Here is a 144,179-nt window from a genome sequence, read left to right as displayed (position 1 = left end):
CCAGCCACAAGTGACAGTAGGATAGGTCCTTCAGGGCTGCTCTGGGATTCCCTGGGCAGGGAGAAAGCACATACCTGGTAGCCCATGGCTCTTCGCTTTTGCACAACCATATAGGCTGGTTCTGGGAGACTTTACTAAGGGAACCAAGGGAATTAGGGGAAAATACAGAAAAACGATTCTGGACAAAACCTTATAGATCATCTTCTCCTCTAACTCCAACTGCCAGGGAAAGTTTGTCCCTCATCCCATCCTTGGAATCTACCCTAGTGGCTTTGCAGACACAGTCTCACTGTGGGCCTGATACTCTGGGAAACTGAGGCAAGAATAGTATAAAGAGCCTTGGATTGGATTTCTGGTCCTAACATCTGTGTGGCCTTGGACAATTAAGTTTCTGTCTCTGGACCTCAGTTTCCCCCTCTGTAAGATTAAGGGGGCAGAGAGGTGACCTCTAAGATCCTGGCCATTGCACTTAAGGCAAGATATCCTTCCCTGCTTCCCATTTTTCCCAGAACCTTCACTTTGTTTTAGTTTTTAAAATTTCTAGTTGTGGCTCTTTTGTAGCCCCTTCATGACTTACTAACTGGTTGAATGAGTTACTATGGCCCCAAACATTTATCACTTGATATGTGCCCCTTTAGTGATGAGCCTCTTTGAATATCAGCAGAGTGGTCAGCAGATGACAGACAGCCTGTCTCTGGTTACACATTCAAGTTTTTCCTGCTTGGTAGGGCCTGGCAGAATTTGAGATCTGTTGGCATTGTTTTCAAGATCCCAAGGTTATCATCAAACAATGTTGAGGCATTGGTGTAAGACTTTAATATGTATAATATATTCTCTATATTACAATAACATTTTATATCTCTATAGCAATTTATGAAGTGTTTTTGCAGACATTAGGTGGCATGGTACTTTAGTGGAAAGCACTCCAGGCTCAAAATTAGAGAACCTGGGTCCTAGTCTAAGCTCTGACATTAAATTGTTCTGTGGCCTTGGGCAAGTCAACTAGCTTTTCTTGGCTTCTTTTTCTTTATCTGTAAAACAAGGAGTTAGAGGAGATGATCTATAAGGTTTTGTCCAGAACTGTTTTTCTGTATTTTCCCCTAATTCCTTGGTTCAATAGCAACCTTCCTTTTCAGATTCACATGGCACTTTGTTTTGTTCTTTTCTAATGCACTGGTCATATAATATTGTTCACTATGGTATCTGTATTTGTCTTATATTGAGAAATCATGTGATGTCATGGAAGCAGCTCCAGATTTGGCATTAGGAGAGATCCGAGTTTGAGTCTTGGCTCTAACATTTACTGGCTATGAAAATGTCACCTCTCTCAAACTCAACTTCTTTATCTGTAAGATAGGATAGGAGTAAGGGCTGAATCTTTGATTCCATGGATAGAGGGACCTTCTTCTACCAGTGTAGAAGTGTATACCTTCTCTGCCACTTAGAGATAAAGAGAGCTGCCTAGAGAGGTGAGGGGTTATCATATAATATATGTCAGCATCATATAATATATGTCAGAGGTAGGACTTGAACCCAGCTCTTCTTGGTTTTAAGGGCAACTCTCTATCAGTGGATATTGTATTGGCTATCTGTAAGATATACGTGTATATAAATACACACACACATGCATATATTCATACACATGTACATATCACACATATTTATGTTTTACATATATACAGATATGTATACAAGCATATATACATGCTTATATGCATACACAGTACATAGATCATATACACATACATGTATGTACATGCAGGTATATATTACCAATGTATTGTATGTTTATATGTATGTGTATATAAATATAAATAAATACATACACACATGCATATATTTGTGGGTATGAAAACCACTGCAGTACCTTTGCCAAGAAAACCCCAAATGCCATCCTGAAGAGTTGGACAGAACTGCGATGACTCAGTAACAACAAAATACATACACACAGGAGGCGGAGCCAAGATGGCGGAGTGAAAGCAGTGACTTGCTTGAGCTCTCCTCCAAACCCCTGCAAATACTCATAAAAAATGGCTCTAAACAAATTCTGAAGCAGCAGAACCCACAAAAAGACAGAGTGAAACAAATTTCCAGCCCAAGACAACCTGGATGATTGATCACAAAGGTGTATCTCACAGGGCTGGGAGTGGAGCGCAGTGTGGTATGGGTGCGCAGGCCCTTCACGAACCTGGAGCAGGCCTCAGAGGACTGAATCACGGGCAGCTGTGGAGGTTTCCAGACTCCTCAATCCACCAAAGCCAAAGACAACTTAGAAGGTCAGTGGGAAAAGTCTGTTTGTGTTGGTGTTGAGAAAGGAAGGTGGGGTTTCAGCTCCATTCCCCAAGAGCGTGGTGCTGGGGGGGCAGCTGCTTCCCCACCTTCCGGCCCACAGACTGAGGGGGAATCCAGTGGCTGATCAGAGAGGGATTGCAGGGATCTCTTGCTTTGCGCGTGTTTGAATCTGGGCCACAGTTCTGGGAGCCGGTGCTGGGGTGAGGAGGAGCACTGGCTGGCCTGGTGGAGCTTGTAGTGGCTGTGGAGAGGAACCCCTCCTCACAGTTACAGGACAGAAAGGAGTACTTGTGTCACAGGCCAGGAAAGGAGTAAACACCTTGCCCCTTATACACCACCTTGGAAGAACTGAAAATTTACAGGTCCCTACAAGTATCTCTGAAAACAGCTATACAAACCCCTGAAGCTTGGACAGTAATCTCCCAATTGGAAGCAGATCTTACCTTAACAGAGTTTAAACTCAAGTAATTGGCTGGGATCATGAGCAAGCAGCGCAAAAAGAGTCAGACTATATTATCTTACTTTGGTGAAAAAGATCAAAATATACAACCAGAAGAAGACAAAAAGTCAAAGCTCCTACATCCAAAGCCTCCAAGAAAATATGAATCAGTCCAGGCCTTGGAAGAGCTCAAAAGGGATTTTGAGAAGCAAGTAAGGGAAGTAGAGGAAAAACTGGAAGAGAAATGAGAGTGATGCAAGAAAATCATGAAAAAAAGTCAACAGCTTGCTAAAGGAGACCCAAAAAATACTGAAGAAAATAACACCTTAAAAAATAGCCTAACCCAAATGGCAAAAGAGGTCCAAAAAGCCAATGAGGAGAAGAATGCCCTAAAAAGAAAAATTGGCCAAATGGAAAAGGAAGTCCAAAAGCTTACTGAAGAAAATACTTCCTTAAAAATTAGAATAGAGCAATTGGAAGATAGTGACTTTATGAGAAATCAAGACACAGTAAAACAAATCCAAAAGAATGAAAAATTAGAAAACAATGTGAAATATCTCATTGGAAAAAAACTGACCTGGAAAATAGATCCAGGAGAGAGAATTTAAAAATTATTGGACTATCTGAAAGCCATGATCAAAAAAAGAGCCTAGACATCATCTTTCAAGAAATTATCAAGGAAAACTGCCCTGATATAGTAGAACCAGAGGGCAAAATAGAAATTGAAAGAATCCACAGATCTCCTCCTGAAAGAGATCCCCAAAGGAAAACTCCTAGGAATATTGTAGCCAAATTCCAGAGTTCCCAGGTCAAGGAGAAAATATTACAAGCTGCCAGAAGGAAACAGTTCAAGTACTGTGGAAACACAATCAGGATAACACAAGATTTAGCAGCTTCTACATTAAAGGACCAGAAGGCATGGAATATAATATTCTGGAGGGCAAAGGAGATAGGATTACAACCAAGAATCACCTACCCAGCAAAACTGAGTATAATCCTTCAGGGGAAAAATGGTCATTCAGTGAAATAGAGGACTTTCAAGCATTCTGATGAAAAGACAGAGTGAATAGAAAATTTGACTTTCAAATACAGGACTCAGTGGAACATGAAGAGGTAAACAGGAAAGAGAAATCATAAGAGACTTATTAAGATTGAACTGTTTACATTCCTGCATGGAAAGATGATATTTATAACTCATGAGACCTTTGTCAGTATTAGGGTAGTTGGAAGAAAAAATTATATGTATGTATATGTAGATAGATAGAGGGCACAGGGTGAGCTGAAGATTAAGGGGTCATATCTGGAGAATAAAATTAAGGGATAAGAGAGGATTATACTCAGAGAAGAAGAAAAGAAAAGTCTCTAACAATGGAAGGGAAAATGGGGGAAGGTGAGAGGGAATGAATGAATCTTATTCTCATAGGATTTGGCTTAAGGAGGGAATAACATACACATTCAATTGGGTATGGAAATCTGTCTTACCCTACAGGAAAATAGGGGGAAGGGGACAAGAGAGCAGGGATGATAGAGAGGAGGGAGATTGGGAAAGGGGGTAATCGGAAGTAAATACTTCTGAGGAGGGACAGGGTCAAAAGAAAGAATAGAATAAATGGGAGGGCAGGATAGGATTAAGGGAAATAGAGTTAGTTTTTCACAACATGTCTACTATGGAGGTGTTTTGCATACCTGCACATGTACAACCTATATTGAGTTGCTTGCCTTTTCAATGAGGGTGGGTAGGGAGGGAGGAAGGGAGAAAATTTGAAACCTAAAGTTTTAAAAACACATGTTTTTAAAAAAAATGTTTTCACATGCTACTGGAAAATAAGAAATATAGGAAATGGGGTACAGAAGTCTGTCCTGCCCTACAGGAAAATAGAAGGGGAAGGGGATAAGAGAAGGGGAGAGAGATAGAAGAGAGGATAGAGTAGGGGAAGGGATATTCAGAATGCAGGACATCTTGGGGTGTGGGGAGGGGGAGATGGGGTGAAAATTTGGAACTCAAAAACTTGTGGAAGTGAATGTTGAAAACTAAAAATAAACAAATTTATATTAAAAAAAAGACAAACATACAAGATGCAAAAAAAATACATACACACACCTGTATACATACACATGCACACACATGTATATAATCAATAGTTAAACATTTAAATGCCTACTATGCTCTAGGCATAGTGCTAGCTCTTTGCATATATGTATATGATACTTTCCTGCTTCACAATGGTGTTGTGAAGAAGACATTTTGTGCTGCCCTATGAACGTGAGTTGTAATTATTATCTCCCTACACCAAAGTAAATTTCACGAGGGCAGAGATTTCTAAATTTTGCCTCCTTTCCAGAGCCTAGCACAGTACTTTAGGCAGAATAGACACTTAACAGATGCTTAATAAGTGAATGTAAGTCAGCTGAAAGCTGCACATGAATTAATGGCAACCAAATACATTTTAAGTGCTGTGATATAGTTTGTAACTTTGACTTTCTGGATGTGTTTATATTATTACTCTCTTTAAGCATCATTTTACAGAATGTCATAAAATTGTTTCAAAAATTTAATCTGTCCAACAGCCCCTGTAGGAAAGACCATCGATCCTAGAGCATGGAGTTATGAGTTGGTAGGGACCTCGCAAACCATTTGAGAAAAACAAGTTTAAAAATATCTTTTGGAAATTTTTGTAAATTCTCCACTGGTAATTTTTATTGCTTCTTAAATAGTGGATCATGACCTCATATGAGGCCATGAAAAATTTGGCAAAAGAGAAAGGTTTCTGAATGCACAGTGACCAAAAGTTAACTCAGAATCAAATGCATAATAAATCTGAGGTGTTTCTGGCAGTGCTTGCCCATAATACATCACACAACTTCACTATAGCCTTGGTTCTGAATTCTAAAGTTCTTCCTCATGTCTGACAGAAATCTCTCTTGCTGCAACTTAAACCCATCACCTCACTCTTACCCTGCATTCTCAGGGAAAGGAACTCTGGTGCTAGAGATCAAGATCGAGGGACTCAGAGGAGGTACAAGAAAAAGGATTCTAAAATCCTTGCCTGGCTCATTTCTTAGACTATTGAGCTTTAAATAATAGGGACCCTAGAGCAGACAGATGAAAACAGGAAGTGTGATAGAATCCGAATAACACAGAATAACAGAAATGCACCTTAACTAGAAGGTGATTTTCTTCCCTCATCTCCTTCCTCTTCCCATTCTCCTCCCCCGGAAATTTAGAGCTGTAGAGTTTATAGGAGTACTTAAGTTCATTTAATGGTGTTATTTTTAGACAAGTTAAATCTTGCTGGAAAATTTCTAGTTCCAGAAAAATAACTTTGTTAAGTTTGGTACTATTAATCACATTATAAACTTCTGGCTTAGTATCATGTTAGTGGTGGACATTTGGGAAAAACTCTGCTACCATGATCCTTATTTTAAAATGAAAAGTATAATTAAAAAAAATTTTAACAAACAAAAGAATTTTATTTTATTTTTGTCATTTTAAGAATGAGAGATGAATGTCCTAGCTATGGCTGCTGACATACTTACTTTCCATTATATAAGCTTGTAAAATATTCCTAGAAAATGTTTCGAACATATTTGATCTTTGGAGAGTTGGAAGATTAATGAGTCTCATAAAAATGTTAAATTAGGCACTTTGAAAGTTCATTTGCAAAATAAACTATCAAAGAATTAGAGTAAAGAAAGATTAGGGCTTTATAAGCCCTCTAATTACCAGGACCACAAGTATGATTTCTATTGTACCAAACCTTCTGTCCCAAGGAGACTTTGTGGAGTTATATAGTAAATTCTATAGATGAGCAGGGTTTCCTTCCTGGATGTGATTGGGCATTCAGTAGTAATCAACTGGTTTATTCCACAGAATATAGAAAAATCAGTCTAGAGAATTTTGCTGTAATGGAAAGGATTTCAATTTGCCCTCAATTTTTGTAGAAAGGAAGTTTTGTATTTACTTGAGTTAATGTTAAAAATAACAGTGAGAAAAATGATCATTTTTCTATTATTAATAAACAAATTAGGATTGAAATTTTTTCCTTTCTATTTCCTCATTCAGGGACCAGTCTTTGTAGGTCAGCCAATCTCTGAAGGACAAGGTTGATGATGAGATTGGCCTAATCCTCCAGGAATATTCTCCTCAATCTTTCCTGGCATCCCACCCAACTAGGAGAATTTACTTCTGATTAAAGTGTAAATAGAATCTAAGCTATGTGAATTCCAGCCCTAAAAGCATTAAGTTTCTGCCCTTGCAACCCCTCCATTGTTCAACTTGGGTGGTCTGGGTTGAGATGGATTCCTATGTCCAGATAGCTGGAGGCATCTGGGTCTCATGATCAAGTTGCATTCTCAGCAAGAGGAGCAGAAGATTTTTAGCCACCTCCTCATTAGAAAAAGTCTGCCCATTCATTAATTGTTAACCTGTCAAGGTTGATTTTCACCTGCCTTTTCCAAAAATATTTAAGCATTCCTGAATCTCCATTGTTTTTTCTTTAGTCACCCAGAGAGAGCACTGACCATCAATTTATTATTTGCTAGCTTAATTAATATATTGATTATTAGTTGTCCAGAAATTTTGTCTCTTGGGCTTTTCATTCATTTCAACAGAGTGGTAGCCTCCATTTTTGCTTGAAAGTTGCATTGTTGTTTCCCATTTTACTAGTGTACCGAGTTTCTGCATTTTGCAACCCTGTCTCAGACACATGCAATAATTATTGCTATTTTGTTCTGTGAAACGAGCCTAGAGAGCTCAACTTAGGTTCATGAGCCAGTTGCTTGCAGGAGCTTAGCAGCTTCTTTGTAGATAAAGCTGGGCTCTTCTAGAGTGATCCCTGTTGCTTCTAAGATAAATTCCTTAGTTTTGCATTATAAGCCTTCCACAATCTGGCTCCAACCTACCTTCAGCCTTACCCTATATTTCTTGCCTTTATCTACTACTTTATAGTCTATTGGCCTACTTCCTATTCCCTATACTTGGGGTGTGTGTGTGTGTGTGTGTGTGTGTGTGTGTGTGTGTGTGTGTGTGTATACATATTCCTTCCTGCCTTTTAGAATCTCTACTTCCTTCAAGGCTGACCTCATGGGACACATCTTATAGGAAGTCTTTCCTGATCCTTCTAGTTCTGAGTTTCTTAATCTGAGATCGATATAAGGGTCCATAGATGGATTTCAGGGGTTCCTGAAAGAGGAAGATGGGAAGAAAATTCTATCTTTATTTTCACTAAACTCTGCCTGAAACTTAGCATTTCCTTCAAATATTAAAAATATGGTTCTGAGGAGTCCACAGGCTTTCCCAGACTGCCAAGAGGCCTTTGACTTTAATGATCCTTTCTTTAGCTGCTAGTGCTCACTCTTCCTCCTCAAACAATGGTGTATAAACTTGTTTGTCAGTCAGCAAGCATCTTTAAGTACTTATTATGTACACTGTGCTTAGTACTAAATTGTTTCCATGTTGCATCCTTGTAGGGTGTAAGCTTGAAGGGGGCAGGGACCATTTTTTTGTTTGTCTTTGTCTGTCCAGAGGCTATCATAATGTCTTATAAAGATTAAGTGCTTAAACATGCTTTTCGGATTTGATTGGAGCCATAGGGTCTTTTGATGTGGTATTAATAATTGCATAACATTTTAAAAGACATGATACTCCAATAACTTTTACAACGGCCTTTGACTGGGCCTCTGTTTTTGTACTTCAAAGGGAATCTAATGATAAAGTGAGAGGAAAAAAAAAGCCTGTAACATCCAGTTTTCTCGTGGCAATTGTAGTCAGCCCAAATCAACTCATATACTATTTTTCTTTTTGTTAATTCTACAAACCCTCGATGCCACTATATTAATTATCTAGTGAGGGAGTGCAGTATCTCAATTGCCCACGAGGTAGAGCTCTATTTTAACCATTAGCCCAGTTTCTCTGTTTCAAAGTCTTTCTGGGTCATGGGTGGAATTGCTATCCTAAAAGGGTATGGTATCCTCATTCCTCCTCACTTTGTTAATTATTTCCTCATCATCCTGAGCTTGCTTTGCATATATTTGCATCATGTCTATCCCATTCAATTCTAAGCTCCCTGAGGGCAGAGACTATCTTTTGCCTCTTTTTGCATCCCCAGACTTAGCTCAGTGCCTGACACTTAATAAATGTTGATTGATTGACACTTAGATTATTGCATTCCTGATTCTCTGGACTTCTCTATTGTGTCACAGCAGCCAGCTCACCCTGGAAGGTCATTCTGTTCCTGGACTTCTGGCATTGAAAACACACTACACCTCTGCAGTCTCTTTGTCTTCTCCAACTGGCTATTTCTTTCTAGAACTTCCATTTTAAGGGAAGTGCCTGGGGCAGCCTTCTTTCCTTTCTGGACTCTACTCTTGACTCTGAAGACTTTCTCCACCATCTTCCTTCCTGGCTTCCTTCTCTTTCCTACCTTGTTCTCCACCGAGGATGGCCTTTCTTTCTGCCTGTATTTATGTTCTCAAAATTTACAGTGCCTGGCACATAGTAAGTGCTTAATAAATACTTATTGACTTGCTTTCTGACGCTACACTCTTTCCCATGGAAGTCCATATCTTTAGAGTAGTGAAAAGAAAAAAAGAAGACAGCTAATCTTGGTTGCCATGGACAGACAGTGTACCTTCTACTTTTCATTCATTCCTTGAGACTTTTGGTGAGGAGGGAGGAGTTTCTTCCGCCAATGACCTACTTTTGGTGATCTGTATGTGTGCGAATGATGTTGTCAGAAGGAATCTAAAAGGTATGTCAATGATTATAAAGTCTTCAGCAAGAAGCTGTGGAACATAGGATGTATTTTCCTCACTTTCTCATTAAAGGCAAGGGATATAAAAGAGAAAAAAAATGATTTAGAAAGTAAAAATCTGGCTAAGAAGATGGTGTCTGATAGTGAGATTTGGACTGCTAGACCATTGTTTAAAATATAGAGGTGACAGATTCTTGGCTAGAGGTGGAATGAACCTAACAAAGACCAGTAAGAATTGCTTGTATCTTGTAAATGTTATCAAAAGGATTTTAAACTAAAAAGAATGGGAGAAGGGAGGAAGATAATGACTATTTATATCTCCCATACTAGATACCATAGAAAACTCTTAAGATAAAGGAGGAATAATAGCTATTGAGACATCTAGAAGTTCACATAAGAAAAATTTTTTTTAAAAAAGAGCCAATGATATATATATATATGTGTATACATACATATATATGTATACATATACACATATACATGCATACATACACACACATATGTATACACACATATACACAACCCCCTCCAGCCCCCCGCACACACACATATGTCTCCATCCTGAAATGTCAATATACAAATGTCCAAAGTTTAGGCAATACACGTGAGGAACTAGAGGTCCTAATACAAGGATGCAATTTTGGCTTCATAGGTAACACTAAGACTTGAAACTCATGACTGGAATATGGTTTTGCATGGGTATATTTTATTCAACAACAACAAATACTTGCTTCTGAAAGAGGGTTAAGGGTCTCAAGATGAAGAAAAAGCTATACATTTTTGGACATGGACAACGTGTGGATTTATCTGTGTTATAAATAATGACCAGTATAGGTAGATGGGGTAGCCCAGTTAAGAGGCAGGGATAGGGAAAGTAGAGTAGTATTTGTATATTAAAAAGGCATATAAAAAAAAGACAACAAAAAAGCAGACATATTCATGTAAAGAAATCTAGGAATTAATGGAGGAGTGCATGGTAGAGAACATGTAGGTGATGGTCAATGGAGGGAGAAACATGATATTTTCTTACTGGATTATACTACTTTTTAATTTTTTATCTCATTTTTTAAACATCTTGCTTAATTTCATCGAGGTTTTCATGTAGTCCATGTGGAAAATAATTTTTCCCCCCCTTTCAAGTCTTTGCTTGCAGGGAATTACTCATTCCTGCTTAATGGGGATTGCTCGATTTGCAACACTTTTTTTTCTACCCTGGTTGGTCTTTTCTTTAATGTACTCATCTCTTCAGCTTGGGGCTTTCTGCCAGGGCCGGGCTCTGTCTTCTGCTAGGCTTTTAGAGTAGTTGGCTCTGCTTTGCCTCATTCTGGGTTCCTGAACTGATTTCCACCTTCCACCTTAAGGTCCCCTGTATCATCAAGGTTCAGAGCATTGAAACCTCAGGTCCCTCTCTGGCATTTCAGGACAAAGTGTGGGGGACCTCAGAGCCCATAGGTCTGGGCCATCCAAGTGTGAACTTGGAACTTGGTGCTAATTGAGCCTGCTTACTGGCTGTTGCCCACTGCCATTCTCCAGGGCTTCCAAGGGCCCCCCTCTAGGGTTTGAGGCTCTCAGGCAAGTCCTTCACTCTTGCTGTCTCCAGATACAAATCCCCATAGGCTACATGTGTCCTGTCTGTGGTTAAGCTAGCATTGGTTTTGTTCGTGGGCTTCTGGCTTACTTTTTGGTTAGTTCAGGGGTGGTAGAATTCAATTATTATGGTTTCTCATTAGATTTCTTGATCTGGGAACTTCAAGCTTTTAAACTGCAAGGCATGTAGTCTACCTCCTGTTCAGAAAGCCATTGAGCTGAAAGTCCCCTTATTGTCCAACCTAGAGGCCACCAGAGGGTACAGTGCGTAGAATGCTGATTTGGAGCCAGGGAGTTCTGAGTTCAAATTATAGCCTAATGTAGTTACTAACTGTGTGACCTTGGATAACGTTACTTAACCTTTCTGTGCCTCAGTTTCCTTATCTATGAAATAAGGATAATAGCACCTAACTCCCAGTTGTGAAGATGAAATATTACAAAATTCTTAAAGCACTTTGCAAACCCTTTAAAGAACTATATAAATGCTAGCTATTATTATTCTTATTTTACTTTTTGGTGTTATCAAACTAGTAGATGAAGAGAATGCTGTGACATTTCAGCAAATACCTAATTCTTAGCAAAGCTTTTAGCTAAGTATGTTAATGTAACACCCTATTACAAGAATTAGCTAATTTTAAGTCTTGGGGTAATGTAATGCCCCCTCGGGCATGGATAATTTCCTCTTCTCCTGATTTAGGGATTTTTTTTTTTATTAAATAAGTTAGGAATACCATCACAATCATTCTGAGCCCCTACTTGGAAAAATTCCCAATATTTAGGCAGAAGTTTGACTCTTTGCCTTAATTTACATTTGTATTTATCTCTTGATAATCTGTGGCCAATTTGTGGTTGTGACAAAATCCAGCTTACTGTAAACACTTGGGTATAGAAACAAGTTAAGTATATTACATTGTCTGCTAATAATCAGGCACAGGGACTAGAAGTTGGGAAAAGAGCAGACCTTTTATTGAACTTCCCTCAGTCCTTGGGGAGGTAAATATAACTGGTGATGTTAGCCCAGGTTTTCCACAGCAAGATGCCTGGATATCAATGGGTCTCCTCAGTCTCCCCCTTCTTTGCTAGAGTTCAATTTCATTTTCTCTTTCTTCTTTCTCCAGGTGTCCTGTGCTATCAGTTCTTTTCATCTCAGGTTCTTGATGCTCCTCCTTCCTCTACACAGCCAGACCTTCAACATCTCTCTCTGGTTCTGATACAGTGTCTGGGTTTATATCACAGAGTATGATCATGTCCCTTACTCAATTGAAACAGACTTCCGGTTGCATTTAATGGAAATGTGTTTGATTGATTTAAGGTGTACAGGCTTTGTTCATATCTAGTACTGATTGATTCAACCAGGAAGTGTTCTTCTCTAACATTTACAATTACGCTGGATAGATGGGCAGGGTAACCATTCTTAGACTTCCTGTGGAGAAATGTGGGCTTGAAGAAAATGCACTTAATTGGATTCAGAAGTGGTGGACACCTTTCTGATTCAATGTCATTGTGGCAGGAGCCTTCGGTGGGTAGGAAGAAAGGAAACAAGCATGTATTAAGGGCTTACTATGTGCCAAGTGCTGGGGAGCTTCCATTCTAGCAACAGAAGACAATACACAAAAGAGAGTTGGGAAGTGGGAAGGGTGATGGTGTTGGGAGGCCATGGTTTTGAAATCCAGAAGCCAGTAACAATAACAGCCAATTACACCCAGAAGCCAGGAGGGCAATGAAGGCAGCCTGGGGCCCTCCACAAAATGGAGGCTCTAGGAGCAACTCACTAATGGGAGAAGGACTTGGACCTTACAGTGGGATGTTCCATGTTGAGAAGGCCTCAGGGAGAGTTGGATTTTCCAGCATGAGGAGGTCCTAACTCTTCATTTGTGCTTCTCCCTGTACTGCTTAAAAATTTCTATCAGTGACTTAAAGGAATGGATGGTGTGCTAGGCAGATTTTTAGATGACATCAAGCTGGGAGGAATAAATGATAAACTAGATGAAGAGTTCAGGATCCCAAAAGATCTTGACAGGCTGGAGCACTGGGCTAAATCTAATAGGATGAATTCAACAGAGAGCAGTGTAAAGTCTCATACTTGGGTAAAAAACAAAGCGATTTCATAAGTAAAGACCTGGAGGTTTTTAGTGGACTGCAAGCTCAATATAAATCAGCAGTGTGACATGACATCCAGAAAAGCTAATGCATTCTTATCCCATTTTAGTCTGCCTCATTAGAGGCAGCTAGATGGTATAGCAGCTAGAGTGCTGGACCTGGTGTGAGGAGGACTTGAGTTCAAGTTTGGCCTCTGACACTCACTAACTGTGTGACCCTGGGTAAGTCACTTCACCTCTGTCTGCCTCAGTTTCCCCATCTGTAAAATGGGATAATAATAGCACCTATTTCCCAGAGTTGTAAGGATAAAATGACATATTTGTAAAGTGCTCTGCAAACCTTAAAATCCTTTATAAATGCTATTTTTTATATTTCATCTAGAGTACTGTGGTCTGTTTTGGAATACCAAAGTTTAAGAAGATATTTATAAGCTGGACACTTGCCAGAGGGCAATCTTTATGGTGAAGGGCCTTGAGTCCCTGTCATATAAGGATTAGTTTTAAAGAAGGGTGGGTGTTTCCTCCTGAAAGGAGAAGATACAGATATATTTTGGATACAAAAATTTGAAGGGTTGTTAGTGGAAAAGTCATTAGCCTTGTTCTGTTTGATCTCAGTTGGAAGAACCACAAGGGAGTAGAAGATGCAGAGATAAATTGAGGCTTGATATCAGGAAAAAACTTTCCAACCATTGCAGCTATGCTAAAGAGGAATGGGACATCTTGGGAGGTGGGGATTCCTTTCATATGTGAGCAACTGGATAAGATTCCTTCTAGCTTTTTTTTTGGCTAGGCAATGGGATTAAGTGACTCGTCAGGGTCACACAGCTAGTAAGTGTCAAGTGTCTGAGGCCATGTTTGAACTCAGGTCCTCCTGACTCCAGGGCCAGTACTCTATCCACTGTGCCACCTAGCTACCCCTCTTCTAGCTACCTTTTAAATTCTGTCATTCTGTGATTATGGGATTCTTGTCTCTCTGAATGACCATTTTTCCAAATCTCTTCTCTTCCCCTTCCCCTTTCCTCCCCTTCTCTTTCCATTCCCCTTCCCTCCCCCTTTAAGCTCCTTCTCCCTTTCCCTTCTCCTTCTCCCCTCCTTATCCCATTTCCCTTCTCTCTCTACCTTTCTCCTTTTACCTTTCCTCTTCTCCCTTTCCCTTTCCCCTTCTCACTCTCTCTTTTTCCCTTTTCCCTCTCCCTTTCCCCTTCTCTTTCTCCCTTTCCCTTCCCTTTCTCCTCTTTCCTTCTTCCACTCCCTTTCCTCTTTTCCTCTCTCCTCCATTTCCTCTTTTCCCTCTATCCTCCCCTCCCCTTTCCCCCTCTTGCCTTCTCCCTTTTCCTTTCTTCTCTTTTCTCCCTCTCTCTTTTACCTTCTCCTCTACCCTTTCTCCCTCCCTTCATTCTCTCTTCTCCTCCTCCCTACCCCCTTCCCAAAGGTTGTCCTAACTTGTTGGAAAATTTTGTTTGACAATGCAGACCCCAAATGTCTATAATTTATATGCCTATTGAGATGCCTGAGGGCACTGAAAGTTTAAATGACTTGTCTGAGGCTACACAAAATAATATGCACCCAAGTAGGACTTGAACCTAGGTCTTCCTGACTCTAAGCTTGGTTCCTTTATGCCAAACTACCTCTCTCTCTCTCTCTCTCTCTCTCTCTCTCTCTCTCTCTCTCTCTCTCTCTCTCAGCATCTAGACCAATATAAATCAGCAACTGTGTTACAACTTGCATTCTTTGAGAGTTGGGACACAAAGGTTTCTCTGACATGTCTAGGGTGACAGGCGGTATATGAGTGAGATGTGATGAACTTGGGTTTTTCTTATTCAAAGTCCAGATCTCTACTAGTCACTGTAAGGCTTACCTTTCCTGAGAGACAAAAATCATCATTAATATATTCATTTTCCTCAATGTAATATTTCTTCTATTTGTAGGCTTTAAGAATATGAAAAGGATTTCACTATATATTATTGTGTAAAAATGCTCCATGAATCCCGGCTTATGGTTTCATTTGGACAAAAAGATCTGTAGCACTTGGGGTATTCCCAGGGATAAGTATTACTTATTTATGGCTCACAGAACCCACTTCCAATTTGCACCTATATCCCAGTAAGCCAGAAGCCTGACTGGAGCCAAAAGCTACTTTTGGTAAAGAAGAACCTATATGCAAATGAACCTATCAAGGTAAACAAAGCTTTCAAGTTTAAGATGTCATGCCCTAGAGGGCTCTTCAGTGCTCATGAAAGTCACTTTCCATTCCAACAGGAATTTCTCAAACTTGAAAATATTCTTACACACCAAGAGTATTGTGTTGAATTATGGGCACCACATTTTAAGAGGTAACCTGGAAAGAAAGGGTGCTGGAGTTGGTATCAGAAGTTTTAATATTAGGGTTTTAATATTAGCCATCACTGACTAGCCGTGTGACTCTGGCCAAGTCACCTAATCACTGAGTTACCTACCTCTCAGGGTTCTTATACCGTGCTTTGTAAACATCAAACTCCCTCCTTTAGGAGATGTCTGGTCCTTTTATGTCATTAGTAGGGGCAACTTCTGGAAGCTAGGTGGTACAGTGGATAGAATACTAGTTACTTCCTGATTGGAGCCAGGAAGACCTGAGTTTAAATTCTGCCTCAGACCCTTTAACTTCTATCTGCCTCAGTTTCCTCAATTCTGAAATGGGGAAATAATAACATCTACCTCCCAAGGTTGTGAGGATCAAATAAGATAATATTTGTAAAGTCCTTAGCACAGTGCCTGGCACACAGTAGGCGGCTAATAAATACTTGTTTCCTTTCTTTCTTCTGGCAACGCAAATAAGCCATTCCTCCATAACTTGTGGCCTTGGACTGTTGCCTGAGATAGTGAAAGGAAAAACGCTCTGCCCATGGTCACATAGCTAGGACTTCTCAGGTTTAGTACTTGAATCCTTATTTTCCTGATTTCTTTCCTTCTAAGGTCAGCCCTATAGCTACTACGTCTCTTTGTCTTTGTCTCTTCATTGTTGTTGTTGAGACATTTCAGTTGTGTTGGACCCTTTGTGACCCCATTTGGGGTTTCCTTGGCAAAGATATTGGAGTGTTTTGCTGTTTCCTTTTCTAGTTCATTCTTTTATAGATGAGGAAACTGAGGCAAACAGGGTTAACTGATTTGCCCAGGTTCATACAAATGAGCCCAGACTTGAGCTCAAGTCTTCCTGACTCTAGGCCCAGCACTCTATCCACTGCACCACTTTGTCTCTTAGCACTACAGAAATGGGCATTACTCATTTTTGAGAGGAACCAGACATGGACAAATTAAGAGTGGTCAGGAAGGGATAACCATAATTTCTGAGAGGACCTGGAGACCATGTAACACATGAACAATTGAAAGAACTAATTATGTTTAGTCTAAAGAAGGAAATTCTAAGGGAGTTGAGGGAGGGAAACATTAAGAACTGTGCAATCACTTAGAAGATGGAGTAAACTTTCTCTGGGTTTCTGGTTAACACAGAATAAGTGGGAAAATTACAACAAAGTATGTTTGCTTCAACCTAAGAAAGAACATGCTAGCAATCATAACTGTCTAACCCTGAAATGGCCTAGGTTATGAGAGAGTGATCTCTTTATTATTGGAGGCATTCAAGTTGGCCTGAAAGAAGCAATCTGTAAGGGATGTTGGCAGAAAACATTGCTGCTTTGGGTGCAAGGCTCAGGTTGGTGACCTCTCTTCCAATCCTTCTGATTCTATTAGAATCTAATTCAAATACACGGAGCCAGATTTCATAACTAATTCTAGACCACTTCAAACTTTGAAGTGTTTACTATTTACATTCAAGGTGCCAAAGTTTCTAAAGAATAATTTAACTGGAGGAACTGCATGTAGTAGAATGCATGTTAGATCTGGAATCCAAGAATCAAATCCCAGTTCTGCCATGAAGGATCTATGCCTGGAACTTCTGTGGGTGACTCTGTAAAATGAGTGGGTTGGGTGAGATGATCTCTAGGCTCCCTAAAGTTATGATTCTATGAACCTTTCATAATAAATCTTTCAGTTTATTGAAATGTGTCAGTGTTTGATAGGACCTCTTCTTTGCCTATTAATGTATATATGTATATCTATATGTATGTATGTATGTATAATATAATATTGGAATTATCTGCATCCAGAGAAAGAACTGATAAATAGAAATATGTATAATGGTTATGTGTATGTGTATATATGCATATGTGTATATATATGTATACATATATATAAAACATATATATATATATATATATTTGTGTCTAATGGTAGCCATCTTTAGGGCAGGAAGGGGGGGAAAGGAAAAAAAAGAAAGTTACATGATAGTTTTAATATATATTTTAAAGGAAAGCAAGTTTTACATAATAGATTTGCAGTTTCATGTGTAATCATCTTTGTATTCTATTATGCTATGTTATGGAAATGCTTGTTTTATTTCTTAAGTTCAAAATAAAAGAGAACTGTGTCAGTACTGTGATTGCTAATGCAATGTGACTTCCAGAAGATTCCAAGCACGTAAGTGATATATACAAGTCTGTTTGCATTTTGTAGCCAGCAGCCAATCTAAGTGCATATTTATTCCATTACTCCCATTTATTTATGAACTTTTAAAGCAAATTTCTACCTTTTTTAGGAAATGAATATAGAAAGATGATGATATATTTATGTAGTACCTTTTCTTTGAAAAGTTCAAAGCTATTGTCCCTTCTAAAAGGTGCATATGTACAACAGAAAGTAGATACAAAGTTTAGTCTTTGTCTATATTTGTATTTATTCACTTTATATTTATTCTGTATATATTTTATAATGCACTTTTCCCCCCTATTACAATTTAGGCTCCTTGTGAAGACAGAGAGTTTCATTCTTGTTAGTCATATCTCTAGGTGTAGCATACTGCCAGAAACATAGAAGGCACTTAATAAGTACTCGTCATTGATTGATCATACATGGCTTTTGTTGGCCATGCACAGCAAACCTTAGGAAACGTCCTCAGGTTATCAAACTTACCTTTGCAGAGGTAGTTGTGTGCAACAGGTGACAGAATGGAATGACTGAGCTGAATTGCTCATTGTTTTTCTTATGTCTATACTCCAGGCTAATGAGGGGAAGAAGCAGGTTTGAGAATAGGGAGGTAAGAGAGAGGCCAGGGATCTGATAAAAGTTATAAACCATCCTGTTGCTTGAATGGTGGGGTAGAGAGGGAGCAGGACCAATCCTAGAAGACATTTTCAAGTGTGTATGCTCTCATCTTTTTGAATTGCTCTTCTTCCCTCTCCTTCTCTGGTGGTACTCTCTCCTCTACAGCTTCAGACCTCTAGTTCCTTCATTCTGCAGTTTCTAGTCTTGGTATTTAGAGCTTGAAGGCATTTCAAAGATCCCAGACCCTGATTTTACAGATTGGCGAAAAGGGACAGGAACAGTTATTTGCTCAAGGTTTTACTGGTACTAAGTGTCAGAGCCAAGATTCAAAAGTAGAGGACTTTCCATGACACCATGCTGCTTCCTATTCAGTCTCCAGACTGCTGTCAGCAAGTTCTTTCTCAAATGTCACATCACTCCTCTTCTCCTAAATCTTGGTGACCCTATATTGTTCCTCTTTGCTTAAAAGAGCAAACCTAGTTATATCAGTCTAGCACTCAAAATTCTTCATTAAGACCCTGCTGCAGCTATCTAATTTCATAAGATCACAGAATTATAGCTGGGAGGGACCTAAGAGGTTATCTAGTCTACTGCTATCTTTTACAGATGAGGAAACTGAGGCTGAGGTAAAGAGATGTTAAAAGTGTCTTGCTCCAGATTTCACAGGTAGTATGGGGGAGCTAGGGTTCAAACTGCCATTATATTCTAGCTCAGGTCCTACCAGACCCATTTCCTTACTCTTCATTGTGCACTTTTAAAAATTTCTACCCATGTACCTTCTCCTGCCTGAAATTACATTCTCATCTCCTTACCACCAAATCCATTATTTCCTTCAAGGTTCCCAGTCACTAAGGAAGCTTAATAAGCCTTTCTTAACTAACTTTTCCTGTCACTGATCATTCCCTTAACATTTACATTTATGCTTTAGTACATTTTTGTGATATTTGATGTCACTTCACTAAATGTAAGCTTTTAAGTTAAGTTTAATTCAATACCCAAGAAAATTTTTCTTTTTTTTATGAATCTGCCTACAAGCCATATGGCAAAGGCTACATTAGTTATAATCACATGGTCTGAATAGCAAGGCTTATGCCATAGCTGTATTTTTTTTAATATTAAAATAAGCATGCTTCTCTTCCCTCCTTTTAAAAATTTTTTTTAACAAGAGATAACTGCTTGTTAGCCAGATGAAGTCTTAAATTTGTCATGAGAAAGTAAGTTGTTGAAGAAATTAAATTTAAATTATGACTTATTACCTTTCTCACTTATACTTAAGTTGTATCCATAATGTTATAAACTCAAAGATGTAAAGGTGGCAGGTCTCTCAGGAGCACTAGATTCAGGGTTTCTTAATTTGGGATCTGTGAACTTAAAAAAAATAACTATTTCAATATAATTGGTTTCTTTTGTAATCCTATGTGTTTTTTAAAATTAATTTTAAAACGTTATTTTCAGAAAAGCTCCACTGGCTTTAATATACTGCCAAAGGGGTCCATGACACAAAAAGATTAAAGCACCCTAATTCTAACCAACCTCTTTTTGTAGAGATGAAGAAACTGAGGCCCAGAAAGGTTACATGCCTTGCTCAAGGTTGTACAGGTAGTAAGTGTTCTTACTTCATGAGTCAATTTTACTGATGGAAAATTCAGCACTTGCCACTGCACCAAATTATCTATTAAATTGATATAACTAGGAGTTGCTGAATTTAACACAGGAATCAAAGTGCTCCAAATAAACCATTCACTTACTGCCCGAGGGAAGCCTGTCATTTCAATCAATCCATTACTATTTATCTATAGCCGTGGAGGCCCTTCTTCACTCCTGAGTCCTTGAAAGCCTTCCTAGATTGCAGGCACTTTGTGGATCAGCATCCACTCAAACACAGAGCTCACTGGTCCTCACCAATACCTTTCTTTTCCTGGACCAGTCAGGGAACACATTAGTTGAAAGCAAAAGACATTTAACTAAACAATAAAGCAAAATAAGTGAAAAGAAAACTGGGCTACCCCCCCCCCCCCATGCAGATGTACATTCTCCTACAAGTTACCATCAATGTGAGAAGCGATATACATAAAGAACATACTTAGCCAGAGAACATGCTTGGAAAGGAATAAACGTAGGGAACAATCATGGTGAAGAAACATATGTGGTTAAGGCACTTGTATACAAGGGAGTATGAACGGGAACTTGCATGGCTATTCACCTCATGCCTCCAGTATTGCATAGCTACTGGTATCTTCTAGGGATATAATTGTGATTTGCTGACATCTTTGTTGAACAGCTGCTGCTTTCTGTTACTATCTGCCATTCTTCACCTTTGTTGTGGCATCTTCTCTTATAAGGTAGAAGGGTCTACCATCTAGTTAACTTATAGCCCCAAAGGGCTCTTGCTGCTCTTTTGTGATGCATGAGTTGCACCTAGCTAGCTCACTAGAGATGCCTTTACACATTTTAAGTCTATCTTTTGAACTTCTTGCTGCCACTTAGAGTTGCTTAGTCTAAATTCTTACTTGTCTTAGAATAAGAAAATTCCTTTCAAAATCTTTCTGTTACTATGATGCCAGTTGTAGTATTTGAAAATTATGGGCTAGGTAGAGAAGACCAAAAGACACTGGTGACCTTTGTCTTCACCCCAGAAACCAAATGGATGAAGGAAAGAAGGAAGGAAGAAAGGAAGGAAGGAAGGAAGGAAGAAAGGAAGAAAACAGTTCTAAACATTGTGCTAAGCACTGGAGATATAAACACAAAGGCAAAGATGGCCTATGTCTTGAAAGAACTTATTTTCTAAGGGAAGAAACAACAAATACGAGGGAATGGTGGCCAGAAATGGGCACATTAGTTGGAAACTTACTGGGATGGTGACTGGGGCCATTGAAGAATGGATTTACATATCTCATGAAGGAACAATAACAATTGATTTAATCATGATTCTTGGGTCTAGAACTGGAGGAGAAGGGGAAAAGAAAGAGCACTGGAACAGACTGCAAAGTAGTTGGTGAAGAGGCTATGCAAAGTGATCAGAGAGGAGTGAGTGAAGTGAATCTTGGCTGGGATGTTCCTGAAATGCACATTTATCACCTGCTGTATGCAAGGTTCTATGTTAGATACTACTAGGGATACAAAGACACAGTTTCAGAAGTCCTACAGTCTAGTTGGGGATAAAAGGAATACATATACAAAAAGTTAAATAATACTATGTTAATTCAAGGCTATAGTATGAAATTAACAATATGCTAATACAGGATTATAATATGAAAATCTACTAAGTTGTACTTGGAGTAATTTATTGACAAATGAGTAGTATAGGCAATTATGGCTAAGAACTTAGAGTAAAATGAACTCTGTGTGTTAGAGCAGCTTAGGAAGACTTCATAGAGGAACAGAAGGATTTGAGCTGGATTGTAAAAGATGAGTAGGGTTGTGTTAGGCAGAGACGAAGGGAGGGAGCATTCTGGGAATTAGGACTGGGAAGGGAGAAGAAATGGCATGAGAAAAGGTATGAACAGGCAAAATACAAGATGTGTTTAAGGAAGAGTGAGTAGACCAGATGGAGTGCAGAGTTTATATAAAGCAGTCCCGGAAGAAGAGACTAAAAAGGTCGGTCACATTCAGATTATAGTAATAGGCCTTGAAGGGAATTTGTCAATTATTCTCTGAACATGCATTATGTCAATAACACTATAATATACATATCAGGGGTGTGTGGGTGTTCAAGGAGGAGCAGCACCTCTGATGTGAGGACTTGCTGAGCCCTTTGGTGTCTACTTGGCATTCAACTCTTACCTGTGGCTCCAAGAAGCTATAGCATGCATAGAGGCCACACTCTAGTAAACCATCTCAGTAGATGGGCCAAAGCAGGTTAAGGGTAACCAATGGATCACAAACTGGTCAATGAGTTGGGAGGTGTCTGCCCCAGCATTGGAAGACTTCCACTGGTGGAATGGGTAGATGAGAACAATTCGTTCCATTGGCCATGAAGGCTGCTGAAGTACGTGTTGCAGAGCACTTAGAGCTTGCGCAGACATTGAAAATGCCAAGGTTGCCCACTGCATCGTGGGCCATTACCAGTCATCCTGACTTTTGTCTTGCTACTGGACTTTGATGACAGTGAAAGAGAGCTTGAGACTGATGACTTTTTGCAACTCTACCTCACTTAAATCCAGTTCACACACAAGTCAGGACACCACGCTGTGATGTCATTGATCCTTTCTGAAAATGAAGGACAAACAAGAAGCAATATATCAGTCAATAAGCCTGGTGATTTTTTCCCCCTCTACCATTGCATAAAAGGTGATTTTGCTCAGACATCCTGTTCCCCCTCTGACCTCCACCAAAAAAAGTAAAAAGGAAGGAAAAAAGGAAAGAAGGGGAGAGAAGAGAGGAGATGTTTATTCTGGGAGCTGAGACAATTCTGAGAGTCATGTCCTCTACTAACTTGCTGAATGATCTTGAAAAAATAATTTAAACTTTCTGAGCAGTGTTTTCCTTCTCTACGAAATGAGGGAGTAGAATTAGACTATTTCTAAGACCTTTTCCAATTCTATAGTTCTCTGGCTCTCTTATACACCTATGCATCGACTCATTCAGGCATCTAGGATTCAGAAATAGTAATTTACTTTCTTTCCAACACTAATATTCTAAATAGCACTCTTGTGTCCTGAAGGACTTAATACACTTTCTTAAGTGTCTAAATGAATCCCCAGGAATACTTTACAACTTTAGCTTTCTAATTAACCAAAATGTCCTAGGAATATTATAGAATCTGACTAGATTTGGCTCTTAGCTTTGAACCTCCCTCTCTTGGTAAAATAATCTGTGTAAAGCTTTGACATTGGACATTTAGATACTTTGAGTTGGCCCTGGATCTTAGCAACTGATAGTGCCTACCACTTTCCTGCACCAACCTCCTGCCATAGCTAGACCCTTCCACTCACTGTTGCCCATATATTTCTGCACTTCTGCTTACTGTATTCCCCCAGCCTGGGATGCCTTTCACTCTCTTCCCCCCTCTCCAAATTTTATCAGCCTTTCACAGCTCAGCTCCCAGTTCCTCTATGCAGCCTTCATTAGCTGCCTGGGCCCTCAATAATTTCCTTTTACTCGTTTGACACTTAGAAGATACTGCCTTGAGAGACATCTTGGCATAGTGGAGATAGCTATTTAGAGAGTAATGAAGACATGGGTTCAAGTTTGACCTCTGACATGTACTGGTTGTGCTAATCACTTAATCTCCCAGTGCCCAAGGCAGTCAGAGGGAAGGTCTTGAGAGAAAGTGTGGCACAATACAAAGTGTTCTGGATTTGGAATCAGAGGAACTTGGTTCACATCTTGGCTCTATCACTTTTTAGCTGTGGGATCTTAGACAAATCACTCATCTGCTCTGTGCCTCAGTTTCCTTTATATAAAATGGAGGGGAACTTATAAAGTCCCTTCCACTTTATGAGGATTTAGCTAAATGTTTTGGTACCATAAGAAAGGAATATGCCTAAACTAAGTCCTATAGCACTTTAGACTATATATTCTTTTTAATGACTCTTTGTGATTAAGAATAGTATAAAATTCAGTACACAGCAGGTTAATCTTAACAGCAGCTAACATTTATAGAGTGCTTTAAGGTTTGCAAAGTGCTTTGCATATATTATCTCATTGGATCCTCACAACAATCCTGTGTGGTCCTTACTATAGGTATTATTATGTCCATTTTATAAATGGGGAAACTGAGGCTCTTAAATGATTTCTCCAGGGTTAGACAGCTAGTAAGTGTCAGAGGTAGGATTATGACCCGGGCCTTGTCTGACTGACTACTCTTTTCTTGGAAATGGAATGGCTCTTCCCTTACCTTCTAATAGTTGCCTTCTCTACTCAATCCTGATGAGCCATATGCCACAAAAGCTGCTTCAGGGTTTCATTTGAAGAGAAGATGAGGGAAAAGGAAAGAAAATGGGGAGAGAAGGGAAACATGTTCCCTCAGAAGTGAGAACACAGAATTGAATGCAAAAAAAAAATTGTGTTTCTTGCCCAAAGACCTCTAGCATATCCCTGTGCCATGAACCTCAGTGTTATCAGGATAGCAAGGCTCTATTGTTATGTGACTGCCCAGGAAAAGGTTATTTTTGCAGATTTTAAATGCACTGCTTTATTTCTCAACTTTTCTCTGGAAAATAACTTTTTCAAAATTGTCAGAGTCTCTGTAAAAGAAGATGCAGTTCTTCCTTTAAAGTATGTTCTTTTTGGAATATCTAGTGAATTTGGCAAACATTCTGACACATTCAAATGTGTATATAATAAAATTTGGGCTGGTAAAAAGAAATGAGGAAGAAAAATGACAGGAGGATAATTTACATGGGGTCAGCTGCAATGACCTTAATATAGCTATTCTGTAGCTTTTCTGTCTATATTTGGCTCGATTCCTTCAGCCTTCACTGTGCATAATTCCCATTAAAGTCTATGGCCAATGATGGCTTCTTCTGAACAGAGAAAGGCTGAAGGGTGGATAGAAGCTACTAACAGAAAAATACCTTCATAGTGTATCTGTGAAAAATTATAGTTGTACTTTCTGCACAATTGCCCAACAACTGTGGGACCCTGAAAGTGAACCTGAACTCTATCTACAGGAACAAAGATTGTCAGAATTTTCATTGTGGTTAGTGGGCTGTAGGCTCTCCTGAAGGGTCTGCCAATGGAAAAACTGAAGGGCACCTAGAAAAGAGCAACAGAAATGTGGTAAATGCTAAAAGAGCATTTCTGTCATTTAACATGGAGAAGATTTCGAGTGACTTGGTAAAATTCTTCAAGATTGCCATCACTTCCTGAAAATGCTTTCTACCCCAATTTGAGCCTGGAGACTTGAATTCTTTTTAGAGATGCTAAGTACAGTGCTTGGCTCGTGTTGCTGTAGAGTCTTTTCAGTCATGTCCAACTCTTCGTGACCCTGTTTGGGGTTTTCCTGGCAGAGATACTGGGCTTTGCCATTTCCTTCTCCAGTTCATTTTGCAGATGAGGAAACTGAGGCAAACAGGGTTAAGTGGCTTGCCCAGGGTCGCACAGCTAGTGAGTATCTGAGGCCCAATTTGAACTCAGGTCTTCCAGACTCCAAGCCTGGTACTCTATCCACTGTGTCATCTAGCTCATAGTAAGTATTTAATACATGCTTGTTTATTGATTGCTTGATGGATGGATGCTCTTCTATTTGATGGTATCTGACCTTCCTACTATACTTTTAAACATATTTCTTTTTTATAAGTTTCATTGATGCCTTCTGTTTTTGGATAGCTAGGTGGCTCAGTGGATAGAGTGCTGGTCATGGAGTCAAGAGGACTCGTCTTCTTGGGTTCAAATCTTACCTTAGACACTGTAAGAAGGGCAAGTCACTTTACCCTGTTTGCCTCAGTTTCTTCATCTGTAAAATGAGCTGGAAAAGGCAAAGGCAAAGCATTCTAGTATCTTTGCCAAGAAAACCCCAAATGGGGCAAGGAAGAGCCTGACATGACTTAACAACAACAACAAACCACCACCATCTTTTTTTTTTTTTTGCAATAGAATCATTACCTGATCTAATCCCCCCTCTGCCTCCTGCTCCAATTCCCCTTTGTAATAAAGGAAAACAGTCAAGCAAAACCAAGGGACCCAGTGACCATTGTCCGACATCAAGTCCTGTATTCTGCACCTACATCCTCACACTTTTCTCCTGAGGACTGAAGGATTTCTGGAATGGAATTGATCTTTATACTTAGAGTTTAGTTGCCTTTTAATATTGTCTTCATTTCCTTTTTGTAGTTACTGTGCATATCATTTTCCTTGTTCTGTTTACTTCACTTCCTATCAATTCTTACAAGTCTTTTCATGCTTCTCTGAATCCATCAGAGATATTGATTCTAACTGGACAATAAGAGCGTTCCATTACATGCATTTGCCACAGCTTGCTTGGTCATTCTGCAATCTGTGGGCACCCACTTTGTTTTCAGATTTTTGCTGCTACTAAAAGTATTGTTATGAATATTTCCTTATCTATGCGACCTTTCTGTCTGAGACCTTCTTAGAGTATATGCCCACTTCCTCCTCCAATTTAAGCCAATTTCCTTTTTCTTTGTCTACAGTGGAAAAGGAGAACTCCTGGTAGGATTTTTGGGTTTAGCACAATGCCTGGCACCTATTAAGCACTTAATAAATGGCTGATCTTCACTCACTATGTCCAAAGCCCATTGAAGGATGGAAGAACAAGAAAAAACACAGTCCTTAGACTATTGGGTTCAGGATATTCCTGATGTTTATAGAATCATTTGGGAAAAAGGAGGAAGGGGTTGGATTGAGAAAAAAGGAACTTCTTCTATTTGTTGTGTTTTTATTTTATTGATACAGCAACTTAGTTTCAATTAAAATGCTAGAGTGAGAAAGCTTGAGGTCTTTACTAGAGTTTCCAGAAGCTCTGGGATTTAACTTGGTTTACAAGGTTCTTTTAGATAGCTTACAGCGATAAATTTGATAATGAGTTTTTTGTGGGTTGGTAGTGGGGGAGGGTAAACATAGTAAATATTGAACCTTGAAGTTAAGATGCCAGAATAAAAATAGGAAGACAACGTGGAATTACAGGGTTATTTAGGTAGTAGGTTACTTGGAGCTTTGGAAGAAAGCCAGGTAGGCTATAAAGAGAATCTCCCCTGGAGGTAGAAGGCTTGAGCTTGTTCCCTGCTCCTCTATTTACTTGGGTCATTTTCACTTTTTGAGCTTCAATTTCCCCTTTACAAACTGAAAATTTAAAAACATTTCCTTACCTATCTCCCCTTCTTGTAAGGGGCAGTATGTGGTTTTGTGGCGTTAGTCATGTCACACCCTCCGTGACCCCATTTGGGGTTTTCTTGGAAAAGATACTAGAGTGGTTTGCCATTTCCTTTTTCTTTGTTTACAGTGTAAAGTGAGAGAAATCCTGGTTATTTTACAGCTGAGCCAAACAGGTTCAAATGATAGTCCCACAGTCACATAGAGGCTAGATTTGAACTCAGCAAGTTGAGGGCTCTATCCATTGCATCGCCTAGCTGCCCCTTAACGTGTGGAACCCAACCTTCTGACACTTGGTGACTCTGGACAAGTCACAACTTCTCAGAGCTGCCTCAGACAACTCTCTATGACTATAAATCTAAAAAGTGCTACAAATTTGCATCAGTGGAAGGAATTTTCTTAACAGGATTTCCCTAAACCAATGAAATCACTGGTTTGAACCAGTGGACCCCCTCCCCCCTCCCCCCAACAAACAAACAAAAAAATCCCTTATCTCACAGGAGTATTGTGAGTCTCAAATTAGATATTATATATAAACCACTTCGTAACCATAATAGATGAATATAGAAAGCACCTGTGCTTTTAATTCAATAAATACTTATGTACCTATGTGCTAAAAACTGTGCTAACTGCTGAGATATGAATAGGAAAAATATTAGTCTCTGCCATCAAGGAGGTTATAATCCAATGAAGGAAGCTGGAGGGTGTGGGGTGGGGAATGGAGGGTATCAGGCCCAGGGCCCAGGGAACCCCATGTTCCATGGAGTTCAAACTAGTGAAGAGTGAGTTGGGAAGTCCAGATACTGCTCTCCATAAAGGAAAGCTTTGGGAGGAGTTTAGTGTTCTGCCCTTCAGTCCTCCAACTGGAAGGAAGAGGAGGTTGAGGGAGCTGGGAAAGTGTTGAGTATCCAAGGCTGAGTTAAGTAGCATGATATTATCTCCCCCATTAGGTTGTGAGTTCCTTGAGGGCAGGGACAGTCTTTTGCCTCTTTTTATATCCTCAGAGCTTGGCACAGTGGCTATGGCACATAGTAGGTGCTTAATAAATGTTTATTGACTGACTGACTCACTGGCTGAATGTAATTTCCTCCATCAATACAACTCATAGTATCATAGATCTAGAGATGGATGGAACCTCGAAGGCCTTCATCTCCTTTGCAAATGAGGAACCTGAGGCACAGTGAGGTTGTCACTTGTCCTAGATAACATAGGTGCCAAGCATAGGGGATAGTCCAGGTGCTGGACTATTGCATTTTTTGCTATACCAAGTTTCTTCTAGGAGCTCCCTTAGGCACACATCTAATAAGTGGCAACAGGTTCTTCCTGAAGCCAAACCTAGCATGCCATCCAATAGGTCTCCTTATCTTAACCAGAAAACCTCAGTTGTTATTGGAATTTAAATTCAAACCTTCCTCATCAGTCTTCATCTTAGTAGAGAGATCAAATTGAAGTGGGTTGGGGTAGGTAGGGAAGGTAGGATATGAATCTCCCAGCAAGAAATGGGTCTACTTGAATTGTTAAGTTTACATATGCTCAGGTTTGGTTTTGGGGAGGGAATACACAACATCTTTACATTACTACATAATGAACCTCTCAGCAGCTGTCAGGATGGTCTGGGCAGCTGGCACTCGACTTTTTTTTTTTTCTCAGTGCTTTTTTTCTATTTGAAAGTCTTCAAACTTTTGTGACTCCCCATGTTCTCTTCAAATCACCCTCTTAAGCCTTCATTTTACATTGTAGGCACAATCATAGCTATTTTACATGACAAAGTAAAATTATCTTAAATAAGAAAACAAAGGGGGCAATTTTCTTATATGAATAGTTGGATTTAAAAGCTGCTTTGGTTACACATAAAAGATTAAGTGGCACAGCTGTCTGCTGAATAATTATCTAGGAATTTTGATTTTTTTTACACAATCAGGGCACATCCTGTTGTGTCTCCCCATGTACCTCTAAAGAATGTAGAATGGCCATGCTTCATTAGTCTAAAGTTTTAATAGGATGGCATTATGTATCTTTCTGCACTGACTTGCTGTAATAGTGAATACAGCTTCCTCAATGTTTTTCAATTTCAAAATTTAAATTTAATCTTTAAAAATAATTTTAATACAGTACCAGCTTGCAACTTTTGGATTAACTTCCAAGTTATTTTACACTTAAAGATACAGCTGGTCAAGAAAATATATGTAATCCTCAGTAAATTGTTTTTCATTTATATAAGTCTCTCAAGTTCACATTAGATGGGCATACTTGATAAGCTAGAGTTTGTGCAGAGTAAGAAGATTGGACTTAAAAGTAAGTCATACAAAGATTAGTTGAATTCAATTCCACAATTATTAAGTACCTTCTTTTTTATAAGACATTGTGCTAGGTGATCTCAAGAAGTTTACTATCTTTTAAGGGAGAAGGGAGGGCTGTACCATATATACACAGGTAAACATGAGAGGATCACAGATTTAAGGCAGGAAGGGATTTTTTTTTTAATATCAGAGCCAGGATTTATTTATTTATTTTTTTGACATGACACAGCAAATTTTATTTTTCTTTGCTGTCCATTATTGTCATAAACCTTGTGAGAATCTAGTGTTTTGGCTACTTCTGGTTTATACAAGTTAGGAGTGCCTTACTGGACCATGTAATGATGAACTTTAAAATCAGGAGCAGACTACTATTACAGAAGGCCACTGGACTTGAAGGTCTCCTGGATCACCTATGCTTTTCTCTTTTTTTCTTTTTCATTGTTTATTTATTTTTAGTTCTCAACATTCACTTCCACAAGATTTTGAGTTCCAAATTTTCTCACCATCTCACCTCTCCCCTCACCCCAAGATGGTGTGCATTCTATCCATAATCTGCCCTCCCTTCTATCACACCCCCTCCCTTCTCTTATCCCCTTCCCCTTCTATTTTCCTGTAGGGCAGGATAGATTTCTATGCCCCATTTCTGGTATATCTTATTTCCCAGTTGCATGTGAAAACAATTTTCAATATTTGTTTTTAAAACTTTGGGTTCCAAATTCTCTCCCTTCGTCCCTCCCCACCCACCCTCATTGAGAAGGCAAGCAATTTGATACAGGTTCTACATGTGTAGTCATGCAAAACATTTCCATAGTAGTCATGTTGTGAAAAACTAACTATATTTCCCTTCATCCTACCCCGACGGTTGTATGTTTTGATCTTGTCACCAAAATAAGATTCTGTGGTTTGGCTTTTTTTTGTTTATTCTGTTCTCTCTTTTTTAACACTGTCCCTCCTCAGAAGGGTTTGCTTCATTACCCCTTTCTCCAATCTGCCCTCCTTTCTATCATCCCTCAGCTCTCTTATCCCCTTCCTCCCTATTTTCCTGTAGGGTAAGATAGATTTCCATACCTAATTGAGTGTGTATGTTATTCCCTCCTTAAGCCAAATCCAATGAGAATAAGATTCACTCATTCCCTCTCACCTTCCCCCACTTCCCCTCCACTGTAAAAGCTTTTTCTTGTCTGTTTTATGTGAGATAATTTATCCCACTCTACCTGTCCCTTTCTCTTCCCAGTATAATCCTCTCTTACCTCTTAATTTTATTCTCCAGATATCACCCATTCATCTTCAACTCACCCTGTGCCCTCTATCTGTCTCTTCTGTCTATCTATCTGTCTGTGTATCTATTTATCCATCTATCTATCTATCTATCTATCTATCTATCTATCTATCTATCTATCTATCTATCATTATTTTTTCCCCTCCAACTACCCTAATAGTGATAAATATCATCTTTCCATGTAGGAATGTAAAAAGTTCAACCTTAATAAGTCACTTATGATTTCTTTTTGTTTACCTTTTCATGCTTCTCTTGAGTCTTATATTTGAAAGTTAAATTTTATATTCAGCTCTGGTCTTCTCATCAGAATGCTTGAAAGTCCCTATTTCATGAATGACCATTTTTTCCTGAAGGATTATACTCAGTTTTGCTGGGTAGGTGATTCTTGGTTGTAATCCTATCTCCTTTGACTTCTGGAATATTATATTCCAAGCCCTCTGATCTCTTAATGTAGAAGCTGTTAAATCTTGTGTTATCCTGATTGTGTTTCCATGATACTTGAATTGTTTCTTTCTGGCTACTTGCAATAATTTCTCCTTGACCTGGGAGCTCTGGAATTTTACATAATATTCCTAGGAGTTTTCCTTTGGGGATCTCTTTCAGGAAGGTGATTGGTGGATTCTTTCAATTTCTATTTTACCCTCTGGTTCTAGAAATCAGGGCAGTTTTCCTTGATAATTTCTTGAAAGATGATGTCTAGGCTCTTTTTTTGATCATGGCTTTCAGATAGTCAATAATTTTAAATTCTCTCCTGGATCTATTTTCCAGGTCAGTTGTTTTTCCAATGAGATATTTCACATTGTCATCTATTTTTCCATTCTTTTGATTTTGTTTTACAATGTCTTGATTTCTCATAAAGTCATTAGCTTCCATTTGTTTTATTCTAATTTTTAAGGAAATATTTTCTTCAGTGAGCTTTTGGACTTTTTTCCATCTGGCCAATTCTGCTTTTGAAAGTATTTTTCTCCTCATTGGCTTTTTGGACCTCTTTTGCCATTTGGGTTACGCTATTTTTTAAGGTGTTATTTTCTTCAATATTTTTTGGGTCTCCTTTAGCAAGCTGTTGACTTGTTTTTCATGATTTGCTTGCATCACTCTCATTTCTCTTCCCACTTTTTCCCTCTACTTCTCTTACTTGCTTCTCAAATTCCTATTTGAGCTCTTCCAAGGCCTGGGACTGATTCATATTTTTCTTAGAGGCTTTGGATGTAGGAGCTTTGACTTAGTTGTCTTCTTCTAGTTGTATGTTTTGATCTTGTCATCAAAATAAGATTCTATGGTTTGGCTTTTTTTACACCTTTGTTTGTTCATGATCCCAGCCCATTACTTGAGTTTTAAACTCTGTTAAGGGAGGGGGCTGCTTCCAATGTGGTGGATATACCACCCTAAGCTTTGGGGGTTTTGTGCAGCTGTTTTCAGAGATACTTTTAGGGATCTGTAAGTTTTCTGTTCTTCCAAGGTGTTATGATGAAAGGAGAGGTGTTTTCTCCTTTCTTGGACTGTGCTCCGGTCTATGAGTGACCACAAGCACTCTTTTCTGCCTTGGAACTGTGAGGAGGATTTACTCTGTACTGCCCCCACAAGTTCCACCAAGCTAGTGCTCCTCCTTGCCCCAGGACTGCAACCCAGAACTGTGACCCAGATCCAAGCACCGGCAAAGCAAGAGAATCTTTCCTCAGCACCAGAAAAGGGATCCCTGCAATCCCCCTCTGATCAGCTGCATGTTTCCCCCTCTCTGTTGGCCAACAGCTCCAGAAGCAGCACTGGGGCTGGGACTAAGCTTCTCTCTCACCATGGTCACACACACCTTTCCTATTAACCTTCTAAGTTGTCTGGAAACCACCACAGCTCCCCTTGATTCAATCCTCTGCAGCCTGCTCCAGGTTCACTGAGACCCAGTCTTTCCTTGCGTGGTCACTGAACTGTGTTCCTCTCTCAGCCTGGTGCAATAGATCTTTCCAGTCAACCATCTACATTATCTTGGGCTGGAGATTTGTTTCACTCTGTCTTTTTGTGGATTCTGCTGCTCTAGAATTTGTTCAGAGCCATTTTTTACAGGTATTTGGAGGGGGTTTGGGGGAGAGCTCAAGCAAGTCACTGTTTTCATGCCATCATCTTGGCTCTGCTCCACCAGGATGGGAATTTTAAGGTCATGTAGTCCAACCCTCTCATTTTTACAGATGAGGAAACTGAAGTTGAGAGGTTAAGTGATTTGTCCAAGGTCACACTGGATTTGAACCCAGGAGCTCTGACTCCAAATTCAGTATTGTGATGTATGAAAAGTCTGAGAGACACAGTTTATGGGTAGTTAATAAGGTTTATTACTTATGCCTAGCAAATGATTAATAAAAGGATGGTCATTTGGCTTTCTCTTGTAAACCAAAGACCCTCATGAAAGCCTCTTGATACTTGTATACCCTTGGAAGAGTGGGTGTTTCTGACAGGTGACAATCAACTCCAGACTGGTTAACAATTACTGAGAGAATGAATATTATAAGGAGATGTAGTTCTATTCTAATGAGAGGCTGGTGGATGGGACTTTGATTTTGTTACTCTTATTCCTCTCTACCCAGACCACTCCCAGCCTTGGGCATTCTAGACAAAAGGATCTACCCCCTACACAAACCTGTTTTTGCTCTTTAATCAGACCTAAATTTCTTCAGTTGGTCGGGGTCTTGAACCAGACTGAGGAGAATGTTAAATTCAATCTCATTATCAGCCCTGTTCTTCTGAGGTTAATTTGACCTAGAAGAGAATGAGGAAATAGGAAGGGAAAAAATAAACCTAGATCCCCTCCTTTTTTTGCCTTTTTTTTTTGTGAGGTGATTGGGGTTAAGTGACTTGCTCAGGGTCATACAGCTAGTAAGTGTTAAGTGTTGCCACCTAGCTGCCCCTGGATTCCCTTTTTAATGGGTCATTACTATAAATGAGAAATAATCATTTCTCTCATTACTCTTTCCTGTGTACCAAGGAGAAGTGGATGGGTACAATGAAGAAATCCAGATCAAATTTCTATAAAAATTTGGAAAATGTTTTCATTTCTACCTGCACAACATCTGCCAAAACCATATTCTCTCACCTCTGATTTGGATTGTTGCAATAGCTTTCTAATAGGTCTCTCTACCCAATTCCTTTTCCCTCTCCAAGCTACCTTCCACTTAGTTGCCAAAATGATTTTTCCATGGTTCTGACCGTGGTACAAACTTACTCAATAAACTTAAGTGGCTTCCTATTGCCTCTAGGATCAAATATAAAATCCTGTCACATTCTTCTTTACTTTTCAATTTCACTTTTAGCCTCTGTAGACTTTTAGCTTTTGCTGAAGCTTTATTTGGGCATTCCACTTACATTACAGATATGTTCTGGCCAAAGAATAGTTGGGACTTATCAGTTCTTCCATTTGGGACATCATACTTTATTAATTCAGATTACATTAACTTTTGGAGCTGCTATATCACACTTATTTCATATTGAGTTTATAGTCTTCTAAAAATCTTTTTATGTTCTTTGGTGTTTTCATCATTTTTTAGATTATGATGCTATGATGCACCTTGGCTATCTCTTCTAGCTTCTTTTTTGCAAATTAGGTAAATATTCCATCTGTGTCTTTATCCAAGTTATTAAAAATGTTGGAGAAAAGAAAGCCATCTATCTGGTATTCCACAGCTATTATGAGGTAGCTAGGTAGTGCAGTGGTTAGAGTGCTGGGCTTGGAGTCAGGAAGACATATAAGTTTGACTACGGTCTCAAACATTTACTAGCTGTGTCATCCTGGGAAAGTCACTTAACCGCTGTTTGCCTCAGTCTTCCTAATCTGTAAAGTGGGGATAATAATTGTACCGGCTGTTGTGAGGATCAAAAGAGATCATATTTGTTAAGAGCTTACTACAGTGACTGGCATATGGTAAGGGTTTGATTAATAAATAAATACTTGTTCCCTTCTCTCTTCCCAAGATATCCAGAGCAGAAGTTTCAGGTATTGGAGAAGTAGGATCCAGCTGTGGCTATGTGTTATTTGCTTAATTGTTTCACATGTGTGGTTCTCATTTTCCAGATAACACTGTTAGTTCCTTGAGGAAAAAGACAGGATCTTAAAATTCTTCTGTACCTTTTTTAATCCTTGAAGGCATATAGTGAATGAGCCATAGATATTTGTTGATCCTTTAATCTGTTGCTTAGTGTATTATTAATATTTTATCCTTTACATATTTATAGGAAATTTTCTGCATTCTCAAGTATCATCTTGGGGGTCAGAATTTTTCTATTGCAAGATATCTCTCATTTTGTGAAGTTAAGTCAATGGGAAAATATGTGTTGATCAACTCCTAAAAGTGATCAAGTGTCTGAGGCTGGATTTGAACTCAGGTCTTCATGACTCCAGAGCTGATGCTCTATCCACTGCACCACCTAGCTGCGCTGCCCCCCCCCAAACGACTTTTATTGATGACTTTTATTGTGGCATCTCATTCGTTTCAGAATATATTTCTCTCTTCTCCCCTGCCAAGCCATTCCTTGTTAAAAAAAAAAAAAGAAGATTTTAAAAAGGGAAAAAAAAAACAGCTCAGTAAAAATAACTGATGCATTCATTGCATCTGACAGTATGGGCAATATCACAGACCCAAAGTCCTCCACCTCTGCCATGAAGAGATGGAGGTATGTGAACTCAGATCTCCACTGGAGCCAAGAGTACTTTTATAATTGTCAGTGTTCACTTTTATTTTATTTTTCTTTCTGTCTCTATGTCAGAGCCACCTTTGAAAAATCACGTCCATTTTATCTTCTGTTTAGGAAGGTGTTTAAAAGGTGAAAAATTGCTTTTCTGACATGTTGATGCAGTAGGAGAAGTAAATAGATGTGAAAAGGAATTAGAGACTTGAGTTATACCTCAAATCTATGCTAAAAAAATGAGGCCTTGGCCTGTTATCCTCATAATGATTCATATACTGCTAAGTAACTTAATAAAAGATGAAACAAAGAGAAATTATTCATTAGCTATAAACATATCCCTTCAAAATGCAGGAAGGCATGATTTAACAGTACATAAGGTTCATATCTCAACCCAAATCCTTTTGAAACCAAAATTCATTTAGCTTTTAAGTAGTAGACAGCTGCTCGTCTGGTAAGCTTTAGAGGGGTTCTTAGTTTGGTATAGATTGGTATAGATGGACTCTGAGGTCCCTTGCTGCTCTGAAGTTCTGTGCTGCTATGATTAGGGGCTCCACATCAGGTTGACCACCAGTTAATGAATTTTTTTCAGCCATACCACATAAGCTTAGGTATAGACAGGATGTAATCCGCATCATCATCATCATCATCATAATCATCGTTAACATTTACATAGCACTTACCATGTGCCAGGGATTGTGTTAAATGCTTTACAATTATCTCATTTGATCCTTACAACAGTCCTAAGAGGTAGGTGCTGTTATTATCCCTATTTTACAGATGAAGAAATTGAGGCAGATAGAGGTTAAGTGATTCCTTAGGGTCACACAGCTGGTAAATATGTGATTTGAACTCAGGTCTTCCTGACTCTAGGCCTAGTGCTTTATCCACTGCACCACCTACCTGCCTAGGTCTACATTAGAGGAAAGGGTGTTCACATGGATCAAAGTTTTGATTCTTGAAGTATTATCATTTACCCTGGGAACAAACCTTCCTTTGTAGTACAAAAAGCTTTGAAAACTGAGTTAGGAGACCTGAGTTCCAATCCTAGCTCTCCTATTAATTCTAGCTCTAAAGTATGGACAGTTTGTGTCAGCCCTAGTTCAAGTTCTTGTTAGCTGTTCTTGGGGCACAATATTCCATCTCCTGCTTCTGTGGTCCCCATGTCTGGCCAAACTTATCTATGTCCTACCTGAAATGTAATGCCCAGGATTAAACCCCAATTACTGTCAGGGGCATTTCTATTCTCCCTGTCACCAGGGCTCACAATTTAGGTGCCATCCTCAACTCCTCACTCTGTCTCTCAGCCTTATCCCCATCCAATCCACTGCCGATTCTTACCTTTGCAATATTTGTGCTATATACCTCCTTCTCTTCTCTGATACTGCCACATTGCTAGTACACACTGTCATCACCTCACACCTTAACTGTTGTGATAACCTTCTGGTTGATCTCCCTCCTTCAAATTTCTCCCCACTGCAACCTGTCCTCCACTCAAACTGATCTTCCTAAAATGCAAGAACATATGTGTTCCTCCCCTCTTCAACACACTCTGACGACTTCCTGTCACCTCTAGGATTAAATATAAAGGCTTTCGTAACTTGGCTCCTTCTACGTTTCCAGTCTTCTTATACTTTACTCACCTCTACATACTATATCTTCAAGTGACATTGATGTCCTTGTTCATGACACATATACTACATTTTCCAACAACATGCATTTTCGTTGGCTGACTCTCATGCTTGGAATCCTTTGCTGTATCTCTGTCTCCTGCTTTCTCTGGTTTCTATCAAGGCTTAGCCAACATTTTTCCCCCTGCAAGAGCCTTTCTTGATTTCCCCTCAATGCTAATGCCTTCCTTTTGAGATTATCTCCAATTTATCCATGGAACTTGTTCGTTCATAGTTATTAGCATGGTGTTTCCTCCATTCGAATATGAACTCCTTGAGGACAGGGACTGGGTGTTTTGTTTTTGCCTTTCTTTGTATCCCCACTATTTAGCACAGTACCTGAGTCATGGTAGGCACTTAATACATGCTTCCTGATTGAAACTGGAGAAGGGATCTGACCAGGGCAGGATAATACAATACTCTGCCTTTCTTTATATAATGTAAGATCTCAATAGTTTTACTCTTTTGGCTGCCATATCACATTGTTGACATGTATCATGCATCCAGTACATTACAGTCCCAGATCCTTTTTCAGCTGATCCCCTTTCTATCACTTTCTCCCCCATCTTGTTCCAGTGAAGTTGAGTTTTTGAAATCAAGTATGAGACCTTAACATTTATGTCTATTAAATTTCTTCTTAGGCTCATGGGAGTGTTTATATCCCTAGAGGGGATTTTAGTCTTTCATTTTACACATGATGAAACCAAAGCCCAGAAAGGTTAAGTGATTTGCCCTATGTTAACACTGGTCCATTAGTGACTACTCTTTGGGTCTAGTCATTCAAAGAATCACAGAACTATTTAGAAGGGACCTCCACAACCATCTAGCACAAGTCACATCTGAAAAATACTTTCCTCTACAGCATACCTGACAAATCATCCTTTAGCCTCTGTTTGAAGACCTTCACTGAGCAGGATCTCATCTGCCTGAGGCAGCTTATTCTGCTTTGGAATAGTTTTGATATTTAGGAAGTTTTTCCTTACATTAAGCCTATATTTATCTTTGTCACTTTCACCCATCCTTCCTAAATCTGTACCCTATTGTACACTGGAGAAAAACAGAATAATTCCAATCCCTGTGCTAGATGACAGCCTGGCAAATACTTGAAGATGCCTGTTATGTCTTTCTTGGGTTCTCAATAACATCTCCATTTAGTATGAGCTCAAGACACTTCATCATCTTCATTGTTCTCCTGTGTATGCCTTTCATCTTTGTTAATGTCCTTCCTGAAATGTGAGAGCCAGAATAGAACACGGGATTCCAGAAGTGGTTTGAGCAGGCCGATGGACTGTAGGACTCTCACTTCCCTAGGCCCTTTTAACACAACCTAAGATCGCTTCAACATTTTGGACTGCCACTTCATACTACTCATTCTAGTGCCTTCCCTCTGTTAATGATTTCCTAGTTATCCTGGATATAACTTGTTTGTATATCTTTGCTTGCTTGTTATCTCCTCCATTAGATCGTGAGCTCCTTGGGGGCAGGAATTATCTTTTATGTTCTTTGTGTCTCAGTACTTAGCAAAGTACCTGGAACATAGTAGGTGTTTAACAAATGCTTGTAGCCTGGCTGACTATTGGCACATACAAAATTTGAAGTCAATTAAAATCTCTAGCTTTTTCTTTTCTTTCCAGATAATCTGCTATGTAGTCACGCCTCCCCATCTTGTCTTTGTGAAAATGTCTTTTTTTGAATATGTGTAAGAGTTTATACTTATCTCTATTATATTTTGTCTAATCTGAATTTTTCCAATGTCCTGGGCTGATGATATCTTTAAAAATCTTGACTGTCATTCACTGTGTTAGCTATTCCTCCAAGCTTTGTGTCACTAGCAAATTTGATAAGCATGCTGTCTATGTTTTTATTCCAAGTCATTGATAAGAATGTTTAATAGCCATGGCCAAGCACAGTTCTTGGGGGTCTCCAATAGAGACCCCGGTCATCTTGGCATCGATCTCTTAACATTTCTGTTTTGAGTCTGACCATTCAACCAACTTCTTTTGATCTTTTACTTGATAATAGCATGAGATTTTATTAAATAATTTCCTAAAATCAAGATAAACTGTATATTTGCTGTGTTCTCCTGATGTAACAGTTTAGCAATACTGTTAAGAAAGAAAACAAAATTAGGTCAGGCATGACCTGTTTTTGATGAAACCATGCTGACTTGTTGTGATTAGTATTTCCCTTTTTAGATATTTGGTAATCATCCTTTTAATAATATGTTTTAGATTTTGCCAGGAACAAGTCAAATTCAGTGTCCTACCATTTATAGAAGTACACTTTCTTTCTTTTTTGAAAACTGGAAACTTTGTCCTATTCCAATTCTACATTTCAAACCTTTCCTTCCCCATTATGCTCCCTCATTCTCTGTTCTCTGTGTGTCTCTGTCTCTGCCTCTCTTCTGTATATGTTAGTATCTATAGTATATATACACACACACAGAGACACACATATTTATATGTACTATAGGTACTAGTATAGGTACTATATTCCCATATGTTAATGGGAAAGATTCGAAGGGTAGAATTGGAAAAAGACAAAGGTTTTAATTTTTAAAAAGGGAATACATACACACATATAAACTCTCTCTACATATATGTATGTACATATACATATGTGTATATATGTGTACACACACATATCTCAGTCATGACAGTGGCTCAGTAATCTGGCTGCCATTTTCAGTACCCAGTGGTTTAGCTCATGGGTCATGTGACTTAAGCTCATAAAGAACAGCTAGATGTTCTTTTACTATATCATTACCTTGGGTGTTGTCAACTCCCTTTTTAGGCATATTTCTTCTAACTTTACCAGTCCAAAGGTCAACCCTGTGGCAGAAAGATTAGAAACAAAATAAGAATTAAATAGTCCTGCCTTCTCTTTGTCATCAGTTATCATTGTCTCACCCACTTCTGGCCTTTGACCTTATCTTTTGACAGATAAAACTTTTTCCAAAACAAACAAACCAATAGCAACAAACAAAGCAAAAAACTTTCCCAAACACTTTTGTTTTCCTTAGCATGGGAACACCAAGGTTTTTCAAAGATTAAAATATGGTACCAAAGCAATCAGTCTTTGCAATGAACTGATATGAATGTTATTGTAGTAGTAAAGACAGGAATACAGATTAGTCTGAGAGAAGCAACACACATTTATTAAGGGCTTACTGTATGTCAGACACTATGGTAAGCACTGGACATACAGACATAAGCAAAAAGAAAGACAGTCCTCCTCAAGGAGCTTATATTCTAATAGCAGAAGAGAACAGATAAAAGGGAATTGAAAAGGGGTGGGGAGAGGTATATTTATAAAAGTCAAAAGTACTTCCAAGAGAGGAATAAAATTATAGTCAGCTTGGGCCCAAGCTTCAAACTGGAGGCCCTGAGGAGGGACTCATCAATGGGAAAAGAGGGTTGGAAAGTTGGAGTGATGCTCCAGATCAGAAGGCCACAGATTCTGAAGGAAACTCAAGGAGGAGAAGGCAGTCATGGTGGCACAGTCTAAGAAGGTCAGAAGCATAGAACACTGACCGTGGCTCTTTATCTTATCTTTTGAGCTGGCTCACGTTCTTTTGGGGTCAAACCAGAGAGCATCCTGGGGGAGCATGTAAGAATGGATAATCACAAATTATGATTTTTGATTTCCCACCCAGATATAGGGTTGGAAAAAGAAAAACCTGATTTTAAAAAAACCTAGAGGCACTGTATTTTATTAACCGGACACATTGATGTTAACTAAAGAGCCGTCAGCCTGCCCTTATAAGGGAGAGATTATGGCCGCCATATTTTAACTGACAGAAGTTGATGGCTTGGCTGGCCCTTTAGAGATGAACTCAAAAGATGGTAATGGAGAAAATGCTCACCAGTCACTGAGACCAGGAGGGCAATGTTCCTGCACAATGATTGCATGAGACCAGAAGAGCCCCATGGAGCCAAAAACCAAAGATGCCAAATCTAAAAAGCACCAGACTCATTTAGCCCAACAGAGCAAAGTGCCTAGAACAGATGTCATGCCTAGTGCGGAGCAGGCCCATTGGGACAGCAAAGTAGATCAAGTAAGACCAGCGGAGCAACTTTTCAAGCACAGATACCGTGACCATCAAGGAGCAATGTGATAACATCACTAGAAGACATAAGGGGCACTGTAGTGTTAGAAATGTGGTTCATCCCTCCACTCTTATTTCTCAGATGTGGGACCTTCACGCGTGATCTCTGTGTACGTTCACTTTTCCAGTGATGTTATGTCCATTTGAGGGAGACTATGCCCATGGTTTATGGAAGAAATATTCTAACTGAAATACTCTTCTTATGCCATTTCATTAAATGTCTTAGTTTTGAAATAATTTTTGTTTTCTGTTTCACTAGTGAAAACCTAAACATATTGGTGGGAGCTTATGAACGATTGTTTTGAGTGGATGTGAACCAGTGTTTTGAGACTGGGATAAGCATGCTGAGGGCCCCACAAGAGAATGAGTACTATCCCAAATTCTCCATTAGTTTTCCTCACTTTGTTTTAGAGCTCTCTGGCTGTTATTCCTATGCTACTTTCCTATGCTTTTAGTATTCATCCTCTACTACCTGTCTTAGCTTTCATTTTCTGTATGTCTTTTAAAAATCTAAGTTTGTTGGTGAGTTCTTCGTGCTTCTACATTGGTCTTGTTAGGCGGCTTTCCTTTTTTCCTTCTTGTCAGAATTCTTTTGTTTTGTATCTTCAGAATTTCATTCATCACGTTGTCTCATTCTTCTTGAGCTAACCTCCTCTGTAAAATGTTTAGTGTACTGGATCCTGTATATCCTTCTCTGAACGCTGTGAAATCTGTTCTCTATAAATCTAGGGTATATTTAGAACTGTGTCCTGCTTTCCTCTTCTGTAAAACAAATTCCAAGTTGGAGAGGCCACTTGAACTTCAAGGCTCATATAATGACCTCAGCAATCAATTACTCCTTGCTGTTTTTTATTTAGATCTAGAATATAATTTTTCCTTGTTGATTCTTCTGCCTTTTGAAAGATCAAACTATCATTACGATAAGACAAAACATTGACTTTGGGCAGAGAAAGGGCTCTAGCAGAAGTCAGGATAATTGGAGAATACCATCAATATTGTATCATGCCAGGGAACTGATTCTAATATATAGGCAAAAACCATCTCCTAGCAGATAAATGTTAAGAAATATGAATAAGCAGCTCTTAGAAGAATAAATGAAAGCTATATTCAAGCCTATGAAAGTAGCTTGACAGTCACTAATAATAAGGGAAATCAAAAATTAAAAAAAACTCTGAAGTTCTTATATCACATCCATCAGATTGGCAAAGATGACAGAGAAGGAAATAGCTGTTGTTGGAGGGAATGTGGGAAGAGAAGTACAAGTGTGGCTATGAACAGGTCCAGCCATTCTGGAAAACATTTTTGACTGTCACTTGGCACTGCTCATTCTGGTGTCTTCCCTCTGTTAATTATTTCCTGTTTATCCTAGATATAACTTGTTTGTATATCTTTGTTTACTTACCATCTGCCCCATTAGATTGTAAGGGCAGGGATTGTCTTTTGCCTTTTTTTGTGTGTCTCAGTACTTAGCATAGTGCCTGGAACACAGTGGGTGCTTAATAAATGATTGTTGACTTACTGTTGATCATGAAGAGTCATTCATGACTGAATTGATTGAACAACAACAATAACAAAAAAAGTACGAAAAGTAGCAACAAAATATGTCTTCCATAAACTTGGGGCACACTCTCCCTTAGGCACATACATCATCAGTAGTCAGAGAGAGCACAAATAAAGGACGCAAGGAGAGAGGCACACACATGGGGAGTACCTCTGGCCAGAGCATGCATATGAAGGGCATGAACAAGGAAAGAGTTAGGAGCAGTGACTCATCCCTAATGCTTAGGGCTGAAAAGCTGATGATATCCGTGCAATGCTTTTGGGTGCTGCTTTGTGGGACATTGTCAGATGCTTTTATGCTTGCTTTCAGTCACTGCTCTGTTGGATTGTATTCTGGTGGTCACTGCCCTGCTGCTGACTCAGATAAAATCCTTGGCTAGGATATGGCTAATGCTTTTAATAAAACCAGGCACCCTTGCACTAGTTCCAGAAGAAGGATCCTTAACCCCTTTTGCTCTCTCAGTGTCTTGCCTCTCAGTACTACCCCTCCCCCTTATTCTTAGATCCAGTAACACTGACTTTCTTAACTGTTCTTCTGATAAGACACATCATCTCTTGACTCTGGACATGTTCACTGGCTATCCCCTATACCTGGCATGCTTTCCCTCCTCCTCTCCTCCTCCTGGCTTCCTGGCCTCCTTCTGACCCCAGTTAAAATCCCACCTTCTGCAAGAAGCCTTTTAGTTCTAATGCCTTTCTTCTGTTGATTGTCTCCAACATGTCCTGTGTAATAGCTTGTTTATATATAGTTGTCTGCATTTTGTCTCCTTTTCTAGACTGTGAGCTCCTTGAAAGCTTATATATCTTTTGCCTTATTTTGTATCTCTTAACACAGTCCTTAGCACAACAGCTGGTACATTAGAAGCATTTAATCTATGTTTAGAAATAAGTGTTTTATTCATGGTTGTCATGAATAATTAAAAAAAATGAAATAAATAATAAAAAATAAATATTAGTAATTTTTTTGACCATGTACCTTCCCTATCTACATATATATTTATAAATTATTCTAAATTCAGATTATTTAATACTTGACTGTCATAGATAAAAAAGATACATCACAAAGATACAGAACTCCAAATAGAAGTACATTGTTGGCTATACTTATTAAATTATGGTACTAATTTTTTATTCCATCCACCAATGGGTATGGAACCAGTGGTACATATAGATGATCTGGTCTTGGTGAATAGAAATGTCATTTCTTTATCAGAGCTGGGATAAATTACTTTAGGTCCTTTATTTTTGAAGAGGACTGATGACATTGGGGGTGATATCTTGAATTGGGCATAAATTAGATTTAAGTGAGGCAGAGTTGCATAAAGTCATCAGCCTTATTCTCTCTTCCAGAGTCATTGAAGTCCAGCAGTAAGACAAAAGTCAAGATAACTGTTGATAGCTGAGGATGCGATGATTAATAAAGGAGGAGATGGTAGAGGATAATGTCAGAGAGATGAGAGATAAGGAGAAAAGGAGAAGAGGGTGTTCTTTGGAGAATGGTCTTGACTTTTTTGTGTGGACTATGGGATGGTTTGGAACAATCTTATGAGATCCATGGAGATTGATAGTGTAAATTTATGCTGGACACAGTTAGCATGGTTTCTAGATTTTCCTTCAGCAGTTAATGAGTGGAAATGAAGCGGTAATCCTAGGCTAGGGTTTGAAAAGGTGTGAAAAGACAGATTATGTGTATATATTTAAAAATATTTGCAAGGTAGGATATTACTGATAAGTTGTTTGCCATTATAGAAAAGGTCTGCAAATTCGGGACACTTGTCTTTAAAAAATGAATAACATCTTTAAGTTCAACAACTCTTAGGCACTTTGCAGAAGATTACCTGGTAACATATGTGTGGAGAAAGTGTTGGCATTTGTAATTAGATAAAATTTTTGGAAAGTTTTTGGGAAGTTTTTTGTTTTAGTAGCATTGGACAAATAAATACTTCATCGTGCTAACACTTGACAGATAAATACTTCATGGGGGTAAGTATACGTTATTCTTTTTTTTTTCACTGTTTAAGGAATTTTTATTAAAGCAAGAATTTTAGTATACTTTATTCTTGGCTATGAGCTTGTCATTCCTACATTTTAATCCACAGTCCCAAAATCCAAATTCTTTCCTCAGATATCAACTTCTTAGTAAACTTTTCATTTCCTCAGAGACTTGAAACTTTTTGATTTCTGGTCTCTTGTTCTTTCCATCATACTCTCCTAAAACCAAGGAAACTAAGAGAACAGCCTTTCTCTTTAAAGGTAGTGCCAGTTGTTCAGTTGTTAAACCTGTGTAATTTTCCAAAATAAAGTCAAAATGGATAAATGACTTAGACATAAAGGGTGATATCATAATTAAATTGGGGGAGCATGGAAAAATGTACCTGTTAGATGTATGGAAGAGGGAAGAGTTTATGACTAAGCAAGAGATAAAGAGTATCACAGGAAGTAAATTGGATAATTTTGATTGCACGAAATTAAAAAAAAATGCACAGACAAAACTAATGCAGCCCAAATTAGAAAAAAGCAGGAAACTGGGAAAATTTTTACAGCAAGTTTTTCTGATAAAGGCCACATTTCTCAAATATATAGAGAACGGAGTCAAATTTATAAAAATAAGAGCTGTTCCCCAATTGATAAATGGTCATAGAATATAAATAGATAGTTTTCAGAAGAAGAAATAAAAGCTATCAATAATCACATAAAAATGCTCTAAATCACTATTGAATAGTGAAATGCAAATTAAAACACCTCATACCTGTTATATTGGCTAACATTACAGAAAAGAAAAACGACAAATGTTGACAGGATGTGGAAAAATAGGGATATTAATGCACTGTTGGTAGAGTGAGGTGTGAACTGGTCCAACCATTCTAGAAAACAATTTGGAACTATGCCCAAAGACTATAAAACTGCACACTTTTTGAACCAGCAATACCACTACTAGGTCTGTATCCCAAAGAGATCAAAGAAAAGGGGAAAGGACCTATTTGTACAAAAATATTTATAGCAGCACTTTTTGTGGCAGCCAAGAATTAAAACTGAGAGGATACACATCACTTGGGGAATGGTTGAACCAGTTGTGTTGTATAATTGTGATGGGATATTATTATGTTATAAGAAATGAGCATCAGAATGGTTTCAGAAAATCAGGGAAGTCTTATATGAACTGATGCAAAGTGAAGTGAGCAGAACCAGGAGAAGATTGTGCATGGTAACAGCAGTATTGTAAGGATGATCAACTGTGAATGACTTAGCTACTCTGATCAAGACAATGATTCAAGACAATTCCAAGGACCCATGATGAAAAATGCTGCCTACCTTCAGAGAGAGACTTGATGAACTGTGAATGCACATTGAGACATAATTTTTTCATGTTCTTTATTTTTTTTTGTTTTCTTTTGCAACATGGATAATATGGAAATATGTTTTGCATGACTTTACATACTTCATATGTATAATTGATATATTTTTTGCTTTCTCAAGGAGTGGAAGGGAAAGAATTTAGAACTCACAAATTTTTAAATGAATGTTAAATAATTTAAAATGCAATTGAGAAATATTTAACAAAATAAAAATAATAAAGTCTGTATAGTTTTTCTTGTTTTCTTAAAAAAACTAAATTGGAATATATTAGGGTTAGGGTTAAATACTCAGAAGAGAATATCAACATGGAAATTCATACTGAGGCAGTTTTTAATCAGCTATTAAAGTTTATCAGTGAAAAGAAACAAAACTACAGAAAATTTTAAAAAATGATCCATTTTCCCTTATGGGAAGGCTTTGAAAAGAAACCTCACTTTGTGGAAATAAACATTTAATAAAACCCATGCCACACAATCCAAGACTATACCTTGGGTATACAATTAAAAACAATGTAATGTTTAATTGAAGTTAATGTATAAGAGCAAAGTAATACTGACCAAAGAGTTTAGGGATCTGCACTGGGCCTCTTCTGAAAAAGGTTTTTTTTTACCTTTTGGAAATAAAGTTGGGTTATGAAGCTTCTCTCTTTCTTTTTCCTCCTCTTCCTCCTCTTCTTAAAAGCTACAAAAGGACTTCAAATCCTTACAACTGTAGAAATCACGATTGTTAGAAGGGACCTTAGAAATAATCAAATTTAGTTTTTTTCTAGGAGGTAGTTTTTTTTTAAATGGCTTTAGGTTTTAAGAAGTAAAGACCTTTTGGTAGTAAAAATTGGGAAAATTTGTTAGTCTCTAGCCAGTAGTTTGAAAACAGCAACTAATTCAAATCACTCCTCCCTCCATCCCTCCCTTCTTTCCTCCCTCCCTCCCTTGCTCCCTTCTCTCCTCTCTCCCTTCTTTCTTTCCTTCCTCCCTTCTTTCCCTCCCTCCCTCCCTCCTTTACTTCCCAGTTATTTTTTTTAAATGCGACAATGGATTTTTTTTAATGTTTGCAATTAAGCCAACATCTTACAATGGGATGGATCACTGTATTTAAAATGTAAAGACCTATATTTGAATCCTAGCTCTGCCATTCATGGCTCCTTCCTTTCCTTTAAAATAAGCTGAGGTGTGAATGATCATTGAAGTTCCTTATTCAATTTGATGAGCTTGTTTGCAGGTAAGCCTTTGTTTAAAACCTTTGATTGTCCCTGTCTCTCTATAGAGTGTGGAAGAGTCCATTAGTATCTTCTTCAAAGGAGAAAAAGAAACTCCTAAGTTATTCTTAAGGATTGGGGTTATTCCAAAATGGATTGGTTGACTTATAGCTACCCTTTGGTGTTTCCTAGGCATAAATTTTAGTTACTTGGACCTTCCCTAAGGTGAATGGATTGGCTCAAACTCTAGGGAAGTTGGACTTTGTTGGTAGAAGCAACACTTTGTGCTAGCCTACGTACATGAGCCAACTTACTCTTAACCCATTTTGTTTTTCTTTTTCCCTGCCACCTTTCAGAGACAGGGAAGCAAGGATTAGGGGGAGTGGATTCTCTCTCTACTACATATTATCAAAAGATATTAATTGCTGTCTTGAGACAAAAGCTTATAGGAATTGTACGTGTTCAGCATTGAAGCCAGAGAAGAGGATTCATGACCACTTTTTGCTGTGATTTTTCCATTTCTGAGCACATCAGTAGCCAGAAACCCAAGAGTAAACTTTCCTGGCTCATGTGATGGCAACAACTGAGACAGTAGTCAGCATCTGGAGAACCTACATATGCTCACCTGAATGCTCCAGAAGAGAGTTCATGGACAATGTAATTTCCGAAACCCTGTCTTTCAGTTAAAAGAGGGGAATTTCCTAGATGGTGTGATCCTAGGATTTAGTGTCTAACTATAGAAGGGAAATTTCTTGGTTAGCACCAGTCTTGGAAATTGCCTTGAGTAACCCAAAGTTGGAAAATTGGGGGATCTAAAGGCTTATAGAAAAGAATGTAAGTTTCTCAGCAGCATGCCACTTGGAGGGAAAAGAAACTCACTCACGTGGCCCCATAATATGTTCTGTATAGAACCTTGAGAAAGGTACATAAATACTCTAGGCCTCAGTTTCCTCAACTGTAAAATGAGGAGGTTGGGTTATATGACCACTGAGAATTCTTTTTAGCTCTGAATTCTATAATTCCATGTGACCACAGCTGGTTTCTAAGAAATTCAAGGATCTAGGAAAAACTCAGCAATAAGGCCAATATTGTAAAAAATAGTTTGAAGAATTATTTTTGATAGTTGCATTTTAAAATATTCACTTCAATTTAACATGCTAAAAATAGATCCATGCTGAGTATTGACTCAGGACATCAATTAACTATGCAAGCTTTTCTTAACTCACTCTATGAGGTTTTCTGCATTGGTGAACTGAAGAGCCTTATTGAGCCCGCCCTGAAATAACATAGGGCTTTTTGACCTGTATAGCTAACATAAGTAGCTACTGCCCATTTATATTCTGGTATAGCATTCCTGTTCCTCTTTCATTATGTCTTGATTCTATGTCTAGTCCATTTCCAGATTGAATGCCATTTTCCCCAGGAAATCTTCCTTGATGAAAATAATCTACTTGTTCTTTGCCTTTTGTGCACTTACCACATTATATAATTCATAGGGCATTTATTTGTGCACATATTTTGGCACTCCCATTAGATTTTAAGCCCCTTGAGGGCAGAGACTGTCTCTTCTTTATCTTGTTAACTCTCTCAGGATAGTGCTTTGCATATAGTAAGTGGTGATTAAATACTTTTGAATGAATTAATAAAGAAACAGGTTGGGAAAATGTCCATGATAATCGGCCAGTAGACAGAGTTTACCTTAGTAACAGACCTTTAAATCTCCTTCCCTCTTTTGAAAGAAAATGAAATATTCATTTTTACTTCATAGGCCACTGGTAAAAATATGTGTCAGACCTAACATCAGACTTTCAGATCACAGTTTTCCTTTGTTCCTGGGCACCCCTGACGGTGGCAGGGAGTTATAAGAAGAGTGCAGCAGTTTTTCAATGAAGTATTTACTACGTAGAGTAAACTTTATGTTGGTTGCTGTAGGAGATACAAAGATATAACAGAAATGAGGTGTTACCACAATTGATATCTAGTGAAGATCCAGCTTAAGGGAGGTTGTGGACTATAGTAGAAAGAGTTCTAGACTTGGGCTCAGGAGACTTGGGTTTTAGTCCAACTTTCACCACTAAGTATATGACCTTGAACAAATCTTTTCCTCTTTTTCTGGACCTTATTTTCCCATCTGCTGAATGAAAGGGTTGGACTAGATAATCTCCAAGATTTCTTCTAATATTGAATGTGCATCATAGGAGCTTGCCTATTCAGTTGCACTTGACAACAGAGTTAATGCCAATGGACAGCTCAGTACTTTGTGGCTACTGGGAGAAGAGGAGACAGATGGGAACAATGTAATAATGTCCCCTCTGCTACTCTTACTATCAGCTGCAGCCAGAAGAATAAGTCTTAGAAAAGAACACAGTAAAGGGCTATGGGACTGGATTGAGAAGCCAGCTTTTTGTTGACAACAGCACAAAATGACCTAATTTAAAAATCAATCTGCAGCTTTAAAAAGGGCGGTAGCAGCCAGATCCTCTCTAAATCTGCCATAGAATATGAACTAGAGAATGCATAGTTTTACCTCCAATACTCAGAAGGTGTTGAGTAAGCTATAGAGAAGCTAGGAAAAAGGAAGGGAATTTAGGTTATATTCTTGTACATAGGACCTGTTAGATGGGAAATAATAACAATAATAGCTAACATTTACATAGTAGTTTAAGGTTTGCAAAATATATTACATGTATTATGTCATTTGATCCTCATGATGTTATTATATGATAGGTATTATTATTTTCCCCACTTTACAGATGAGGAAAGTGAGGCAGACAGAAGTTAAGTGTCTTACCTAGGGTCACATGGCTAGTAAACGTCTTGGACTAGATTCAAATTCATGTCTTCCTTGCCTCCAGGCTCAACACTCTTATCTACCATGCCACCTAGCTGCCTATATTTAGGCAGTATTGCTATGCCACTCCTATAATTGCTCAATATTCCATGGAGCTGCTAATTGGAAAGGGAATTTCTATATGTACAGGAGAAGATAATTAACAAGGAAAGCATAATATACAAAGTACCATGTGAGTAGTGCCCACCATAAATACTATAGGAGTTCAAAGGAGAGAAAGATGGACTTGGATGGTTAGGGGAGGTGATTTTATGGAGCAGGTAGGATTTGAGTTGGGTCTTGAAGAATGGGTAGGATTTTGGTAGGCCTAGAGAGAATGGTATTCCAGGTGAAGAAAACAGTGTAAGCAAAGGACTAGGGGACAGAGTTTTGTATCTTTCTTTCTTTCTTTCTTTCTTTCTTTCTTTCTTTCTTTCTTTCTTTCTTTCTTTCTTTCTTTCTTTCTTTCTTTCTTTCTTTCTTTCTTTCTTTCTTTCCTTCCTTCCTTCCTTCCTTCCTTCCTTCCTTCCTTCCTTCCTTCCTTCCTTCCTTCTTTCTTTCTTTCTTTCTTTCTTTCTTTCTTTCTTTCTTTCTTTCTTTCTTTCTTTCTTTCTTTCTTTCTTTCTTTCTTTCTTTCTTTCTTTCTTTCTTTCTTTCTTCCTTTCTTCCTTTCTTCCTTCCTTCCTTCCTTTCTTCCTTCCTTCCTTCCTTCCTTCCTTCCTTCCTTCCTTCCTTCCTTTCTTTTCTTTTCTTTTCTTTCTTTGTGAAGTGCCAACCTCCTTGTCCTTGTTTTGTTCCTCTTGCCCAAGGCTGAAGTACAGATTTCCTCTACACTCTGAACTTCTCACTAGACATTTCCCCCCCCCCCCCTTTTTAGGCTTGTCTTTCTTCCCAATCCTATCCCTCCTGCTCATCAGTTTAAAACCTATATTACCAATAATTTTGAAGGTTTGCTCAGAAAGACAGAATACACCACTTCTCCCTTCCCCAGTGACCAAGATATGTTTGTGAATATAAAAGCATTATACTATTGGAAACCATCTGCTGTTGGTATTTGGTTGTTTTCAATCATGTCCAACTCTTTGTGACTCCATTTGGGGTTTTCTTGGCAAAGATACTGGAGTAGTTTTCCATTTTTTTCTCCAGCTTATCTTACAGATGAGGAAAATGGAAACAGGGTGAAGTGATTTGCCCAGGGTCACACAGCTAGTAAGTATTTGAGGCCAGATCTGAACTCAGGAAGATGACCCTTCTTGATTCCAGGCCCAGTATTCTATCTACTCCACCACCTAGTAGCCTGATGTAAACTATATTTCCTACAAAAAAAGAATTGTGAACTGAAAAAAAAGTTTCTGATTTTGAGGCAGTGTGTTATGTTGGAAAGAACATTTGATTTGGAACTCCAGGATCAGAGTTCAAATCATGCCACTGCCACTTACTACCTATATGATCTTGGACAAGTACTCTAACCAATTTGAGTCTCAGTTTCCTCAGCTGCAAAAATGAAGGTTTTGAGTTGGACTCGTTGGTCTCTAAGGTGCTTTCCATCTCCAAATCAATAATTCCAGTTTATTTATTGTAACTTTTATAGAGTGTAAAAGTAAAAACCATATTTTGTTACACATTGATTGAATCACTTCTACTGAAAATGGCCAGTATTTGCCTACCCTTATGTATTATCTATTTACCTACCACATGCATACAATATACCTAGCTGTAGACACACATAAAGAAAGTGAGTCTTTTGGGGCAGCTAGGTGGCCCAGTGGATACAGCACCAGTCCTGAAGTCAGGAGTACCTGAGTTCAAATCCAGTCTCAGACCAAACACTTGACACTTATTAGCTGTGTGACCCTGGGCAAGTCACTTAACCCCAACTGCCTTAAAAAACAAAATGAAACAAAAAAGAGAGTTTCTTGAAGAACTGTAACAATTCTTTGGACATCTTTTGTGTTGCTAAATCTTTAGTGACATGTATATTTTTATTATAATGCTTACTGGCTTCATCTAGTCAGTTATTATTCACTGAAGTATTAGAATTCCTGGGGCATTTCATTGGGACAATAGGTATGAATAATAGAAATTGGAACTGTGCTAGAAAATGCTTGATATATGGCTGCCATAAAACTACTGAGTTATGGCATGATCATGTACAATTTATGATCTCTGGAAATTACAGAGTATAATTGTCTGGACTTCAGTATGAAGCTAGATGGACGATATACAGAACTTATTTATCAGTGACCTGCACAGAAAGTGGACAGTTACTTAGGCTTAGCATGGAATTTAAGGACAAGGATTACTTTGGGAAGTTGCCAAGTACCATTAATGATCAAGTTTTTCCCTAAAACAAAGGCCCATCTTTTTAAAAAAGTAATTTTTATTAATATCTTTTGTTTTTATGTCATCTAAGTTTCCCCTTATGTTCCTCCCTTCTTTTCTTCCAAAGAGCTGTGGCATATTACAAAGAATTTTTTTTTAAAAGAAAAAGAGCAAGAAGAAGAAGAAAATCAGCAAAACCAATCAATACATTGGGGGAAAAAACCCAATAATACACATAATGTTCCACTTCCATGGATCCTATCTCTACAAAGGAATGGAGGAAGTATTTCCCTATTTCTCTTCTTCAGAGCTCAGCTTATTCCATTTAATTTTGTAACATTCCTTTATGATTGTTTTTACAACATTTACATTGTTGTGGTCATTGTATATATTATTTTCTTGGCTCAGATTATTTCACTTTGTATCAGTTTATGTAAATCTCTCCATACTTTGTCTCTACCATATTTACAATTTCTTATAGCCAAGAGTGTGTTGGTTGGACCGTAAGATTCATAAGAGCCACTTTTTAAGTGTTCAGAGTGAACGTTTATAACTATACCTCAAAAACTGGCAAATGCTACAAATCAGGTCTTGATTTTTTTTGATTTCTAGACCAGAAAATGATGGGGAAAATGTTAAAAATGCAAATTAAACTTGAGGCACATTGTGCATTTCTAGCGAGCTAGTTGTTAAACATTTATCAACCACTCCTGCTTGTAGAACAGTAATATTCCATTACATTGATACACCTCAATTTGTCTAGACATTCTCCAATGGATGGGGCATTTGTTTGTTTCCAGTTCCTTTCTATCACAATAAGTGCTATTATAAATATTTTGGTAGATATGGAACCTTATTTTTTCTCAACAACCTCCATGGACTATATGCCTAAAAATTAAATCTCTGGGTCAAAGGGTGTGAACATTTTTGTGACTTTATTTACATGATTCCACAATGCTTTCCCTCAAATGGCTATACTAATTAACAGCTTCCTCAACAATACATTAAGTGCCTGTCTTTAAAAGTGCTTTTAATCACCTTAAACTTTTCCCTGAAGAAAAAGCTCATCTTTTAAATATTGATATGCTGCTAGTAATGTTTTATAGCTGTGAGATATGGAACACAATAGCCTCTGAAGAATTAAAGTTGAGGATATTCCAGAGAGTGATGGAAGGTGCTTAGTGGGTGTGAACAAATTGTGACACATTACAAATAAAGAATTTCATTGTAGAAGCCATGTAAAAGATGTCAATAAATTAAGAGGAATTTATGAAGTGCCTACTGTGGGCCAGGATATATCTATATATATATCTGGGAGTCATCCACATGGATATGGTAATTATATCCATAAGAGCTGATGAAGTCATGTGAAAAATATAGAGGAAGAAAAGAAGAGAGTCCAGGACAAAGCTTTGGGGATGCATTCACTTTTAGGCTGTACAATATTGATCCTGATCCAGCAAAGGAGACTGAGGATGAGCAGTAAATTAGGTAGAAGGAAAAAATAAGAGAGCCACACCATCAAAACCCAGAAAAGAGAGAGTATCCAGGAGGAGAAGGTGGCCCACAGTGTCCATTAATGCAGAGAGGTTAAAAAGGATGAGGATTGTAAAAGGGCTACCAGATATCTTAAAAGCAGTTTAGATAGTAGTGGTAACCTTGGAGAGAGCAATTTCAGTTGAGCATTGAGGTCAGAAGCCAGATCACATAAGTTCAAGAAATAACTGACATAAACAAACAAAAAAGGATGGGTGAGTCATATGATAAGAGCAAGAGATAGGTGTTGGACAGCCCACTTTCAATATGATCCTCTATTGGTATCCTCACCATGTTTTTAAAAAAAAAACAGTAAGAAGGCACTTAACTTTTTGCGTAGACTCACATGGCAAATTGTTAGGACATATGAGTCATACAGGATGGGCAAGAGTGAATGGGCTGTCATTTGCGTCATTGGAGGGAATCCTCCAATTGATTGGAGGGAATCTATCCACACTGAGGAGATCATATATCTGTTGATGTCTTAGAGAATTACACAACATTCTTCCGATAATGGTATATGGCTGTCAATTATGAAAATGTGCGGTTTTAGAATGAACATGATAACGAGAAGGCAATGAAAAGAGCTGTGGTGGATACAAGGTTTTTTCTTTTAATACAAGTTTTTCTAGCTCATTTCCAATGATGACTTGTATAGAGGGAATGGTGTAAAAGGTATCATCAAGGACATATGGAAAAGGACCAGAAAAAAAGGTGGGTTGGTCATGTCATGAGGCAGGGGAAAACAAATGGATGGTCTGAGTGCTGCATAGGTACCCTCTAAACAGCAGAAGAACCAGGAGGTCTTCAGGATGTTGCACGAATCCGTAGGGGAGGATTTGTGTAATTGCACAGAGAAGAACCATTAGAGGACAGGAAAGTGTGATAGGATTGCAATATGTACTTGAGGAGGAAATCCCCATATTGTTGAGATCATCAATTCATCAAAATATCAAAAGATTAGAGCTATCAAAATAGATGTAGCAAAAGAAGACTTACAAGTAACTTTCCAGAGTTATGGAAATGTCTTCCTATCCTCAGGAAAAGATCTACATAACTAACATTACAATGAGTTTCCCCACTTGTTCTAGATGTTGAATTTAAAGTCAAATGCAACTTGAGTCCTCAGAAGTACAGTTTTTTCCCTATGATAACATGAGCGTCATTTCAAAATTATCATGTAATGGCATGATAATTGAACAATTGCTAAAAATGGAAAGTGGGTTTTGTGGCATTTCTCCAGTCCTAAGAGATTAACTATTTCTCTTGAAAATTGTCACAGCTGAAACTCTACTAAAAAGAACACTTTTTGCATCAATTATATTAGTTATATTATTAATTATTAATTAACCATATAGAATTTAAAAGATCCACCCACACATGGCATATTGTCCTAGTATTGCTTCTAGAGTTCAAGCACATAGTTCTGAGTAAGCTCAACTCTCCCTGTAAGGGGAGAGTCCAGTCTAATGGGCCTTACTCCTTCCTTCTTGTCTGGGGAAGGGTGCTGATGTGGTTTAGGGATCTAGGGACCCCAAAATATGAAGGTACAGGGCGGAGTTGTCTGGAAAGAATTCATGGGCTCAAGCAGTCTTCCATTCAGATGGCAAAAAGTTTATTATAACTCTAATAAAGGCAGGCAGAGCTCCTTTAGGGAACTCACAACCTAAAAGGAATGATACTAAGGCTCATATAGAAAAAGTACAGTGAGTTGTATGGCAAATATGCGAATTAGGTGGTGAACCTAATTCTGTACCTTGGGCACAGGCGTCATTCACTGCTGGCGTGGCTGGGAGCAGGGTGTTCTAAAGGGTCTGTACATCTGAATGTTGACATCTGTAACAAGATAGCCCTGGGAGTTGACATCTATAGCTTGACCTCTGGATTGTATACGGTAACTGTGGGAATCAGTACATGATAAATTCTGCTGGTACAAGATAGTTGTGTTCATACAAGAGAAATTCTACAGAGGTCAGCTTGTTCTTGTAACAGGGATAGTTTGCATCACTGGGCACACTCATGAGTTATTGCCAGAGATAGGGTCTTTTGAGAAAAATGATCTAGGGCTGGGGTCCAAGCACCCCATCAGTAACATAGTGAACTTGTTCTCTAGAGCAGAATCTGGGATTATCTCAGCACAATTTCTCTGATGCTGCTATTCAATAAGCATAAACCAAAGACCTCCAGAGGACAAAGCACTGTCCTAAGTGCTAATTATACGGGGATCAAGGAAAGAAGCTTAATGGAGGCATTTAGGGATTTGTACCCTAGGGAGTTTTACCCAACAATTGCTTTAAGTGGGTGGTCTCCAATTCTGCCATTCATTGCTCAATTAACTTCTTTTACATGTGAAAATGAAGACCTCTAAAATGAGATTCAATACTCAAGGCAGTGTGGGACTAGCTATATGACCATGGATAATTCATTTAACCTCTTTGGGCTTCAGTTTTCTCATCTGTGAAATGGAGTTGTTGGACTTGGCTTCTGAGATCTCTTCCAACTCTAAATCTATAATCCTGTGAGTGTGTTTAAGATTTATATCAGTTTCAAATGGCTGTACCTTATTAGCTTGGGGATTGTCCATTTGCAGGTCTTTTTACCTGTGGAAATTAAAATCTGTAAATCAGACTGTGCTCTCCAGGGGGACTAAACTAGATATTCAATAGGCTATAGCCAGGAAGAAGGAGAGTCAGACTCATTAATCATGATCAGTTCTTTGACAATAACATTTAATTGGATTAAAGTACTATTTTTCAGTCCCACTAGAGGGACTTTCCCTGTATGCTTTGGACAGGTAATCCATACTATGGCTATTTTGAATTTTGAAATAGAAGTCTGGTTCCCACAATATTATATCTTTAGAAATCAGTGGGTTAATTCAAAGGCAGTGTCAATATCTGGGGAGTGAATCAATAATCTGTGAATGATTATCACCTCTGTCTGGGCTGTCATAACAGCCTCTTAATTTGTCTCCTTGCTTTCAGTCTCTCTCCTCTTCTATCCTCCAGATAGATGTAAAAACAATAGCTGTAAAATCATCTTTCTAAAACACAGATCTGATCATGTTGCCGTCCCTGCTTCGAAACCTTCGGGGGCTCCTTACTGTCTCTAAGCACAGTCATAATTAGGAATTCTGGTGCCTGGGGAAACTTGGGTTGGTCACAGGCATGGGCCATACAGTGTAGTCTGCCTCAGTTGGCTGCTATTATTACAGGAAGGAGCGGAGAGTCCCTCAGAGATCCTGGTACCACTTCCCATAACATGGAAAGTAACCCCCAACTCCCTAATTCCTTAGGTGAAGAGGTAACAGGTAAGGGTTACAATGAGGGAGCAGAAAGTGGTATCTTAGAATAATGAAGAACTCTCAGGGTTAATGATTCAAGTTGAGTGGAAAACCAAGAGATGTGGGACTGATGGGAAGGAGGATTGCCATGAAGATACCCCTGGGGTGGTGGTGCCTGAGGGAAGAGTCCTAGTTGTTCTACCCTAATAACAACTGTTGGTCCTCCACAGTCTTTCACCAACTTTTCTTTCCAGCCTTTTTTCATGTTACTTCTCTTCCTGCATATACATCTCAGTCTCACTGAAATTATAGAGTGTTCTCACAGTCTGACATTTCATCTCCCCACTCTGATTGTAAAATCCATCCCCCACCCCATGCCTAGCCAGAGTCCTTTATCTCTGACTCTCAGAATCCTGATATTCCTTCAAGTTTCAGTTCAGGATCCATATTCTATGGGAAGCCTTCTCTTTTTTCTTTCTCCTTCCCAACCCCATTTTATGTTCTGTCTTCTTTTCCTTATAATGGTTATTATATATAACCTGTATACCTGTATCTACCAGCAGAATATAAACTGTTTTATTTTTGTCTTTTATCCCCAGTACTTAACATAGTGTCTTGCACATAAGAGGTAGTTAATCCATGTTTATTGAAATGACCATGATCACCTAATAATAGGAGGAAAAGGATAATAAAGCACCCTTTTCTCTCCCCTCAAAAATGTGTGCTTTCAGAGTGTAAAAATCTTTTGCAGATGTGACTATTATTATTCAAGGGTTCAGGCTGCTGTACTTCACTTAAAATATTTATTCAATGTTATCATGTGCTCAGGGCTTTGCTTAGAGCCTTAGAGCATAATTTAAAAAGAATTTTAAAGCTCAGGTGGCCCTCAAGGAACTTATAATTTCTCCTTCTCATTGCCTTTTACTTATGTACCTAAAGAAACTAGACCTGTCCCAGTTTGCATAGAGAAAATGTCAGGTTCCTACCACTGACTCTCTTATTTTCTCTATAAAGTGGATTATACTATCATGACTGTACCATATGGTTTAAATTCTTCTATGAAGATGTCGCCTTACTCTAGATATCCAGCCACAGCCTCTTCCCTGAGTATCTTTCTTCGATTCAGCTATGTGCTTTACGTCTTTACTGGATTTTTGGTCAGAACATTAAATTCAACACATTCCAAACCAGACTGATTATAATCCTTCCTCTGATACTTGACTGGCTGTGTAATTTTGTGCAAGTCACTTAATTTCTCTGAGACTACTTATATGTAAAAGTGGGAATAATAACAGCATTTACTTTATGGGGGGCAGTTGTGAGTACAAATGAGATAATATACAAAAAGAGCTTTACAAACCTTAGTATTGCTATACAAATGTGAGCTATTAGTATTATCCCTCCAACTGTGTCTTCTTAATTTTCCTATATCTGTTGATGGTATTACCTTCCTTTCAGCCACCCAGGTTCCAAGAATTGGAATAATTTTTGTTGTTGTTCAGTCTTTTCAGTTGTGTCCAACTTTTCATTTGGAGTTTTCATGGCAAAGATATTGGAGTGGTTTGTCATTTCCTTTTCTAGCTCTTTTTACAGATGAGGAAACTGAGGCAAATAGGGGTAGGTGACTTGCCCACGGTCACATAGGTAGTGAGTGTCTGAAACCAGGTTTAAACTCTGGAAGACAAGTCTTCCTAACTCCAGATCAGGGCACTCTATTGCTGTGTCACCTAGCTGCCCAAGTCATTTTTGACTCTTCCCTTTTCTTCAACCTTTCCATTTGATCATTTGCAATCATTGCTGACTTGACCTTGATCTTAACTTTGTCCCTGCCTCTTCATTCGAACAGCCACCAACCTATCTCTAGACTTTATTACCTCTCACAGTGGCAATTGTCTTAGAATCAGAGAATGTGAGAGACATAATAGACCTTGGAGAACATATGATCAACCCATAGCCATGTTTCATAGATGAGTAAACTGAGTCTTAGAGTAGTTGAGTGATTTTGGCTCTACCACTTATTTCTTGGGTGAATTGGGATAAATCTTCAATCTGTTAGTTTCTTTTTTTTTTAGTTGTATTAATTTATTTATTTTTAGTTTTTAACATTCACTTCCACAAGATTTTGAGTTCCAAATTTTCTCCCCATCTCATCCGTCCCCCCACCCCAAGATGGTGTGCATTTTGAATACCCCTTTCCCTAATCTGCCCTCCCTTATATCTCCCCGCTTCTCTTATCCCCTTCCCCTTCTATTTTCCTATAGGGCAGGATAGATTTCTATATCCCATTGCCTGTATATCTTATTTCCCAGTTGCATGTGAAAACAATTTTTAACATTTGTTTTTAAAACTTTGGGTTCCAAATTCTCTCCCTTCCTCCCTCCCAACCCACCTTCATTGAGAAGGCAAGCAACTTGATACAGGTTATACATGTGAAGTCATGTAAAACACTTCCATAGTAGTCACGTTGTGGAAAACTAACTATATTTCCCTTCATCCTATCCCACCCCCCCATTTATTCTATTCTTTATTTTGACCCTGTCCCTCCTCAGAAGTGTTTGCTTCTCATTACCCCCTCCCCCAATCAGCCCACCACTCTATTATCCAGCCACTCTCTTATCCTCTTCCCCCTGTTTTTTCTGTAGGGTAAGATAGATTTCCATACCCAATTGAGTGTGTATGTTATTCCTTCCTTAAGCCAAATCTGATGAAAATAAGATTCACTCATTCACTCTCACCTTCCCCTATTTCCCTTCCACCATAAAAGCCTTTTCTAGCCTGTTTTCTGTGAGATAATTTAACCCATTCTACCTCTTCCTTTCTCCTTCTCCCAATATAATCCTCTCTCACCCCTTAATTTATTCTCCAGATGTCACCCCTTCATCTTGAACTCATCCTGGGCCCTCTATCTATCGATTTATCTGTGTGTGTGTGTGTGTGTGTGTGTGTGTGTGTGTGTATGTGTGTGTGTATGCATATGTACATGTATATAAAATGAGTTACAAATATCAACTTTCCATGCAGGAATGTAAACAGTTCAACCTTAATAAGTCCGTTATGATTTCTCTTTCCTGGTTACCCCTTCATGCTTCTCTTGAGTCTTGTATTTGAAAGTCAAATTTTCTATTCAGCTCTGGTCTTTTCATCAAGAATGCTTGGAAATCCTCTATTTCACTGAATGACCATTTTTACCCCAGAAGGATTATACTCAGTTTTGCTGGGTAGGTGATTCTTGGCTATTATCCTATCTCCTTTGACCTCTGGAATATTATATTCCAAGCCCTCCTGTCCCTTAATGTAGAGGCTGCTAAATCTTGTGTTATTGTGATTATGGTTCCACAATATGTGAATTGTTTCTTTCTGGCTGCTTGCAATATTTTCTTCTAGACCTGGGAGCTCTAGAATTTGGCTAATATTCCTAGGAGTTTTCCTTTGGGATCTCTTTCAGGAGTGATTGGTGGATTCTTTCAATTTCTATTTTACCCTCTGGTTCTAAATATCAGGGCAGTTTTCCTTGATAATTTCTTGAAAGATGATGTCTAGGCTCTTTTTTGATCATGGCTTTCAGTAGTCCAATAATTTTTAAATTCTCTCTCCTGATCTATTTTCCAGGTCATTGTTTTTCCAGTGAGATATTTCACATTCTCTTCTATTTTTCCATTCTTTTGATTTTGTTTTACAATGTCTTGATTTCTCATAAAGTCATTAGCTTCCATTTGTTCTATTCTAATTTTTAAGGAAGCATTTTCTTCAGTGAGCTCTTGGACTTCCTTTTCCATTTGGCCAATTCTGCTTTTGAAGGCATTCTTCTCCTCGTTGGCTTTTTGGCCCTCTTTTGTCATTTGAGTCAGGCTATTTTTTAAGGTGTTATTTTCTTCAGTATTTTTTGGGTCTCCTTTAGCAAGCTGTTGACTTCTTTTTCATGATTTTCTTGCATCACTGTCATTTCTCTTCCCAGTTTTTCCTTTACTTCTCTTACTTGCTTCTCAAAATCCTTTTTGAGCTCTTCCATGGCCTAGGACTATTCATATTTTTCTTGGAGGCTTTGAATGTAGGAGCTTTGACTTTGTTGTCTTTTTCTGGTTGTATGTTTTGATCTTCTTTGTCATAAAAGTAAGATTTTATGGTCTGACTTTTTTTGGTACAGTTTGCTCATGATCCCAGCCAATTACTTGAGTTTTAAACTCTTTGTTAAAGTAGGGATCTGCTTCCAGTGTGAAGAATGTACTGTCCCAAACTTCGGGGAGATATTTCTAGGGATCTGTAAAATTCCAGTTCTTGCAAGGTGGTATGAGCAAGGGAGAGGTGTTTACTCCTTTCCTGGCCTGTGATTTGGTTTGTGAGTGACCACAAGCACTCTTCTCTACCTTGGAACTGTGAGCAGGATTCACTCTTCACTGCAACTGTAAGCTCCACCAAGCTAGTGCTCCTCCTTGCCCCAGAACTGTGACCCAGATCCAAGCACTGGCAAAGCAAGAGATTCTTGCAAGCCCCCTCTTATCAGTCTCTTGAGTCCCCCTCAGTCTGTGGGCTGAAATCTCTGGAAGCAGCCACTGCCCCAGGGCTGTGCCAGGACTGGGGCCAGACCAAGTTCCTCTCTCACCATGGGACAGATCTTTCCTACTGACCTTCTAAGTTGTCTTTGGTGTTTGTGTGTTGATAAGTCTGGAAATTGCCATAGCTGCTTGTGATTCAGTTCTGTGAGGGCTGCTTCAGGTTTGCTGAGGCCTGGTCTTTGCCTTTCAGCCCAGGCTGAACTGTGTTCCTCTTCCAGCCTGGCACAATGGACATTTTTAATCAACCGTCTAGGTTTTCTTGGGCTGGAAATTTGTTTCACTCTGTATTTTTGTGGGTTCTGCTGCTCTAGAATTTGTTTAGAGCCATTTTTTTTACAGGTATTTGGAGGGGTTTGGGGGAGAGCTCAAGCAAGTCACTCCTTTTACTCTGCCATCTTGTCTCTGCCCTGTTAGTTTCTTTCTTCATATGTAAGGCTGTTAGACTAGATGGCCTTGAAGGTCCTTTCCAGCTCTACTGTAGACATATAATCCTACAAAGAGGAAAGAGGTGGTAAGTTGGTAAAGTCAGAATTTGACCTCATGTCCTATGACTCCACATGCTAAGTAATCTTCTATGGAATTATTTCTGGGTACAATAATGCCCTGTCCTGGGAACTGAGTGAAGGCAGGACAGAGATTATACAAAGAAATAAGACCTGGATTACTTTTAGGATCGATTAGTATAGACATAATAGTAATGATATTAGGGCACATTCATATAGCACCTTACCATTACAAAGTCCTTTACACACATTTACATTTGATCCTTACAACAACCCTTTGAAGTAGGAACAACAAGTATTATTCTCTTCATTTTATAAATGAGGAAACTGGCTCAGATGAAGCAATTTGCTTGTGATGATCTATTTAGTTAGTGGTCTCTCCCAGGACTATAATCCAGGGTATTCAGGAGGACTATCGCCTCTGGTGTGAGGGGTTCCTGAGCCCTTTTCAGGGCTGCTCATCCATCTTTGGTGTCCACCTTCATCCAGTTCTCAACTGTGGCTCCAAGAAACTGTAGCATGCACAGTGGCTACATCCTATAAATTGTCTCAGGCGATGGTCTAAAACCAGGTTGAGAGTAACTGACAGGCCTCATACCTGTCAGTGAATTAGGGAGATGTCTACCCCACACGTGTGAAGACTGACCCTGGTGGAATGAACAGAAGAGAACAATTTGTTCCAACAGCCATGAAGGTGGCTAAAGTAGGCATTGTAGAGCACTTAGAGTTTGGTCAGGCATCTAAGACACCAAAATCATCCACTGCATCCTGGGCTGTTGCTACTCATCTTGATTTTTGCCTTGCCACTGGACTTTGATGACTCTGGGAGAGTGAGGCTGGTGACTTTGTGTAACTCTGTGTCACTTAAATCCAATTCACACATAAGTCAAGACATCACCCCATGATGTCATTGGTCCCCTTTGGAAGGAAGGATGAACTATAACAATCCCAGGCTTCATTTCCAAGAGCAAGCTTCTTGTGCCCACATTTCTGCCTGACGTGGAGGTAAGCCTGATTCCCCATAGACATCTATATATAATATGAGCAATAGTAGATCACATTTGTATATCTGTAACTTAAACTTCCTTATAATTGGCAGCAATTATAATATGCCCATGTACTATACACCTTAAACAATAACCAGATAAATGGTGGACATCACATGATTCATATTACTCTTAGATGACAAAGGTATAAAGATTATTCTTTCAAGAAATATTTTCTTTGCCTCAGCATTTCTTCTTCTTTTCTTCTTCTTTCTTCTTCTTCTTCTTCTTCTTCTTCTTCTTCTTCTTCTTCTTCTTCTTCTTCTTCTTCTTCTTCTTCTCCTTTTCTTCTTCTTCACACTACCCATTCATAGCATCTTTATCACTTGGTCATTAGAGCCATAATTGGGTCTTCTATCTTTGAGGCATGATGACACATCATAGCAGCTGGTCTGACTTCAAAGGACTTGGGTTTGATAGAGTGTCTGATGCTGTTGAGTATGCTTTCAGCTTTTTAATTTGTTTTGGTCTTTCAGAATTTCTTTGAGAGTCCCTTTCACTCTTGTAGAATGCTGACTGTAGGATTCTCTGTGCAGCATAACTCCCTTTACTCTGTAATGTTTACTTCAGATCTTATAGACCCCCTACCTTCTCTTTTTTTTCCTCCCCAGCTGACCCTATCAGAAAGAGTTTATTATGCTTTTATCCAGTTTCTCTTCTCCTAACTGCCACAGATATCCAAATGTAATCTTGCAATGGTCTCATAAATAAGTTTTCAATTCAGCATCTGGAGTGTGGCACTCATTGGTCTATTCTCCCTATGTCCATCATGGAAGTGTAGATAATTGGAAAATAAATTCTGTTGAAATTCAATATGCCTGTGACATGTGAGGCAAAATTTATCACCGTAGCAAGATTACAATTGTTGACTTAAAATTAATGTAATCGAGTAAATGTGGAGACTTCACATTCTCACAGGGAAACATCACAGAAAAGTCAATTTTAATCATTTAGGCAAATACCACAGTGCTAAGTTCAACCACAGGATTTCAGAGGCAACATTCCACCTCTTTATATAGTCATACTTTAAATCACATCTTCATTTCCACACCTTTGGCAAAGCTTCCTTTGATTAATCAATCTTCGTTGTTTTCTGTCCCACTGGCATAATCCATGCTCTAGCTTCCTCCTCAAGGCACCTTTGCCTTTTGATTATTTTATGCACCTATGTTTGTTACTTCCTTGTCTGTCTCTTTTTCCCTATTAAATAGTAAGTTACCATAGGGACTATGTTTATTCTTTAATATAAGTGTATAAGCCAAGGGTCTATCTAATACATTGTTACTCATTCTGTTGGTGCTTAATAAAGGATTGAATTCAATTAAACAAATACTTAGTGATGCTTAGCACTGGGCTAGGGGCTGTTTTCCCCCCTTCTTCCCTGCCCCCTCCCCATCATCCTCCCAACCCATAAGAAACATCTTTTTTGATTTAATTCTACCTAACAAGCTTTTATTAAGGGTTTCCTGGGTGTAAGTTGTCAGGTACTTTGAATGTTGTGGAGCTGACAGATACAGATCAATGCAAGTGTTGCTCTTTCTGTCAAAAGCTTCTCCCCTTTCCCTAATAATGGGAGGTTATGGCTTGATGGAGCAGTGGATAGAGTTACTTGGTCTGGAGTCAGAAAGACCTGAGTTCAAATGTAGCCTTAGACATTTAGTAGCTGTGTGACGTTGAGCAAGTCACTTAACTGTTTACTACAGTTTCCTCATCTGTGAAATGAGCTAGAGGAGGAAATGGCAAACCATTTCAGTATCCTTGCCAAGAAAATCCCAAATGGGGTCAAGAAGAGTTGGACACAACAACAAAGAGCAAAATGGCTTGACAGATGAAAGTGAGAGCCTTTGGATGTGGAACTGGGGCTGGACCGGTGTGTTGAGGGCATGGCCTGAGAGACCCGCCTGTGGGAAAGTAGGGGCTCCAGCATCCACTGGACCACACAGATATAGCCTGTAATGCAGAGGCTGGAATGCTTTGGAACTGTGGACATTGCCTTTTAACCCCTTCTCCTCTATGGTCTTTGAGGCCCATTATGGAGGATTAGAGCTTGTGACCTGGTTGCTAGTCTTTCCTATTCCCCAGGACTGTATATATAAATACAGAGTGAGCAATGATGAGAGGCGGGAAGGTCAGATTTTAGTCTAGTGCAACTTACCTGAATTGTGGGCAGCTGAACTCCCTTCTGAATGTTTATTTTGGTGCCTGATATGGGAATGGTATGAGGAAAGGTGGAAAAACTGAATGATCTTATACAAGGTAGTATACTAAGTGCTATGGAAAGAGTGATGAAAAATCCTTCCCCATCAGAAGATCATAAAGTAATAATGGAAATGAGACATGTATACAATTACTATCATATAAGTGTATGATAATAGTAACTCACATTTTTATGGCATTTTAAGATTTACAAAACACTCTCTACGTGTGTTATTTCATTTGATACAGCACCCTTGTGAGGTAAAATTATCCCCAGTTTACAAATGATAAAACTGAGGCTGAGTGAAGTTATATGACTTTCTAAGAGTCACCTAACTAATATCTGAAGTAGAGTTTGGATTTAGATCTTCCTGTCTCTAAGTCCAGCACTCTATTGACTATGATAGGGAAGTGGGAGAAAAGGGAAGTGACTGTTACGAACTTTTGGGGTTCAAAGCCAGCCTCAGACATTGACTGTGTCACCTAATGTCTCTCATTCTGACTTGCCTGACTCAAAAAATGGGGATAATGAAAGTACCTACGTCCCAGGGCAGTTGTGAGGATGAATTGAGAGATTTGGAAAGCATTTTGCAAACCTTAAGCACTTTATAAATACAAGGTATCATTATTATTAGTGTTGTTGTTGTTAATAAAATCTGCAGGCTACAATGGGAGATGAAGTATTTTTAAAGACAACTTAAAGTGGAATTAATTTTTCTGGTCAGACTTTTGTGTCCAATTTTTAAAAATTGAAAAATAATTTCTGGGAGGATGCTGTTTTACTGATCCATCTCCCGTGGAGACCCTGAAAAGAAAAAAAAGGCTTCTTTTAAATTGATATCCTCTCTCATCTCTCTGTTCATCTTCTCATCCAAAACTTAGGGATGGGAAGAGCTAGGGTCTCTTCATAGGATATTTCCTGTTCCTTATTGGGAGGGAATACAATTAAATACAGATAGACAGCACCAGGGCCAAGGAGGAGACTACAAAATCTTAAGAAGGAGTTCCAAAAATTGACCTCACAAGTGTAAGCTGGAGAAGGGTAAAGCTAATGGGCAGCCAGGTGGTGCAGAGGATAGAGTGTGGGGCCTGGAGTCAGGAAGACTCATCTTCAAACATTCAAATCTGGCCTCAGACATTTACTACCTGTGTGACCTTGGGCAAGTCACTTAACCCTGTTTGCCTTGGTTTCCTCATTTGTAAAATGAGCTGGGGAAGGAAATGGCAAACTATTCCAGTATCTTTGCCAAGAAAATCCCAAATGGAGTCATGAAGAGTCAGATACCATTGAATAACAACAAAGTTAGAGATTAGTTAATCTGAAAAGGCTGTGGTTGTTTTAGTGGATTGCAAGATCAACGTCAAAAGTGTGATATTGAAGTAAAAAAAACCCTGTGTGTTTTTAGGTTGCTTTTAGAGAGGTCTAGCAGGAATTCAGAAATTAGAAGATGAGAGTTTCATTGTACTTTTCTGTAGGCAGAGCAAATCTAGAATCTAGTATTTAGTTCTGAGAGCCACATTTTAGGAAGAACATTGATAAGCTAGAGTGTTTCCTGATGAAGACAACCAGGATGATGATAGGTCATGAGCTCATGTGTCATGAGGACCAGTTGAAAGTACTGGGTACTTTGGGATCAATTTCAAGAAGTGGAATTTCCAGGAAAAGTTAGAGCTTAACTAGAAAAACCAATAATGAAAGCCATCTAGAAGAATAGCTAAGAATCTCAAGGTAAATGAAAAGAAAAAATGGGATGGAAGGGGAAGTAGGAGTACCAAGTCTGAAACTATACTATGCAGCAAAAATCATCAAATGATTTGGTATTATGCAAAAAAAAAAATAGAGAGGTTGATCAATGGAACAGATTAGGTAAACAACATACAGAAGCAAAAGAAGCTAGCATCACTATGTTTGATAAACCCAAAGATCTCAGATGCTAGGGTAAGGAATTCATATTAGACATCTTGAAAACTGGAGAACAGTTGGGTAGAAATTAGATTTAGATCAACAACTCACATCATAACCAAGATAAGCACCAAATAGATACATGACTTAGACATAAAAGGTTGCGTCATAAACAAATTAGAGGAGCAAGGATTTATGGATAGGGGACATGCTCATGACTAAACAAGGGACTTAGAGAATCACAAGATAAAGTGGACAATTTTGATTCTCTCTCTTTCTCTTTCAGTTTTTGCACAAACAAATCAATGCAGTCAAAAATTAGAAGGAAAACAGTTAACTGGGAGAAAAAAATCTTGGCCCTAACTTTATCAGATGAACGTCTCCTTTCCAAAACATACAGAATTTATTCAGATTTATAAGAATAGGATCCCTTTCTCAATTGGTAAATGATCAAAGGATTTGAACAGGCAATTTTTAAAGGAAGAAATCCATGCTAACAATACCCATATTAAAAAAAGTGCTTCAAATCACTAATAACTAAAGAAATGCAATCTAAATCAACTGTGAGTTTTCACCTCACACTCATCAGACTGACAAATATGACAAAAGGAGAATAACAAACGTTGGTGGGGATGTGGGGGGGAAAGGCACATTGATGCCTTGTTGATGGAGTTGTGAATTGGCTTTGTCACTCTGGAAAGTAATTGGGAACTAAGTTTGAAAGTCAGTAAACTATGCACAGCTTTGATGCAGAAGTAAAACTATCAGGTCTCAGACACTTACTAGCTCCATCACCTTAGACAAGTCACTTAACCTCTGTTTGCCTCAGTTTCCTCAACTCTAAAATGGGGATAATAATAATACCTACATCAGAGTTGTTGTGCAGATCAAATGAGATATCTGTGAAGTGTTTAGCACAGCGCCTGGCACCTAGTAGGTACTATGTAAATGCTAGCTATTATTATTGTTATTTCTAGGCCAATACCCCCCAAAAGAAAGGAGAAAGAACCAGTATGTGCAAAAATACTTAGAGGAACTCTTTTTAATGTGGCAAAGAAACTAAGCAGGGTTCTTATTAACTGTGGAATGGCTAAACAAATTATTACATGTGAATGTAATGGATTAGGATTGTGATATAAGAAACAACAAAGGGTATGGTTTCAGAGGAACCTGAGGTTTGTATGAACTTATACAGAGTGAAATGAGCAGAACCAAGAGAACAATTTAAATAATAATGATAATATTTTATTTTCGTGGGTTTTTTTTGGCAATTAGGGTTAAGTGACTTGCCCAGGGTCACACAGCTAGGAAGTGTCAAGTGTTTGATCTGAAGTCAAATTTGAACTCAGGTCCTCCTGACTTCAGGGCCAGTGCTTTATCCATTGCGCCACCTAGCTGCCCCAATAATGATAATATTTTAAAGACAACTTTGAAAGACTTAAAAATCCTGACCAAAACAGTAAACAGCCGAGTGTCCAGAAGATAGATCATGACGCATGCTATCTAATTCCTAACAATCAATGGACTCAGGGTACAGAATGAGACATATACTTTTTGGCCATGGCCAGTGGAGGAATTTGTTTGCCTAACTATGTGGATTTGTTATAAGACTTTTGCTTTTGTTTTCATTGGCGTTAGGGGAGGTGGTAAGATAGGAGGGAGAGAAAATAAATTTTTAATTGAAGAAATTAAAAGAAAAAAGACAAAGAATATTGAAAGACTTAAGAACTCCAATCAATGTAGTGACCAGTAATTTTTTTCAGAAGAACAATGATAAAGTATGCTACCCATCTCCTGATGGAAAAATGATGGACTCAAGATGAAGAGTAAGATATATTTTTGGATGTGTCTAATATGGGAATTTGTTTTATTTGACTATGCGGACTTGTTACAAGGATTCATTTCCATTTTGGGGTAGTGGTGGAGGGGGGGCAGAAAATAAATGTTCATTAATGAGAAAAAGTAAAACAAAATACAAACCACATTTAAAAAAATATTCTATATCAGGCCCGCACAAGCTAAGCTGCAGCTTGGGCATGCCAAAGGATTTCTGGTGGCCCGTGAATAAGATAGAGGAGATTTCACTCTACATTTAAAAAAAATATATTTTTTTTCCTCTACACTTTTTTGCAGACCATCAGAAATCCTTTGGCATGCTGCAAGTGGCCCCAGGATGCACAAGTTGTGCAGGCCTGTCCTATATTCATTCTATGCTCAACAAGGTCCATGGTATAGGTCAACATACTTCTTAATGGGGTCTAGCAGAATGGCATAAGAATTTTGAGGGGGAGGAAGGGATTCGCTTCTTTTTTTTTTCATTAAACAAGCACAATTTAATTATTTGACTTTGACATCCAGCATTTATAAGAAACTTCTACAAACTTCTAAGAGCAACCAATATCTAGAATTGCAAAAGTAAAAAAGCATATTTTATGAAAAATAATAAAATTTAAATGTGAAATATTCAACATCATTATTGATGATTGATTGATGAGAATATTACTGAACATCCATTTTGGGCTTCTTCCCAAATCCCTCCTTGTTCCTACCTTTGTCATATACTTAAGATTTTTCTTAAATGGAAAAAGGGGTGTTTGTTTCATAAAGTAAAAATGGTATTTATCAGAAGGGTCAGGGGAGCCATAAACCAGACATTATGAATTAATGAAAAAACATGAATTGAATTCCTATTCCTACTAAGTTGTAAGTGCTATGCTCAATACTGGGGATGGATGACAACTACAGAAAGACAGTCTATGGTCAAGTTCACACTTGGGTGGGTGGGGAGGGGAAGACAACATATTAGAGAGCTCAGTTGCTGGGTAAATAAAAAGACTTTTAAAAGTTGTAAGTCCTAAAAGTTGTAAGGATGCATACCAAAGGGGCATATTACATGGCCCAGACAGGTATCTTTAGATTGTCAGAAGGTCAGATGATATCGGGATACTGTAGGGCATACAAGCAGGGCAAATGGTAAAGCCAGTAAGTCCTTAGAAAGCACAGATGGCAAGATTTGTTTCCCAGTCCATTTTACCTAAAGGAAAAGTTCGTGACTCCCATTACCCCAAGTCATGTGAGCAGTCAAGCAGTCTGGATTGGTTTCTAGGTGATCTGGAGCAAGAGTTGAGCAAGTCAGAGTTCAGTTGGATATGACAGAAATGAGGATGACTTCCTCTTTCTTATTGTTAGTACAGTGAACAATTTCTGTAGTTGTTTATAGTATGTTTATGGTATAGTATGTAGGTTTTTTTTTTGTTTATAGTATTGAAGAAAAATAGCACATAGAAAAATTGAGAAAGGATATGAAGTAAAAAAAATTACCAAAGAGAGCCATGGAAGATAGCTCAAATACAAGTTGGGGGGAGGGGTGGGAGAAGGGTAAAGAGAAAATAATTTGGAGATTATATTGCAGGGTTAAAAAGAGTGACACTTTAAACACCATCTCCAAGTATTGAGGTGAGTTTCTCACTTCTTTCTAGTTGCTTCTCTGGCTAATCTTTGAGCTTCAGCACTGCCTTCAACTTTTGGCTGAGCAGGTATATATTTCCACTCAACATCCATGTCCTAAGTCATGTTATCCAGCTTGGTGAATTGGTCTCTGGGGACAACATCTTTATTTTTACTTGTTTTCCAGCCATTTTCTTTCCAGTTGCCAATCCATTCATTCATACCTTTGGTGATAAGTTGGTTATCTGTGCACACAGTAAGTCTGTATTATTTTGGGCCTTTGCTTGCTCAATCCCTTTGGTAGCTGCTTCTAATGATGTTCTTTGGGTTGTCTGTCATCCAGAATGTGTACCACTTATGTTTAGATCAGGGTGTGGTCCCCAGTAGACACCAATACCTCCTTGCATCCCTTGTCTTCCATTATTTTTGCAGGCATCCTTGATATACACAGTGTTAGGGTCTACTCCCTGGTGTGGTTCCCCGTACCTACTTTCAGAACCTCTAGTCTGCCAACTGTAATCATAGATCCTTGGACTGTGTTTTCAACTAATCTCCAGTCTTTCCAAAGGCTTGGTGAAGAAATAAACTAAGTCAGACCTTCAGATGTTATGAACTTGCAAACTGTAAACCCAGCAGTTTTTTGAGGGATTCACTTGTAACTGAGGGTAAGTAGGATATAAAGAAAATTCTGCACTCTGCATTTTAGGCACAAGCCTGCCAGAAACAATTTTTATTAATGTAGATTATTCTAATCTAAGCATTTCTGCTTCTCTTCTCTTCTCTTCTCTTCTCTTCTCTTCTCTTCTCTTCTCTTCTCTTCTCTTCTCTTCTCTTCTCTTCTCTTCTCTTCTCTTCTCTTCTCTTCTCTCTCTACATATACACACACTATTGCAGTATATTAGACAAAATTTCTAATGAGATAAAACATAGTTATAGAACTTAGGTCAAAGTTCAGTTAACATTTTGCCTCATAAAAGAAAACACTAATTACTTCACTTTTGGCATATTCTTGAAGAATAATTTTCCTAAAGTAATTCAGTCTCTCTTTAACTATTCCCTTTAAGGATTCTTATTTTTAACTTGTCAGAAGTCAAATTGAGATACTTCCATTAACTTAGGTAATCAAAGAAAAACTTACTTCTTTTAGTGTGACATGACCCTGCTCCAGGCAACGTAGTTCAGTCAAGAGCCTTGCCCTTTTCTGGTTATCACTCTGATTACTTCAGGAAAGAGCTGATCAGAGACAGGCTGGCAGGAAATAGTTTCCTAATTGATGGTTAAAGAAAGACAGATAACTTTTCTTTCAGATTACTTCAAAGGCTTTAGACAAGGATATTATTCAAGCCCTCTATTGATGTTTCTAAAAGAAGGAATCTGAGAGCCTCTATCTGCTTCCATAAGGGAAAGCTTCAAGGAATAGGTGGCACCTGAATTAGGCTTTCCAGTAGAGAGAGGTGTAGATGGAGTCTACTGTAGGACAGGAAGATGTCAAATACAAATGTATGGAGGTGGGAAAGTATAAGGTGAGAATGGGGGAGAGCTGGTACTGCAATTGGGTTGGAATGTAGATTGAGTGAAGTGCAACATACTAGTGAGGACATTTGAACCCATACCATGCCAGAAGTGGTTGAAGGAATTGGGGATTTTTAACCTGGAGAAATGAAGACTTAGGAGGGACAACTATCTTCAAAAGTCTGAAGGAATGCTTTGTAGAAGACTTTTACTACTTGGTCCCAGGGCAGAAGTTTTTAAACTGAGGTCTGTGAACTTAAAACAATTTGAAAAAATAACTTTAAAAATTTTCAGCATATTTCAGTGTACCTGGTTTTCTTTGTAATCCTATGTGTTGCATTTTATGCATTTAAGGACATCGTTCTAAGAACTCCACAGGCATTATCAGACTACCAAAAAGGTACATGATGGAAAATAAGTTAAGAACCCCTGCTTCAGAGAATAGATTTTGGAATCATGGGAGGAAATTTTCAGTTCAATTTTTTTTTGGAAAAACATTTCTCTCTCTAGTGTTGATGGTTATATTTTGATTATAGTTTCTTTTTTAGACTAAATTAGATTTTACAGTAGTTATACTTGGGTTTAATGGACTCAGAATAATGAGTTCCTACTTAACTATTACTGTCATAATGACTGAAAGCAGGAGGGTGCCCTTGTGCACACGTGGTCATCAGAAATTAGCTCAAATTCATTGATTCATCAACAAGGCCATAAACAAAAGATTTGGCTTTTGGACAACTACATAAGTTATATTGTTCATTCACATTTTCCAGATATAAAAGGACTACTTGACAGCTGCCTGGTCTCCTGCACCCGATTACCCCTGAACCTCACTTTTAGATAGAATCCCTTTATACATTAAGAAAAAATTCAATTTAATTTGAAGCCCCATTTATGCTCATACATGAAAATCAAAGACTAAACTCATATTAAGTCTTCAGCTTAAAGATTTATCTCCGTTGAAATTGAGGCTGTTACTGTTCCAGGCTATATATTTTCTGACTTTCAGACTACTTCTGCGTTAATCGTAATGCATCAAATAGACATAAGGCCTCTGCTATTTTGTTTTTGGAGGCCGTGTTGCTTAGTGGGAGCCAGGAGACCTGAAGCTAAGTTCTGGCTCTTCCACTTACTAGCTGCATGACCTTGAGTAAGCCTCTTCACTTTCTATGCATGAAGTCCTTAGATTAGATGATCTCATGGGCCCATTTCAGCTCTGACATTTTATTTTCCATTTGGCCACAGACCACTGCCCATGATAAATACACCTGTTTCTCTGTTTTCAAAGCTCATTCTGCCCTTTGTTTCCTGAAGCAATTGGTTGAAACTAAGGTGGCTAATGAAATGTTGTGAAACATGCTATCAAATAGGTGAGTGATCTAATTTCACTGTGTCAAAGACCTCAGTTCTTGACTTCATGGGTGTGCATAATTTTAAAAAGAGAGGTGTCAATAGTTTATTGGATAAATTCCATTTCATCCAGTTCTTAATGAGAACATCCTGAACCCAAATTGCCTTATATTCAGAGCAAAACCCAGCTCCTCAGAAGGATTTAACACTAATGGCAAGTTGTGGCTGTCATCTTTTTGATGCACAAATTGGAGGGAAATGGGAAAAGGCATTATGAGAGTGAATTATATCTCAGTTTCTCTTTCGCAGGAGCTCAGGGCTTGGAGGACATAGCTAATCTGGTGGAATCCACTTCTAGAAGCATCTTAGATTTCTCTCACAGCTGTTACTGGTGCATCTGTTCTATTTGTCCCCAGCCTCCTCCCTACCCACTCATTCCCTCAGGTCATTCTGCTTAGCAGAGGGAAGGGAAAATCATTTCTCAAATATTCATTTGATGATCATGCTGTAACTCTTCTAAATGTGATTTTCTGAATAATGGCACCCTCAGTATGTCAACATGAATAATCAATCAACAAGCATTCACAAAGCACCTACTATGGGGGAAGGGAGTAAACATTTATATTGTGCCTACTATGTGTCAGGTGCTGTGCTAAGCACTTTGCAAAATATTATCTCAGTTGATCCTCACAACAACCTTGATAGATAGGTACTGTTTTGCAGTTGAGGAAACTGAGGCAGACAGAGGGCAAGTAACTTGACCAGGATCACACAGCCAGTAAATATGTGAGATCAGATTTGAACTCAAGTCTTCCTGACTCCAGGCCCTGTACTCTATCTACTATACCACCTAACTGCCCTTGACAATGGGTCAGGTACTTTACTAGGCACTGGGGATACACACAAACATGAGAGAGACCCTGCCCTAAAAGAGTCCTTATTCTGTTGGAAGAGACAACATGTTCATGAATAAGTAAATGTGGTGTGTGTTGTGTGTGTGTGTGTGTGTGTGTGTGTGTGTGTGTGTGTGTGTGTATATATATATATGTATATGTATATATATACACACATATAGGTATGTATGTATATACATGTATATATGTGTGTATATAGAATCAATATATATTGACTAAATATATATTCTCTCTCTCTATACACACATAGTCTTCAATCACTGATTATGGGAAGCACTAACATCCAGGCGAGACTAGGAAAGGGCTCTTGACAGGTGACCCTTGAGCTGAAACTTGAAGGGAGCTAGGTGTCTCAAGAGGCAGCGGTGAGGAGGGAGAGCATTCTGGGCATAGGAGACAGCCTATGTAAATGCACAAAGATAGAAGATAGAATGTGTGTACAGGGAAGGGCAAGGAGGTCATTTTGTCCTGAGCACAAAAAGTACGAGGATGTAAATTGTATGAAGTTTTAAATGCCAAAGATTAACTTGTATTTGATTCTAAAAGCAATTGGGAGTCATTGAAGCTTCCAGGACAGAAGAGTGATGGTCAGGCTTATGCTTTAGGAATATTAATTTGGTAGCTGTGCAGAGGACAGATCAGAGCAGAGAGAGTTTGCGTATCAGGAGACCAATTATGATAGTTCCGTGAGAAGTGATGAGGGGCTGGACTAGGTGGTTATAGAACAGGCATTCTCATTAGTTTGTTTCTCCTGCAAATATTGGATTAATCTTGAATGAAAACATCCAAATCAGCTTTAAATGGCTCTACACTATTAGCCTGGGAGTTATCTACCAGCAAGTCTTCCAGAGGAAAATTAGTTGTTTTGCCTTTCTGGCTGGTACCATCTGCTTTACACTTCTTTATCATCCTATTGAACTAGAACTTGTTTTTTGTTTGTTTTTGTTCTGTTTCCTTTTACCTTGAGGGCAAGCAACTTTTGCTATCCTATGTTCTTTGGTCTATTTTTATTTTTAATCTCATTAAAATTTCCTATTCTGCTGGTTGGAGAAGAAATGGAATTATAAAGTGAAACTTAGGTTCAGGAGAAACATTTGAACTCTGCAAAATGAACAAAACAACCTTGCAATTAGAACTGTCTGAAACTAGAATCAATCAGCAAGCCCTTATTAAGGGCTTACTCTGTGTCAGTTATTATTCTAGGCACTGAGATTGCAAAGGCAAAGAAGCTTATAGTCTATAGGGGGATAAAAAGTACAGACCTATGTATATAAAAATCAATATAAAATTTCTCCCTCTCCCTGGGGAAGCAAATTAATTTCCATTAATTCTAGCAGCTGGTCCTTTATAATCTTGACAACTGCTAGGTGAGATCAGGAAGGACTTGTGTAAAAAGTGGGATTTGAATTGAGCTTTGAAGGAAGCTAGGGATTTAGTAATGGAGGTAAGGAAGAATGCAATCTAGGCATGAGGGATAACCTGTTCAAAGACAGAGAGAAGGGGGACAGGATGCCATGTGTGAGAAACAGCAAGAAGGCCAGTTTGGTTCAATTGAAGGAGGAAAGAAGCATTTATTTAGCATCTACTATGTACAAGGCACTGTGTTAAGAGCTTTACAGATATTACCTTATTTGATCCTCATAACAACTTTGTGTGTCAGGTGCTATTATTACTCCATTTTACAGTTGAGGAAACTGAGGTAAACAGAGGTTAAGTAACTTGCCCAGGGTCAACACGGCTAGTGTCTCTCTATCCATTGTGAAGGATAATAATATACAATAAGGGTAAGGATAATAATGTATAATAAAACTGGAAAAGTAGATCGGAGCCTTGCTGTGAAGGACTTTATATAATGAACATAGGAGTTTTCATTCAGTGATGGATGCAAAATCACTTCCAAGGAATGGACTAATTTGAGAAGTAATGAATCTATTATCACTGAAAGCACTCAAAGACTAAATGGGACTGGGGTGGTATAGTGTGGTATAGAGATTTGTAATCCTGACTCTACCACTTACTATCTGGATAGTTTTGGGCAAGTCATTTAACCCTGTTTGCCTCAGTTTTCTCATTTGTAAAATGAGTTGGAGAAGGAAATGGCAAACCACTCCAGTATCTTTGTCAAGCAAACCCTAAATGGGGTCATATGAAGAGCTGGACAGGACTGAAACTACTGCACAACAACAACAGATGTTTCAGGGAGCAGCTGGGCCTCTTATGGACCTATGTGATTGAACTTTTAGATGATGGTGCTATGAGAACATCAACTATGCTTTTTCTTGAAACAGGTGATTTCTTCATTTTTAAGCACTTAAATTAATTAATTTATTTTGCATATGGGTAAAGGGTTAATTGAGGTAAATTGAATATTTGATGCAATTCATTCTTCTCTCTGATAAAGCCCCATAAGCCTGGGTTAGGACTGTTATGGACCAATGTTTCTTCAAGGAATTCTGCCCTCAATGCTAACATCCTGGCATTCTTTAAGGCTATTGCCTAGAAGACCTATGGAAACCCAGAGTCTAAGTCAGCTTTAGAGAATCAATCCCCAGTAGTTTCAGTGTTTATTGGACTAATTTTATCTGGCTTTGGTATTTTGATACCTTTTTTATCTTTCTCCTGTCTCCATTCTATCCCTCCCCCATATTCTTTAGATACTATATTAATTGTACAGTAGGATAGAATTTATAATGAATTAGGGCATATGGGACTAACTTGGATCATAGGACTTCTGGAAAGGAAAAGTTTGAGGGAAGTTTTGTACTGTATGAGCAGGAATAGTGTGCTGGTAAATGTTTAACAATAAGATTTCTGTTTCCCCCTCCCCCAAACCCACACCAAATGTATGCATGACATACTCTTAGGTTGAATTTGCATTGTTAACATTTTTCCATCATTTTCTTAAATTTAGAGACAGTCAACAAAACAATAAGTCAAAATCTGACTTACAGTTTGCTGATTTCTGAGATTCAAATGCTAACACTGAACAATTTAACTATTAGCTCTCTAGAGCTAGTTCAAGCTGGCTCTAGAACATTTCTGTAAGAGGATTAGTGGCAGAAACCAGCATTAGCTATTGGTAGTTTTTAGATAAGGAGGGTGTGTGTGTGTGTGTGTGTGTGTGTGTATTTGTGTGCGTGAAAAATCCACTAGCACTGTATTTTGGGAGCCTCAGATACTGTGCACTGGGTTGCATTTTTTTCTCCTTCTTTAATGTCTTATTGAAATAAATTCTGCCTCTGTTGACATAAGTATTCTTCAACTTTAATTATATAAGAAGTGATAAGCTACAAAAGAAGAAAGTCTCTGCTAAACTTTGGAAATCTGCAGAATCCCCCAAAGAAGGAAGAGCTAGTGAGCTTCTTGAGTTGATTTTATTCATTTCTACTAATTCAATTGCCTTTGGATTTTAATCTTTTGAAGAGTTATATTGGTTAAAGATGAACCTTTTTGAAACTTCCTTTTTCCCTAGTGTAGATGAAAAGAATGCTATAGGCATTCTGGGAAGCTGAGGGAACCATTCTCAGTCATCATGCTCTGTCTTGTGCTGTGGGAAAGACTGGCTCCAAATCATTTCTTTCATTTGGGTAAACATATTGTAATTGCACCCATTGCCTTTATAATCTTAATGTTTCATCTTCAGTGGCACCCAAGTGGCTTTGACATTCGTATTGCATCCCAGAGTACCCATCCTCACATTCAAGAAGGATTTTATTGGGGTAGCCTTGATATTCTGAACTATTTATAGCTGTGAAAATTTAATTTTTAGTGCTACTCTTCTTTCTCTCTCCCCCCTCTCCCCCCCATTTAGTAAATCCACTCCTGCAAATAGTTTAGGGTAAACAGAACTTTTCTAAAAATATCCCAGATTTGGCCCAGCTGAGTGCTGAATACCAAAAGAGGGCTGTGCCTTTGACTCTAAGTAGTAACATTTTGTATGCTATGTATTTTCTAGGGAATCTTGTATGAACCTAAGAACTGGATTAGAAACCAGCTGTCACAACTGAGCACTCTGCCACAAGGGGAATGTTGGTTGGGATGGTGTGCTGAGGAGACACACTTAGAGATGACAGCCTCTAGGAACAAAGGCATTTGTATTTAGAAGCCTGCTTAGCTTCAGCTCTCTCTTCTAAACATTTCCATGGAAACCAAGGAAGTTCTTGTCCACTGTAAGTGACTTAATTTACTTTCTAATTGACTTGAATATGAAAAATGAGACTGTACTTGGTGATTTAAAATATATCCTTAATGATTTGATCATGTATATTTAATTCAGGCTCCTTTAATATACCATTTGGTCTACTTGATCTCCTTCTCCCTGTTTATTGCTAAGGAAATTTCCACATTGATGGCCCACTCTTTGAAGTTATAAAATAACAGATGTGAGTGCTGAGAAACAATCTCAAAGTCAATTGGTAACTTGGGTCTTCCCTTAGAAATTGCATTGTCCTTTGCCTGCCAGGATGTGTACTGCATTCTAGCTTGGTTGGTAGGTAGCTTTGAAAATGATTAAGTTTCTTGGTGTAAGTATTGGAGTCCAGCTAGTAACTTGGGCTGTCATCTTGATATGATTTAAAGCACCAGATTGCAAGTTACTGTAATATGATGCATTAAATATTGATCGGCTTTAAGAGGAATGTGGTAGAAAGTGTCTTGTTTCTAAGTGGTGTTCCTCTGTGATTTGAGGTGGAACAGCTGCAAACACTTATTTTCCTTTTATGCTAATATGAGTTAACTATTTTGGAAGTGGTTGCTCAGTTGAAGGAATCTACTCTTCCTATGTTTATGTGTGAATACATAGGAGCAAAGGATGTCAACCGATAGTGTCATAATGTCATTAAATTATTAGATAGCATATAGCAGGATGAATTGTGAATTAGTTTGTGGGGCAGGCATAACAAATATGGACAATGGAAAGGTGAGACTAGTTAAGCTTTTATTTTGAAATCATTCTCTTGCTATTCTGCATATATTTTGAATGGTCAATGAACCTATCCCACTGGAGTGAAGTGTTCCATGAACAGCTTTTTCTTAAATCATATTGATTCTGGTGGGTTTTTTTTCCCCTAAAGTGTCTCTGCATGTCACACACTCAGTCCCATTCCAGAAAAATCTGCCTCAGGGAAAAAATAATGTCCGGGAACAGTTGATGCTGGACAGCTGTAGGTAGGGGACGTAATCAAACATACTAGAGTTTGGCTGATGAATTCAACCACAAACACTCCCTCAACCTATATACAGGCTCTCCATTTGTCACCACCACCATCAAGATCAACAATAATAAAAAAAATTCTTTAAAGGAAATAAGTTAATATTTCTTCTAAACAAATTGCTTTTTGAAGAGCAATTTAGAATCTGCTATGGTAATTTTGTTTAATAAAACTACTAGAAAGAATATATTAAATCAGAATGGATAATATGTTAGAGCTAGAAAGGTCCTCAGAAAACTAGTCTCGGTACCTTCACTTTACAAAAGACAGATGAAGTGGCCCGATGTCACATGGTACAAATAGTTGACAGGTGAACTTTTTGTTTGGATACTGCACAATATATTTCCCATGAAACTGACAGTTACTTGAGAGCATACCTGTTATCTTTGTGCTTAATATCTAATTTGATATTAGTACTCAGAGGATGATTAAAGTTATTTCTTTAGTTGTAGGTATCTATCAAAGATCCATATATGAATGTACTTATGGGAGATACTTTACATGGGGCAGCTAGGTGGCTCAGTGATAGAACACTGAATTTGGAATCAGGAACACTCATCTTCATTAGTTCAGATCTGGCTTTAGACACTAATTGTATGACCCTGGGCAAGTCACTTAATCCTGATTGCTTCATCTGTAAAATGGGCTAGAGAAGGAAATGGCAAACCACTCCAGTAGCTTTGCCAAGAACACCCTAAATGGAGGCATGAAGAGTCGGACATGACTGAAACAACTGTACAATAACAATGAAAATCTTGTATGAAGAAAACCTTTGGGGTTGTATTTTGTTTATTGAGTTGTTCTATCATAATGCATTTGTTCAGTGACTACTATAGTCTAGGAGCTCTGGTAGATTGGGTATAAAAAAAAAACAAACTCAACATCAACTCAACATCAACTCAACAACAATAAAACAGTCCCTTCCATAAAGAGTTTACATACTAACAGACAATGGAATAAACATTTATTAAGTGCCTACTGTGTGCCAGGTACTGAGGTAAGCTCTTTACAAATATTATCTCATTTGAGCCTCACAATAATCCTGTGAGGTAGGTGCTATTATTGTCCCCATTTTACAATTGCAGAAACTGAGGCAGCAGTTAAGTGATTTGCCCAGGGTCACACAGCTTGTGAGTATCTGAGGCTAAATTTGAACTTATGTCTTCCTGAGTACAGATCTAGTGCTTTACCCACTGTACCATCTAATTGTCTTTGCAAGACAACATGTATGTATATAGGTAAAAACCAGATGATTATGCAAATTAGGAAAATTAATAAACAATGAAGAAAGCATGATTTTACATCCTTCACACCTTTGTCTGTCATGTCACCATAAAGAGTTGGTTTGTTGTAGAAAATTATATTGTAAAAACCTAGAATTTTTCTCTTCTCATGTCTTCATTAAGGATATCTTTAATGTGGATGCAGACACTACTCTTATAAAGATTTTACAGAGATGAGGAAGCAGGCATATGAATGTGGGTCAGTAATTATTGATATCTTTGCAGTTGTATTAGAGCTGCTGAATACCCATATTTTTTTCAATTTCTTTTGGCATTTTACCATATTTGATCAATTCTTGAGATATGTCAATACTATGCATATATTTGGTTAGCTTCAGATTTTTCAACTTCATATTAAGTATCAGTACTACTTTATTTTATGGTATGCACTGACAGGATCACAATCAGAACTTAGCAACTTTTGAAATTACAGCACATTCCAAATTATCCTTCCACCTCCTCTACTTTCATTCACACTAACCTTTCTCTTTGTTCTTTCCCATTCCATCTTATCACTCTAGCATGATATCTACTCTTGACTGCATGGTCTGCCACTTTAATATTTCACTGGCTACCATCCCAAATCTTCTATTTCCCCAACTTTCTGCCATTCCTGACCTGGGAGTCTTTATTTATTCATAATCCCCGCCATCGACTTCCAGGGTTGCAGAGTGTAAGTGATGAAGATCATGAAATCAACTTTACCCACTACACCTTGGTTACATGACAGTATCTGGGACCTCTTTCCTGCTTAATAATCTGACTACCCTTCTTCAGCTCTCTACCTCATTCTTCAAAGCATCTCTTCCAAATCTTGTCTTCTCTCACTTTCCTTACCCCCTTCACTGTTCCTCAAAATTTCTTAGCACAAAATTTCTTTCCCTTCTGCCCACAGAAAGAGTAACCTTTACTTCTCACCAAAGCCAGTTCCTCAACCTTAACCTTTGATTTCACATTGTCCTATCTCTACTAGGACCTTGTCCCAGTACCTATCCCTGTCCCCTATCTTTCTCCCATTTATGTAATGATAATAATAATAATAATAATAATAATAATAATAATAATAATAATGATAATAAAACCTCATTTGATCCTTTTAGCTCATCCAACTTGTAGTCCATCTTGTTCCTATCCTTAAGAGTTAAACTTCTTGGAAAGTGTTGTCTGTACCTCATGCCACTGCTTTACTACCAGTTGAACCAGTTGAAATCTGACTTCTGTTCCTACCATTCTCCTGAAGCTTCTCTCTCAAGGGTCACTAGTTGCCTCTTAATGACCAAGTATAATGGTTCCCCTTCCCCACCTAGCATTCTTGAATTCTCTTCTAACTTTGCCACAATTCTTCCCTTGGCTTCGATGTATAATTTCTTCTTCCTTTGATTTTCCCCTTCCTTTCTTGTATCTCTTCCTGGATCTTAATTCTCTTCTGAACTCCTTAATGTGGGGGTTCCTTAAGGTTCTGTCACTGACTTTTCCACACACTTCTATTTTGCCATCTCATTTGGTCTCGGGGGTTCAATCATCACCTCCATATAGTCAACTCTTCAAATCATGTTTCCATTACTGACCTTTATTCTAAGCTCTAGACCTGTAACTCTGATGGGATTTTGGATCTCTTCACTTAGACATTCCAGTGACACTTCAAACTCAGAATGTTCCCAACAAAGCTCATCATTTCCTCTTGAAAGGTCTTCTTCCTTTTTTATTGCACTACCTCTTTAATGTTACTATTTATTCTGTCTCCCATGTTTCCAGTAATGGGATTATTTTTTGATTATTCCCTGTTTCTCTCCTTCATTAATCACATTCAATCAGTTATTGAGTCTTGTTGCTTCCATTTGCTCAGCAACTCTCCTCTGTTTTCTTACCAGATTTTCCAGATTCCAAGGTTAGCCTTCTATCCATCATAATACCATGATATCTCTTTTGGATGAACACTTAAACATTTAAAAATTAATATCTTTTGTTTTTGCATCACCTTCATTTCCAAATATATTTATCTTCCTCCCTTCTACCAAGAAAACCATTCCTTCTAACAAATAATTTAAAAAAAGGGAGGGTGGAGAGGAAAAAAAAAGCAGTTCAGCTAATCTAACCAACACATTGATTGAAATTAACAGCATATGTGATGTTCACACCCTTAGTTCTCCACCTCACCAAGGAAGAAAACAAAATGCATTTAAAAAAATTTTTAAACTGATTTTTGTTGATTTTTTAAAATATTCCTTAAATTTGCCACATATTCCTCTATTTCCCCCTTCTAGAGAGCTATCCCTTATAAAGAGGAAAATAATTTCATCAAAGCCAATCAACATATTGAGAAAAATCTATTATATGCAATGTTTGGCACCTATTGACCTTTGCAAAGAAATAAGTGGAGGCATTAAATTTCTTCTGACTCCAAGCTTGTTTTTTATACTTTTGAAGTTTTAAATTTGAATTGTTTTGTAGTAGTTGTTCCTTTCATTTATATTTTTATAGTTATTATATATATTGTTTTCCAGGCTTTATTTACTTCACTTTATACCAGTTCATTTAAGCCTTTCTGTGGTTCTTTGTATTTACCATCTTATAGCACAGTACTATTTTATTATATTTACATATCACCATTTTTTTAGGCTTTTTAGATTTTTTCCCATAATCAATGGGCATCTACTTTGTTTTCAATTCTTAGCAAAAGCAAAAAATGCTGCTACAAACATTTTGATGTATGGAGCCTTTCTTTTTGTCAGTGACCTCTTTGGGGTTTATGCCTAGCAGCAGAATGTCTAGGTGGACATTTTAGTCACTTTATTTAATGATTCCAAATTTATACACTGTGTAGTTGTAACAGTTCGCAGCTCCACCAAACAATGCATTGGTGTGCCTGTTTTTCCACATTTCATCAAACGTTGACTATTTATTTTGTCATCTTGTGCCATTTTTTAGGTGGGAGATTAAATGTTAGGGCTGTTTTGATTTCCATTTCTCTTACTATTAATAATTTGTAACATTCTTTAAATGGTTGTTAATAATTTGTAATTTTTCCTCTGAAACTCTTTGTCCATATCCTTTGGCCACTTCTTTATTAGGAAATGGCTTTTGGTCTTAAATATTTCTTAGTTGTCTATATATATTGGATAATAAACACTTATCAGAGATATTTGTTGCAAAGATTTCCCTCCTCCCCAGTCAAACACTTTCCTTTTTATCCTAGATTAATTTATTTTGTTTATTCAAAAGCTTTACAATTTCATGAAACAAAACAACCTATTTTATCCTGTGCAATTGCCTCTATTCCTGGTTAGTGAACAATTCATCACTTACCTATAGCTATAAATGATAAACAAACTGGTTTTTAAAAATAAAAAAACTTTTTTATGGTATAGTCTTTAATATTTAGAACACCTTTCCATTGTAGAATATGATATATGATATTTGTTTAGCCTAATTTCTGCCAGATTGATTTCCAGTTTTCCCAGTAGTTATTATCAAATAAGGAATTATTTCCCAGGTAATTTTTTTTTTGAGTTTATCAAACTCTGGATTATTGCATTGTGTTATTTCTGATTCTCTCTTTTCCAGTTTGTTCTATTGATTTTAAAAAAAAATTTTTTAACCAATACCAGATGTTTTTGATGATTGCTGCTTTATGATTTGGTTTGAGGTCTAGAAGTTTTATTCTTCCTTCATTCCCACCTTTTTATTTCAGTATTTCCCTTGGCATTCTAGATATTTTTGTCCCTCTTAATCACTTTCATTATTATTTTACCTAGCTTCCTAAAGTCTCAATTTGGCACTTTGATAGGTCCAGCATTACATCTATGAATTAACTTTGGTAGCACCATCATTTTTATTACTGATATGGCCCAGCCATTGATTATTCCTCCAGCTGTTTAATTTGTTCTTCATTTCTCCAAAGAACATTTTATAATTGAATTTATGCAATTATTGAATGTGCTTTGGTAGATTGACTCACAAAGTTTTATACATTTTGTAGTTATTTTGAATTTAACTTCCCTTTCTATTATTGTCTTAAAGATTGTGCCATTATTACATAGAAAAGCTGTTTATTTTTGTGCATTTATTTTGTAGTCTGCAATTTTGCTGAAGTTGTTAATTATCTCATTTAGGTCCTTTGCTGATTCGATAGGATTTTCTAAGTGAACTATAATATCATCAGCAAATAAGGAAAGTTTTGTCTCCTTTTTGCCTATCTTTATGTCTGTATTTTTAATTCCCTTGTTTTATTCCTAGCATTTCTTGAACTATATCATATGAGAGAGTAGGAAAAAGGGGCATCCTTGCTTTACTGCTGGATTTTTCAAGAGTTTCTAATATATGTCTATTTCATATAAAGTTTTCTTTTGATTTTAGATAGGCACTTTTTATGTCAAAAAAGATTTCTCTCTGCCTATAATTTGAAGAGGTTTTAACATAAATGTCATATTGTATCAAAGATGTTTTTTTTCTGCATCAATTGAGATAATAATGTGGTTTGAATTTTTTAATATGATTATGTTATTTTCCTAATCTTGAACCATCCTTACTTATCAATCTATTTTGCTCGATAATGATAATAGGTAGCATTTATATAAAGCTTTAAGATTTGCAAAGTGCTTTACAAATAGTATTTTTATCCTCATAACAGACCTGTGAGGTAGTACTATTATTACCCAATTTTATAGATGAGCAAAATGAGGCAGACAGGTTAAGAGACTTGCCCAGAGTCACATCACTAGTAAGTGTCTGAAGCAGGATTTGAACTCAAGTCTTCCTGATTCCAGGCTCAGTACTTTATCTAGTGTACCGCCTAGATGGTCAGAATGAATAATTTCTTAGATAAATTACTGTAGTCTTCTTGCCAGGTTGATTTAAAATTTGTAGATCTATTTTCATTAATGATATTGGCCTGTAGTTTTCTTTCTTTGCTGTATCCTTCTCTGGTTTGGGTATCATTCTATTAAATAACTCTATTAAAGAACAGAGGGAAGTTCATTTTCTAATATCTTCTTCAAGGCCAGGCTTAATCATTATTATTATGTAGCATCTAAGGTATTTTTGTTCTTTCCATTTATGTTGTAGTCATGTTGTATGTAATTTCCCTATTTTTAAAAACTCTGAATTGTTTCCTATAGGTCTGCGTATGCTTCTCTGAAATATTGATATTAATAATTTTTACTCCATAGTAATACTCTATTGTATCCATGTACCAAAATTTATTTAGCCATTTCCAATCAATGGGTATCTCTTTTGTTTCCAGTTCTTACCAAAAGTGCTAATATAAATATTTCTTTCTATTTTTGGCTTCTTTAGGATATATACGTAGTAGTGGGACCTCTAGATCAAAGGATATAGACATTTTGGACACTTTATTAGCATATTCCTGAGGATTTTTCAGAATGGTTAGATTAATTCCCAGCTCTGCCAAAATCAAGGTGCCTGTTTTTCCATTACCTTTTCATATTTACTATTCCTCTCTTCTGTCACCTTTGCCAGTCTTCTCAACATAAGGTAGAACCTCTAAATCGATTCATTTTATATTTCTCTCATTAGAGATTTATAGCAATGTTTCATATGGATGTTAATAATTCATAATTCTTTTGAGAATGGTTGCTTCATTTCCTTTAACTGTCTAGTGGATGAACACTGTTTCATAGTTACATTCTTTATGGCTAAGCATTTGGTGGCCATAGCGAATGAAAAGGAAGTTTGGGGAGTTATAGGTTTAGTTAGTGATCGGTAGACTAGAAACCATTCTTTCTCTCCTAATCAGATGGGAAAGACTTTGGTGTCAATTTAGCTGGAAAGGAATTTAGAGATCCTCTAGTCAAACCCTCTCATATTGCAGCTGGAAATGGAGGCCCAGAGAGGTAATACAACTTACCTAGAGTCACATAGCTAGTTAATGGTAGAACCAGGTCTAGAACCCACATATCCTAACTCAATCTAATTTCCCTTCCACTGCACTATACTGCTTATAATTTATTGATCTTATAATGGACTTTAACATGATCAAAAGATTTTGTCTTTGGTATTTATTAAACATCATTTTCCACTAAATTCACCAAGAAGGTTATGAAGGTACTACTCCATAATGTTCCCATCATTTTCATTTCAGATGGAGAAGCTTTTATCCATCTTGCTTGCCTATCAGCAGTGGAGTGAAGTATGGCCTTGTCACTCTAATTGACAGAAACCCACAGATTCAATGAGACCTAGAAACTGGCATTATTCATCTAGGAGACATTTTCAACTCATCAGACTCACAGCATCATAGAAAGTCCCTGAAACAGTAATAAAGGAGGAGCTTCCATGAGCTAATAATGATGCTCTAGAAATTTACCTTTGTGGGCATGGGCCCCCTACCTCCCTCTCACCCCCCACAAAAGAAAGAACAAAAGATTTTGTATTTATCATGAATACAGAGAACAGAGCCATTTAGTCCTGCACATGTCATCAGTTTTCATTAGCAAGACTGAGCTGAGAGCTGTCACACGATTATGCTTCCAGTGTGATCTCCAATAACTGTATTACCACATAGAGCAAGAACAAAAGGAAGATAAAGAAGGATCTGTTTTAGGGGAGAGAGGCAGAAAGAATCATGGTCATGGAACCATGTGTTTCAGATGCCTCTGAGGGCATAGTACAATCCTAGTTTCTCTCAGGTCCTTAATCTCTCTATGTTCATAATGATCAGAGCCCATACATATCTGAGCCCCTAAGAGCCAGAGTGGGCTAACCCAAGATCACACACTGCTGATATATGGAAATTATTGTCCACTAAAGCATCTAGATTTTTTTTTTCAGATGAGCTGTGGTGTTATAGTATTCCTTCCATCTTATGCTTGTAAAATTGATTTGTGAAATTAAAATTGATTCACTGAGCTCAAGGGTAAGACTTTTACATTTATCCCTATTAATTATCATCTTATTCAGTTTAGCCTCATGTTATAGGCCGGAGTTTCTTCATATCTTTTGTGTCATGGATCCCTTTGGAAGTCTTGCTAAACCTATGGACTTTTCTCAGAATAGTGTTTTTAAATATCTAGAATAAAATATATAGGATAACAAAGAAAACTTATTATATTAATTTTTCTGATGTGACCTCTCTGAAATCTAAGAACCCAAGATTAAACTGTTCTAAGCTATCGAGATTATTTTGGACCTGGATGCTGCCATCCAGTGTGAAGCTATCCCTCCCATTTTTTTTTTTACCTGGAAGCTTGATAAGGATTCTATCTGTGCCTTTATCTAAGTCACTAATAATGTCAAATAGCATAGAACCAAGTATAGATGGCTGGATCACTCCAATGGAGGCCCTCTTTCAAACTGACATCATGCCTTAATGATTGTTCTTTGGATATAGCTATTCAGTAAGTAAGGAATCTATCTAACTGTCTTGTCATCTACTCAACACAGTCTCATAAAAGCAGTAGAATCTCTTTTCTATAAACCAGAACTCAGTATAGAGTGGGCTGGCTTGGGCCCCATCCAAGGTTGCTAATTTAATGAAGTATTGTAAAAGCATTGTCATAATCCACCCATAAAATATTAGAACTCAGACAAGAGAGCTAATGTAATTGCTTTTAACTGTATATCACTTGTGTAATTACAATAAGTACTTATAAATGTTCCTAGGACTATAGATCTAGAGCTGGAAGAATAAACTTTAGGGGCCATTAGTTTGCCTTCTTATTTTTTGCATAAGGAAACTGAGGCTTAGAAGGTGAAGTGATTTGTTCTTGGTGGCAAGTGGCAGGGCTGGAATTGAACCATGGGTAAGATTTTAAATGAGATCCTCAGATTCCATATTCAGCATCCTTTTCACTATATCACATTTATTGACTGGAATTGGAGCGTCTACTATTTACATGGCTAGAACTTAGCTAACATTTTGAGAGACCGCTTCTTTCTTGAGCAGGAGAAATTAGGAAGCCTTTAGAAATGCGTTCTCAGATCAAAGCCTCATTAGTCACTTTGGGAATGAATTCTTATCAAATGGCTAGGTTGAGGCCAATATACCTGTTCCCTCTTGACACTCATAGATTAGGCACAGAGTCACCCTCCCTCCTCCTCAAGAGTTGCAACACTCCTGGTAACACAAGGAAAACGTATATTTCCCTTGAGCCAGTGAGTGACTCAGACTCTGACAGAGATATTCAAACTTAGGCAAAAAGCCTGTAGAGGAAGGAATCCCAGAGACTGTAGGGAAGGAGCTCCTTCTTTGGTACTCCTAGGATACCAAGTCACATGTAAGCATCTGTCTGTGGAATCACACACTATGTGTTGATCCTTCCCAAGGAAGCTAGAAAAGGGAGTGAAGTGCTGATCTGATCACTAACATATAGCAAGCTCTCAATAAGGGTGAAAATGTAAAGCCCAGGCTTTCTTTGCTGTCATTGGAGGTAGTAGCTGATGAGAAATGTGGCTCCTGCGGGCACTGCCTTCCACTTTGTTTTTTCCCTGTGTCTTTGGAAGTCCTGGGGCCCTTTAAGCCGTAACGATCCAGCTCTTCTTGCTCCTGACTGATCAGTAAGTGAAGCCTTGGTCTCACCACCTGTAGGGCTGATTAGACACGATGGGGCTATCCTTCTAGCACCCTGGAGGGGGGGCTTCCTCTTGGCAATGGCAATAATCTATGCCCTAATTCATTTAAAGATCAGAAGAGATGAGACTCATTTCCTTCCTGGGTACAAATCTTAGCTTAGCATGTAATAAAGGATGTCGTGATGACTTACATGTGTTCAGAAATGTCTTTCCCTAGAACTATACAAATTAAAAAAAAAGAAACCTTAATCTGATCTCAATTATGGATTGTTCTGCTCCAAATGATTAGACTGAGAAATGAACTTGCCTGAAGCTCAAGCATCTTAAGCTTCTTTGGGGTTTTGGTTTGGAACTGTATTTGTCTGTATGGCTGCGTGATGTCGGCAAGAGACAAATGCTTCAATTCTCCTGGCTCCAGTATCCACCGTGTTCAATCATGGAAGCATCCCTTCAGGCAGGGCAAATCGTCAACTAAAATGCAAGCCATTTTAGATTCATTTGGCATTTTAAATTCCTCCTCCCTCTTGCTTCCACCTTTATTCCCTCTCATCCCTTTCCCACTAGTATTATCCAACCTACTTGAGAGCTTCTCTAATACAAGAATGACTCTTTAAAAAAAGCCTCCTGGGAAATTTAAAGAAGATTACAAACACAGGCAATCTCTAAGTTTTCTGCTTTTCTTCTTCATGAAGCATCATAGCTATGTGACAGATCATCTTGGGCCTGGCGAATAAGAGTACTGACTTTCTTTGTCCTTTCGCCATGCTTACTTAATAAGATGTGTTTGTATGCTTGCCAAGAAGTGTTTCTGGATTTCCCTCTCCCCACTCTGACAATTACTAATTACATTTGCCATGAAATGTTTCAAGTTCAATTAAACTAACTGTGAAATTTTGCATCTTCGGCGCTGGAGTATGTGTATAGCCTATTGTATGTTTGTCTACCATTAAATCAACTCTACCTTCAATCCCTGTCACTCAGAGAATCTTTTTTTTTTTTTACCCTGCATTTAGCTTGTGAAATTGGAAAGAAAGGAAGCTCGATTTTTAAGAAGAATTATTTCAAAACATTTTTCTTTGCTTTGATATGCCTGGAGTTTTAGAATGAAGCAATCTGAGCAGTGAAAATGAAGTCTCAGTCACTTCAATCATTGATCAAATACTTATTAAGATTAAATTATATTGAGAGGGGCAGTGTTGTTTGGCGAATAGATTCAGCCTTAGAGTGACTCATATGAGATCGTGGCAAGTCATTTAACTTTTTAGGGCCCCTGCAAAACTCTGTGACTATAGGTTGAAGGTAGTTGTTGAGAAAGGTAGTTTCTATACCAGGAATTTCCCAAATAAATGAAATCACAGCAGGCCCCTCTTCTCCCCATCTATATCTATCCCCTTCTTTTCTGATTCTCTCTTTCTCTCTGTCTCTGTCTCTCTCTCCTTCTCCTTTTCCCTTTCCCTCTCCCTCCCTTTCTCTGTCTCTCCCTCTCGCTGTCCCTCTTTCCTTCCCCCTCTTTCTCCCTCCGTCTCTCCTATGCCTTCTTTCTATGTAATGTATATGTACTATAAAATTTATTTATATATTATTTATACATGTGGTATATGTATATACATGTAGACATATGTGTATATATATAATGTAAGCATATATGAGAGAAGAGAGAAAAGAGAGAGAAGAAAGAGAGAAGATGAAGAAGAGCGAGACACAAAGAGAGAGAAAGAGAGAGAGAGAGAGAGAGAGAGAGAGAGAGAGAGAGGAGAGAGAGAGAGAGAGAGAGAGAGAATGCACACATGCTTGTCATAGTGGAAAATGTATTGAACTAAGAGTGATATTTTTGTCATGCCTCTACCACCAACCATGTAACCTTGGGCAAGTAAGTTGTTGAACCTCAGTTTTGAGCTTCAGTTTTGTCATCTGTAAGAGTATGGAGTTTGGGGCATTTAAAGACCTTCACAGTCTGGCTCCAGCCCTATTTTTCTAGACTGATTTCCTATGACTCTCCCTCCCTCACTCTAAATTTCAGCCCAGCTGATCTACTTGCCCATGTACATGTATCCCACCTCTGTGTCTTTGTACAAGCAGTCTCCCAGGTCTGGGATGCCCCTTCCTCTCGAAATCCTAGCTCCCTTCCTGTCTGAGCTCAGGTGTCTGTTCCTATAAAAGAAACTTCCTCTCTTCCTCTAACTGGGGACTACCACACCTCCCTCCCACCTTGTGGTGTTAACATTCTCTTTGTCCCCAGAAATTACTTAAGATTTGTTTTGCATTTCCTTATCTCTGTCCTTGTTATTTTTCCCCAATAGTATATAAGCCCTTTGAGGGCAGCTAAGTGGTGCAGTGGTTAGAATGCTGGGCCTGGAGTCAAGAAGACTCTTCTTTCTGAGTTCATATCTGGCCTTAGACACTTACTAGTTGTGTGATCCTGGGCAAGTCACTTGACCCTGTTTGCCTCAGTTTCTTCATCTATAAAATGAGCTAGAGAAGGAAATGGCAAACCACTCTAGTATCTTTGCCAAGAAAATTCCAAAATGGGGTCACCAAAAGTTAGACATCATTGAAAATGACTGAATTACAACCATAATATAATGTCCCTTAAGGCTTCTCTTCTCTGGGATAAATAATCATTCGTGGGTCACTCACTTATCTCTCATATTAGTAATTCAACTAGAATTTATTAAGTACTTACTATGTGCCAGGCACTAGGCTAAGTCCTTATACAATTTTCATATTTTGGTGTCCTGGTCATTTTCCTCTGGGTATTCTCTAATTTTTGAATATCCCTCTTAAAGTGTGTCACCCAGAACTCGACATCATATCCAGATAACTGTCTGATCATCTTAGAGTAGATTTGCATTCTGAGTCTCCTGTATCTGGACATTATATGTATATTAATGTATTCTGAAATTACATGAGAGAAGCAGTGTCATGTTGTAAATAGAATGGGCTTCAAAGGCAGGAAACCCTGAATCCAAGTCTTATTTGTGACAATTACTGGCTATGTGTGACACTGGGCAAGTCACTTAACTTTTCAGTGCTCTAGGTAACTCTAAATCACAGAGAAGGTAGCTAGCTGAATTGGTCAAGGGAAGTCCCTCGCCTGGGAATACCTTGTACAAATGAAACCACCCCTTCAGTCCTTATCCGTAGCTCTAAAATTGCAAGAACTTTATTTGGTATCCATATTACACCATTCTCTCACATCAAGCTTTTATTCCTCCAAAATTACTAAGGTTTTTAAAAATACATAATTAGATCTCCTTATCCTTGTACTTTGTACTTGAATTAGATTTCAACCAAATGCAAAATTTCATGCTCATTCCTTTCATTGTTTTACCAGGTGTATTTGGGTCTTGAGTCAGAGAGCCAAAATGTTAGCTACTCTTTCCAGCTGGGTGTCATTTGAGAAGTATGTTTTCTGTGTGGTTCTTCCAAGTCATTGATTAAGATGTTGAACAGGATGTAGTCAAGGATAGATCTCAATGATCATCATATTCCCCCCAAATGCCTACAAACCATCTGTTTAATAGTCCAGTCTTGAATTTTGCCTGGATTGATTGCAAGCTTTCAGTACTCTTGTTTCTGAAATCCATCTTTTCCTTCATATTTGAAAATTGAGACATTTGCCTATCTTTTCTTTTTTCTTTTTTTTGGCACTTATCTAGGATTCCTCAAAGATTACTGACAGCTGGCCCATCTGCAAGTACTTTCAATATCATGATAGGTAATTTGTTGTCTGGGCCTGGAGAAGTGAACACATTGGAAATGATTGGGTCTTCTCTTTCTACTTGTCTTAGACTTCAATTCATTTTAAGGATATATCTTCTGCCTTCTTCTTTTTCTTTCTTTCTTTCTTTCTTTCTTTTTTAGTTTTATGACCGTTTTCCTTGATAGATAAGACAGGAGCAAAATAGGAATCTGGGTAGGGAGCTAATTTCTCTGTGATCTATTAATTACTTGTTACATAATGCCTTTCTTGATTCCCAGAATTTAGCACAGTACCTGACATATTGTAGATGCTTAATAATTTTATTGATTGATTCCACATACCACCCCCCAATCCCTAAACTTCTAAAGCCTCCTGTCAAATTACCACATATATTACATACACTTATATTCAGGTTTTCTGGAGCCAACTGACTTTTGAGAGTCCATTCTCAAATTTTGACGACACAATCTATTAACCAAGGCCTGTTGCAACATTTCTCAAAGATGCCCCTTTCTCTCCTCTGACACTGCCACCACTCTTGTACAGGCCTCATCACCTTACACCTGAATTATTGTAAAAGCTTACTGATGGATCTGTCTACCTTAAGTGTCTTGCCACTCCAATACATCCTTCATTTAGCTACCAAAGTGATTTTCCTAAAGCAAAAGTCTGACCATATGACACCCTTTCCCCCAAACTCCAGTGGCTCCCTATTGCCAGGATCAAATACAAAATGCTCAGTTTGACATTCAAAATCCTTCACAACCTAGTGCCCTCCTGCCTTTCCAGTCTTATACCTTACTCCTCTTTGGTCCAGTGACATTGGCCCCTTGGTTGTTCCAGGAAGAGGACCCTCCACCTCACCCCTCTGAGCATTTTCTCTGACTGTCCCCCATATCTGGAACATTATCCTTCCTCTTGTCTGCTTATTGGCTTCATTTAAGTCCCAACTAAAATCCCAACTTTTACAGGAAGTCTTTCCCAATCCCTTTTCATTCTAGTACCTTCTCTCTGCTAAATATTAGCTATTTATCCTGTAACAGAATGCTTTGTGTATATTTGTATGCTTGTTATCTCTTACACTAGATAGTGAGCTCCCCGAGGGCAGGGACTGTCTTTGTGTTCCCCAGTGCTCAGCACAATGTCTGCAGCAAGGTAGGCTCATAATCAACATTCATTGATTGATTGATGTACCTCAGAAATCAGGGCTTGATTTATTGTTTTACTGACTGAATAAATTTAAGAAAGTGATGGATAAAATATAATGCAGATTAAACTTAAAAATGTTGCGCATACCCCCCCCACCCCAAGCCAGAGGTTACATATTTACCAGAACACCCCAGCTCATATGTATATATGCTTTCTCATACTCTGCTATAGAATGTAAGATCTTTGAAAGCAAAGACGTTTCATTTTTATATTTGTATCTCTAGCAAAGTAAGCTGCCCAGCTAGGTGGTGCCATGGTGCACAGAGTACTGGGCCTGGAGTCAGAAAGACTCTTCTTCCTGAGTTAAAATCTGACCTTGGATGCTTACTAGCTGTGTGACCCAAGGCAAGTGACTTACCCTTGTTTGCCTCAGTTTCCTCATCTGTAAAATAAGCTGGAGAAGGAAATGGCAAACCACTCCAACAACAGCCTTTGCCAACAAAATCCCAAATGGGGTTATAGAGAATCAGATGCAACTGGAAAATGACTGAACCACAAAGGAAAATAAACACTTATTAATGCCAGGCACTGTGCTAAGCACATTACAAATATTACCTCATCTGATCCTTAAAACAACAACCCTATGGAGGCAGGTGCTATCATTATCCTCATTTTACAGTTGTGGAAACTGAGGCAGATAGAAATTAAGTAACTTGTCCAGGGTCACACAACTTGTGTCTGATGCTGGATTTGAACTCAGGTGTTTCTGACTCCAGGAACAGCACTTCTTTCCCTGTACCACCTGGCTTCCTGGCACATACAAAGTGCTTACAGAAATGCTTGCTTGCCAGATAGACAATAGCATTACATCTCCTTCTTCTTCATCCCTGTTTTACTTCTCACTCCATGTATGGCTACCTCTCCCGTTTCTTCATCGTTAGCGTATTTCAGTTCATTCTGACCTTGAGTCTTTCTGACACCCTTCCAGATGCCTGACATCGACTTGTTCTCGTTCCTGGTCCTGTGTTCCTTTCCCTATGTATTGTTCATTGACTGCATATTCTTTTAAGATCCAGGCTCTTAAAATAGGCCTTCTTCATAGCTACAGTGTTTACTGTTGGATATCCCCCTTCTCTTATTCGTTGGTGTGACTTTTGGTATGAGTTAAAATGTCAGAATTTCATCAGTTTGAGTTTTAAGGTCAGAATTTCATCTTGAGTTTTATTTTTCCATCTCTCTTGAGCTATATAACCCTTTTAAAACCTCTGCTCAGAGGATGATACCTATCTTTTCAATGTTTTTTTTTCTTTTTTTGAAATTTGCTTTGCTCAATGCATTTCTTTTCTTGGCTGCTCTAAACTCCCAAGGTAACATTTTTACTTTCTCTTAGGTTCCTATCACTTTAAAAAATATTACTTGTTTTTTCTCTTCGGGAAGAATTAAGTCTAAAGTGGTAGGCTCTTTCTTATCTTCCTCTGTTTTTTGGAAGTGTTATCAAGGCAAATCAAGACTCTACAAAAATTATTTAAAATCAAGAACTATATTAAAGTTAAATAAAGATCCCCCACCTCAATCTTCATTCTCAAATAGCTTTCAGGACCAAAAAATGTTTAAGGGTCAAAATACAGATTGTTCCAAAAATCTTTAATAAATAAATAAAAATTTAAGTTTTGATAAACTTTTTGGATACTTTTTATTTAATCTTCTACTTTAACTTTATGGTGAATTTATTTATTTGGAGGGAAGCACTAATCAACAAAAGTAACTTACCCGTCATACCCACTTCTTTCAAGTCAGTGAGCATTTGGCAAGATCCTCATCCATTCAATTCAATAAAAGTTTGCTATATACTTTATATGTGCCAGGCACTATACTAGGCAATGGGGATGTGATAAAAAAAAAATAAAGAATGAACCAAAAAATAGTCTCTTTTTTGTTGTTGTTTAGTCATTTCTGCCATGTCTGACTCTTTGTGACTGACTCCATTTGGGATTTTGTTGGCAAATATACTAGAGTGGTTTGCTATTTCCTTCTCTAGCTCATTTTACAATTGAGAAACCAAGGCAAACAGGATTAAGCGATTTGCCCAGGGTCACACAGCTAATAAGCGTTGGAGGCTAGATTTGAAATCAGGTCTTCCTGAGTCCAGGTTTGGTGCTCTATCTGTTATACCACCTAGCTTCCCCAGAAATAGCCCTTGCCCTCAAGTAATTTACAATCCTGGGCCAATAAGACTGGTACAAGCTTACCTATGGTGCAAGGTAGATGCTAAAAGAGGCAAAGGGGAGATCAAACAAAGTGGTCCAGGAATGAATGTCTAAGGAAGGAAAGAGCATTAATAGTCATCAGATGCTCTCAACCATTAAACCTTGTCACCCTTTGTACCCCCTCTGAATTTTTAGAGAATAAGATAGAGAATCTGACTTAGGATAAAGGAATGTATTGTTTGAATTCCTGTTTTTACCAATGCCTTTTGTTTTTCCAAATAGAAAACAAATCGGTCAAGCAAAGCCAACTTATATTTTGACTGTGTCTCATAGTGTATGTAAAGTTCTACACCCACAGTCCCCCGTCTTGCCTCCAAAAGGATGGAAGTACATTTTCCCATAGCTTTTGCAGGGCCAAGACTGTCTACTATTATAACACAGCATTCAGTTTGAAAAAGTCTGTAAAACACGAAAGCTTTGCTTGGACTATCCCAGATACCTTCTTAATTTGAATGCTTTTGTCTCTCCTTTCCACATCTTATTCTAATTACCCTTCAAAGCTCAGATCAATGCCCAGAAAGCCTTTCTAGACAACTCCAGTGCTCATTGATGTGTCCTTTAGTTTGTAATTATTGTCAATATAGCAGCTAGGCAGCTGGCTCTTTAAAGCCTATAACCCATGCGGAAGTGAGGCAGTGTCAGAGATCAATTAATCCTTATCCTCTGGGTACATTGCTCCAGTTATGACTGAGAAATTTAGTCTTTGGCTTCTGTCTCTAGTTTCTGCCTTAACAGAACTGCCTTTTAGTACTGGAATTTCGAGCTTTGGTTCCTGGTTTACTCTTTTCAATACTCTTGATTTCCATGGTACACCCACCTGCTATTTCCTCAGTGCTCATAATTCTGAGTATTGTGTAACCTTGTACTTCTTTACTCATATGTATACACACACACACACACACACACACACACACACACATATTTAGCCATTAGCCCTTCTTTGTTGCCCTCGCCTGTTCCTGCACCCCATCTCTGGAAATAGCTGAGATCTTGCAGGAACATAACAGCATTTGCTCTGCAATGTTGCTTAGAATCACAGATTTAAAATTGAAAGAGATCTTAGAGATCAAACGGTAAACTTCTTTAATTTTTAAAAATATTTTATTGTTTTTTCAATTAATAAATATTTATTTTTTCCCCTACTTCCCTCTCCCCAGAAAAAAGAAAAACATAACTATATAACAAATATACATAATCCAGCAAAAAAGCACTCATATTTACCATGCCCCCAAATGTCTCATTCTGCATATTTAGTCCCCTTACCTGTCAGAATGTGGTTTGCATTCTTCATCATTGGTCCTTTGGAATCATGATCACTGCATTTATCAGAGTTCTTGCCTTTCAGAGTTGTTCATTATTACATTATTGTTACACTATAAATGTTTCTCCTAGTTATACTCATTTCTTTTGGCATCAGTTCATATAAGCCTTCCTAGGTTTCTCTGAAAACTTTCCTTTCTTTGTTTCTTACAGAATAATAGCATTCAGTACATTCATATACCACAATTTGTTTAGCTGTTCCCCATTAGGAGGAAGCCCCCTTAGTTTCCAATTTTTGCCCACCACAGAAATTGCAGTTGTAAATATTTGTTGTACATATCAATCACTTTTTTCTTTCTTTGGTTTCTTTAGTATATGAGGTTAGTAATATAGCTGGGTTGTAGGGAATGCCCAATTTGGTAATTTTCTGGCCATAGTTTCATATTGCTTTCCAGAATGGCTGGACCAATTCACAACTCCACCAGCAACAGTATTAATGGGCTAGTTTTTCCTCTAACATTTGTCATTTTCCTTTTTTCTGGTCAATGTTGGTAATCTGATAGGTGTGAGATGGAACCTCAAAGTTGATTTATTACACATTTCTCTAATTATTTGAGATCTGGAACATTTTTAAAAAACATGGTTAAAGGTAGCTTGGATTTCTTCTATTGAGAAGTCCCTGTTCATATCCTTTAACTATTTGTCAATTGAGCAATGGCTTTTATTATTATGAATTTGAACCAGTTCTTTATATATCTCATGAATGAGGTCTTTATCAGAGAAATTTGTTACAAAGATATTTTCCCTCAATTATCTGTTTCTCTTCTATTTTAGAGGCTTTGATTTTGTTTGCATAAATACCTAACTTTTATGTTATCATATAGTCCTCTCAATCCTTGGTTTGGTCATGAACTCTTCCCCTATTTATAGATCTGAAAGGTAATTTCTTCTTTGCTCCTCTAATTTATTTTTGGTGTAACCTTTTCTATCTAGGTCACATATCAATTTGTTCTTCATCTTCACATGTGGAGTGAAGTATTTGTCTAAACCTAATTTTTGCCAGATTGCTATCCAGTTTTCTTATTAAGATTCCTTAAATAGTTAAATAATTTGTTAAATACTTCCCTATAGTCACTGGGGTCTTTGTTTGCATTTATCAAATGCTAGACTACTAGGTTCATTTGTTTCTGAATGTTGTGTACCTAATGTATTATGCGGATCTGTCTCTCTCCCTCTCTCTCTGTGTCTCTCTCTCTCTGTGTCTCTCTCTCTCTCTCTCTCTCTCTCTCTCTCTCTCTCTCTCTCTCTCTCTCTCTCTCTGTCACCAGCACCAAATGATTTTGATGATTACTGCTTTGTAGCATAATTTGAGATTTGGTACTCTTAGGTCCCATTCCTTCCCACTTATTTTTTCATTATTTCCCCTGAGATTCTTAGCCTTTTGCTCCTCCATATGAATTTCATTATTATTTTTTCTGGCTCTACAAATTGATCTTCAGATAGTTTGATTGGCATGACACTGAATAAGTAAATCAACTTTGGTGGTATTGTCATTTTTGTTAAATTGGCTCAGCCTATGTAAGAACAATTAGTGTTTCTCTAATTACTGAGGTCTGATTTCAATTAAAGATTATTTTGTGCAAACAGTCCTTGTGTGTGTCTTAGTAGGTATACTCTCAAGTATTTTATACATCCTGTAGTTATTTTAATGGAATTTCTCTGGCTCCTTTTGCTGTTTTTTTTGTTGGTAATTTATAGAAATGCTGATGATTTGTATGGATTTATTTGAGGTCCTTCAACTTCTTTGGCCACCATTCCCCCTTTGGATGTTTTATATCCCTTTATTAGAAAGAAACACTTTGAGGTGAAGGATTTTCTCGCTATTGTATTTTTGCCCCTGGTTATAGCACAGTGCCTGGCACAGAGTATATGAGTATGTTCTTAATAAACTCTTTTCCACTCATTCATTGATTAGATATTGCCTTTTGTTGTTCTATAATTATTTCCTTTTTGCTAGTCTTATTTTCCCAGTTGCATTTTAAGTTTCTTCAGGGCAGGGTCTATAGTTTCTACTTATTCTGTATCTCTTTTATCAGCTAGAATGGAGCTAGTCACAAAATAAACACTGAAATTATTTTTCAGATTGAACATAACCTTTCCAAGTTGGTTGTCAGGAAAGGACTGAACACATGCCATAATGTGTCTTATGCTAAGAGCCATGAAATATGAACCTAGGGTTAGAACTATTAATCTGGCCCATATTAATATGCGGGGTGACAACTTTTAAAGGCTTGCTTTTCTTGACTAAATATCACTCTTTTGTAAAGATGACTTAGGGGCTAGTGAGGGCAGCAGGTTATCTAGTTAATTGATGGCTTCCTAATAGCATTTTTACATACTATAATTTCTAAAAAGCCAACTAAACATTAATCACTTGAATAAAACTCAAACTATAGATATAAAATTACTATATGAGGATCTTACATTGTAATGTTTTCTGATTTTAGTGGTATACGTGCGTAATTTGCTTTTATTGAGGTCTAAAAATGAAATAATACCTTATGTAGCAAGGACTTGCGTGTTGTGAGGTGCCGTCAATTCACATGCAGCAGGGATTATTACCATGTGGTTCAAAGGGAAGGAGAATATATGTCTCTAGCTTCTCTCCTTATCATTCTTCAATGGAGACTTTAATTCCTGCCAGGAGGGGAAGCAGGAGATGGAGCCAGAGCAGCCTCCATGCTTTCCTCTGAGACAGGGGGTACCAGGCTAAAATTATATATATCTATTAATCTAGAGGACAAAGCCTTCAGTTTCAAGCTAACTTCTAATCTCTGTTTCAGTACTGGTGTGAAAGAGGACCCTAAGTTCTATATCCAAGGCTTGCTCCTTTTCTCACCAAGCACCAGTTCCAAAAGAGATACACATATAGCACTTAGCCAAGGAACCATTTATCCAAATTGGTAGCAAAACAGAATTCAGATATAGTATACATAGTAGAATATGTATCAGGCAATACAGAGTGACAGAGCTCTTTCATTGAGAGGGAAGTAATTCAGCTCAAAAAAGAGAGGTAGTGCTAGATATTACCCAACAGGAAATCACTTGAAGTTTCTAGAGTAGCAAGCTGGGGACATGTTGGAATCTGCCAGGTCCTCTCATGTCTGCCTAGAGCATTTTTCTTCAGTAACCTGAAAGGGAATTGGCCTCGTCTGTCTTTCCTCTTGAAGTTAGAAGCCAGAAATTCCCCAAATGACTGCAGGATCTGAAGTGACTTGAAGAAGACTGAAGAGGCTGGAGCTCTCTTGCCCTGCCCTTGACATAGTCATGGGACATTGATCTCCACCAATAAGGAGAGAGTCCCAAAGCTTTGGGACTGAGGTTACACATATTTATATAATGCTCTATCATTACTTTTTATTATTTTTAAAATCCATTATTGCACTTAAGTACTACAACAACCTTATAAAGCAGTTATAACAAATAATATTAATCCTATTTTACAGATATTAAGCGACTTACTCAAGGGTAACAGCATAAGTTAGTCATCCCTCTAAGACTACAATACAGCTCTCTTCTTTCCTAGGTACTTATTAGGGATTCTCTAGTTTTTAAAAACTAGGCACACCAATTTTTAGGAAAATGTAAATGCAAATATTAAATGATTGCTTAATATTTTAGCACTTTAGTACTTATAACAACATAATATATGAACTGCTTAATTATGAAGTAATGGAAAGAACACTGGTAGAGTCAGAGGAGTTAGGTTTGAATCTTGATTTTGCTAATTCATAGAGTTGAGCCTCAGTTTCCTCATCTGTAATATGAGGAGGGTAGACTACATAACTCCTAAGGTTCCTTCTAGTTCCAAATTTCCAATCATATTCTATGATTCTTATATAGGATAAGTATTTTTTTCCTCTCCTGGAGTTTCTTTCATTATTATTAAAACTTAAATACACAAGAAAAGAAAAAGAAACATATTATAAACTTAAGTATAAAATAAGAAAAGAAAAAAAGATATGTACACAACAGAACATAAGAGAGGATTCAAAATATATAGCAATAAATTTCTATTTCAAGAAAGCCTCTATAATTAATTACTACATATTGTGTTGAAAATTGTCCATCTTTGCTTCCTTGTAAGTTTTCTTTTGTTCTCTGTTGTACACTTTTTACTTTGTTCTTTCCCCCCCCTTTTCCCCTCTTCTACTCCCTCCCTACAAAGCTACAATTAAGTGTAGATATAGATATATACATACATGTATACATATATACACATACATATATAAACATGCTTTCCCTAACAGATTCTACTTCTAATCTTTGTTTTTATGTTTTTGTGTATCTCTTATTTCCTATCCCTCTACTTTACTTCTACTTGCTACTTTGCCTTCCTATTACTTAACCTACCCACCTCTTCAAGAATCCTTCCCTTATCCTCACATTCTCATAACTCTAAACAGCCTTTCATACCCCCCTTTAACTTATTCCCTTGACTTCCCCTCTAAAGATCCCTCCCTTATCCTTTCCCCACTTCTATCCCCTTAGTATTTTATTTCTTTCTAAATTAGGAGACTTTTATACTCTTCTGGATGTATATGTATTGTTCACCTCTTAAACTCATTCCTGATGAAAGAAGCTTTCCAGAACTAACAGCCCTTCTTCCTTATCTAATTCCTCTGTGTGGTTATTCCTCTTGCACCTCATTTGTGTAAGATAATTTATCTTTTTAGCTGTTCCTGAATGGTTTTACTTTTTGAAGTCATATCATACTCAGGTCTACCCCAATCTTTCTTATGAACTACCCAATTACTAATAACAATGTTATATGTATGTTTTACATTTTTTCGTGCATAAAAAGTAAACTGTCTGTCCTTATCGAGTCCCTTGTAATTGGTTTTTGATATGTACTTTGTGTTTCTCTTGGCTCTTGTATGTCAAATCTTCTATTAAGTTCAAGCTTTTTTTTTTAACAGTCTTGAATGTCTGGCAATTCACTAAATGCCTGTTTTTATTTATTTATTTATTTTATTCAGAATCATGCTTAGCTTTGCTGGGTATGATATTTTCGGCCAGAAGCCCACTTCTTTTGCTTTTCAGTATAAAGGGTTCCAAGACTTGTGGTCTTTCAGTGTTGCCACTCTTAGGTCTTGTGTGATTCTAATTGTGGCACTGCCATATGTAATTTTTTTTTCCTTGTTGCTTGTAATATTTTATCCTTGAGCTGGGGGTTTTGGAATTTGACTACAATATTCCTGTGGGTTTTCCTCATGGGATCTTTCAGGTGGTGATGGGTGGATTTTTTCTATTTCTACTTTCCCCTCTTGTTCTAATATTTCAGGACAATTTTCTGTAATTATTTCTTGTATTTTTGTATCAAGATTCTTTTTTTTTTTAAATCATAGCTTTCAGGTAGTCCAATTATTCTTTTTTTCTCTGCTTGATATGTTCTCCAGATCAATTGTTTTTCTTATGAAATGTTTCTCATTCTCTTCTATTTTTCATTCTTTATATTTTATTTTTATTACTTCTTGATCTCTTATAATTTTCATTGGCTTCCCCTTGCCCAATTCTGATTTTCAAGGAGTCATTTTCTTCCTTAAGATTCTGGATCTCCTTTTTTAATTGGTTGACTTTCTTTTCATAATCTTCTTGTTTTTCTTGGATTATTTTATTTTTCCTCAATCTCTCTCATTTGATTTTTAAAGTCTTTTTTTAAGTTCTTTTATGATTTTTTTTGGGGGCAGGTGACCATTTCACATTACTCTTTGGGGTAGGAGAGGATTTCTTTGCTTTACTATGCTCCTCTGAAGATGAACCCCTGTCTTTTCTATTTCCATAGTACGGTTGAATTCTTTCTCTTTTGCCTGTGCATTTTAAAAAATGACTTAATTTTTGTAATCACCTCTAGTCCTGGGGTATGGGGGATAGTGCTTCTGGCCTCAGGTCCTCTTTCAGTTCTCCTCTCTGACCTTGAACCCAAACCAAGACCTCCAGCCTCTTGTAAGTGCCCATAGCAATCAAAGTCCTTCCCCACTGCTTCTGCATGCATCGGGCACGTGCTGGTTTCTTGGCAGCACGGCTGGGTCTGGCTGGGTCTTGCCAGTAGAGGTCCTCAATCTTCCTTGGCTCAGATGCCCAACCCCCTTCACTGTCCCTGGAGTAAAAGTTCCTGTAGCTGGGGCCAAGGCAGCCTCCCAACTCAGCTAACCCCAGGGCTTGATGCTTGCTGTTTGACAGGTCTCTCGCCTGGAGGTGTTTATTCTTCACAGGGACCAAATCTCCTCCAGGGATTTTTCTTCAGATCTTCTCTGATTGTTCCTAGAGGAGTCCTGTTCTGCCCCTTTTCTTATTTATTTTTACTGCTCTATGTTTGCCCTGAGGTGCTGTTTTATTTCTTTTGTGGAGAAAAATCTTGAGAGCTTGGAATTGTCTGACCTACTCTACCACCTTCCTAGAATTCTCTCCAGAACAAGCTTTTAGTAAAATATTACCTCTTACTGTTAAGTGCATTTCCTCTTCCCAATTCCATTTAAGAAAAAAGCAAAATAGTTGCTTCCCATTTGGAACTGAAACAATTACAGCTTGTTTTTGGTAACTTCTTATTAAAAATTAAGCTGCTTATACCTGAGTACCTTGTGCATCCTATGAGGGAAAACTCATTTGTGAAGTTAGGATGGCTTCTTCTGTTCATCTTCTATTAATTAACATCCATCATGGCCTCGTCTGGAATATGCAGAATTTTTTCATTTAAATGATTGCTAATGTGAATTTCACCCCTTGGGATGTCAGATTAAATGCCGAATTGTTGTTTTAATTATTAACTCTGTCACAAAAACCAGAAAAAGATCAAAGTTTCCTCTGTGCTTCACAAAATAATACCCTGGAATTGGATTTCTAGAGCATGGGAACCCAATTTTGGAGGGTTAGTTTTTTTAACTAATGAAAACTCTGTTGTAAGTATTGAATATTATTGATCTTTATAATGAGGTGAATAAAATGAAATTATGTATAATATTATGTAGAAATGGATATATCTTTTATTGACAGTAGTAATGATAGCTAGCATTTATATGGATCTTTAAAGTTTAAAAAGGGCTTTACACATGTTATCTCATTTAATCCACATATTCTCACTCTATAATGTATTGTGTATATTTCTCTCTCTCTCTCTCTCTCTCTCTCTCTCTCTCTCTCTCTCTCTCTCTCTATATATATATATATATATATATATATATATATATAAATCTACATATACTCTATAACATAGGTGCTACTACTACTATTTTATAAATGAGGAAAAAAATTTCCGTATTTGTAATCCCGGTGTTAAACACGGTATGTATTGCATAGTAGGCACTTAATAAATTTTTATTGACTTACTAAGCTGAAAGAGGTTAACATGAGTTGCCCAGGATCACTGAGTTAATGCTTCTTCCTACCTGGTGGCTACTTACCCATCACACATGCTCATTTTAAGTGAGCCTGAGCCTGGACCCCTGGCCTCTGTCCAGCTTATCTGCTTTTTATTTCTTTGTGGGACAGAGGTAACTGAACAGCAATCATGAGAGAAAAGACTTTTTAATAGTAGCTACCTTGAGATCTAGGAAGTATCTGAGGTCTTCAGTCAGAGTTGACTGGCAGCAGCAGGAGTTTTGGGTAACTACATGCCTCTCAGAGAAGATAGCCACCAATAGGAAGTGAAACCCAAACCTTGCCTTGGCTTCCTGGAAGATATGAACTTGAGGGAGTTGATCTGATAAGGCCAAAGTGAATGAGAAATGGATATTCATCAGTGTCACAATGATATTTTGTTTATTTAAATATCAATCTCCTTTTCTTGGAGAGTAGTAATAGGAGTTTTGGGCTATTGTTTCATGTTTTAAGTATTTGTTAATGAGCTTTTATTAGTCTTTTGTTTTAAGTATTTTAAACATTTGTGTGTGTGTGTGTGTGTGAGAAGGAAATAAATAGCTGTCTGATATCAGATCCACATTGTACATTAAAGATCTTTCTATTTCCTTTTAGGGAAAGAGTAGATATAGGTGATACCTAAACTTTAAGTGATTTTTCCCAGAACTCTGAAGAATAAGGAACCAGAGACAATGAGAAAAGAGCCTCTCCTTAGAGGCCATGTTCTTCTAGGATTGAACTTGGTTGCATGAACCCACAGCTGAGAACTTAATCTAGAGAATAAGGCCACCCCACCTGCCCTGGGCCCAGTAGTTCTATTGTTACTTGTAGATAATAACATAAATTTAGGTTGTCCATTTGTTCTTTATTCTAAGAATATTACTAACCATCCTCCTTTTATAATTGTATATTTATTTGATGATGCCTTTTATGCAACTTCTTACATATGCATCATCCCTGGTAGTCTGCTGCTGCCTCTTATGCTTGCCATATGTCTTTCCATTGCCCTTGGCAATTGAGAACCTTTGGAGATCACAGTTTTGCATGATATGCTGTTATATAGTATCACAGGAAAAATATTGATGTGAAAAGAATGGTGGCAAAGAACAATACTGTCTAATTTTCCAAGTTGCCTTCAGTTCTGGGCCTTTCTGTTTCGCTCTAGGCCCAATATATTATTCATAGTTACACATATCTCTGTGTGTGTACATGTGTGTGTATATACATTTATGAATGGACCAACTCAATGGACTGCCCATTGAATTTCATATCATAATGGGAGTCAGTTTGGTGTATTGAATCAACAGCTAGCCTTAGAGTCAGGAAGAGCTGAATTTGAGTACTGTTTCTAACACATCCCAGCCATAAGACCATAGGGAAGTTCCTCCATGTCCTGCTGCTCTTAGGCAGCTCTCCAAAGCTACAAGTTGCCGACTGCTTTTCTGTATCTGTGGAAGCAGTTTCTATGCCAGCAAATCCATACTGTGATGACACCACAGGTCTGGACCAAGAAAAGGAAAAAAAAAAAGAGATGCTGGACAACATATTTTCTTTATCCAGTTGTTTTTTTTCCTGGGTGGATAGTCAGGATGAACTCTTCAGAATGGCTGTGAGATCTCTGAGGCCTCAGGACTCCATGTAATGAGCCCAAAGTCATTTGCGATCGGGAATGTCCAGAGAACCTCACTATATTTGGGGAATTCCTCTTCCACTTGGACTTGCTGCAGGCCATCATCTACCTACTTGCTGTAGACATGTGACTTACTCTTTAAACTCTAATTCAAATGCTACCTTTTCCACATTGATCCCTCTCAGATGCAAGTGATCTTGTCCTCATTTAATCTCATAGCACATTTTTCTCTTACGCAACTTATCATTGACTAATTTGTATTGTTTATCTGTTTAGGGCAGCTAGGTGGCTCACTGGATTGAGTGCCGTGCTTGGAGTCAGGAAGGCTCATCTTCCTGAGTCCAAATCTGGCTTCAGACATTTACTGGCTATGTGACCCTGGACAAGTCACAACTCTCTTTGACTTGGCTTTCTCATCTGTAAAATGAGCCAGAGAAGGAAATGGCAAACCATTCCACTATCTCTGCCAAGAAAACCCCAAATGGGGTCATGAAGAATTGGACACAACTGGACAACAATTGAACAACAACATTGTTTAGCTGTGTACTTATCATCATGACTATATTTAACTTGGCCAACACGCATTTGTGAAGCGCCTGTTATATACTAGATTCTGGGGATAAAGATAAAGATGAAACAGGCCCTGCCCTCAAGGAACTTACATTCTCTCAGAGAAGATAACATGTACATAAATAGACACATATAAAATAAGTGAGGTAATTTTGTATAGTGAGGGAAAGACACTGGCCACTGGGAAGATCATCAGTACAAATTCCTTGGGGGCAGGAACTGTATCTTCTTTATTTTTGCATCTTCCTCTAATAGATAATATTATATACTCTGCTATAAACAAATAAGGAACTTCTAAGCTTGTCTCCTAACGTGGACATGCATCAATCAGAATTAGGTATTTACTAATTGTCTGCTGTCACAATACTGGGTTGTGTTTGTGGAATCCTGTCAGGGTTTACAAAGCACTTTCCTCACACTTGCATGGTGAGGTAGGTAATTCAAGTATTATAATTCCCATTTCATAGTTGACAGACTTGATGCCCAGAGAGGTCAAGTGATTTTACTCAGGGTGATATGGCCAGTAAGTTGTGGAGCTGGGATTCAAATCCAATTCCTCTGAATGTGAATTCAGGGACTGTGGTTTCCATTACACTATGATGCTTCGAAAATGCTCAGTACTGTGTCCAGTACCATGCCCAGGCACTGTAACAGAGACATAAGTGAAAGGAGGGAAGGGAAAAACCAAACATTTGTTAAGTGCCTACTAAGTGTCAAGCACTGTGCAAAGTGTTTTATCAATATTATCTCATTTGATCCTCACTACAACCCTGAGCGGGAGGTATTATGATTATCCCCATTTTTATAATTGAGGAAACTGAGGCAGACAGATGTTAAGTGACTTGTCCAGGGTCATATAGCTCGTAATTGTTTGAGGATAAATTTAAACTCAAGTCTTCTTGACTCCAAGCCCAACACTAGGACACCCAACCTTCCGCAAGAATACTATGTTGTAATAGTGGAAATGAGAATTGTCCAAAAATGGGCAAATATAGGACTCTTTATGATTAAATGCTGAATTTCTTGGTGCAGATGATAAGAGCTATAGGGATTTAGAGGAAAGAAAGATCAGTGAAGACTGAGAGTTAGGAAAAATTGAAGAAAAAAGGGAATTGAGTTGAGCCTTGAGGGCTACCTGAAAGACTCAGTAGAAAAAAAAAAGAGGTTAAAAATAGATAGGGTTTAAGCATGGGTGGCAAGTATAATACATTGTGCCAGGTGACAAGGCAGTAAAATCACATTAACTCGGTTCTCACTAATTGAGATGTAAAATACAAACAGCTGGGGTAAAGTTTACCTTGGCACTATCTATCAAAAAAGAGTTTGCTAAGCAGATTAGAAGTGTAAGATTGCAGGCTTGTTTAGCTGACTGAAGAAAGCAGATTTTTTTTTTTAACTCAAGGGAAACAGCTTTAGTAACACTCATTTTCAAACAAACTAATTACAATAGAGAGAACATTGGCTTTGAACACTGGAGTCAGAAAAATTGGATTTAAGGCCTAGTTTTGTGACAAGCTGTATGACTGAGGTGGCCTCAATTTTCCTCATCTGTCAGATGAAAGGGTGGGACTTAAATTATTGGGCCCTCATTGCAGCATGGCTGTCCTTTTGTTGTGCAGTATTTCAGTAGTGTCTGACTCCATATGACACCATATCCATGGGGTTTTCTTGGCAAAGATACTGGAGTGGTTTGCTATTTCTTTTCTCCAGTGTGTCCCCATTTTACAGATAAGGAACTGAGGCAAATGGGGGTTAAGTGACTTGCCTAGGGTTGCACAGCTAGGAAATGTCTGAGACTGGGTTGGAATACAGGACTTTCTGACTCCAGGCCCAGTGCTCCATCCACTGCACCATTGCCTCCTCCTAATTGACTCTCTAACCCTCTCACCACAGCAGTTTTTCCAAATCTTTTCAATCCCTCCCACAGCCCCCCATGGCTACCCTTCCTACTATTCTCTCAGCTGAGAACTTTGCCTCATATTTCACTAAAAAAAAAAAAAAGAGTCCATTCAATGAAAATTCCCTCTTCTCCAATTTTCCTCACCTCCTCTCCTTCTTCAAGCTGTACTTCTGACTCTACTGACTTTCTCAGCCATAACCCCCTCCCCCTTTTGGCTTCTTTTTTATATGTTATCTCTCCATTAGATTTTAAACTCCTTGAGGACAGGGATTTTGTTCTTTCTGCTTGAATTTTTATTCCTAATGCTTAGCATAGCCCCTGGTAAATAGTGAGTGCTTAATAAATGCTCACTAAGACTTGACATCCTAGGCTTCTGATGCTATGCCAGATCAGAAACAGAATTTTGGAGTTGGAGAAAAACCTTAAAAATGATCAATTCTGGCCCCATCAATTTTATTGTTAAGGAACTGAGGCCCAGAGGAATGAAATGAGTTAAGCTTACACAGTCAGTTGGTATAAGGGTGGGGGTTTCTCTCTCTTCTCCTTTCCGGTACCCTTTCTACTACCCCATACAGCTTTTATTTCAACTGAATGCTTTTGTGGTGCCCCTGTTGAACCTGTGGTCTTTGGGGTCTCATTGGTCTGTTACAAGTTACCTACGCAGATACACTCTGATGAGGCGCAAGACTAACCGAGTGTAAATTCTCTTTAAAGGGCACAACAGGAACAGGACTCCTCCCTAACAACATTAACAGTTACCATGAGAAGAGTCATTAAAAACATCATTAACATAGGAAATTTCCAGGAGCAGGAAATGCCAGTGACACCAGGTCAATTAATATCAACTGATAACACACATAAATATTTCCACTTGATAGGGTAGAGGAAGGAGGAAAGAGGGGGAAAAGCCTTTATATTTTATAATAGAATTAAAAGTTATTTAGTCCACTATAACTATTCCTTTTATGAAAGGTTTTTTTTTTTGGTACTAAAAAGCAATAGTATGTCTTCTCAGTTAACAGGGAGATTGAGGCTAAGGCTGGTGGAGTGTTTGTTCTAAGTTCTAAAATGCAGTATGGCCAACACCCACTGGATGTCTGCTGTAAGACTGGAATCCATACAGAGAGCTCCTGGGGAAGGGGGCCACCAGGCATCCTAAAGAAGGGCAAACTGGTCCAGGTCAGAAACAGAGCAGATCCTGTGCTAATTAGGAGGAGGATTGGATCTGTGATTGGTCACTGTTTTTCCAACCTGGATAAGATAGGGAGACCCAGTCTCAAAAAAATAAATAATCAATCTACATGTATTTAAATACTTCCTTTGCATTATGCTCTGTGCTAAGGATAGGGAACATGGGAAAATGGAAGAAAGTGAGGGCATCTCACAAAGGATTAATAGGGATTCTCTTCTTTATATTTCAGCCTGTTTGGCACCTTTCTCCTCTTGAAAATACTTTCTGCATAAGATAATGAGAATAATTCTTTTGTGAGGTTTTTTCCCATCTGTTATTTCCTTACCCTAACCCTGTGAGGAATTCAAGACAGGTATCATTGTTCTTCTTTTTCCCCAAGAGGAAGTAGAGACTCAGAGGAGAAGGCGATGGAATAACTTTTTCATGAGCATTGTTCTGCCATCGAGAACAAATTCACAACTTGATTGGGAGTAACAGGGGATTTGAGTCAGGGTGTAAATGTTGGGGGAAGTATACTTCTTCCTCTTCATGGTTTTCTTCCTAACAGGTTTCAGGGCAGTGTGACTCCAGAGCCCCAGCAGATCTTTCCTAGGATAAAGACTTGGTAGTTACAAAGTCATCTGGAAAGATATTGCTTCTTTAGATAAGGTTGGGCCCCAGGAAGAGACCTTCAAATATAACCCCAAGTTCAGAGTGAAATTCCTTTCTGACCATGCCATTTCCCTATTCAACCAACTCTAGGGGGCTCCCTCTAGGATCAAATATAAAGTCTTTCATTTGTCATTCAATGCCTTCATAACTCCTTCCCAACTTTACAGACTTCCACCTTACTCTCCTCTATATACTTTATGGTCTGGTGACACTGGCTTCCTCACTGTTCTTGGCACATGGCACTCTATCTCTGACTCTCTGGCTGTCTCCCTCTACCTGGAATGCTCTCCCTGCTCATTTTTGTTTCCTGACTCTCTTGTCTTCTTTCAAGGTTCAGCTAAAATTCTACCTTCCACAATAAAACTTTTCCAATTTTTTTTAATGCTTTTCATATTGTCTCCTTCATTAGACTGTGAGCTTCTTGAGAGCAGGGACAGTTCCTTCCTCCCTTCCCTTCCCTTCCCTTCCCTTCCCTTCCTTCCCTTCCCTTCCCTTCCCTTCCCTTCCCTTCCCTTCCCTTCCCTTCCCTTCCCTTCCCTTCCCTTCCCTTCCCTTCCCTTCCCTTCCTTTTTTCTTTCCTTCCTTTCCTCTTTCCTCCCCCTTCCTTTCTTCCTTCTTTCCTCTTTCATCTCCTCCCCTTCCCCTTTCCTTCACCAGCACTTTGTACAATGCTTGACATGGAGTGGGCACTTGATAAATTGTCACTGATTTGATTAGACTCTCTCCACTGTCCCCTAACACTTGCATTGATTTCTCTTAGAGTCCTGGTTTCCATGCTCAGAATTTCCTAAGCTGCTACTCTGTGCTGTCAGGGGTAGAGATAGCATGCAGTCCAGGGGCTGTGTCCTGGGCGGTGACCTATCAGAAGATGTGCTTCCTAGTGGCACATGATTTTTCTTTACCTCTTTCCCTGCAGCAGTTTACCTTATCAGCCTGTTCCCTTGCCTGTTTCTGGTTTCTCATTCCCAGATTCTTGGGGCTAATTGCAAAGGCTGGCAACATGATTATGCTGCCCTGTTCATTCCCCCACATTTAACAACAAATGTTCTCTAAATGGATAGTTACATATTAAACATTACCTCCATACCATTAAAAGATGAAAACAAAACTCGATACATAACTCACATATATCCCAGCAGAGTTTCTTGAATTGGGTTACAATTCAGCTCTCAGAGACAGCTAGGTGGCCCAACGGATAGAGCACTCAATCTGGTATCATGAAGACCTGACTTCAAATCCAGCCTCAATTACTTATTAGCTATATAACTCTTGATAAGTCACTTAACCTTTATCTGCTCCAATTTCCTCATATGTAAAAAGGGATAATAATACCACCTACCTCCCAGAGTTGTTGTGAGAATCAAATGAGATATTTGTCAAGCATTTTGCAAACCTTAAAGTGTAATGAAAGTGCTAGCTATTATTATTATTAATAATAATCTCCCTGAGACAATTTCCTTACTGTCAAACAGGGATAATAATCACAATAGTACTTGTTTCACAGCATTGTCATGTGAGGCTCAAATGAGAAAAAGATGTCAGTTATTATTTTCATCTTTGAAAAATAAAAATTGTGTATTCCCTCTGTGTCTGCTTCCACATCTTTAAAATGTGGGGGTTGCTGTAGATGAGCTCTAAGTTCCTTCTAGCTCTAAACACCATGATTATGAGTATGTATATATGTTTGCAACACACAAGTATAGAAAATTACTTTAGCTAAACCCTGAGGCTATACAAATTCAGAATTAAAATTCAAATTGAAGAAGGAAAAGATTCTGCTATGGAGGAGAAGATCTTATAGGGTCTTATTTTCATTCAGTAATTCTCACAGTAGAATAAAACATCCATGTCCCAAAGTGATTCCAGTAAGTGGAACCCACAGTATTTTAAATAATGCCTTTCTTTCAAGGAGAGCCAAAAAGTAAAGTTGTTTTGTCTGTGTACCTTTGCATTTCCATGAAGTCTTATTGCATCAGGGACTAGGGAATAAAATAAAAGTATTAAGGAAATGAATTGCCCTTCAACCTTTATTCCAGGAGAGCTTTAAGAATTTGAATTAAAGGGAGTCATTCAATGCCAGCAGCTGAACCCTACCGAGTGAATTTCTCATTAGGGTACAGGTAGGCAGTTTTATATGTCTGTGTTTCAATTGCTCCAATGAATTCAAGATAAACTAAGAAAAAAAAGAGACAGGGACAAGAACGCTACTCTGCAGTGTTATTTCAGCTAATTGCTGGAAAAAAAAATAAGCCAGGTAGTGAACTTAGTGGGAAAGAGAAATCTGGAAACAGTGGTGTCAAACTTGAAAAAAAAAACCCAAACCAGGGGCCACACAAGGATCCCTGTGAGCTGCATATTGACTTAATTTTAAAATGTGATAGTATCTATGTTTTATTGTATTTTTACTTCTTTTGTCAAATATTTTCAAATTGTATTTCTATCTGATTTGGGCCCACTCAGGAGTGTTTTGGGCTGCAGGTTTGATGCCTCTGATTTGGAAGCCCACAGAGGATAGCAACAAATGTGTGGAGGGAATGGAGTGAATGAATGTTATAATGGGAATGGTGGCCGCTGCATGATTGGTGGGAGAAGGAGAGCTTGATAGTGCCGCTGAGGAACAAGGAATTGACCAGCCTGTCTTTAGTCTTATGCTGGGGTGGGTGGAATGTTGGGGGTGTTGGGGGTATGGTATGTGAGAGAAGGAGGAGGCAGCTCTGGAGAGACTGCTGAGAGATGTGCTTTTAGGAGAAAGCTAGGTTGCAGAGAGGATTTGAAGATAGTGCAACAGGGTAAGAGTGAGATGTCTAACAGGAAGGGGATTTCATTAAAAGTAGAGGAAGGTTTTCAGGATCCACAGGGAGAAAACAGCAGAAGACAGTGACTAGGGAGGGCTAGGACCAGGAATGTGCTGGTAAATGTTTAATGATCAACTCCCTGGCAAAAACAATATACCTTCAAACACACTTTTAAGTGTTACTATTTAACATTTTCTTGATTACTTTGTTAAATTAAGACAATCAGCAAAAATAGTAAAGTAAGTCCTAATTTGTAGTTTGAAGATTTCCATGGTTTAAATGCTCAGACTGAAATTTGACAGTCAACTCTCCAAAGCCATTTTGAGCTGACTTCAGTATATTCCTAGCTAGGACTGAGTGTGTGGGGATAAGTGGGAGAGGAAGAGGGAATCTTTTCCAGTTTGAAAGCAGTTCTGAATCAAGGGATAAGCAGAACTGGAGGAAGGAATTTGTTAGTTATAAGGCAAGAGCAAAACCAAGTACAGAAACAATATACTCCAAGGTTCTAGTTAGATTGGGAATTCTAGCACCTCCAGAAAAACCTGAATCTGAGGTGAAACCCCTCAGGGCATTATTTTGGGGAGGTAAATTACTGATTTGGCAGAAGACATATCAGTGGTTATCGTTGCTGACAAACATATCTCGAAAACTTACTCTAAACATGGCACTGTTTTCTGAGTTAAGGAGACAAAAAGAAGATAAACACAGTTCTTGCTCTCAAAGAATTCATGTTGGGGGTGAATGGTGCCTTGTGCCTCCGTATTGATCCTCTCTGCTAGCCACTTCTCTCTCTCCTTCCCGCTCCCAAGTGTTCTAAATGGTCTGCAGTTTCTCAGATCAGATTGGTGTGAGGGGAAGAGCCTCAGGTTGGGAAGAAGAGGGTTAGGAGAGGAGGTGGAGAGTATAGGACCCTTGGGGGATACCATACCGGGGTCAATTGATGTGAGTGGGGTGGTGAACGCCCCCTACAGGTGGGAGGTTGTAAGGAAAGGAAGGTTGTTCCCTCGATGTCAACAACTGTACCAAATCCCTGTTTGCCCTATGTTAATTCTGGCTCTGTATAAGGGTTTTCTTCTAAGTTCAATCAAATAATCAAAAGCAGAAAGTTTTTGTGAATGTTGTCAGTGATAACCATGCCCTGACACTGTTTTATAGATACCAAGATGTACAATGATAATCAGTATTTTGCTAAGTAAATCAACCATGTTGTGGTCTAAGCAGAGGTGTCAAACTCAGGCTGTAAAACTCCAGGGTATAGTCCCAGAACCAGGTTAACATATAATTGAGAAAATGTTTAACAAAACAAATAAACATATAGTACAAAATAATTAATGTTAATTTGTAGCTAAGTCAGTAGGCATCCAGCTGACATCTGTTTCTGTTGGAGTTTGACACCACTGGTCTGAGAATGTCATACTGAATTTTGCTCTAGTTCAAAAACAATATTCTCATGTAGCTTCTAAAAATATCAGGGTCCCAGATCTTCTGGCTTACATTTGCACTGTCACCACTCCCCCTTAACCCTAGCTACTATTATCCTGTCCTTTTCTTCCTCTCTTCTTTGGTTCCATCAAATTTTCATAGCTGCCTTGCTAAAAGCAAACACACTCTGAGTTTCATATTCCCCAGAAAAAAAAAACCAGACAAACAAAAAAGGAATAATGAAGAAAAACAAGTACATTCAGTTTAAGGGAAACGGTCTGATGTCCACTGGATGTATCTGATTTCTTTTAGATCTGTGCTCTTATGGGTTGGAGGTAAGGAAGGGGGAAAGTGTTGCTGGTTTGCCTAGTATCAGATAAATTGCTCTGAGTTTCTCAGTCCCACATTCATATCATTATTTTTAGATTTGATAGCAAGAAAATGCTTGAGAGCTTCTTCAAACAGCCATGTTCAAATTGATAGTTAATATTTCACTTCTGGCTCATTATAAATAACGGTCTTCCAAAGGAATGCAGTCCAAGAGAGCTGTCAAAAACCTCATTTAAATACACAGTGGCAGTAGCATCTTAGGCAGGTTCATCTGAGAAGTATCAATGCTCATACATAAAACATCACTATAATGCCCGTAATTCTTCTCATATAGTCATTCTCCCATTAGTCAAACCTGCCATGAAAGAGGAGCTGCCAGGGTATCCCACTAATTGTGTTTTAAGGCTTTGCTCCATTTAACATACTAATTACTGCCTCTCACTTGGCTAGTGGTCCATCGTGCCCCAAATGTCCAATATGCCGCTGCCTGAGAGAGGTATGCAAGCACGTAGGATGGGTTACTTCTCCTTGGTCAATCTAACTCCACTTTTTTGAGGCAATGTAGTGCAGTGGAAAGAGTGCTAGACTTGGAGTTAGGTGTCCTGGGTTGGAATCTGACCTCAGTTTGCTAATTTTTATAATGGGTATAATAATGATTGCATTACCTGCCTCACAAGATTATTATGAGTTTTAAACCTTCAAGTATGATAGAAATATAAGTTGTTACATCTGCATTTGTCAATTATTTATCATACTAAATACCTTAAGACTATTTACCTCTAAACTTTTAGATTTGGAGGATTTCATCAACATAAGAAAACATATATTTCTAATGTGATTTATCTTTACAAAGTACTTTTCATATATCTTGAGTATACTCAATTCTCATTTATCCACATGAAGGTAATTTGTTCAATAACAAATGTTGATTGAAAGTTTCCTTTGTATAAAACCATGCTAAGTGCAATGGGGAATCTAAAGATTGTAAGACAAGGTACCTACCTTCAGAAAATAATGATGTAGTAGGGGAGGAGAGGGCAGCTAGGTGGCACAGTGGATAGAATACTGGGCTTGGAGTCAGGAAGATTCCTTTTCCTAAATTCAAATTTGACCTCAGTCACTGACTGGGTCTGTGACCCTGGGCAAGTCACTTAATACTGCTTGCCTCAGTTTCCTCATCTGTAGGATGAACTGGAGAAGGAAATGACAAACCGCTCCTGTATCTTTGCCAAGAAAACCCCATATGTGGTCACAAGGAGTCAGATACAACCGAAATGACTGAATAACAAAATATTCATATAACATAAAATATTTGTATAATACATATAACATACAATATATAATAGATTACATAAGTATATTGTTTATAGTATATACATTATATGATATTGTGTACATTATATGAACATATTATATCATATACATATGATTGTATTATATAAACATAATATATGAATATACTTTATGGCATTGATACAATATATACTTACATATAATTATTTATATATATGTTTATTTCCTTTGTAATCTCTTTTGCCTCTGTCCTATCTTTTCTATTCCCTTTATCATTATCCTAGTTTAGACCACTGTGTCTCACCTGGACAACTGCAGTAGTCTCTGATAGTGTAAGAGTGATCCACTCCACTCTAGTTGAAAACAGAAGGTTGAACTTATTAATTGAATCAATCAATCACTCCTACCCCAATTAATATAACTAATAGGATGCTATATTGTTCTGAGGATGCAGTTGAGAACTGTCTCTGTGATTGAATTATGAAATCAATCAATCAAATGTGTATATTAGTGGTAGACAATTCTTAGACACCTCTATTGACTCAAACAATCAATCAAAGATATAAATTAGATGCAAATAACTTAGTAAAGTTGGGAAGAGGTGAAATGCTTTGAACCCCTAGATGAAATGATACATCTCTGGGCTTAGGAATATAATTTTAATAAAAAGAGTTCTAGTAATTGCTTTCAGAGTCAAACTTCAGGAACCTGAGGTGGCAAACACGTTGCTCTTATACCAGACAGCAGAGAGCTGGGGTGGAGGGATTGTTACAATTCCCTGTCCCTGTTGGCCAATAGGAGACCTTGCAAACTTTAAGTGGCCGGAAGATTGAGGACTTCTCAGCGGCAAGAAGAGTGTCCCAGAAACAGCTGTGGATGATGGGTCCATCTGTGCCAGGAGCCAAGGGAAACCTAACACTGCTCAGGGGAATTTCGTGACAGCTCCACAAAAGGAAAAAAAGGTTTCTGTATAACCATGAGCTGTGATCTATCCCTTTGCTGTTGTGGTCTCCAAGCTTGAGGCTACTTTTTTGTGTACTCCATATGTATTTGTGAGGGACTGTGTCCCAGACTTCTGAGGCAAATGTTTTTATATTTCAGTTTTGCTATATCTTCTCAGTAAATACCCCTTTGTAAACATTAATTGAAGTAAGTTAATTAATTGATAATGTATGTGTGTGTGTGTGTGGGGGGGGGTTGTTCTTCATTCTCGAAGAGGACCATGACATCAGGGAGATGCTAACATGAATTGCAGTTGACTTTGATTTGAGTGAGTGAGGGCTATGCAAAGTCACCAGCCTCACTTTCTCCTCCAGTCATTTGGTTAAATGGTATTGTGGCACACCAGATGGAGAGGATCAAGAAGGGATACTAGAAGAAAAAAATAACTCTTCACAATTATACTTAAAACCCTGTGGGAAAGGGTAGTTAACTGCCCTATCGGTCTCAACCTACCAGTGTGACAAGGAGTTGGAAATGGAGCCTGGAACTTGTGCTATTATAGAATCTAAAAGTAAAAGAGGTTGTAGACATCATTTGATTCAACCCTTAACTGAAGCCTCCTCACCCATTTCTCTACTTGCCATCTCTCTCCATCCCCAATCCAGCCTGTAAACTGCTGTCACATTAATTTTTGTGATGCAAATCCTAATCACAGTGTTCCCCTTTTCAAAAATCTCCAGTGGTTTTCTATTACAAACTACACAGCTTTTCACTGGAGACTCCCTACAATCTGGTCCTACCTACCTAGCTCGGGCTATTCCCTTCTCTACCTCTCTACACTCTAAGCTCTAGAGAGCTTCCCTGAATTTATCTTTTGCTTTCCTGCCATGAAGTCTTTGCTTATGTTATCCCTGATGTCTGGAATGTATTTTTCCATCTTGTGGAATCCTTCCCGTTTTTCAAGGGTCAACCTAGGTTCCACTTCCTCCATGAAGTCTTCCTTCATCAAGAATTAATCTTTCCCAGGGGCAGCTAGGTGGTGCAGTGGATAGAGCTCTAGCCTTGGAGTCAGGAGGACCTGAGTTCAAATCTGGCCTCAGACACATGACACTTACTATCTGTGTGACCCTGGGCAAGTCACTTAACCCCAATTGCCTCACCAAAAAAAGAAAAAAAAAGAATTAATCTTTCCCTCTTCAAATATATCATAGCTTGTTTCCCCTCACTTATATCCTATTTTATTATAGTTACATATATATATATATGTGTATATACATACACACATGTGTATATATGCACACATATGTATATACACAGGTATGTATAGGTAATATACATATACATATGTGTACACAAATATATTTGCATATCATATATTTGTATATAGATATATACATATATGTTTGTACATGCACATATATGATTTATGAGGGCAGCTGGGTGGCATAGTATATAGAGTGCCAGGCCCACAGTCAGGAAGACTCATCTTCTTGAATTTAAATTAAGTCTCAGATTTGCTGTGGGACCCTGGACAAGTCACTTAACCAGGTTTTCCACAGTTTCCTTATCTGTAAAATGAGCTGGAGAAGGAAATGGCAAACCACTCCAGGATCTTTGCCAAGAAAGTCCCAATTGGGGTCACAGAGAGTCGGACATGACTGAAACGACTGAACAATAAATATGATTTATAGCCCCAGTTACTATTTTAGTTTGCATATTAATAAAACATAGAGATTATAAATTATTGATTTTAAAAAATTTCCCACAGACTTATTACCTTGCATGTTACAGAATTTCAGAGTTGGAAGTAACCTTAGAGGTCACCCAGTCTAATCCATACTTGAACAAGAATCCTCTTTTCAGCTTACATGACAAGAGGTCAAACCATCTTGACCATGTCTGATTTAAATACATACAGAGTTGGGGATACTCAAAAGTTCCTGAGGCAGCATAATCCACTTCTAAACATGTTAAAATTCAGCATGTTTTTTTTTTTTGAGCTGGAATCAGAGTCACTGTAACTAAATCATTTTCTTTATTCTATTTCTTGAGGTTAAGTAGAATAAATATAGTGCTGCTTCCCCATCTCCAGCACCCCACCTTCTATGATAGAACCTTTTATATATTTGAAGACCAAGATCATGTATCCCCTAAGTCTTCACTTCTCCAGGCTAAACATCCTTAGTTTCTTCATCCAAATATCTAATGACATGGTTTCAAGGTCATTTACCGCCTGATTACCTTCTAGATACTTTCTAGCTTGTCAATCCTTCTTGAAATAGCATATCTGGACCTAAATGCAATATCTGAAGTGTGGTTTGATTAGGTAAGATTGAAATGAAATGGTTGCCTTCCTCATTTTGGACTCCTTTTAATGTAGCCTAAGATCATATTAACTTTGTTAGCTGCCATGTTACTGTCCTGCCAACTGATATATATTTCTAGTCCATTAAAATGCTTATGATAATGCTGTCTAGCTGTGTCTCCTTGAGATCTAGTTGGGGGGTGATTAATATTTTAACCCAACTGCACATGATTATTATTATTATTCCTATAAATAATAATGACAACAATAACATTATTATATAATGTCATACAATTTTCATTTTTTTGAGGCAATCAGGGTTAAGTGACTTGCTCAGGGTCACACAACTAGTTAGTGTCTGAGGCTGGATTTGAACTCAGTCCTTCTGACTTCAGGACCAGTGCTCTATCTACTACACCACTTAACTGACCTGATGTCATATCATTTTAATATTATTATGACAAAATAATGATATGAACAGTTATATAGTAATTTAAGGCTTGCAAAACTCTTTACAGACAACATTTCATCCTCACAATAACTTTGTGAGGTATGTGCTATTATTATTCCAATTTATAGGTGAGGAAACTGAAACTGAGCAAGGTGAAGTGATTTGCCCAGGGTCAAATGACTAGTAAATGTCTGAGGGAGGATTCAAATCCAGGTCTTCCTGATACTAAATTGAGTGCTGTATCTACTGTACTACCTAGCTGTAGCTACCTCAGCTAGGGATTCTCTGTGGATGGCGAGGTTCTCTTGTTTTCGTGATGTGATGTTGATTATATCCATCCCTGAAACATTGGTAAACATCCCAGAAGAGAATCATAATCAATTTGAAGAGTTGGGCTAAGTATCCCCATCAGATAAACCCAATGGGTAAAAAGTCTGATTATGGTGTTCAGTTGGGTGGATGAGGTATAGAACTTATCCATCAGTATATATATATATATCGAACAGAGTAGAAATAAAGAATGGGTTGGGCCTAGAATTGAAGACAAAAGATTAAAAGATCAGGCTGTGTTGCCATCAGGAAACTGAAAGACACTTTTAATGACCTCCAGAATTCTTTCAGCCCCAAAGGTCCATCTGTTTTAATACTAACATTCTACCAGTTTTCTTTTGTGTCTGCATGTCATGGGATACATCTAAAAAATTAAAACCGTATAACACATGGAGGAAAATAGAGAGTGACATAGTAGATGTGAGCAACCTGAAACAATAAAAATAACTTTGAAGAACTACTAGAAGGAAGGATGCCATCATAATGCATGATTGGAAAAAAAAAAGATGGGTAAGTCACGTGGTAAGAATGAAGGATAATGGGTAGACAGCCTGAGTATTCCAGTAGTGTCTTTGTGGTAGAAGGAAGGTCATTTTGACAGCTGAGTGGAGGATGAGCTGGATTGGAAAGAGATTTGTGACAGGGAGACCCACCAGCAGGCTACTGAGGTAGTCCAGGCCCGAGGTGAAGAAGGCCTGTCCAGGATGGCTGTGGTGTCAGATGAGAAAAGAGTGCATCTATGAGAGGTGTTGTGAAGGTTGAATTGACAGGACTTGACAACTAATTGAGTATGGATGAGTCATTGAGGATAATATCTATTTTATGAGTGTGGGTGACTGGGAGCAAGGTGGTACACTCAACAGCCTAGGAAAATCAGGGATTAGTGAGGGCTTGGTAGAGGGGAGTGATGAATTCAGTCTTAGACAGATGTATATGGCACATGGAGTTCAAGATGTTTAATAGGGAGATGTGAAACTGAAAGTAGAGAGATTAAGGTTGGATTAATAGATCTGAGAGTCATCTGTATAAAGATGACAATTAAAAGCATGGGAGCTGATTCTTGGTCTTTCGTTCTTTCAGAAAAAAATTGCCATTTTTTTTTCTAGCTGTATAGCATGGCCATTTGGTAGTTTGATATGAAGCGAAGTAAGTAATGGATTTTGTAATATTGTCATTTTTATTATGTTGGTACCACCCAACCACAAATAATTAATATCTCTCCAATTATTAGGTCTATTTTTTTTTAAGGCAATTGGGGTTAAGTGACTTGCCCAGGGTCACACAGGTAGTAAGTGTCAAGTAATTGGTCTGAGGCTAGATTTGAACTCAGGTCCTCCTGACTTCAGGGATGGTGCTCTATCTACTGTGCCACCTAGCTGCCTCTATTTAGGTCTATTTTTTGTAAAAAGTATTTTTTGTTGTATTCATTATGTATGCTTTGGTAGGTGGACTCCCACATATTTTTTAGTATTGTATAATGTCAACATATTTTATCTTTTAATACCGTAATAACACCTCTCCCCATTTCCCATGGTATTTTGCTTTCTATCTCTTCTTTCTGTGTTTTGATGATAATATACAGAAAGTCTGATGATTTGTGTCGGTTAAGGATCTTTGATTTTATTGATACAGAAATATGCTCTTCTAGGATAGATTTTGACTTATTAATAACTTAATAGATGGTCTTTAACAGTTGCTGAAAAAATTGTTACCTTATAGCTAATCTGAATGAACTTCTCCAAATTTAGCTAGGCTGATCTTTGAACAGAGACATGTAATTGGCCCTTCACTGCACTCATATTTGAAGGTTTTCTAGCTCGGTGGAAGCTGTCAGAGTTTGTGTTAACTCTGGGATAAACTTGAAGAAGTCAGTGGTCATCTCTGCATCATGGAGGTACATGACAGCAGGATATTAAAGATCTCTGTCTCTGTCTGTGTATTTGTCTCTATTTTCTTCTCTGTGTGTCTGCTTCTATTCTCTGCTCTCTCTTCAATAAATGTTTTTCATATAGGTGAGAAAGGGAGTACAATTGTCCCTTACACATTCCCTGTGATCTGGAAAATCTGTGTAAAAATTTTTGGCCCTCCCTTCATACCAGAAAAAAAAAGTTTGAATTATTATGGTATTAACAGATAAAACATGTTGACATTATACGATACTATGCATATATTTTATGCATTTCTGAGTTTCTAATCTTTTTTGTGTTATCTGTTGGCCTTCACCAGTCATCTGTAGCTTCTGCAAAATTCCCCCAAAATTCTGATTTGATTTCTTATGCTGACCCTAAATGTAGCAAAACCATGATGGGGAAAGTCATGATGTAGAAAAGATAACTATAATTTAACTTAATGAAACAAAGAAACAAACATCTGACCATAACTATGATGTTAATTTGTTGAAAGGTCTTCATTCTCATATTGTCTTTATTCAGGAAGGAAAGAGAACTAAGTAAAGAGCTGGGGTTTCAAGGAAGATTAAAAGAAGAGAATTAATAAAAAAAGGGATGGTTTAACTGTAAAGCATCCTAAAAAGATACATAGGAATTTTTTTTGTTTAATGCTTGTTGGATATTTTTTAAGGGAAGCATAATAAATAAGCAATAATGATAGTTAGCATTTTTATCTTGCTTTAAAATTTGCAAGGCACTTTAATACATAAACTCATTTGACCCTCACAGTAACTTTATAAGATGACATAAAGGGTATTAAGTTCATTTTCCTTATGAGGTAACTGAGGCTCAGAGTGCTTCCTACCAGTTGTGAAATATGGACCCTTGGCTTTGTGACTTCAAATCCACAGGCTTATCTATTGTGATGGACCTTATGTTTATATATTGCATCTTTTCTTAACTTTTTTCAAAGCCTTTCCATATTCATTATGTCATTTTGACCCTTACAACAATCCTGCAAAATAAGAAGAACAGTTTGCAGATGTGAAAACCCTGGGGTATTATATAGAAGTTAAATGATTTGTTTGGGGTTGCAGAACTAGTTTGTGCCAGAACCAAGACTCCTGACTCAGTGTTCATTGTTCTGTCTTATAAGACTGTCTTATAAATCCATACAAAATGGTTATCATAATGAGTTAAATTTTAGCTTGAAATATTGGTCTTTACTGTGCCCTCCTGTCTTTCTTTCCTTTTTTTCAATCATGCTCAGAAATCTCCTTAGTAACAAATGAATATATAGATAGGAATTGTGTTTCTATTGGTACCAGATATTTGTTTCACATGCAAATGTGAACCGTTGCCTTCTGCTGAATGAAATGGACTGGGTCTATGTAAGATAGAATTGAACCTTGGTAAGTTCCTCTCTCATTGTCAAGATCAGGAGCTGTCTTAAGTACAAAAGGAAATTCCTTGTTTTGAAAGGTTGCATTTTCTGCCTTTGTATCCCCCAGGGCATATCACAGTGCTTTCTACATACTAGGTGCTTAATAGATGCCTGTTGAATTCAATTAAATGGATCATTATGGAGTTCAGAACTAATAAATGACTCAAACAGGTCCTCAACTTATTTACTTTCTTGAGTAAAAAGAGTTTGTAATCCTCTTGTATGGAGTGGTTCCCTGTAAATCCTGCAGTAATCTGTTTCCAAGTGATGAAAATTGGACCATAGTCCTATGTTCCATGAGCATTATTTCCCATTTCCCTGGAAGCCTGCAACTCTTCGTGAATCTATCAGTCTTAAGTGTGAAGGCTTTTCTCTTTACCATTGTGAGCCGAAGAACATAAATCCTATTATGTCACAGTTTGAAGCAAGTTCAGAATATGTGTTACCATACTGTGTTAATGGCACAAGCTCCTGTTGAAGGGGGTAGGGATGGGGATGGAGGAGCATTAAGCCAAGGGCCTTATGTAAACAAGGGGAAGAAGGAATGTGAGCTATAATAGTGCAGTGGTGAGGATGAAGAGAAATGCATTCATTTGAACTGCAAGCCCAAAAGCTGGTGGTGGTGGTAGTGAAACATAGCGAAGGGGAAATCGGTGATGCTGAGCCCAGTTTTTCTTATAATCTGATTACTTGGTTATGAAAGCTGCTTTGATAGGACTGGAGGGCTCAGGGAATTGATAGTAAGATGCATAGCCTTTCATGTCTAAGTCACTGATTCTAAATAGCTCAAGTCATTACAGTTGATGGCTGTTTGGTGATCTGTACCAAATGGATCACGGTCCAGCCTTTTTCTGAGATGGGAACATCGATGAGAGAACAGCTGACGAATAATGTGAATGGACAGCCTCCTTGGCCAAGTCATCATGGGCATAGTCATTAGAGAAAATGAGGAGTAGTCAGGCAGGGAGAGTGAACTCTCACCCCCTGATGCCAGACAGGACCATGCTGGCAGGGTTGTGTGAGGCATCTTTTCTCACATCCACCCCACTTTGCTGGGACGTAGGCTGACAGAAATGGGAACCCAGACCTCCAAGATGCCTGTTTACCACTTTGCATGAATATGCTTGTAGTCAAAGCAGAATACAACTTTTTAAAAGAATTCTTTTAGGTTTAAAGCACATGTTGCAACACAGAGAACAGCTTCGCCTTAAGAGGTATGCACACAAAGCTCCCTATCATCTCCCAGTAGAAATTTTGTTTTTGGCTGTGTCAGTGACACAGATGTTTGAGAAACAACAACTTAGTATAACTTAAAATTGATTAGACTAGTTTTTTTTCCATTGAGTATAAACTGTAGCTGATCATACTTAGCAAAGTGTGTTTAGCACCGTGTCTGACACGTGCTGTTTTTGTTCAGTCATTCAGTTGTATCTGACTCTTTGTGACCCTATGGACCATATCACACTGATACTGTCCATGGGGTTTTCTTGGCAAAGATACTGAAGTGGTTTGCCATTTCTTTCTCCACTGTATTAAGGTAAACAGGGTTAAGTGATTTGCCCAGGGTCATACAGGTAGTGATGTCTGAGGTCTTGAACTCAGGTCTTAATAGGTGCTTAATAAATGCTGGTTTGCTGACTTTGAGAAAAAATCAAATAAATGTTCCTTACTACAGCAAATTTGAGTTTAGCTGCTCTTTCTAAGATTGATGGGTGGGGAGGTCCCCACAATGACTAAGGTAATTGAAGGCAATTAAATCTTTTCAGGGTTCTATTTGAAGTTCTACAGGGGCCATGATTATAGCTTTAGCCCCTTTGTGCCATAAGCTCCTAGGATTTTGTGTTTGAAGGAACTGGAGAGCACCTCATTCATTTTACAGGTTTTCTGAACCTAAATCCAGGGCTTTTCCTGCTTTCCTCTGCTGCTTCTGCGCCTGCACTCACATCCTTTCCAGCTTGTTGGACTTGCCAGAATTTGTGTTCCACCAGCAGCATTTTTTTTGGGAACCCAAGGTCACTCCTATCTATGAGTATCTTGGGGCATTGAAGTTGGACCTTAGTGAAGACTCTATTTCTGTATAGCTTGGAAAAACTGCAGGACTGTGAGCCAAGTGTGATTGCATTCAGAATTTGCACCAAGATCAACCAGTCAATTAACAAATATTTATTAAGTCCTTATTAGTAATAATAGCTCACATTTATATAGCACTTTAATGTTGGCCAAGCATTTTACATATGTTAACTCACTTGATTCTCTCAACAACCCCGTGAGATAGGTAATATTATTATCCTCATTTTACAGATTAGGAAACTGAGGCACATAGAAATTAACTGACTTGCCCAGGGTCACACAGCTAGTATGTATCTGAGTTGGCATTTGAATTCAAGTCTTCCTAACTCTAAGTCTTCTTCTATATCCACTGAGCCACCTAGCTGCTTTACTATGTGACAGGCACTGTGTTAAGAGCTGAGGATATAAAGAAAGGTAAAAACAGCCACTGTCTTCAAGGACCTTACAATCTAATGGGGGAGACCACATGTATATAAAGTAGGTGTGTGTGTGTGTGTGTGTGTGTATACACACACATACAAACACATACACACATATACACACATGCGCATACATACATATACATTATATATATATGTATATATGTATGTATGTGATTGAAGGTGACTTTATAGGGCAATTAATGAAGGTCCTATCTCTTCAAAGAAGGTGACATTTGAGCTGAATCTTGAAAGAAGTCAAGGATTCTAAAAGAGCTAGTCTAAGATTCTATGAACATTTCCAGCATGGGCAACAGACCATTTGCAAAGGCATGTAGAGGGGAGGTGGAATGCCACATGGAAGGAGCATAAAGGAGGCCGATATGGTGAATTTTAGAATGCTTAAAGAGGCATGAAGGGTAAAAAGACTAGACAGATCAGCAAATAGTTTTAGTTTTTCCAAATGAGCTCAGTTAAGTGGTTGACACTAGTATTCATTAATTATACAAAGCTAAATCTAATGTACATTCCTGGTGCTTGGATGTTTCAGGTTCAATTATCCTTTTTGTTATACTATGTTATGAAAATGCTTGTTTTATTCCGTAAATTAAAAAAATTAAAAATAAAATAAAAAAATGCTTGGACAAGAAAGGAAAGAATTGCTCAGAAGAACAGTTAGGGACCACAAGGTGTATGTGTATGGGAGGAAGGGGGTGGGGGATGGAAGGGAACATTTGGAGATAGCCCTGTGGGGCATCATATATGTCTTTGCTCTTGAGATTCAGCCTATTTGGAATGTTCTCACTCATCTTCTCTATTTCTTTAAGCCTGGCCTATCTTTCCAGATGCAGTTAAAGCCTCATCTCTTCTTTGTGTCCTTTTCTGATTGGTGTTATAGAATATGAGGGCTCAAAAAGATCTTAGACATCCTCCCACCTGACCCTGAAGAAACTGGGGCCCAGGGAAATGAAATTATTTTGCCTAATTGTTTGCATGCACCGCAGGGCAGGTCTCCACAACAAGGCTGTAAGCTACTTGATTCTTTAATTTAAAATCTCCTAGAATGCCTAGCACAATTCTGGGCTTCTAGTTGATGCTCAGGACAAAGTTGATAGATTAATTAACATTCCCTGATAGATTAATTAACATTCCCTGCAAAATACAGGAGAATCTAACTCAGTTACTAATAAGGTTTGCGATTATATTGACTTACAATGCCTTCATAAATTATGAACAGATCCTGGCTTGCCTCTTCTGTTTTTTAAGGTAACTGTCACAGCCATGATTCTTATGGCTCTCCTTTTCCGTCTGTGGAAGCTATGGTGAGTGCTTTTCCTGAAGGTATCATTTTAGTCAACAGTCACTTTAACATCAGGAGTCGGGAGGAGAGATAGCTTAGCAATCCTAGAATAACTAAACTATATTGATTTATGGGACAAAAGACTAACATGGCATTTTACCATTTTTTTAAAAAGAAGATCTTTTCTTAAGCATGTCCATACATGGCAGTAAAAAAGATGTAGCTTCAATTTAACTTTAAATGCAAGACAGATAGAGAACTATGAATAGAATTTGGAAAGTAAATTCTAGTCTGGAAATACAGTTGCTTAAAGTCTTTAGATACAATTTTTATCTTGATAAAGTGCTATGGCCTCTGTCTAGTTATTTCAGAATAGCATGTTTTTCTTTATACTTTTGCAGAGCTTAGAACCCCAACTTCTTACTCTTTAAAGACATCTAAGAGTCAATGATCCTCCAGAGGGCTATTTCATTCTTTTGATGTATGAATCCCTATAAACATTGCATCTAGAAATATAAGGATGAAAGGCATTTTGTTCATGATATGCTTTAGAGCCTCAATACACGACACATATTAAATGTCAATGTTAGAATAATAAAAGTTGGCTTTTACATAACACTTTAAGATTTGCAAAGTACATTACAAATATTATCTCATTTGATCTTCACCAGGACCCTGAGAGGTAGGTGCTATTATTATCCCTATTTTACAGATGAGGAAACTGAAGCACAGAGAGGTGATTAGTCCAGATTTGAACTTGGGGTTTCCTGATTCCAGGTCTTACACTCTATCTGTTGCACCACCTAACTTGCCTAAGACTTCTCAGTTTCAAAAATTTCTTTCCTTTTTGGTTCAGGAGATGTTCAAACATGGCTATCTGATCTAGGAGATGTGTATATACATGTGTAATTGTAATAATATACCATCCTGGAATAATATTCGAATGGATGTGCCCAATCATTATCGTGGTTCTTTATTGTTCCACTGACCTGGCCCTTTGTTCTGGCATTGATATGCTCTCTCTCTGTCTCTGTCTCTCTCTCTGTCTCTGTCTCTCTCTCTGTCTCTGTCTCTGTCCTGTCTCTCTCTTTCTCTCTCTCACACACACCCACACACCCACCCACACACCCACACCCACCCACACACACACACACACACACACACACACACACACATGTAGAGCTCCACATTGCCTCATTGAAGATACCTTTGTTCTGGCCTTGCAGCTGCCTCCTTAAGAAGGGATAAAACTCCCTCAACAGGGCTAACTATCTCATAGGGGATGAACTTGCTTTGCCCTTGGTACTGACTGCCTTTTGAGACCATGTGGATTGATAATTCTTTGGTAGCAATATACATACCTAAGCTTCGCTGTTGAGGTATGGCCTTTTAAAAGTGCTAGAATTAATTGAAGGCCAGAAGTCTGGAGAGACGAGAGAGAGAAAGCAGGGTTACATATAGGCTTGGACTCGTTACCCAGGAGAGAAAATTACATGTTCCCACAGTCCCTGTAGAGAACAAGGTAGTTCTAGAGATGGCAGGGGATGGAGGTAGTGGCAGAGTTCTTTAGCCTAAGTGAGGAATTCCAGGAGTGTGAACCAGCAGCAGGAGTGGGTGATGGATAAATTCCTGGACCAAATCCTCTGAGTTCATTATAGGGATTTCTAGACATTGCTGAATTTCTGGACCATCAGAAGGATTTCCAGGAATGAGAGGGAACTAGAGGTGAAAAGCAACAAGGGATGGAGCTAGGATGTTGAGGAACAAACCTGGACCTTTCCCTTCATTGGTGTTGTGAGTTATGGAGACTGTACAGGTCTAGGAATGAGGATTAACTCTCTATTGACCAAGAGTGCTTTTCCTTTGTTGGAAAAAGACTTCATTCAGGGCAGTTTTATTAGTTGGGAGGACTGTAAAGGTATCTGGGAGGTAGGGTTTTCCAAACAAGGAAGGAGAGTTGTCTTGACTGTTGAAGGCCTTGGATGAGAGCCCATTGTGGGCTTTTGGTGTTGTCAGATTTGGGTTAAATAAAGCTGGCTCTATAATTGATGTCTTATTACTTGGCTGATTTAGATGTGAACTGAAGGCCATTAGAGTTAGACTTGAGTCAAATGAGGATATTACCAAGTTAAATTCTAAGCAAGGGAATAAATCAAAGACCGATTATCTTAGAAGTCCCAAGATGGAGTCTGGCCTATGAAAACCATTGGCTTTAGTTCTAGGCCATAGGTTGTATTGCTTATGAGAAGCCAGATCAGAAGATAGAGAAAATAAATAAATATGAATATGAATAAATGAATACTTTGAGGTTTCTCTCTGAACATCGAAACAGGTTAGTAACACTGTGGGAAGTTAATTGGTAGGCTTCAACTCATGCTTTGTTTGAAAATAAACCACCACTGCAGAGGAGGAAGAACTGAAGAACTGACTAGAGAAAAAGGCAGGTCCCAAAGCAGGAGTAGCCTGTCCCATACAAAGGTGGAGAGGAATAAAAATGGCAGACAGATTTGTCTGAATGCACACAGGCTTAGCAGCAAGAAGAGCAGGAGGGAGGCCGCCTATGGGGATCAACCAGAAGTATTGGCTTACATAAGTCCTTTGTCAAGAGTCCAAAGCATATGTTTCACTGGAAGTAGGCGGGACAAAGACTCAGGAGTCCATGACAAGTGCCCCTGGCAGAAGACATAAGCGGCCAGGGCACAGACCATCCCGCGTGTATGTGCTATGGGATGGCTATTGTTACGTATAATTTATGTATTTGTATTTACTTGTCTACCTCTCCTGCCCCCAAAGTAGAGTAGAGGCTCCTTGAGGATGGAGACTTTTTTGTTTCTGTTTTGGTATCTCCAAGACCAAGCACAAAGCCTGGCACTGAATAGGTGCTTAGTGTTTGTTGAATTGTACTGAAATAATATCTTATATGTGCATTGTAATTTTTCAAGTATGTAATTATTGTTGTGATTAATAAAATACAAATTCATTTGAAAGTGTTAATGTGCTCATGGCTTTTTGTCTTCATGTACATTTTCATTCACACATACAACAATAGACATATAAGTGTGTGTGAAAATTTTGGGTATTAAAAAAGGGATCCTTTTTCTTGAAAAGGTTGAAATCTATTAAATTCCTGTCTAAACCATACATGGCCAGGAATCCTTCTACTACTTCCTGAAGAAGTGATTACTCAGCCTGTTTGAACACCTCCAGTTAAGAGGAACCCACCATCTTCCAACATAATTCATCCTATCTTTGGTCAGCTGTAGTGTTTTTCTCTCTCAACTAGAATTCTGAGTCTCTCCAATTTCTTCCTATTATCTTACCATCATGGCGGACCTCCATTGGATGTGCTGTGGTTTGTTAATGTTCTTAAAATTTGGCACCAAATTTTATAGTGCTACAGGTGGTCTTACTTTTCAGTTGTTACAGTTGTGTCCAATTCTTTGTGATCCCATTTGGAGTTTTATTGGCAAATATACTTGAGTGGTTTGCCCTTTTGTTCTCCAGCTCATTTTTACAAATGAGGAAACTGAGGCAAACAGGGTTAAGTTTCTTGGCCAGAGTCACCCAGCTAAGTGTCTGAGGCTAGATTTGATTTTCCTGATTCCAGGCCCTGTGCTCTATCCACTGTGTCACCTAGCTGCCCCCAGCTAGTAGTCTGACCAGAGGAAAGCCTTGCAGGGTTATAATGTCAATGATTCTGGACACGTTGTTTATATGATCTTCATATTTGTCTTTCTTTTCTAGTTGTACCTCCAGGGCTTTGTAGCTTAATGCTTTGCACGTAGTAGATGCTTACTAAATGATTTTCATTTATTCATACATTCATATGCTCTGTATATAGCCTTAGGTTAGGTTTTTTTTTCTTCTGACTTTCATGTTACCTTTTACATTCTTTTCTTTGCTAAATTCAACTACTTTCTTCTAAGAATGAGGATACACATTTATCCTCACCTGGTAAGATGAAACCCATGACTGGAATATAGTTCTAGAAGGATATAGCTTATCCAGGTGGCATGGACATATTACATCATGTGTTTTTTTTTTTTTAACACCACTGCTTTTATGCTAGTCTACATAGCAAAGGAGGTTGTGGGATGACAACTGGATTGTGGAGAGTCTGTCGTTTACTTCCTCCTGACTCTGTGTCACTTTGGGAAGGGAATGAGCCTTGCTGTGAGGTGTTCTGAAAATCAATGAGCCATCTTTAGAATGAGTACTGAGTGAAGTAAGAACATCTCTCTACCTGTTGGACTGATAGAGCATAAAGGTCCTCCCTGCTCTGAGTATGTGGCTATGTGGGAAGCACTGTCATGTCATGTTAGCCCTTTGGACCCTGAAAACACAGAAGTCTTTGCTTTCTTTCTTAGCCACAGTTTTTATCCTTACCTTCATCCTGCTCACCATATGTTCCCCTCATTCAGGTCATAGAGAATGACCATAAGAATATATGGAAAGCTCAGCACAAATTTCATGCCTATGCCTAATGTGAGAGAATTTTAAAAAATTCTATTGCTAGAAATTTAATAGCTTCTTGTCTATTCTTAATCTGTAGGATCCTAGACCACCTTATAAGAAGATTGATGAGGTGGAGGGAAACCAGAGGAGAATAGCTGAAATGGCAAAGGGCCAGGAATTCAACCCCCAAAATTGGATCAATAGGAAGAACTAGAGATTTTTAGCCTGGTGGAGAGAACATTTGGGACATGTGTGTGTGTGTGTGTGTGTGTGTGTGTGTGTGTGTGTGAAATAGCTGGCTTATGGTTTTTGAAGGCCCATTAGGTAAAAGAGGGATCAGATGTGTTCTTTTTGACACAATGGGTACAGTGGGTACAGAATGGGTGTTTCTACAATGGGTAGAAGTTTCAAAGGGGAAAATATAGGTTCAATGTCAGGAAAAACTTTCTAATAGCACATATCCTGAAGTGTACTAGGCAGTTCCTCACACTAGAGGCCTTCAAGCAAAGTCTGGATGACTGCTTCTCAGACGTTGTAGAAGGCATTCTTATTCAGTTAGGGATTGGACTAGTTGGATTTTGAGGTCTCTTGCATTTGAGAATCTGTGATGTCTACATGGGACAGAGGGATGACATTTAAGAAAACAAATAAGATTTCAGTTTATCAGTAGCAATGATAAATTATATCCTTCATTTCTGGATCAACTCCATACCTTTTGTCTTCAGAAAGGATTTCCATTAAAGGATGATGCAATCAGAGGGGGTTGCCCCAGCGTTTTTGTTTGGGTTTGTATCCTCATTTTAAAAACTTCTAGTCATCCATCTTCTGGGCAGCTAGGTGGCACAATGGATAGAATGCCTGGCCTGAAGCCTGGAAGACACATCTTCCAGTTCAAATATGGCCTCAGACACTTACTGGCTATGTGACTCTGGGCAAGTCACTTAACCCTGTTTGCCTCAATTTCCTCATCTGTAAAAATGAGCTGGAGAAGGAAATGGCAAACCACGCCAGTATCTTTGCCAAGAAAATCCCAAATGGGGTCATGAAGAGTAGGAAAAGACTGAAATGACTGAACAAGAAAAATATGTATGTATGTGCAGATAAATATTTATACATGTAAACAACAATTATAGGGATAAGGATTGGGCCTGGATGTATAATTTCATTTGTTAGAGAATTCTCAGATGAGGAAACTTCCTTTTCCAATGCAAGTGAGCACCTTCTCTGGAATGTACAGCCTTAGAGAGTTAACGTAGAGCAGTGATGTCAAATGAAAATTGGAATGGGGTCACCAATCCACATATTAGGATCCCTGCTGGCTGCATACTGGCAGTTTTAAAATGTAACATCTATATTTTAATTTATTTTGTTAAATACTTCCCAATTACATTTTAATCTGGTTTAAGCTGTGAGATTGTGTCAGGCCACATGCAACCTACTGGCCTTATGTTTGACACCTATGACCTAGAGCACTGAGAGGTTAAGTGACATGTATAGAGTGACACAGACACGTAGTAATTATCTATACATAACTATATGATTTGCTGCTTAGGGCTTGCTCACCTGACCTTTCCAAACTAGCAAGGCAGCATACACACATAGATATGTATGTATGTACATGCACAAGTAAATGCACACATATGCACATATATGTGTGTTCACCCACACAGTTATATTAATGTACACACATTCAGAGATGATTTCTATAGACACCATTTTGCTAATAATTTATTATCTATTCAGCTACAATTTAGACATACGGCTATATCAGCTAACCTGTAAAACATTCTGCATAGAGATTTTTTACTCACTGTAATTTATAAAGCATTTAAAGGGGTGAGATGCCTCTCTTTAGGCTATTCTGCTGTGCTTCACTCTTAAAGCAGTGGAGGGTACTGGCTGATGATTTTCGGGAACAAAGAAAGAACTCTATTGAATTACTGTCAATTTCATTCGAGTACAGCATTCACTGCATTTACCTCTTTTGGTTTTAAATGGTGCATCTGATTTGAACTTGATCACTCTGTTCGTAGTAGTGCATGGTATTAGATGTTATCAGCAGCTTTTTATCCTCTCTAGCTAATGTTTAAAAAAATCTTTAACAAAGTTTGAAAAAAATAGTACGTAGGAATAGAAATACATATAATGATATGTATGAAGGAAATCGGACTCAGCAATATGGAACCAAAATGAGAAATGAATCGATCAGGGTATAGAATGTAACCTCTGGGATTCATAATGGAGCCACATGGAAGGCACTTTGGGAAATTATGAAAAGGCAATGAAAATGATAAACCACTGTACAAAATATCTGTTGTAAGAGTAAGCAGCATTGCATCATATAATCTAAATAGAAAACTGAGAAGAGGAGGGAGAAAAAATTATAATACAAAATGCCTCAACTTCATATAAATTCAAGGAGTCTAGTCAATTTAGTCTGGTTTGCCTCTGAAAGTAGGAGAAAGGAAAAAATGTAATACTTTGAATGCTCTAAATATAAATTTAATGTAGTAACTGTCTTCCCAGGAGCTGAAAGCCCTTTCCATATGTGATGTCTTGATTTAAACAACTTCCCCATAAGGCCATGAAACAATGAATATTATTATTACCATTTTGTAGATGGAAAAAGTAAGACATAGAATGGTTAGGTAATTTATTGAAGGCTTTACAAAGAGGTCATCGAAAGACTGGACCAATTCTGATGACAGGACATTGCTTTTGATGACAGCCTGGTTCCCTCTGGGTTTGTAACACACTCTAGAAATCACCTAGTCTAAGTGTTTTCTTTCAAGAACGTTATACAGACAACTCCTACTTAGTCTTGCAAATGTAGGGGATCAGACATAGTGGCATATTTTGATAATAATGCATATTCTAAGTGATTTTGATAAAATTTATAACACATGAACTTGAGAGTATATTTATTGAACACACAGAAGATTAAAATACAGATCTGCTTCGCTGCAGAAATATTAGCCCCATTCTTATCAAACATTTCACATTATAAAAATGGACCCGGGTCATTCAGAATCTTGCAGATCATTAAACCTGGAAGAGACCTTAGGGCCTATCTAGTTCAATACTTTCACTTTACAGATGAGGATCCTATGGCCCTATGAGATTTGATGGCTTGCCCAAGGTTGCTCAGCTAGTTAATGATGGAGCTTGGTTTGAAATCCAGGTGTATTGATTGCTAGTCTCATGTGCTTTCTACTACATCATGTCATCTCCCAAGTCCAGATGGATAGAGGCCCACCAGAAGTTTCAAAACAGTAGTTTGTAGTGGCCTTGCTATGGTCTTCAGAGCCCCAGATGCCAATTATCTAACCCTGAGTTGGAAAAAAAGAGGAGAAGAAGGAAGAGAGTAACACATACCTAAGCTAAGTGGTCATACATGGTTGTATCTCAAATGCCATGTTTTGTGTTAAGGATCAAAGAGTTGTTTCTTCAATATCTATATCCTGCTTTTCAGACTGAACTTTCTGTCCATACTCCTTGCTGGGTCTGCATATATGCTTGTATATACAAGTATACATTTGGGGAACATTGGGTAAAGTTAGCTGAAATTGGAAAAAAGTCTGCTCTAGGCTTCACAGAAACCTCTGACTCCTATCTAATCACATAGGTACAAAGCCTTTCCTGATCCCAATGCACACACATGCATACTTTTATATACATCCATCAGCTTTATGTAGTCCACATATATAGCATATATATCAGCTTTATATTTTACAAACATATATACTGCATAAATATAAAACTGATATATATCATACACATACCATATATATCATATATATGTATATCTACACAGATATGCCATATATACACATTAGCTTTACATTATCTTTATGTATATGTCCTCCCTGTTAAAATGTAAGCTCATTTAAAGTAGGGATTGTTTCATTCTTTGTACTAGTATCCCAATGCCTAGTATAGTGTCTGGCACGTAACACGGGCTTTATAAAATATTTGTCAATTGATTGGTAGAAATATACTTTTTTCTAAGACTTTTGCTCTGTTAGAGTCTATTCATTAGGGATCTTCCACTAATTAATCAAGCTATCAGTGAGCAAGCATTTATTAAGCACTGATTACATGCCATGTACTGATTATATGCTAGGCATTGTACTGGGAATACAAAGACCAAAAAAACCCCCAAAAACTGAAATGGCAAGAGTCACGTAAGGCCATAGGATCACAGATTTTGAGGTCTTGGGAACTTTAGAAGTCATTCAATAAGCATTTAAGTACTTATTATGTGTCAAGCATTATTCTAAATAGTATAGATACAAATAGACACAGCCATCCTTGCCCTTAAAGAGCTTACATCCTAAAGGAGAGGGGGCAGAGGGGAAGGCATATCATGAAAAAAGAAGTTGAAGGGTTGAGAAGGAAGAGAATATGGTAGAGAAAGAAATCTGGAGAGAAAGGAATGTGGCTCAGAGAGGAATGAAGGTGTGAATGTGGCTGGCCTGGGGGTCCCTGCCTTAAAATGGAGTTTTGAGGAGGAAATGACCAATCAGAGCAAGAGATCTCAGGGGCAGAGGGATTTCAGTGTGAGAAGGCTGAAGAGGGGGGAGAGATCTTACACACATAGTAAGTAAAAGGGGCAGGATTTGAAACCAAGCTCCAAATCCAGTGTGCTTCATACTACCCCATCCTATTACAGTACTTATATCATATTAAACTTATGTAGAATTTAACCTCCCACATCCTTACCTTCTACAAGGTGAAATGTAATTTACTAGGTTAAGCAGCAACTACTGTGTCCTGAATTGGATCAACCTGACCTAATTTCATCATTCTCCTTAGTTGGAATGCGTCTCAAAGTCCAGAGCATAGCTGACTGAGAAGCTGTACAACCAACCCAACAAATAGTCAACCTTTGCTTGGATACCTCCAGTGAAAGAGAACTCACTGCATTGTTCAGTCATGGCCACATAGGAAAGGTGTAACAGCCAGACCAGTGGAGGTAATTGAGGGGATTAGGACAGCAAATGGGTTTATTTTGGGAATTGAGTGAACCACACTGACTTCATTTTGTGACTCAATTCTGGAGCTAGATAAGTTTCCTTTCTATTCCATGGGTCTAGTCTAACTTCTGTCCTGTGAGAAAACTGTATTCAATTGTGGGAATTTTGGGAAAAAAACCTTATTGTATTGTTTGAACCTAGCCCTGTGTGGTTTGGAGCTGGATTGCCTCTATCTGATGCTTAGAGGCCCTTAACCAAAGACCTCGGTTATGCTGACTAGAAACCTGGTCAGATCCGAAGATTAAAGCAAGAAGTTTTCTCACGATTATGTATCTCAAGCAACCCATATGTCTTATCTGAAAACTGGCCCCATACTGATCAATTAGTTATTGTTTCCATGTTCCTTTTATTATTTACAGATACTTGGAGGAGTAGGACCCCTCTTTTTTTTGAATTCAGGGAATTACACTAGTGTGTTCTCCTCCTCCCAACTTGGAAAGTCCCTAATCTTTCATCCAATCAGAAGTAATATTACCTAATATTGTATTGTTTCCTTTTAATTAATTGATGTTATTTGATTAATAGCTTTTAATGCATAAACGTCTGTCTCCCCCTGTATTAAGGGTTTAGCTTTAAGCTGAAGAATTGTTAAGCAATTGACATGCATTGCTTAATAAATCGATATGTTCTGGAGATTGAACCTTTTTTTCCCATTGTTATTATTAATCACCTGCTACACAACCTAACAGATTGTACTCTTAAATAGAGAAAAGGAGAGAGGGTCCTCAGATCCACTTGGAATCATACTTAAAAATCTCTGTTAGCCAGAAGATGTTGGAAGATAGAGATGAGGTAGGGTAGGGAAGATATCTACATGGACACAAATCAATACACATTTTCTGTTTAATGTCCTATGAGTATTTATTGTATCCCTACTATGTGCCTCTCTATCTTTCTATTTATCTAGTTACTTATAATTATGTTCCTGATACTCTTCTTTTAGCTTCTTCCTTCCTAACAGCATTCTCAAGGCAGTGACAGATTTGCTTTGAATTTCTGGCTTGTAGCTGCATTTTTAATTTCCTCTGCTGAAATTATCTTGGGTTTCTGAAAAGCATTTATGTTCAAAGCCCGTTTGCTGCAGAAACACTCCCCGTTGTTCTTCTAATGGCAACATCTACAGTGAGGATGTAATCACTGTCGTTATCCTTCCACTTCAGAAGATTTTTTCCATCAGCTCCATCAGCCTCCTCAAAGCACATCAACCGCCAACCATCCTGTTCTCAGAGTTTCAGGTCGTTATTTCCCAATCTTTATAGAAGGGTGATTTTTTTTTTTTGGTCTTTAGACTCTCAAATGATGATACAGGCTGGCTGTAATCCTCAGAAAGAGAAGGTCTTTGTTATAATAATCTCTTTTTTCTAACATGAAGCAAGTTAAATGAATAGATGAGGGTAGCATCACTAGTGAAATAATAATAATGATAATAATAATAATAACTAAAATTTTTGTAGCACCTACCATATACCAGGTACTGTATTGAGTGCTTTATAAATATTATCTCATCCTATCCTCACAACAATCCTGGGAGGTAGGTGCTGTAATTATCTTGATTTTATAGATCAGGAAACTGAGGCAAACAGAGGTTAAATAACTTGCCCAAGGTCATATAGCTAGTAAGTGTCTGAATCTGAACTGAGGTCTTCTTGACATCAGGTCCAACGCTCTACCCACTATACTACCTAGCTTCTTCTAAGGGAGCTTATGATCACCAAAGCCAATGGCCTTTCCCCCCAGTCCTCATACTCCTCTACCTCTCTGTAGCATTTGAAACTATGACTCACCTTTTTCTTCTGGATGTTCTTTTTTCACTTGCTTTTCAAGATACCACACACTTCCTTGGTTCTTTTTCTGCTTCTCAAACTGCTTCTTCTCTTTCTTGTGTACTCACTTCTCAAAGAAAGGTGACCAGATTAGCATAGAGGGCCAACTATGGCAGGAAAGAGGATTAATACAAAAATCTCATGCTGTATCTGGGGAGATGGAGTAGAAATAGCCCTGGTTTTGGAGTCAGTCTCATTGAATTTAAAATCCCACCTCCACCCTTACTGGCTCTGTAATCATGGGCAAATCTCAAGTCTTTGGAGTCTCAGTTTTCTCATCAGAAAATTGGGGATATTAACAGCAATAGGGCTTATCTCACAGTTTTGTTGTGAAAGTCTAATGAAATACAAAAATGTTTCATAGACATTAAAGTCATATAAATGCCAGCTATTATTATTGGCAAGCATTTAATAATGGTTGAAATTTTGAGAAGGATTTTGGCATTCTGTTTCAATCTGAATTAACCAAAAACTTCACTTAAGTAGCATCCCCCATCATTAATTACCTGGTTATTTAATCAAGTTTCTACTCTTTAAATAGAAGATAATATTAATTTAAATCTTGGTTTTTAAATTTTGAGTTTTTTGTTTTAAAATATTGTTCAGAATGGAACAGTTCATTGCAAAGGATAAAAGCTCTTTCAGAAAGCAATTGTAGAGGTTGCAAGTTCTTAAATGCCACCTCAGCTTTTAAGAAAAGTGTAGTTAAATTAAAATAGCATCATATGGCTTGTAGCTGAATACCTGTGGGAATGGGGGAGGTTCTTTAAGAGGAAAGGAAATTATTCTCCTTTGCTTGGAGTGTACATCTTCAGGCCCAACTTCTTCCCTTAGCAAGCAAAAGTCTCAAATTTTCAAATCTAGATGTCCCATCATCACCTCAATTTCAATATATTTCACAAACTAAACTCATTATCTTTTCCCTGTTGTTGTTCATTGGGTGTCTGATTCTCAGTGACCCCATTTGGGGTTTTCTTGGCAAAGATATTGGAGTGGTTTGTCATTTTCCTCCTCCAGCTCATTTTACAGACGGGAAAACTGAGGTAGACGGGGTTAAGTGACTTGCCCAGGGTCACACAGCTAGTAAGTGTGTGAGGCTGGATTTGAACTCAGCAAGGTGAGTCTTTCTGATTTGTGGCCCAGTGTTCTACTTACTGCACCATCTAGCTGCTCCTATCTTTTTCCTACAGCCTACCTATCTTCCCAACTTCACTATTTCTCTAGATAGTCCCACCATTGCCTTTGTCTTCCATGTCTGAAAAACCTTGGGATCTTTGACATCATCTTTAATTCTTTGTTCTCCATAACCCCCATAGCTAATCAGTTGCTAAATTCTGTTGATTCTGCCTCTATAATATATATTTTTAAAAAATCGCTTCCCACTTACTATTCCCCCTGCCACTACTTTAATTCAGATCCTTATCACCTTGTACCAGTATTATTTTAAAATTATTTTCTGAAGCAGCATGGGCTAGTGGATAGGGTAGTGGAATTATAGACAAGAAGACCTGGGTTCAAATTCTATGTCAGAGGCATATTGGCTGTGTGACTCTGGGCAAGTCACTTCATCCTTTGCTCTAGTTTTCCCCTCTGTAAAATGAGGGAGGTTGGGCTTAATGAGTTCTAGGGTCCTTTCTAAAACCAAATGAAGTAACACGTGTAAGGCAGAAATCAAATGTTCTAAATCATCTTCCTGTCTTTTGTTTTTCCCCATCTCTGGTTCATCCTTTACTCTGCTGGTGAAGTAATTTTCCTATTGTACATGGGTCTTCCCTTCACTCATCTGCTCAAAAATCTTTGATGGCTCCCATCAACTACAAGGTAACCTAGAGGCTCCTTACTTTGGAATTTCGAGGGCCACTGCAGTCTGGCTCAAGCCTCCCTTTCACACCCTTCCACACTTTCCCTTTTCATTCATTCCACACTCTAGGTCAGGGGTGGGAACCTGCAGCCTGGAGGCCACATGTGGTCTTCTAGGTCCTCAAGTGCAGCAGGGCACGGCCACATGTGGCCTCCAGGCTGCAGGTTCCCCGCCCCTGCTCTAGGTAAACTGGACTACGAGTGCTTCAGATGGGACCCTTCCTGCCTTTCTGTATTGGAATGTGCCTCCCTCTCCTTTCCCCTTTCCCTAACCTCATGCCTGAAATATACTCTCTCAATTTCTCTGCCTGCCTGAAAACTTCACTTCTTTCAACGTCCAGCCACCTCTTTCGGGTGCCACCTCTTTCAGGTGCCACCTCTTTCAGGTCTCCTTTCTGATCACAGCAGGAGATGATTTCTCCTTTCTAATCTTTCATGATTTTCTGGCTGACTATGCCCTCATCTCATTTAAATTTGCCTTGCATTTCTTTGTGAATCAATCTCACGTCCTATTAAACTCTTGAGGTACTAAATTATACCTCACACATTTTTGTCTTGCTTCAGACCTGTGATTTCATTGGTGTAGAGATTCTCCTCCTTAACCACCTGAAAGCTCTACCAATATTGATTGGCAGGTTTTTACAGCTTATCAATCATGGGATTGTAGTTGTAGATAGAATTGAAAGGGACCCCAGAGTCCATGGAGACCAACTCTCTCATTTTATACATGAAAAGCCTGGGGCACGGAGATGTTAATTGCCCAGGGCCATGAAACTAGTAGCACCTGAAACAAGATTAGAACCCAGGTCTTCCTGACTCCAAGTCCAGTATTGTATACCCTATATCATGCCGCTTCAGTAAATCAATCAATGAACAAATTAGGGCCATTGCCCGTCATCTTGACCTATGTCTTATCAGTGGACTCTGATGACCTTGGAGGAGAAAGTGAGGCTGATAACTCTGCACAGTTCTGCCTCACTTAAATCCAATGCACTTGCAAGTCAAGACATCATCCTTCTAATGTCACTGGTTATCTTTGAGAATGAAGGACGAACAGCAGCAACGATCAGCAAATATTAAGTGCTTACTGTGTACCAGGCATTGCGTGAAGCATTGGAGATACAAAGAAAAAAACGAAAACAGTCCCTGTGTTCAAGGAACTTACATGCTTGTGTGGGAGATAACGCAACAGTTAGAACATACAGGGATGATGGAAAGTAATTTTAGAGGGAAGATGGGGGGTAAATTTAGAGGGGCTGCTAAGAGGTCGTGTGACTTGTCCAGGGTCACACGCCAGCATGGGGGAGAGCCGTGGTTGTAACTTAGGCACTCCTGATTCTGAGGCTAGCTCTCTATTTTCTGCTCTGAGCTGCCTGGGATATAGTAGGTGCCCAGGAAATACTTGTTGCTTTCACGACAGGAGAAGGAATCCATCATGAAGTTTCACGCTGCGTAGCCATGGAGTCTCTTTTGGCATTGACCACATGGGGAGAGAGGAAGCAGGAGAGACAGAGGAACAGCCCATCTGCTGAGATGACAAAGTAGCTAGACCGGCTAACGAAAGCTGCTGCTCTTGTTAGCTCAGACAGTTCGAGCAAGTGGCTGAAAGGCACCCCGTGGCTATGGCACAGAAAAGCCTCCGGCAGCTTTGCCAATCAAGCCAAGTAGCCTCTGATGTCAAACGGGTCTGAGGTCCCAGAGGAGTATGCCGGTCCTGAATAGATCTGATCCCAAGATCAGATTCGGGGCTAGTTCAAGTGAAGTGTTCTAAGTGATTCTGGACATGAGAGAAGGGATAGATAGGGTGAGATTAATAAGGCTAATGATAACCAATGAGGCAAAACTTCTTTTTTCCACGCTGGTCATTTTAAATGCATTTGGCCTTAAAAAATAACATTACAGAGTGGTCTCATTGCAAGGACAGTAGAGTTATATTAAGACAAATACCACAAAAGTCTGAAAGAGCCTTAGCAATCCTACTTTGGAGGATTTTAAGGTCTTGGAAGCTTGTGAATCTTCCAGGTAGGGGTTCTTAAGCTGGGGTCCAAGAGCTTGGTTTTGTTTTTTTTAATATTTTGATAATTGTATTTTAATATGGTTGATTTCCTTTGTAATCTTTTATATTGTATTTTATGCACTTGAACAGAGTGTTCTGAGAAGGGGGTCCATAGATTCCCACAGAAGTCCATGACACAAAAAGGTTACAACCCCTGATTTAGTCCAAGCCTCTCATTTTACATGAGGAAACTGAGACTGGAAGAGATCCAGAGGTCTTACAGACAATAAACAGATGAGCCTTTAAAATAGACCCCCTAGTCCTCTTATTCTGGATCCTGCTGCCCTTCAGGCATAAATCATTTCAGTTAGGCTAAGACAGTAAATTACACTTCGAGATTTATTTCTTTGAGAGGCAATGCGGTAGAGTAGATGGAGTTGGCCTTGCAGTCATGGAGATCTGTGTTCAAATCCTGCTTCTGACGGGTTATTTGGCCTTGGGTACGTCACTGTGCCTCAGTTTCCTCAATGGCCTGTAATGTCCCTTCCAGCTCTAAACCTATGATCATATGATCCCAAAACATTAAACCTCTTTCAGGCAGCTCTTTAAATTGCATACAGAGTTCCCTAAGACAATAGATCCATAGGCCC

The 144,179-nt window shown here is 38.3% G+C and overlaps 1 pseudogene; it reads right to left on the bottom strand.

The window, feature by feature from the left end:
- Positions 1–70,851: 70,851 nt before the first annotated feature.
- Positions 70,852–131,067, bottom strand: LOC144454384 (ribonuclease H1-like; annotated as a pseudogene).
- Positions 131,068–144,179: the final 13,112 nt, after the last annotated feature.

The sequence above is a fragment of the Phascolarctos cinereus genome, unplaced genomic scaffold (assembly GCF_003287225.1).
Source record: "Phascolarctos cinereus isolate Bilbo 61053 unplaced genomic scaffold, phaCin_HiC Scaffold_726;HRSCAF=1367, whole genome shotgun sequence".
Taxonomy (NCBI): Eukaryota; Metazoa; Chordata; class Mammalia; order Diprotodontia; family Phascolarctidae; genus Phascolarctos; species Phascolarctos cinereus.
Note: the sequence above shows the minus strand (reverse complement) of the source record. Positions and strands in the feature narration are given on the sequence as shown.